Source organism: Rhipicephalus sanguineus, unplaced genomic scaffold, assembly GCF_013339695.2.
Source record: "Rhipicephalus sanguineus isolate Rsan-2018 unplaced genomic scaffold, BIME_Rsan_1.4 Seq1012, whole genome shotgun sequence".
In the NCBI taxonomy this organism is placed as follows: Eukaryota; Metazoa; Arthropoda; class Arachnida; order Ixodida; family Ixodidae; genus Rhipicephalus; species Rhipicephalus sanguineus.
This window is the reverse complement of record NW_023614167.1, coordinates 1-120,001: the sequence shown is the minus strand read 5'-3', so window position 1 is coordinate 120,001 and position 120,001 is coordinate 1. Positions and strand designations below refer to the sequence as shown.

At 47.2% G+C, this 120,001-nt stretch overlaps 2 protein-coding genes across 2 annotated transcripts; both read right to left on the bottom strand.

Moving 5' to 3' along the window:
- Positions 1-582: 582 nt before the first annotated feature.
- Positions 583-18,085, bottom strand: LOC119375908 (GATOR complex protein WDR24-like; the record flags this gene model as incomplete). Its single annotated transcript, XM_037645933.2, has 11 exons — positions 17,825-18,085; positions 17,593-17,727; positions 17,391-17,507; positions 17,224-17,301; positions 16,995-17,139; positions 15,374-15,590; positions 14,229-14,430; positions 10,396-10,718; positions 9,559-9,793; positions 5,472-5,779; positions 583-888 (listed from the first exon to the last, which is right to left on the bottom strand). Coding segments are annotated over exons 2-11 (2,037 nt in total), but the record flags the coding sequence as incomplete, so codon positions are not given.
- A 4,190-nt stretch (positions 18,086-22,275) lies between these two features.
- LOC119375907 (unconventional myosin ID-like) lies at positions 22,276-89,598 on the bottom strand. The gene is made up of 9 exons (XM_049411318.1): positions 89,289-89,598; positions 71,780-72,065; positions 37,344-37,466; positions 33,630-33,731; positions 31,810-31,954; positions 28,871-28,972; positions 27,825-27,938; positions 26,756-26,910; positions 22,276-25,789 (listed from the first exon to the last, which is right to left on the bottom strand). The coding sequence occupies exons 1-9, from the start codon at positions 89,596-89,598 to the stop codon at positions 25,615-25,617; spliced, it is 1,512 nt and encodes a 503-aa protein (XP_049267275.1). The 3' UTR covers positions 22,276-25,614.
- Positions 89,599-120,001: the final 30,403 nt, after the last annotated feature.

Below are 120,001 nucleotides of genomic sequence, written 5' to 3'. Positions count from 1 at the left end.
ATGTCCTATTTCTTCCCCCCTATCATTTGCGACACTGTCAGTTAGGCATCAACATTGAGCAAGACGATTGGGGCTTTTCAGTAGGTGCGACACGTCCACACTCACACGAGGTGAGCATGCGAGCCACCCAGTGTTTCAGCAAGATCGTGTCTCAGCGTGGATGATTAGGCAGTGATAAGAATGCTCACTTTAGCAAAGGCATAAGACGGCGAGATCATAAGAATGCTCGTTACATGCTCTTGTGACGGTGAGGCGTTAACAGAGTATCATGTGTGTGCCTGCAAGAGGCACAGCAGTGTGCTCTAGATTAAAGATGCTGTCTTAGGACAGTGCCTGAAATGCTGCTGTCTGTAAACATCGAGGCGTCCAGTGCCCGTTGCGAAGTTTTCTCAAATGACATGCCATCAGTACAGCATTTTAGGAATGCTCCATGTGGCTTATGCAAGGCCATCCTCGTGATGTCGCTTAACTTCAAACACTTTCCTGTTTATATAGCTTGAAGTTAACAAGATATCACTGCATATTTGTACAAGTGCAGGAAACCTCATGATTGTGGAGTCTACAAATAACGAAGCTGCCCACCTGGTCTACGTAGTGTCCGAGCATGCTGAGAACGACTTCTCTGCAATTCCAGGCAGGCACGCTCAGGGGCCGGAACACGGTCAGCACTTTGCCCTGATCTTCAGTGTCCCCTCCGATGCCGCTGCCAAACATGAGCGTCTCGGGCCCGTCTTCCTCGTCCCCGCTTGTGGGCGAACTCTGCGGATGGCCCAGGTCTGGCACGGGTGGCGAGTCCCGAATAGGATGACGTGGCTCAAATGCCTCGGTGGGCAACGACCACTCCTGCTGCTGCTGTTGCATGCTATCGGTGCCCCCAGAACTAGGAACCTGCCATGCCCACAGAAAAATAAATAAATGCAAAAATAAATAGATAAAAAATTAGCGCAGCCTGCACTATGTTGCCCAAGGCTGGGTCAAAGCAGAGCTGGTGGGCATCTAGCTGGTCCTGGCTTGGCTAGGCTTGCTCTCTTTTTCCTTTATGCATCTGTTTATTTCTATTTGTTTCCCTCTCTATTTCTTTCTCTTTCTTTCTATGCTATGCTTTGCTCTCTCCCCTCCTCCTCACCCTCACATCTCCTATTTCTCAATTCCCTTTCCCACTCCCTTGCTATACTATACTATACAAGGCTATGCTATGCTCTGCCAGCGTGGCTGGATAGCCGAGCGGTTAGGACACTCGCCTTTGGATCGTGGGTACATGGATTCAATTCTTGCCTCACCAAGAAATTTTTTGTCGCCAAGAATTTCCGTCTATCTTTCTCTCTCTCTACTCGTTATTTTGCCCATCAGTCATTACATCCCATGCCGGACAAATTGGCACACATGCTCTGGGGGCGAAGCAGAAAAGGAAGAACAGGATGAAGATGAGGAGGATGAAGAAAGCGTGTGCCGGTTCATAAAGTTGACAATTTTCTCTCTACAACACACGGAAAAACTTGACTATAACTGCTCAGCTGTAATAAATAAATAAAGGTACGAAGAACAACATGATGCGGTTAAACGGAGAGTGACAGTCATGCTGCCTACAATTGGCTTTCGGCTTGCCTTTCCAGCAGCAGTTGTTTGCGGTTACTGCATCAATGTACAGTCGCCGACCGATAAATCGGACACCGATAATTCGGACATGCTCGGTAATTCGGACAGTCGCGCGGCACCGCCGATGATACCATAGAAGTAATGTGTAAAGACGACCGATATTTCGGACAGCTGCGAGATCTACATTCGATAATCCGGACCCTGTCCGAGACTGTTGCGCACGCCGAATCGCCAGCCATTATCTCCTCCGGCACCCGTACCATACAAAGTATGGCCTCAGAGATCAAAACGAAAGCAATTGGTGATCTACGAGGCTCTATTTCGATCGCTACTTTATGCCTCAGATTTGTGATTTGAAATGCCGATCTTGGAGGCACTGGTCAACTGTGGGAAATCCTATCAACATCGCGAACATCCTACGTTCCGGTTCCTGTATCCCCGCCGCACTGCGCTTGTATCGCCACCATTCTGTCGAATGCGTCTGCCGCGTCTGCGGTAAAGTGTTCTGCGCACGCGTTCATTTTTATCTTGAGACTTGCTTTATTTTACGCTCTGCTGTCTCAAAAGATCTGAGTTAAATGGCGCCAACGGTGCGCTCCCCTTAACCCTCCCCTTGTGTTTTCTTTGCGCGAAATAGCCACATCCGTGGCTTCTGAAAGAAAGGTGCCCTCACAGCCAGCGCCGAAGGCCGCGCCGACGACAACGAAATGCGGCAAATACAGTCAACTGCCGATTTTCCAGACATGCTCGAAAATTCGGATGCTTTCGCGGCACCGTCACCAGTCCCATAGACGTCAGTGGTCAAGAACATCGGAAATTTCGGACGCTAAAACTCTTCGGCGTCCGATTTTTCGGACTTTCTGCCCAAATTGCAGGTCCGAAGGGCAATAATTGAAGCCCCCAACTCTGCCGCGTCTATCATCTCGTAGGTTTGAAACAGCGCTTTCGCGAGTTGACCTGTTTGCGACAGTAGCAGAGTCCGAAAGTCAGCTTTGTCGCGATGCCGACGTGTTATGGGGTGAAACGGACCGGAAATTCAAAGGGGCCGCTATCACGGCGCCGTGCGGCAATGTCTTACGGATAAGCGGTGGAAATGCACGGAGGCGTGATGGCGGCAGGTGGCAAACACGCCAGTACGGCTCAATCGCTGACAAGCCTTACGATAAGCATCTTCAGTCAACTGCCCGATAGTGCATATAGCCTGGTGCAGTTGCATGCGTAGTGCACGCATTTAATAGGCGAGAACCCAAACGCGCCGCGCCGCCATTCACGCTGCCTCTTTGTGCGACCGCTAGTGCACCGCACAGACGCGTTGCCTTCACGAACGAAATCAGCTCGCCATCGTACAGCGATCACACCACACTGGCGGAGATACAGGCGGACTTGGTTGCACGTAAGCGGAAGTGCAGGCAGCAACGCATTAGGGAGTTTTAGCTTGTAACGTATACTTCTTTACGTTACCGTTACCGGATTACGTTTACCGTTTTACCGGAACTCGAGTTTTAGTAAAGTTTTTTAGCTGCCCAAACGTAAACCTTTACGTACGTACGTAAACCTTTACGTTTGCGCAAATCACTAAATGGTGATGATAACAGCATTTAAACTACATTTAATTTAGATAATATTGAATTACGTTGCGGCAAAATCATTAGAGAGGTTTTTAGCGTGTGCAGTATCCCGGTATAAGCGAAGGGGTGTAGCAATACCAGGTTACCGGGCGATGGTGTCGACATCTTGTGACGCTTCTCGCAACCACAATCATGAACACAATTGTTATCGCTTAGTGTTCTTGAAGGGGAGAAATGATTAAAAAGGCAACTCATTCGTAATAATGCCGCTGCAAGGCATTTACATTGGGAGCAGAATGCCCAATGTTTCTGCAATAACAATTTTGTGCTCGCCTGGTACACCTTGGCCCCGCTAGATGGCGCCACCTATCCAGTCTGTCAGCGTCTTTAGGCCTCTCACGTTTGCGGATTCGGTATTCTATGTCGCTCCAGCCTCGGTAATCTGGCTGAAATAAGGTGATCGTAAGTGACGCTCGCACTTCGGCTTACTTTGACTCGGCGGCTGGAGTCTCCGCGAAGCGGATATCGCGAGTAGCCACGAACGAAGGTGGATTTGCGAGATAGGGCCGTAAACGTAAAGCCTATCCGGCGAGTAGTTTACGTTCCGTAAACCTTTTAAACGTTCGCGCATGCGCAGATTCCACCCGGTATCCGGTAACACGGTAACGTAAAGAAGTATATGTTACAAGCTAAAACTCCCTATTGACAACTTTTTTTGGCCTCCGGGACCCTGAAGTGTCAATAAAAGTTTTTTTTTTCTGATGCATTCGTTTTTTCGGACATTCGATAATTCGGACTTATTTACGTTCCCCGTGAAGTCCGAATTATCGGTCGTCGACTGTATTTTTCATTGCACATACAATTAAATATCAATATAATGAAATGTGTCTACGAATGTGTCGGGCCTCAGTACAATTAATCACAAGTACTCCTACTATCCATGACAGGAAAGAACATCTTAGTGCATTACAAGACGGAATAAAATGCAACTAGTTCCCTTCTCTCCGATTCATGTGAAAAAGAACTTTTTTACATTGGACTTGAGAACGACGCAAGTTCCATTTTCACTGGGCTGTGCCCAGCTAATGCCCCTTGCTCTGTTGCGCTGCGACGCAGGCTCTTGGACAGTAAAGCAAGTAAAGGCCAGCCGCGGCTACGCCAGAAGGCCGTTCCCGGAGACGGGCAGTTTGAATTGCGCTAACGATATATGAACAATTAAAATGTGATTTTCTTTCAAACTAAGTACAGTAGAACCCCGCTGATACGTTTTTGAAGGGACCGTAGGAAATAAACGTAAGAGACGGGAAACGTAAGAGCCGAAAAACAGGAAAAACGGCAAAATATTTAGTGGTACAGAATTTTATTTCAATTCTACGAGCAGCACGAAAATTGGCGCGCTCAGCCGCGATCTAGTCGATGGATAGAAACGCGGAGCTTAGGACGGCCTCATCCACAGAAATGTAATCAATGTTATTTTTTTAACACCAACAGCTGTAGGTATGAAAGAACTAAGCGCACGCAATCACGACCGGCGCGGCGAGTCCGACCGCGAACCGCACGCACGACCATGCGAGCTCCAACCAGCTCGAACTCCTCCCGTTCTCCGACAAATAACGATGATGATGAGTCTACGCCAACGCGATAGCAGAAGTGAATGCCAATCTCGAAGGCCTTGCTTTCGCAAGCAATTACGTCATACACGCCATGTTTGTGCAATGCAAATCTCAGAGGCTATGCTTTTGTCAATAGTAAATGCCAATCTCGAAGGCCTTGCTTACGCGAGCAGTTACGTCATAGACGCCATGTTTGCAATTTGAATCTCGAAGGCCATGCTTTTGTTTGCATCAATTGAAAGATTCTGTTGTTTGCGCCTCTCATGCGGCTAATATTACGGTCAAACGAGGCCAAGCTGCGTGAAAATGCGCCATGGCCGCTCTCTTTGGTAGTCACTCGGTCGGCTCCGGGCGCACTTCGCGACGTATCATACGGGAACGGTCCGACAGTTACGACGTAACAGCGGGGTTCCCAATACATTGTATCCTATGGGAGCTATGCCGGGACCGGCGGAAAACGACGTAACAGCCGGGAAAACGCAGCAGTGAGGAACGTAACAGCGGGGTTCTACTGTATTTTCTTGGTTTGAAACAAGCACTACGAGGTTTCTGGAATGAATGCTATTTCAACGATTCACGCCAGCTTATTATTTGTCTTTAGTGTGCCCTTAAATGTAAAGAGCTCTAACTCTGCAGTTTTGTCATGCAGTCTTGTCACATGGAATGAACACGTCAGCAGAGCACGGGTGCTGACCTGGAGGTTGTAGGCAAATGCCTGCACTGTAGCCACACTGTCATCTCCAAACAGGAAGTCGCCCGGCGTGTTGGCCATGCCGCTGGCAATGTAAGCCAGCGTCTGGTCGTCCTCGATGCCGCTTGAGGCAGAGTCCTCGCCCGTTGTCTGCTGTGCATCGGGCCCTGCCTGCGAGCCCCTGTCCAGGCCACCCTGCCCACTCAGGTGCCGGCTGACCACGGCAGGCTTCTTGCCCCCACTGTGGTTGCGGTTGCGCGTGTTGCCACTGTTGTGCCGGCTCGTGTGGAAGTTGCTGCCTTCCTGTGAACCTGCATGCATATACAGGGTTTTTTAATAAGGGCGGGATGATGTTGAAATGGAATCAAACACGCTGTGCGTGAGATATTAAAGAAATTTTTTTTTATTTGGAAGGCCTATGTATGCCATTATGTATGGAATATAACATCATTCAAATGTCTGCTACGGCTTCTGACGGTGGCATGGATCCGAGTAGTCCAATTTTCAATGACTCCGCCGCATGGATCCGGCTGAATTTGAGTGATGGCCCGGGTTATGGTGACTTTAGAACATTGGTCAAATGCAGATTAATGTGGCATATACAGTGAAACCTCGTTAATACGTACCTGCCGGGAACGCGGCATAACTACGCACTAAACGGTAGGACGCATTAACCACCAAGTACAAATTTGCCTCTCCTGGTGTACGCCATCGCCGCCAGCAGGGCAATAGAGTGCCACAGCAAATATTGTCTAAAGTACCCATCACAAAGCCTTTTCTTTCATTTTGCCAAAGTGGAGAAAATATGCTAGCACTCTCGCACAACCGCCCGATAGCGCGCGGTGGCCACGCCAAAGAGCATTTCGAAACTATTAAAGGGTCCGGGATACGCAGTGACCGACATAGCGACTAAACGGGCAGTGTCTGCATTCCGCAATATATGTGTATGCGTCTGTACCGCGATCTGCTACTAAACGAAAACTGACACGCGATACGGCCGCGTGGAGCCAATCGTCTCCCGGGTAGTTAGTTGCGTGCAGTGCGTCGCCTGCTCGGCTCACGTACGCCGTCACTACCGGGCCGCTTGCTGTACCGCACGCGCGCATCAGTCGTGGGATTGTTCTTCGTGCCCACTTCGTTCCAGACCGTGCACAGATGCAGCGAGTAGCTTGTACGGTTAACGCAGCAATGTCGAGCTTCCTCCGTGACACTGTAGCAGTCCTGGCAGCGAACGGAGGCGCGTTGGGTGGTCGCCTAATAAAAGCATGCAATATGGTTACAACAGCGCTACGCTTGCTGTACCGTACGCATGCGTTTAGCGTGATAGCGTCAATGCAGCAAGGTTTCGGAGGCGTCCGCGACCCGCAATGCTCAACTCCGCAACAACGATCCGCTTTCGTTTCTACAAAGCGGTGCGCGCTTGAACACAGCCCCGCACGAGGCGGCAGCTGTCGGCGGCCCAGCACGTTGAGGTTGTCGCCAAGTAAAAGCGTGCAGTAGGCTTAAAGTAGCGCTGTGCTGCACGCGTGCCCGGGCAGATAGCTGAAGATACTTATTGTGACAAGGTTGTCGGCGATAAGTCATGCTGGCGCGTTCGTCGGTGGCCGCCGCCTAGCCTTCGTTCTTTCCCGATGCTTACATGCAAAGGCGTCGCCGCAATCGCGCGGAAGTCGTAATCGGTGATCGACCGATCTCCGCACTTCTAGAAAAGATGGAAAACTTTGGCGACACGTTGTGGCGTCGAGAATTTCAGCGGTGCAGTAAAATTTTATGGCACAAAAAGTTATCTCGGGCGCAGGGTACGCACTAACCGGTAGGCATAGGGCGAACCACTACGGCTTAAGCGGTCAGCGAATGCATTGGGCTCTATGGGGCTCGGTCGGGGATTCGTCGCAACTACGTTTTAACCGTTAGTATGTTTAAAGCGGGTACGTATTAACGAGGTTTGACTGTACCTGCGACTTCGGGAAACCCCATAAGAATATGTCTAGCGGGATCAAAACACATAATCTTGGTGGACAATTCACGTCATCTCTGCAAGAGAGAACCATACCCTCAAATCGCTCATGCAGAATGCCCAGTGCGGCATCCGCTGTGTGGCACATAGCGCCATTCTCCTGGAACTACATCTCGTCTATGTCTGTCCATATATCATTCAATTTGAGCCAAAAGAAATGGGTTACCATCGTTATGTACCTCCTGCCATTGACAGTGACGGCCTCACCAAAGCAGTTTTTCAAAAAAGTACTGGCCAATGACACTGCCGGCCCAAGATCCGCACCAAACTAACTTTTTGTGGATGCATTTCCACCTGGCGTACCTCGAGTGGGTTGGCATCGTCCCATGTACAGCAATTATGCTTGTTAACATAGCCATTCAACCAAAAATGCACCTCGTCGCTAAAGATGACTTTTTCGACCAAAATTGGGGTCCTCTTCAAAAAGCTCTAAAGGCGAGCCAGCGAACAGTCTCGAATTTGGCCGCCAAACGTCGACTTTGAATGGCCACCGTGTCTGCTGTAAAATGGGCACAAAGCCCACAATGTTTGCACTAAACACAGTCATTTTAATAATACAGTTTTATCATTTGGATGTGCTGGTAAATCGTGTGACCTGCCATAGTGATTTGGCATCAGAAACTGAATAACAAACAACATATTCACACGTCTGTATACCACCAAAACAGACACCACCAAAACAGGGCCACCACAGGTTGCCAACATCGACCTGCCCCACTTGAAAAGCCCTATTAGTACGTTTGTACCTTACATTTTCGATTTCAACAATTTGTAGCCTAGTTTCGGTCAAACTTAAATTCCAGTTATAGATGGCCATACTTGTTTAACACCCCATGCAAAATATATGAAATATGTTTAATTAAAATTTACCAGTGTATAACAAACTGCACACTTGATTTTTTTAAAAGGTTGACATGCCATCTGTTGTGTGGTTGAGAATTCCCAAGCATCTTCTTTTATTTTCAATTTCAATATTTGGCAAAATAAGGCAGCTGTGCAGAGTTATTATATGGTGCCTGCAGAATGGAGGCTTTTTCTCTGAGATTTGGGGCGAAAATCAGAGGTGCGGCCGTTAGACGGATAAAAAGACCACTTTATTCCTCATAAATATTTTGAGTGGTACTTGCTTTTACAGTATTCACTTGTACTGGGAAAAGAAAAAGAACTTGTGCTGGGGGACAAGGTTCAATCCCACTGTGGAGCGTATAAATATTCTCTTGCTTTTGATCAAAGGGTTCACAAAGGAGACAAGACAGGAAACTATCTACCACACTATGCCCAGTAGAAGGCAAAGAACGTGTCACATTATGAAAAATTCACGAGCCCTTCCCTTATCGGGGTAATGGGAGCAAGCGAAGCTTGTAGTGGCCGCACCTGATCTGCTTTTTTTTCCTTCTTTCTTTTTTTCACATTGCGCAATGATACCTCCAAACGTAAGTGTTCAGTTTCTTTATAAGTAGCGGCCGTCCCCAGAACGCTGTTTTCGGGCTAAATCGGCGGGCCTTTTTCATGCTCTTTCCAGCATTCGTCAGTCTGTAGAACAGCCCAATGAAAGGACCATCACGCAATCATAGTAACGCGGTTTAGGAATTAAATTTTTTCTAAGTTGGAATTTTCCTAAAATGTAGAAATTTTCCCGATATCGACCTTACTGTGTTGTCGAGCAGATCGCTTTTAGTCCATAAACATGAAATACTATTTCAATGAAACGCCCACAGCAAGTGTACTGCTTCCCAATTGTTTTTTGTATCGTTGGTAGAATGCATTCATATGCTTCAGTTCACATTGGGCAAGAATGAGCGCGAGGCCTAGTGGTCAAGGCACTCGCTTTTGGACCAGGGGGCCCCAGGTTCGAACCCCAGCCCCGGAAAGAAAATTTTATTTATTTCTTTGGTGCACGCCAGCTGTGGGTGAGCAGGGTTTTTGGGAGAGCATGTCACAGGTTTTTTTTTTTTTCACGGCGGTGGGTTTTTTGAAACACCACCAGCTTCACAGGTCAGTCAATACAAGCTTCGCTTGAAAACTCGCATTCGTGAAATTGTGGTACGCTCACTAGCTACGGCACCCACTTACTGCGCTCGGCATCGCCCCTGGCCGAAGAGTCGAGAAGGCCACCGAGATTGAGGAAGTCGGCTGGACAGTTGGCTTGCTGCGTGTAGAGGGCCTTAAGCACACGCCAAGTCTGTGCTACCTGGTGGCGTCCCAGGTCAGCAGCCACGTTGGCATTGCGGTCGCACAGCTCCCCAAAGGGACGCCCCGACAGCTGGTACCGCAGAGCACTCTCACGCAGCCAGGTCAACGACAGGGTCTGTGATAACAAAGTATGGCAAACCAAAAGGCACGTGCAAATATCGCTTTCTTAGAAGCAAAGTCGAAGGAAATGATAATTAGTGTCAAATAATTTATACACAAATTAGAATAGTAGCAGGATTTGGATAGTAGTAGGGTGCTAGCCATACACGACAAAATATATTACTTTTTCAAGTTTTTCATACATAGCCTATATAAAATGGTTTTAAACTTAAAAAGATTAACTGGGGAGCAGGTAATACGCCCACTTAACCATGAAGCGTGGCTTTGAGGCAGTGCGAATTCTCCCTGAGTAGATTGTTTCACGGCAAAACGGCTCCACGCAGCAGTGAAACTACCTTTTCAAGCGGGACACAGGCAGTAAAATACGTCTATTAGTTAGTTTTTAGTACTGCGAAATTTCGGAAATTCTTAATTCTTGTCGAAGTGAAACCAAATACCGAAACATTGGAATACTGCAATATTCCATAAAGAGTACCCGATATATCCATGGCTCAGAACCACTGGCTCATTCATACCAACAAAATTTTGGCGGCACACGAGCACTGTTATAAGTCGGCTCGACTGGTACGTAGAGAAATGCAGCAAGTGGTACATTACCTCAACTTCCTTGTTGGTAAAGACACATAATGTGCTCTGCGCGTGGCTGAACTTGTCGCCGAGGTTTGTGCTCTTCTTGAAGACTGCCGGAAACCTGGCCGATGCCGGATGCACGGGCCCGGGACGAGACCTGCTGCTCTGCTCGGGAAAGAAACGGTCGCTGGATGCAAAGGCTAGGTCGCCCGATGGGTTCAGCACGTGGGCCACCGAGAGCGAGTCGGCATGTGTCGCTGGCTTGATGGCGTCGCCCATGACATGCTGGAACAACGTGCTGTCCTTGCTCGTTGACAACAACACGCCAGGACTGTTTCGCCACGCAAAACCTGTTGTAAAGGAAGAGGGAACACAAAGACAAAATGTTACGTCTCGCTTGTATGGGTTAGCCATGGCTAAGCTCGACCTCAATAGCAGTGGTATTCAGTAGCTATCGCATTTGGCTGCTGAACATGAGGTTTTATAAAACAACTGCAGTGAGAGCCACCTACAACAGCCCTGTCCAACTGTAAGTGAAGATCACACAATGGAAAGCCATGACGAGAGCACAAAAAAGGGCCTCCACACAGAATACAAGACGTCACAGCTGCATACTAACAGCTCTATTCAACAGGCAACGAGGAACACTTTATAGAGTAAAACCATGTTTTAATGCAGTGTACTAGCTGTTAAAACATAGCTGCGACACATGCTCGACCGATTCTTTGGTAACCTCATATATTTGCTGAACACTTTACCATAGTGGCTCATCATACGCCAACCAGTTAGTGCTTACCACAATCACGTTTTGCCACAAAGGTTAACTGTGCCCCTTAACACACGGTATGGCCGATGCTGCAATAAGCCCTAAAAGATCTGCCACCTTTCCAGCAAGTGCAGAGACCAGTTGACCAACAATGCAGACTTTGGCAGATCAGGTAAGCATGAGGACATGATGGTGGCTGCCGACAAATGCACCAGTATTACTTATCACCGACAACCCTATCAAATTCCTAAGCATCTTCAGCTATCTTCTCGGCAGTGCGTATGGTGTAGTGCTGCTGGCACTGCTGTGAGTGTACTGCACACATTTAAGACGCAACAACTGGCATGAGCTTTGCCTCCGTTTGCTGCTGCCCCCCTTGTGTGGAAGAGCTGCAAAGATGCGGAGTGTGCTTGCGGAAATAAAAGCAGCCCACATAATAGCATACTGCTACAATTATGTGGTAGCTAACATGAAAATATTAGACTTGTGCGAATTGTAAATTTCAGGTGCGAAGCGAATTCGAAGTGAATAGTGATTTGATCGAATAATTTTGAATCAAATAGTATATATCACATATTATAAAGAAAAATGAACATATTTGTTATGACCCAACTAACCTGCATAATATTTTTTTAAATTGAAACAAGGCATGCACAAATGTCATTCTTTTTGGTTAAAAGGAAGTGGAAGCAACTTTGAATAGTAGCAGGATTTGATTTTCGGTAGAATGCAAGTGATAACCTGTAAAATGTTATGTTTTAAAATTTCCTATACATAGAGCATATAAGCCGGTATAAGAATCTTTTAAACTTAAAAAATGATGAATTAATGTGAGGGTAATATGTTCATTTAACCTTGAAATGGGGCTTCACGGCAGCGTGAATTATCCCTTGAAAGATGTATTCACGGTATAGCACCCCTCCACTGCAGTGAAACCACCTTTACAGGGAGGGGTTACATGCGGACTAATATACCCCTATTCATTGATTTCGAATACTTCGAAATTTTCAATAATCTAAATTCGAATCGAAGCAAATTCGAATACTGTAATATTCGTTCGAATATTCAAAGTGCTCGAATATTCGCACAAGCCTAGAAAATATGTTTCGTATAGTGTCTGACCTTCGTCATAATGATATATACAGTAATACCTCATTAACTTGAATTTCTGCGGTTCCGTATTTTGCTATGTAAATCTGAGTGGATAATTTGAAGCGGCCATCAGCACCAGCCCAGTTAGTTAGAAAACTTTGGGGGCCGTGGAGCAGATCCTGATTTCGCCACAAATCCGCGAAAACGACAGCCCTTATGGCGTGTTCACACTGAGACATTCGGCGGCGAGAGCGCGCGGAATCCGCTTTGGCGGCAGCGAGATCCGCCGAAAAAGCCCTTTCTGCGCGATCGGTCCTGGACCGATTCTTGCGGCAGCTGCCGCCGGATTCCCTCCCCGCGAACCAATCGAAACGCGAGTCGAACATTCGAAAAATGGCGCTGTGCTTGTGATATCGCAGTCATCGAAGCCCATAGCAACAGCCAAGTCTTTCGTAATCATCTGTAGTTCTCGACAACTGCCAAGTGTTGTCGCAATTAGCATCTCTGCAATACACCATCGCGATCTCGCAGAATAGGTAGCTTTATTTTGGCTCGACCAAGGTTCTCGCGTCTTGCAAATCAGGACGAACCAACCACAACTGCTTGCGTCGTTTCTTCTTCGGCGAATGCATGTTTCTCCTCGTCAGACATCGCCAGAAAGTTGCTTTCCAGCAGGCCCAGCAGTTCGATGACCCTGCTCCTGTTTATGCGCTTCGCCATAACGAAACGCAAACACAACGCAGAGCGTGTCGATGCCAGAGTTCCTTCGCGCGAAGGAACGATGACAACTAGGCGCCCAAATTTTGGCGGCACGAGAATTCCGGTCACTCTAGACGGCGGATTCTCCAGTGTGAACGTGGCTTTAGGGGCCACAGGGCAATGCGATGTAGCATTACTAATGAGTGACAGCTGAAGCACCCCAGCCTCACTGCTACCAGCGCAAAAAAAAGGGAAAAAAACCGGCTTTGTGATCAACTGAAATGTACACCTGCGGAAAAGACGTGCTTCACTGCAACACATTGGTGACACGCGGGCAGCATGTTGCATGCTTCTTGCAACATCATGATTTACCCATTCTTTCTGGGAAAAGAAAAAATAATAAAGGATGGTCTGACAGAACTCACAATGTATGTGAACCTCAGATTGGTGGTTACTCCGGCAATTCGCACACTTGCACTGCTGGCAGAGTCCTTGCCTGCAACGCCCTACTTTGAAAACTCAGTTCGAAAACTTCAATGATCATGTCTTCCAGCTAGAACACATCGCAAATTCCGTCACACTGGCCAGCAGTAAATTCTTTATTTTGGGCCTATGGTCGCATCATGACTCGCTGATGCTACGAGGAGCAGGTGACATGCTGCCAGTGTGTCACAACTGTGCTGTAGTGAAGCATGTCTTTTTCGCAGGCGCGCATTTCAGCTGACCACAAAACCGTTTGTCTTTTCTTCTTTTTTTTTACGCTGGCAGCAGCAAGGCGCGCTATTTCCCTAGGTTTGCGGCAAAACTGGGACCAGGTATTGCTGAAAAACATAACCCTTCGAGCTGCAAGCTAGCAAGCACAGCAAACGACCACCGCTCATTACTTTCAGTAATTCAAAGTTCCTTGCATATCGCCTTTTGTATGTTTTGTTCATTCGAAAACCTGCTTAATTCTAAGATTTTTCACAGTCCCAGTGACTTTGAATTAACCAGGTTTTACCGTAGTTGTTACCCATCAATATTAGCAGGAAATCTTTAACGACTTACTTTATTTTATCTGATAATTTGTTATATCCATTTGTCAAACAGAAATTGAACTGCTCAAGAAGCATTACCTACACAGCCACCACAATTAATGGACTGCAGTAATCTGCAACTAAAAATGAGGTTAACCACAATTAGTGTGCCTAAGAACTACAACAAAGCAGCAGAATAGTAGAGAAGCCCGCCACTCACAAATGATTAATAGATCTCTCAAAGACAAGCCTATGAAATAAAAGCAATGAAAAAGTGGGCACAGCACCTGTGGCCACATCCTTGTGTTCGGTGAAGGCGGCAAAAGGCACGTAAGGGCGCCGTGTGTCCCAGATGTTGATGGTGCAGTCCACAACCAGGGAGCTGTTGGCAATATGGTACTTCTTCTGGGGGCGCCACTTGATGTGCGCCACTGAGGCGATTGTCTGAATGCACTGGTGCAGCACGGGCTTGTAGCTCACGTCCCAGATCTGGAAGAAACAGAAGTGCCCCAGTGAGACTGGTCTGCGGGCAAGTCTTACCATCCTATCACTGACCACTTCTACACCCACTCCTGGTAAGCTCAGATGATAAAGCAACCACACTGGAAAGGCAGTGGTTCTCGGTCTCAATGCGCAGGGCGCATGTAAGCTTTAATTTTCAAAGAATTCTCTCTGAGAACCTAACGTTTGGTTTCCACAGAACGTAGTTTCGTTGTGCAAGTTGGATAAACGACTACTTTTTCATTTTGTAAGACTTTCTTCCCTTTGTGAATGCCCGCAGAAGTCATCAGCCACGGATCTCTGCCATTTGTAACCTTCTGGGTATGCAAGAACTTGATAACACCATGACTTTCACTTATGCCGGCAGGCTGTATCCTGCTCATGTGACACTGCAGTTGAGTGCCTCGGAACTAGCGCCACCTTTCAAACCCTTCAAAAGCTGACATAGTATATCCTGGTTTCAGCCATTGGCACATCTTAAGCATGACACCCGTGTAAAAAAACTTAAGTTCTGTACTAATACAAACTCCAAAATAAAGGTGCTGGAAAATCACTTTGTTTCTTAATTTATCTGACAACATAAGGAGTTTTCTTTCTGTGGAGAGACCTCATTAACAACGAAAGGCACTTGATTTCTTGTTGTGATGTTCATAATTTTTACAGTGATGTTACTGCATCACAGCAAAACAGACACAATTGCTAGCTATGTCATTCTATTTCGAATACATCCAGTCATCTTTTGCACACAAAAGGTAGATGAACATTTACCAGTGCCCTGCGTCAATGTGCTAAAAAATTTTAATGATGATTAGAACTGCCCGTGTGAAGACCGTGTTCAAGAATTGGGTAAGACATCACCAATGCCACCTTCCCCTCTCGCTCAAACAAAAACTTCTTTCGACAGCCCGATTATCGCACACTCGATGCTCACCTTGATCGCCTTGTCCCTACCGCCAGTGGCGAGAAAACGTTTCTCCTCCGGGTGCCAATCGCACGTGAACACAGGCCCGCTATGTGCTGTGAACTGACGTTCGCATTTGTCCGAGCGCCTCAGGTCCCAGAGCTGGACGTTGCCATTTTCCTGGACCGCCGCAAAGGTGAAGTGGTGGTGCGGGCAGAACTGCACGTCCCTAACGCTCTCCGATGAACTGTGCAGCACGAGGCAAAAAGGATTCAACGAGATTGCATACCTCATTGTTCACATGATCACACACACGTCGGTGACAGATAAAATGCCCTTAGACCAAAAACAATGTGACAAGTTCCTTTTTCTAATAACACTAAGCTGTACAATCATTTGCCATTTGACTTAACACCCGTTTTCGTTCGCTAACATGACAAAGTCTTTTACCTCGACAAAAAAAAAAAAAGGAGAGGTGACCTTATTTTTAGGTTTCTTTTTTTCCACAAGGCACGTGAGTTAAAACTTTGTTCTGCCACATACTGGGCCAGAAGTGCACTTGTACCTTACTTACTGGTCAAAAGATGGCACAGATGTGTTTATTCTGCTACTGTTTTCATACCCACAGGCTTCGAAAGTGGGCTTTAAAGGGACACTAAAGAGAAACAATGAATCAATTTAGATTGATAAATTGTGCTCTGAAAACTCTAATGTCATTAATTTCACCATCATAGGTTTATTAATAAAGGAGAAAGTAAAGCTCAAAGTTTCATTTTTAAATTTCACGCCGAAATCTCCCCGCGTGATGTCACGGATTTCAGAGTGTATTTATTGTATTTTGGCGCCGTTAAATGTTTCATTTTTAAATTTCGCGCTGAAATCTCCCAGCGTGACGTTGTGGATTTCAAAGTGTATTTATTGTATTTTGGCGCCATTGGCTCAACAAAATTACCCCAAACTTGGTATGCTAAGTCTATGGCCCCCTCAGAGGACAATGTACTTTATTTTTACCGATTAGGAACTACGTAGTCCCTAGTAGGCGCCATCAAAACATGTGACGTCACGGCGAATGGTGCAGAAGCTCCTAGGTGGCGTTGCCACCTACATTTTGTTTTTGCGTGTTTTCTTGCTCACTAAGCGTCTTCTCGCAGCAAGCGTGGTGTTTTTGGTATTGTGAAAGAGTACTTTACTAATATGAGAAAAATCGTTTTGCTCTTTAGTGTCCCTTTAACTTATTGGCCAAATGGACAGTTCAACATTAGATGAAACCGTGCTCAGTGACGTTTTTACTTTTCTTCTTGTACCAACAAGATGGTGCCCGTGAAATCGAGTGAAACAGCACAATTTAAGCTCATGCTCATTCTATGTAGGGCTTTCAAAAGTTGACCTCATAAATGTGATAAAGGCAGCCTAGCCTCTGGTGAGCTGCCTCGCAAGAGTTAATTGCATAATTACTTTCTTTATTGGGAAAAGGCACATCCTGAACACGCATACACGTGGGGACTCTCTTCTCACCAAGGAGCCTGCCTACCTGATGGAACCTCATATCTGCATGCATTGGTCTGTATGTTTAGATGCTCTCCTAAACCGCATGAATTAGCGAGAGTTGACTGTAATGTACTTGCAGCTTAAGATAAATTCTGAAACATACCTGTGGAAAGTGCTCGCTGCCTCCCGTTTACGTATATCGAAGCACTTCATTGTTCCGTCCTGGGATCCGGACAACAGAATATGCGACTCGGAGGGATTGAAGCAGACTTTGTTGACAGTCCTCTTGTGGTCTTGGAATACCATGTCTGCAAAATTGTACGCCAGAGTTTATGACCCAATCTCCTCATGCCACACTATACAAGTCTTTGAGAGCGCACTGAACATTTTACCTTGTTTAGATCGAGAACTCTTGTTTAAGTTCCAAGTGACGACGGCTCCATTCGTGGCAGCAGTGGCGAGGATATGGTCTATAGAAATGAATTAGGTAATATTGGCACGTGTTACTTCGAAGGAACTTCGTCAAAAGTTTGTTTTCAATCGCTCGCGTGACACTTACCGTCCACCATGTTCCACACGACATCGCTGCAACTGAAGTTTAGGTTGAGATTCTTGCCCACGCGCAGATTTAGCCTCTCTTGAAATTCCTCGTTCTCCAAGCTGAACACCTTGAACACTGAGAGCATCGCGCAAACGAGACAACGTCAGTGACGAGATAACAAACATAAAATAGATCTGAAACTGAGTTTAGAGCAGCATACCATTCCGTCCTGCGACGGCAACCTGCGTGGCGTCTCGGTTTATTGCCAAGGCGTTTGCGGGCCCTTCTAACGTGCAATGCATCGTCCTAGTTGCCCCCATCGTCATGGTGGTTTATTTCTTTCGCCGACAGAAAACTGCGAGAAGGAACACGAGAGCAGGTAAGTCGGACGGCGTTGTTGTCAACAACGATACCACATTCGCAGTGTAAATAAACGACAAAAAACTGCTTACTTGTGCAAAACGATCGGACGGTCGGTGCAGCGCCCCAGCAACCTTATCGGAAACAATGATATCTACTTGCTTCCATATCGATGCATGAGATACTCCGCCGCTTACAGCTAATCTTAACCCAGCTGCGAGCTCTGTTCCACATGGTGGTATATTACAGTGACAGCAACGCGCCTAAAACAAGCGTAGTGTGAACTCAATGAAACACCTGCAACGCCGTGCACGGCTCCATTACGTCCAACGAAAACATACGCATGCGCAGTGGCCGTTCGTTGCCCATTCAATCGCTTCGAAACTCAACCGTTCGCAAGTTTCGCTTTCTCGTGAAAAATAAAGTGCGTTTATGAAATGCAGCGCGCTAAGCGCCTGTCACGAGCATCCTACAAACATAGAAACAACTTCTGCATTATAGCTGCATGCAGGTTAACTTATAGCAAGCGTGTAATGGGGTTTTTTTTGTGCCTCAGTATTTTGTGACGCCCGCTTGGTCGCCACGCGCAGCGCGCAGCCAACCCTGACGCAACAGTTGTCTGCATGTTGTCTGCTGGTGGCGGGTGGCTAGCGGAGCGGCGCTTGAACCGTATTCAGAAGTGCGCCACAGATTTTTCGTTCATTTATCTCCCCTTAAAGCTCAACAAGGGGAATTTACATCAAGCCAGCATTCGCTTTTTGCCAACATAGTCAACGTTCATCCTACACGGTGCGGAAAAGAAGCGACGAGTCACAAGCGGTCACAGCATATGCGACGTGGTTTCGTTTCCAAACCTGCGTCGTGGTTGTTCCAAGCTACTTTCTAATTTATGTTGCTGTATATGCTCGCAAATTGAGCACGTACAGGAAATAACGTGCACTTTTTTCAGCTGCGCTGAGCTGTGTTAGCAAGAGCGCCAAGAGAAGCCAGAGAAAAAGAACGGTCACGCGTACGTGCGCATCTCAAATTAGCGTTGCTTTGAGAATTCCAGTCATTTACAATGTGTTCTCGCAAGTTTCTAGTTGTCATAAAATGCAATAAAAGCTGCCGATGCCGCAGAGATATTTTTCAGAGCACGTCACTTTCTTAAAATAATTGATCCAATAGCTGATGGCGCGGACTATTGATTTTTGGAAAATATACGCGGGTGCGGATATATATACACATGCGCAAATAAAAACACACATTACATCTATTGAATCACAATTCATCGCATTCATTGTAGACGAAGAGGCTTCCGGTTTCATCGGCTTCTGCATGGTACGAATAGCATTTATTTATTCGTCTAATTCATTCTTTAGGAGCTTCCAAATTTATAGTCATTTTCTAGAAGCATGTTGCAAATCTTGCAGAAAAAAAATACATATAATGTTAGTAACTGATATATATGTTACAAAACTGAGTTCAAAGTCTTCTGATGGGGAATGCACGCCATGAATTTATTGACAGTAATAGAGCAACATTTCAATGAACTTTTGTTTACAGTGCTCCTGTTTTCAATTTATGCATACATAGAACATTGTTTTGCAAGCATAGAACTGGGCTAACCGTTCTCGATGTTGTTGTAAACGTCCACATTGTAGAACAACATATAGAAACACTTTGTCTAGCTTGCATATATAAGCATCAGATGCCCTTTTATTCAGTGTGTGTATAAAAGAATTGGATTTTTGACAGTCGGTTTCCAACTTGTTCTCCCATCACAGGTGCCCTATGCTGTCCATTAGGCCAGGTGACAGATTAAAACATGCAAGCTTATATCGTGCATGCTGACATATTAGCCGTACATGTTGTGCATAACAATCATTTATGCATAGAAGTAACACACATCTTCTAGATAACGCCAAATATTATGATAATGATTGCAGGGAAATATTGTCATTCACATGTTCGTAGTACAAAGCTACACAGAAATGCACACATAAATGCAGGTTTATTTTTCCCTTTCATTAAATTTCCTCCATCTTGTCAACTTCCACAAGACTGATTTGACATGATGACAATGACTGTATTGCATTATGCCGAATGGCACGAATAGATTCCTTGATTTTACCGGGGCCCTGTGGCGCATTTAATTATGCAAAATCAGCTCGTCGTGTCTTGCGTTTGAACACATTTTAATGATGAATAAAACTTCCGTTTGCTCTGCAAAAGTTCACCATGATGGCCAAGGGAATCTACTGTGCATTTTTCAATACAACTGTGGCACCACATTGCCATAATCTGTAAACAAAGGCATCTGCAAATTGTATTTACCATGTGCTGCTTCGAAGCACCGTTCTTTATAACTAATTAAGAAAGCATCACTTACGTGGATAAACATATCAAAGATGTGCTCGCATAGTTTTCCAATATAGACAGACACACTAGGAATGAAACCTCTGAAACATTAAATCGTAGCATGGCATTCACGCTGTAGACTTGTACTGCAATGCCTATGCACTCAAGGCACTTCCGGTCGGCCTTTTCTGCCTTGTGTGCCAGCCTACCAGGGCTATGGTAAAGAGTGCATTGTAACACTGGTGCTTGTTTTTAGCTTTTCATGACCCCGTGTCCCTTAGCAAAAACGTGTGCCACTCGGTACCATATTCCTAGCAGCACGTATGTCTTTTAGGCTGTTATACAGCTAGTACCTTAGGGTCTCCTTTCATTACCCATAGCAGTGCATATCAAAAAGTGCGCCTTGACAGTGATGCCTTAACTGTGGCGCAGCCATCACAACTTTATTCATAGGTCGTGCACTCTTAAGCAGTTTCTGGGCATCGTATATCATGATAAATACCCCATATCATCATCCTCAGATGTAGGCCCGTAGCCAGGCCCCCCCCCCCCCCTCCCCGAAATATTGGTGAAGTAGGTGTTTTTACCGAAAATAAATAATGAAAATAGGTGTCTTTCTCAAATAGTCAAGGTTTTCAGCAAGTGCCCCCCCCCCCCGGAAAAAAATTCCTGGCGACGGGCCTGCCCAGATGAAAAAGTGCTGTTTCCAGCTGGATTATTGAACAAGAAATCTTTCCAGCTGCAAAGACTTACCATTCGATAATTCAGCTCGAAATGGAATAATAACCAGCTGTAACTTTGTCGGTTCCTGGCTGGGATTCACCCGTATTCCAGCTGGAAATGGAACTTCTTACAGCAAAGCTGTATGCCTCTCGTTGGTCGGAAAATTTCGTGACGTAAACACAAAACTCCTATAGCGCGTACATGCCACAGAAATTGGGCAAACCCCATTACTCACCACACTGGTCCACTAAAGATTAGCAAGGGAACACACGGGTGGCGAGCACTGATTAGAGGCCGCATGTTACATTTGGAGAGGTGGATAGACAAGCCGACAAACGCAGCTTAACGAAGGAAAGAGTGAAACGAGCGAACACGTGTAACTCCGCTAGCATTCGCTGTAGACTCGTGCACAGCTGCAACTAAATTTTGACCTCTGGGTGGTTTAGAGGCCCTTTAACAATTGAAGGTAAACGGCATATCTTTCTTTGCAATCGGGCATACAGCATGGAGCTCAGTATTTGTTTCAATAAAGAAAACCACAAAACAAGTATCAAAACTGCGTGATGGATGATAAGGCACCTGTGAACAATGGGAACACCCTCCCACGCTTTCCCGGTAAAGATTAGGTTGCAGCTGCTTTGCACTTCACACGAGGGCTTCGAATGGTGTCTAAAAACCCCTCCTTCTCCCTGCATGTGTTTCCCGCTTTCATATATGAAAGGATGACCCGTCTAGCAACTCATTCAGTTCATTCTAAGACTGTCATGGGTAGACCACGGAAATTAAAGACACCAGAAGAACAGCATGGATACAATGCTCGACGAGAGGAACGAATTCGTCTCACTGAAAATGGTCACGGAACCAATCACAGTCTACTACAGCGACTGGTAAGCAATTATCACTACCATATTACTACCAGTAATAACAAAACATACCCCCCCATCTGCATGGGGGGTGTTTGATACAGCTTCGCTGGATGTTCATATTCGCAGGGCGAGATGGCAGCTAATTATGTTATTTCATCGCGGTCATCATATTTCTTGAGGTCATAAAATGTGAATATTCCTGCGATGCATTTGTGCACATTGCAACAATGCTTAGGTGTGCTGCGTTCTCGTGAGCCACTTATGCATGTGTAAAGACATTTGTTCTGCAATCGCATCTGTATTTTTTTCCATTACTACTCAATTTTCCAATTGTGTCCGTTATTTTCTCCATCACTATTATACTCAGTTGTGCCATATAGTATTTCATGCACTGGTTGCATTGCAATGCATACATGTGTAGCTCAGTGGTCTTCTTTATCCACATCTTCAGCTATGTGCTAGTTGTCGAGACAGAAATCGTGGCTGTCCGCCTTTTCCTGTTGCATTAACTTCACCCCTGCGCTTGCTCGTTTTTTTGCAAAGACGAAACTGACACGTGGAAGTGTGAAATACCCCGTATCAGAGCAAACATACAGGCACTTCAAGCCACCTGGTAATCGTGCAAATCCTTCTTTATTTACAACATGACCGATAAATATTGGCGGCTGATAAACAATGCAAAAAACCAACAACGTCCAAATTTTCGCGAAACATTAGCGGGCAGCGCGACGTCATCACAGAGATAGAAAACACCACAATGGCGCAGTTCAAAAAAGGCACAGTGCATTCGAAGCAGACAGACTGTTCTTCACACAAAGCTATCCATCAATCACGCATTAAGGCATACAGCCATTCTCAACTTGCCCTTGCATCAGTATCGCACATATAGCACTGAATGCACGCAGCTTGAGACCTAAGTTGAAAGCATTACACCGGACATCCGAAGATACCTTTATAAAAGCAAAAATCCAACTCTTTCAAGCAAAGCATACGCATGACAATTACGTGCCGAGACTTTAAGCAAGAAGTGGCACTCAAACACACGAGAATAGACTGCTCTAATCAATTCCAGGATTAGAAAGTGTTATACAGTACCTGTAGTACCTTTTTATGTAATGAACATGGGCATAAGAAATCAGATATACAATGAAGTAAAATATCAAAAGTCTCATACGTGCTTATAACTAATACCAGATTCTATAATGAAGATATTTGTTCTCCAGGTGTGGCTACTACGATAACATTCAGCTTTTCATGGACGTTGAATTTGTTTACGAACTTTTTCCATGGATAGCGTTGTGCATGTGACTGCAGTCGTGCATGTGCTGCGCAGTGACTGGGAAAGCTTAAACATCACTAAAAAGCATCTGTATTTACATTCCTTTTCCCATTAAAAAAAGGGGCTGACTATAAAAGCTCTCATTCGTTTCGTTTTCAGCTTAGTTTGTTCTATGCCTGCTAACAAGCTTTCTTCGATGCACACTCACTCAACAACAAACAATGCTTGAAGCGTTCCTCAACATTGTCTAAACTATACCTACAACTATGACTTGTCAATGTTTTCACCGCAGTCAATACCTTTTGTACAGCTACGCGTCGAAATACTTTGTTTAGCACCAGATATGACACACAGTGCAAACTACAACAAAAACACAATAGAAAAAATAAGTTTGTCGTTCAAGAGTGACAGAAATTTCTCTTCACGTTTGCGTAACCGCCCGTTTAGTAACACTGCTGGCAAGCTTACAGCAAAAAGCCACAAGCTCGTGTCGTTGACTAAGGCACGTTGCACCAGTGTGCTTTATAAAGGTACTCACTGGCACTGTCTCGTATACAAAAACAACCAAGCAAAGAAAAACAGTAACACGCACAATGCAGCACACTAAACAACGACAGATACCATATTTACAGAGTAGTGCAGTGACAACAGTATCTTCGGAATGACAAGATATGTACGCAGCACCAAAAGTAAGAGTGTGAAATACTCAGCCGCAGCCATATAGTAGCTCAAAGCGTGTAATCGTGAAATACACCGTACGCCTCTCTATGACAGGACTGTGCCCCTCAATGTTACAATGCTTCAGTCTTTGCATTGAACAAGAACACACTGCATTTTTAGCACTTATTGTCTAAAATGAGCACAGTATGAGTACGGAGCAAGCGCTCGAGTGTCGTGGTAATCTGAAGTCCAGAAATTATAGTCAAAATACAAATTTACGCTGGACAGTGGTGTCTCCTGTTTGGTGACAGCTTTCGAAGATACAACAGGTCTGGTTTAAACGCACAATCTTTTGTCAACAAAGAGTGCCTGCTTTAAATGGCATTCAACTATATCGCTGCTCTGTTTGTGGTCAGGTTACATGACCCGCTTTTATATAGTATAGCAGCGTGAAACAAGCAAGGTTAGATGCGCTGATACAGATGGCAGTAGGGAAGGCACAAACATATTGACAGTCTGTTACCAGACATTCAGTAACCATTAGCTGATACACTTATTTACAGTCCATTTGCTGCTGCGCACAAGAGGAAAACGTCATGATTCACAACACGAACGATAACTTCTGTGTTTCGAAAGAAGACATAAAAGCCTGCAAACAGAACCATAAAGTCATAGCCACAAAACGGTTTGTTTAAATGTGCTTGTCTTAGATTTTAAAAATGTATTTGCTCTACTGTATAAAATTTACTTTCGATGGGCTCTAGAACATGCGGGGCGTGGCTTGCATCTTGACGACAGCTGGAAAATACTGTACGGTTAGTCTAAGTATCCGAGAGAAGAGACGATACATTTCTTCACCGATTGCACCAGAAACTTCAGCTGGTACTTACAAAGACTGCTGGCAGAGTGTTCTGACACCAAGTATAGCCAAAGTTCACGATGCCCAGCAGTAGTAGACAATCACAAAGCAGTCATTTGGTAAATATGCATTATGTGAGCCTATTCCGATTCAAGAACAAGAAAAGAAAGCAGTGGTGAAAATCTCGGAGTGGCAACAACAGCAAGTGCAGCTCCTCATTATCATGGTTCCATAACTAGCAAAAGCTAAAAAAAAAAAAGAGATCATTCTCCATTATAGCATGTACAGGACATGCTGGTCTGTAAACGTGCACTGCACTTGTTCGTCTTGGGGGAAAAAATGTGAAAGAAAAGCACTCAAAGCTGGACCAGAGCTTAATTAACATAGTCTTAAAAGAGCTGTGTAGTCACATAACGACTCTCTCACCGAGTGTTCCTGTCTGTATGCTAAACACTGCTTACAAGTGGAATTGCGACAAAACAAAGGTAGCAAAGAGCAACAACGTATAATATGAACCAAAGGCAAAGGTTTAGTCCTTGCATTTTAAAGTCAGTACAGTCCTCATTCTCCTGTCATTCTGTTTTTGCCTTCTTAGAATCTGCACAGGTCACATAAACGAAGGATGTGGGGATGTTATTTAAAGATTAGGTGCTCGTCACAGATATTAGCTTTTGTTTTTTTTTCTTTTGTTTAAAGCTAGCAATTATGCTTTATACCAAATGAGCCTGCACAAACGATCGGCAAGTCTGTGACGAACTTTGTGAATTTTGTAAACGTCTAGCAAAAGCTTGCACCTTATATTGCTATGGATGACTTTGCTTAACACCGTCTATGCAACGAATGTTCTGGTCACACTTTAAGAGGGCTTTCGAAATTCTCACCGTCTAATTGCCTGAGGCAACATTAATTATAACCAAAGTGTGGAACTCATAGGATGCTGCGATTACCAAGAAAGGACAATTCAATTGTCTGCTTTGCCAGGCGCACAGGAGCTTGAGTGCTGTAATACGCTGGTGATGGTATTCAAGGCGTGCAAGAATCCTGTTAGTAGAATTGCCCAGTGCACTTTGTCTACTGGATGGCAGGCATGTCTGTGGCTGAAGCAGCAATAGGTCTTGTCTCCAGGCAGTAGATGCATTGCGCAGGCCTCGCTCACTAAGCAGATGCCCTGTCCTTGGGCCATAGAAGCACCAGTGCATTGTTGGGTGCCTTCTTGAAGGTTGGCTGCGAGACGCTGGACGTGCTCTCCACAGACACGGTGCGGGCCTTGTTACCCAGCATGCATTGCAGCTGCGTGCCCACCATGACTCGTAGATCCCGTTTCTGAGACCTGCAAAGTGCAGATGCAACGCATTTGTTTTTTTTTTTAATATCTGGGGTTTTACATCCCAAAACTATGACATGATTATGAGGGACGCCGTAGTGGAGCGCTCCGGTAATTTCGACCATCTGGCGTTTTTTAATCTGCACTGACATTGCAGATGCAATGCAAGCTTAGTGGAACGAGAGATGTCACAAAGAGTGGTCCTGGCATGAACTTTTTGGTATAGTGAACAAACGTTCTTGGTTGTAGTACAGTGCAATCATAAAGGTGCTGACGAAAGGAGACAATAAGTGAAGATGACTGCTTGTGTTTGCATTTTTATTGTCCGTGTTGCTCCTTATGCTGAGTGTTTGACACAGAACAAGAGTAATTTAAAAAAATTCTTTATTCTATGTTGATTTGCCAGAGTCTATATCAAACAGCGAGTATTCATTTAAATGTACATTTAAATATTCATTTAAATGTACAAGTTTTAATTCATTCATTTCAGGATTCATACAAAATAAAAAAGTATGGAAATCAGGACAGTAACAAAAAGCCATTGTTGCTGTGGCTTTACGAGGGCCCCTGTCCTACTGCATTTGGCTAAAGACATCTTGAATAAGTCATTCATACACGAATTAAAACACAAAAGACATGTCTCTTAGGATATGCAAATCGATAACTCAAACAATTTTCAGTGGTGTCCATTGCAAATACCGCCGAATTGTATCGACAAACGAATGCTTTAGCACTCATGCATGACTCATATGAAAGTTAAAAAAAAACAAAAAAACGTAAAGAATACATATTTGAGTGTCGCTCTAGTACAGGGCTCCACTGTGCTTCAAGAGCCTGCAAGTGCCATTGGGCATGAAAAGCAATTGACATTTCTAAGCATTTACGTGGCAAATAGACCGATTCTTGCACCAGACATTCTGCAGAAAAGCTTCATGCACGAAAATGCGGAAGACAGGCAGAAGTCATGCTCACCTCTGCCACTGACGCACGACAGCACCGACAAGCTCTCCAACTCTGTTGCTGTCCGCTGTGTTTGAGGTGACCAGACAAACAACCAGATCATTGTTGCCCCTCAGGTGCAAAATGGCCAACTGGTCCGGGCCAGGAGTGATGCTGATGCCTGTGAGCTGTACGGAAAAGAACAGAAATCAGTTGCAACTATGCCCAATCATTTATTCTCATTTTCATGAGTATAATGCTATATAGTAGACTCTCAGTAAACAGAAATATCTTAAAGGAAATTGCTGCTTCAACGAAACAACTGCCTCCACTGTGATTGGCTTTGTACTTGAACTGTGCACCCCTGTTCGTCTCTCAGTAAATAGAACTCCTCTTAAACAGAACATATTTTCCTGGTCTCGGTTCCGTTTAACGAAAGTCTACTGTAATCCGGTCAATAGCAACTGTAAGACAGCTCCCCATATTAATTTTTAAGAAGAATAAGCAATACTCCTGACACAGGGTGAACTAAAGCCTTTCGAAGAAAAAAAAAACCCTTTTGTGCTGAACGGGCCTTTACAAAAAGTTTAAGCGGTGACATGCGATGATACATGACCTCCTTTATTTGTTCTGAGTAAACACCACAGCAAAACAGAAGGTGCTGTTAGTTCAAAGTGAAACCCACAAAGTGCTTTAATAAAATCATGCATCTGCCCAATGCAAAAAACAAAAACGAAGAAAACATAAAGCGTGAAATACGTAGTGCTCAGATACATTTTCTGTCGTTTACTGGCTGCACACAAGTTCATGCTTTTTTGTCCATAAAGTAGGTCAGACCCCTTCTGCAAGGGATCCTTCCGAGAAATGGGATAAGGAGATACTCCTTTGCTATGAGTTAGCTCCTGTGAACACCTTTGGGCAAATGTCTGTTAGTTCAAGGACTTTGGAGTGGCTGCATGTGCATACCTACTCGCAATTTGAGAAAAAGAAAGTAGGTATATATAATAATAATATATATATATATATATATATATATATATATATATATATATATATATATATATATATATATCAAAGAGAGGGAGAAAGGAGGCAGTCTCACATCACTGATAGGAACCGGTGATCGGAGGGCCTTGAACTTCTTGTTGTCCATCTTGATGATGCAGGTGTCGGTCACAACAAGTGCACGGTCAGATGACTGGTTGTGCCTGTTCACCTGAACAGAGGCACAAAAAAAAGAAGCAGGATGTTTACTATGCTGGCACTTTGAATTTCATGTTTTTACGTAACTTTCTTTTTTCGTTTTTTTTTTCTCCAGTTCCTTTCTATTAAAGTTCTCGGGCAGTATACGATACAGTATGTTCAACCACAAGATGATTTTGGTGGTTCTTAATTGTTGAAGTGCCTAGAAATGCCTAAGCACAATGCTGAATTCTGGTACTAGCACGATAATGATCAAATGTGCTATCAACTGGTGAAGCATTGCGTGAATTACTGCCAACACAAAACACAGATGTGGTGCCAAGCTGGTACTGTCAAAGCATTTATGGCGAAATGAAAGTGCATCAACAGTCTCAAAGTGATACCTTTAGGACACAATATTCTTAAAAGTGTTCCCCTGACTATACATCTACACCTGCATCTATGGTGCAACTGTTACAGTACGGGGCTTCTGTGCTAGAGGTCGTGTAGGTTCGATTCCTGCAGAAGCTTCACTTTTTAAACTTGTTTTTCATTTTAATATATTTTATTTCAAATTCATCTGGTCCATTAGAATACAATGCTAGCAGGTTAACTACTAAGCCCCCCCCCCCCCCCCGGCCATAATCAAATGCTGCCAACTACTGCAGACATAGGCGTGCGCAGAGGGGAGGCAGGGGAGGAGCCGCCCCCCCTAGTCACCTAGGGGGGCGGGCACAAAGTCTGCCCCATACATTGAGTTAATAGGGGGGGGGGCTGCGATGAGCCTTCGCCCGTCGTCGCCCCCCCTAAAGGGGCATCCTGCACACGCCTATGACTGCAGATCTCCTGCAAAAGCAGGAAGGCTTGCTCATGCTGCTTTTGAAGGGGATCTCGAAGCTTCCCTTCAATATCCCCTATGAGATTCCCTTGAGATGGGGATCTCATAGCTCACACTTTTTAACTTGCCTTCTTCACAAAGCTGGAGAAGACGACCTTGCGGAAGTTGTCCTTGCTCTTCAGGCCTGTGACAGACGTGATGTACGGCAGGCAGGCATCATTTTCAGCCGTCTGTGTAGGTCAAAATAGATTAATATAAGTCAGCCATTTTACATTAAAACTTGCTGAATTTACCAGCAGCATGTGATCCACCATGACAAAAAAGATATGAACCGAAGCAATAGGCAAATATTTCATGCCAAACCACATATCTGTTTATTACACACAAGTTGACTGATTGATTGATTGATTGATTGATTGATTGATTGATTGATTGATTGATTGATTGATTGATTGATTGATTGATGTGGAGTATACTGTCCTCAAGAAACATCATAGCTACAGAGGTCAATAGTGGAAGGCCCTGAAGAAGTTTTGATACTTGAGGTTTCTTCAACGCGCACATAAAGTGAATTACACAAACACTCGTGCACGGCATTTTCGCAGAGGGTATAAAATATATTAGAATAGGAAGCTAAAAAATTGTATTTCTTGCTCATTGATATAAAATGTGCATCAATGCCTCTAAAGGGATGTCTCGGATAAAATTAGTGTTTATGACCTGAAAGCTGCTAACTGGAATTGCTGTCGTCATTGTCAAAATGGAGTGTCCATATTAGTGGGCACAAGTTTGCCAAATAAGCAGTCAACGGACAAGGTTCCTTATTGCCTTGTCCTTTCTGCCAGCCAACACCAACAACAAGATTACCGGCTGTCCAACGGTGATTGAACAAAAAGTTTTGCTGGAGTCAATGTTTTAACAAGCAGGACTTGTGCCTTCATGCCCTCACACTTGCCTTCACGCCCTGACAAAGACGAGTCCCTTCGTGAAAACAGTGGCTCCATCAACACTTGCTTGACTACAGTTAATCCCACCTTCCCGTGAACTTAACTGTTCTTGTTTGCGTATTAATGACCCGCATGCTGTTGCCCTTCCGTAGCTTGTCCAATACAGTTCTCATAACTAAATTCGTAAGACAGTAGCTAAACTGAGCTGAATCGATGCCTCCTCAAACTTTTCAGCACATTCAATTTGGTCGAGATGGCTGAATTTACCCATGCCGAAATAACACAAGTGTTGTAGAATACCACTACAGATGGCCTCAAGACCAAAACAGTGGAGACAACTCATTGAGAAATGGCAACTTCCACATAACAAACGTACAAAAGGTGACATGAGCTTGCAATGATTACAGTGAAACCTCGGTGATACGAATCTCACGGGACCACCAAAAATATTCGTATCATCCGAAATTCGTATCACCAGAAAGCATGGAAAATTAGCATGCGACAAAAGAAAGCTGTCGTACATTTTCATTTATTGTTTTTCAGGGCCGCAGCAACGTCAGGAAGAACCCTGAATGATTGTCAGTTAAGTTTTTAGATGTCGGCAATCATACCATAATATACGGCCCTGTACGCGCGTATTTAATTAATGAACCAGGTGCGTTGTGACCTGCGACAGCAGTAGCCCCTTCCAAATTTTAGTATGCTTTTTTGCATGACACCGAAGTACTGCTGGCGAAAGTAACAAAAGAAGCACTTTGACGCGATGGGTCAAGGCCACAAAATTACAGAACCACGGTCCCGTGTTATGATTTTGTTATCGCAGAGGTGTTGAGGATGTTTTTTGGGAAAATTACAGTCGTGCCCGCACAAGTGCGACGTCAACGGTCGCACATGTTGACGTTGTGAGGCCCGACTCTTTCGCCAAGACCGTCCTCGCGCTCTTTCGGTCCTCGTCCACCTTTCATGGGATGTCTGATGCACGAGGCAGGCACGTGTGAACACAGTACAACGACAGCAGCCCGCGTCGACGCGTTAGGAAAAAAAAAAGCATGGCGCTAATGTCCTCCGTAATCTAAACGCGAAGGCACACGGAGGCACATAAGAGCCTCAAAGATTCACGCACCAATCTCGGAGGCCGTGACGCGTCTCTGAAGTTTTATTCTGGCCGTAAGAAAAGTGTTTTTCTTACACCGTGATTCTGACGATTTGGCGGTGCGGCGCGCATGCCCATGCTTGCGTTCCCGCGCTCGCGCGTGCTTAGGCGCGTCTTCCGCGACAGCGCGGACAGGACCTCTTCGTACCTGGCCGGTAGCGTATGTTCGTATCAAACGTCGCTGGGTGAAAATCGGTTCGCAACAACCGTACTTCATTACACTGAAGGCCAATGGGCCTTGGCCGGGACCAACGAAAAATTCGTATCACCCCGAAATTTGTATGAGCTGTAATCGTATCACCGAGGTTTCACTGTATATGCAATGAGAAACACAAACAAAACAAAAATAAACAATATGAAATAGGTATTTGCGTTGTCCAAGTTTCACATCTCCTTGAATGCATCCTTCTGGTTGTGCTCCTATCGTGAACAGCAGCCACACATGTAAAAAATTACAGCATATCCACGGGTGAATGATGAAGAGCTTGGGCGAAGCTCCTGAAGCAATCATGTGTACACCGTGAAATGTTCAGTGGTTTCGCCCAGCAGTAATCAAAGTGATACGCCGCTTTGATTATTTTTCCTTTTTCCGTTTTTCCTTCTTTTTATTATTTTTCTATTTTAATTTTTTTTATATTTTTTATTTATTTTATTTCTTATTATTTTTTATTTTTATTACTTTTTATTTTATTTATTTTTATTATTTTTCCATCTCTATGGGACAGCGCCATCTAGTATATCGTCACCCAACTGCAGTTTGCATGCATCTCTATGGGACAGCGCCATCTATTATACTGTTCGGGAGGATACTGCCGCTGGTTACGCCTGACATGGGACAAGGTTAGACTAAGAGGAGCTACGCCCCTAAAACAGGGCTTAGCAGTGATTAGCAGAAGTGATTAGCAGTGAGATGCATGTGCTGAGCTGTATCACGCAAAGCGAGCACAAGAACCCGGCCGCCTCGCACCAGGGAGAGGTAGTTGCCGTGCCATTTGCGTGACTGTCCCCAGTCGCGCCGTCTGCCGGCAAGCACGTCTGCGGTTGTGACCTTGAGGTGCAGTTGCGGCCACTGCTCCCGCGGAACCTTGCGGAGGATCATGCTGCCGCGCCAGCTGCAAGAATGTGCAGGAACATCAATATGTTGCCCTATATTAATTCAATGGCATTCGCATCCGGCATGATACTCCAATGCACACGTACAACAGGTTATGTCTGCCGAGCATCTCTATGTGTGTTCCTGTGTATGTGCCTTCTGTGCACTAAGTGTTCCAACTAAACACGGGACCGAGCGTTTCTCACTCTCTGACATTCTGTTTTCCTTACGTGTTTTGCGCTAACGCGATTGGCTAGGAAACTCCCAAAAAGCATGTTTCACATGAATAAACGGGATTTGTCTTTTGACCTCCGTGTTGGTCGTGCGTTTCTCAACTACCGGCTGTCGCTCTGCCGCCAAATACGCAACAAGCTGTAGAGGACAGCAAAGCACAGATACAGATGACAAGAATAGTACATGGTAGCACATCGAAGTCCTATGGGCACAGACGCCTCTTAACTTTACAAAGCAGGCATGCTGCAGTGGACATTATCAGAGCCTATTGCTTAATCTTCACCATAAAGGCTACTGTGTAAAGCAAATATTCAACAGTACAATCTGCGATTACAAAATTGCATCAATTTTACGTTTCTATAAACGTTTGCATTAATAGAAACGTAAAACACCTCCATTCATGAAGATGTTTACCTTTCATTTCAATTTTCAAACAGAATATCGATGTATTCATTCCAACATCTGCATTCATGAAATGTCACGTTTAATTAATGGAGATGTTGGAATGGGTACATTGATGTTGTGTTTGACAATTTAAAACATTACACATCTACTTTGTACACACGCTGCATGCTTCTTGAGTACACGTGGAGACTTTTTAGCATCGCTCATGGGTTTTCAGCCACCACTGAAGTTCTTTCAGGATCCCCAAAGGGAGTTCCTCTGAACTAGGAGTTTAAGGATATCTGGGAGCTGGGGACTTGTAAACATGTTTGCACTCATTGAGATAAAAGAAGGGAAGAGCCATTATAAAATCTAACTGTCTTTTAGCTGCAAAGCTGGATCAGAGTCAAATTGACCTGCAAGTCTCACATTAAACAAATATGACAAAAAAAAATTGATCTTAAATGATTTCCACATCAGTATATAAAGAACAACAATAGCACCCATTTGATGAAACGACCAAGTAAAGTTAAGGCGAAAACCTTCGATGCCTCATCAAATGTGAAATTTGACCGTCGGCGGCATCAACATGATTTATGCGAAAAATTATCACCGTGTGGCGACGTCACCATATGACATCGTCATGACATTACAGATCGCCAAAATTTGTGACATCATCATGACATCACATAACTTGACGTCACATCATGACACAGTCACTTGATAACATCACCACGTGATGACATCAAGTGACACTGTCACTTGGTCAAAGGTGGGCTGATCACGGAGGCAGTGCACAAACATGCAAGGTGCAGGAAGCTTGTCATGCCTCCAGTCTTGGAGGCCATGCAAAATCACGTAAGGGGCAGAAAGCTTTAGGAGGTGGGGGAGGATCAATGCAGTCGACTGAGAAGAAAAAGAAGACGTAGCTTTCGCCTTCAAGTCATCTTAGGCGAATGCATAAGAGGCCCTGCGAGTTTTTCCACTGCTCACATCTAGAAAATGTAAACCGCGCCTGCCAATGAGTGTTCATTTATTTTAAAGTGTACGCATTGTCAGATTAGCGAGTGCACCACCGTGAGAAGATAGACTTGAGTCCGGGGACAGCTTCCCGAACACAGCACGGTGGTGGAGGCCAAGCAACGTTCTTGCCATAGTCCTTGGTCTGGTGCACGTTCCTGAGGATGGACGTAACACAGACAGCGGTGAAGGAGAGACCCCAGAGAAACTCCTCATGAAAAGAAGATGCCGTCAGAATCTCACAAGAGCGTGTTCTCTTCCCTTACTCGAACTTGCCTCGCAAAGAACACTACATTTCAAAAGCACAGTGTGCTTATTCCATTAACCACTTGCACATAAATGAAGTGTGTTACCAGGTCTGTGGAAAAAGTGAGGGATTCGTGATACTGGAATTTGTCTTAACAAAAGAAGGGGAATTTCAAGGGCTCTTTTTCTTTGTTAGACACACATTAATGCTGTTAGTTCTCATCATGGAATTTGTCCTTGCTTCACTTTACTGTAAAAAAATGTTCTGTCCAGAAAGATTGTTTACCGTTGCAAAAAAATAAAGGACAGCTTAAGAGAAAGATTAGGTAAATATAGGTAGCTAAGTCCTTTAGATCTATATTATAATAATTCTTGTGGTTTAACATCCCAAAACCACAATATGATTATGAGACGCCGTAGTGGAAGGCATCGGAAATTTTGACCACCTGGGGTTCTTTAATGTGCACCTAAATCTAAGTACATGAACCTCAAGCATTTTTGCCTCCATCGAAAATTTAGATTTAGTTTCTTTTTCTTTCAGAAAACATTTCACTATCAGCACAGAAAGTATGATGGCTGAAATTTCTGCTTTTATAATTTATTTTGCCAACTATGGCCATGGCACTGTTGACTTAAAGTACTATTATGAATGCACAATTTTGATATTTTCATGCATCTTGGGCAGTTTTTACACAGTGGAAGTTTTACAGGCAGTGAGCCTTACTTCTTACTTTTGAATACAATGTATGTAACTTTATTTTCTTTTTACTGGCAAGCAGTGACTAAGCTCTCATGTAGTCTCTGTCAAAGTCTACAATGCGACATATAAGCCACCGCGGTAGTACAGCGGTTATGGAGCTCGACTGGCTGCGGCAGTCACATTTCGATGAACGCGAAATGCCAGAGGCCTGTGTACTTGGCCCATGTACTGAATTCAGGTGCACATTAAAGAACCCCAGATGGTCGAAATTTCCGGAGCCCTCCACTATGACGTGCCTCATAATCATATTGTGGTTTTGGCAGATAAAACACCAGCAATCATTATTACTGTTATTATATGTCACATAGGAAGCTGGTGCATACATTTTATGATCCGTCTTCTACTTCTGTCAATCTTTTTGTTTCACCAGGAGGGATATTCTATAATTGTCTAGTAAGTGAACTGTTTACGTCCAGAATTCACTGACTGGATAGAGCTCGAGAAGCAGAGATGCCAATCATCATCTCTAGTGCTTGTGCTCCATTAATTCAGCATGAGCCGAAATAAACTGTCCACTTTATGAACTCTTGCAGAATAAGACTCCAGGACTCCAGTAATAGCTATGTATTGACCTGCTTGGCATCCTAAATGTGAGAACCACTAAGTGAACAATTTATATTTCTTTCCATGCTCCCTTTAATATACATTGCCTGTACATCTATTCTGTATCATCCTGCAGTGCTTTATCAAAGAAGCAATGAGGGTTGTTTTAAGTAGACTTAATTCTCATAAGATAACTGATGCTGACACAAAATTAGAAAATAGTTATGGGCATACTTCAAAACAGCAAGAACTTTTTATTATTCAATAAAAGTATGCACTTGCATCAGTTGCCTTAGAAAGTGAGAGAAGTAGCGTTACTATTCTGAAATAAAGTTTACACAGATAAGCCACCCATTCAGAACAAACATGATAACATCACGAGATCCTGTGTTCCTACAAGTAAATAGTATACTGAATATATCCTACAAATAACAGTAAGGCTGTTTCAAGAAGGCACAATTTCCACTCTCTTCAACTGCCTTAATTGAAATAGCTTTTAACCAGTCAGTCTTTTTTGTACTGCCTCTAGTTAGAACCTTAAAAAAAAAAACAAGTAACTAAGCTAAGTCTGTAGACAGTAGTTGACAGCTGTGACCATTGCTAGAAGAGTGAAGCCAAGTATCAGACTAGAAGTAGCAGACTAGCCAAGTACCAGAGTAGAAGACTTCAGCAATTGGGGGGGGGGGGGTGAATGAACACTTTAACATCCCGAATCACCTATTGCAGGGTGTTGCCAGGTTTGACTACTTTGCGCCAATTTGGCTACTTTTTTAGACCGGTGGCGGCAGAAAAATCGTTTTGGCTACTTGGCTCCTTTTTGGCTACTTTCTTATCCCCTCGATTTGAGCAAAATTATCAATATCTGGTGACGCCGCAGCCGTTGGTGTTTGAATGTATTGCGCCAAAAGATGGCATCAAAGCGTGATCCCAACTCTGAAAATTGAATTTTGCACTTTGATTACGCAGATAATGAGCTTTAATGAAAAGGATGGCGCAGTGGCCTAAGCAGGCGTAAGAGGCAATGGTTGATCATAACATAACATAACAACAACCCGTTAATAACCTGCCAGTCAAACAGGCCTCGCACACACACAAAAAAAAATGCTTTTGGATGCCTGGTTGGGACTCAGTGAGAACTGTTGCATGGGGCCTCATTTTTCAGATCACCGATTGCTGAACACGGCTTGATGTCACAATTGCAAGGGAACCGGAATCGAAGGCGATCCGCAGCCAGGGCACTCTGCACTCATCGACATTAGAAATCGGATATTCGACATTTCAAGTGAGCACCGATAAACCAGGACACAAGAGGCAAAGGAGGCAACACAAGCGCTCATTAACAACAGTTGTTAGAGAGCGCTTGTGTTGCCGCTGTTGCCTCTCGTGTCCTGGTTTTTTCAGTGCTGTCCTTAGAATGTCGTACCAACTCGCCCAACAAACAATCTTTGTGGGATATCTGATGAACTGCTTCTATCATTTCTAAGGCTTAGGTACGGCCTGCGACTATGGATTCGTCATCACGGAAGAAACTTCTGCGAAAACGGCTTCAATTTCTGCTTCAATGCAGTAAGTGCAATTTAGAGCACACTCATCATGCCGTACGCTCATTTTTGTTGTTGCAACTTCTAGTCATTTCAAGAAAAGTCATGCAAGATGCCTGAAGAAAGAGCCATTTTTTTTTCAACAGCGCGTACGCTACTTCATCATGCATGGAAGGATTACTCAAGTCAACAAATTATGCTGGAATCTCAGGAATTATGATTTTGAATTGTTCATGCAGCACATATTTACATTTTTGCCGAAATGCTTTTGCATTTATTCATTTAGATAAAAAATGTAGAAGTGGTTTTCACACGTGCGTGGCAACTTTTGGCTACTTTTACTGCCCTTGGCTCAAGGTAGCTACATTTTGGCTAGTTTTTCCAATTTTCTGGTTATTTTTTGTCTTTTTGACCTGGCAACCTTGACCTACCGGATGAATTTGTTATATATGTAGTGTACTACTGGTAAACGTCTTGTGCAAAAAGCTTCAAATTTTGATCGCAATGATTAATTGCTTGGTTCTTCAATACACAGCTAGGTGCCTCAATTTCCAATCTCCCTCCCTCCAAGCCTTACTAATGATCTCTGGTTGCACATTTAATGCATAAAAATGCACATTTGATACATAAAAAAGTAAGCATAGTCAAAGGTGTCAGCCATAATTCGAGAATTCATTTACCTGAAGGCCATTTTCAGGTCATTGATGTACTTCCGAGCAGCATACTTGCGGTAGTGGGCAAGGATTGTGATGGCAGCTCGTGTGTCTTGCGATAGTGCATCGTGCAATAGCACCACGCCACATCTGAAATCAATCATAGAAATAGGACCGGAGTTGCAGTCACGTGATTACCTTATCATCACACCTGTCAGCAGCTTTCATATGGGCTCTGCACGCAATTAGCGGTGGCCAATGCTACATTTCATGCCCCACCAGTGGCGCACCGACGGGGGGGGTTTTAGGGGTTGTAACCCCCCCCTGAGACCGACCAACCCCTCCCCCCCCCCCCACCGTATCTGCCCCGCTGTCCTTCTCACCGGGAGTCCAAAGTTCATATCCAGAGGGGTCCTGAGGTCGACTTTTCCTGACTGGCTCTAGAAATGTGTTGTATTCACTCATCTACTCCTAAATTGAAAAAAAGAAACGCAAACCGCATGCTCTATGGCTCTGCGTTCCTAAATTTCCAGGGAAGCAGCTTTCCAATAATAATATCTGGGGTTTAACGTCCCAAAACCACGATATGATTATGAGGGACGCCGTAGTGGAGGGCTCCTGAAATTTTGAACCCCTGGGGCTCTTTAACGTGCACCTAAATCTAAGTACACGGGCCTCAGTCATATTTTCGCCTCCATCGAAAATGCAGCCGCTGCGGCCTGGATTCGATCCCGCGACCTTCGGGTCAGCAGTGGAGCGCCATAACTTATCACTAGACCACCGTGGCGTGGCGCAGCTTTCCAAGAAAAAATATGCTTTCACGGGGTGTCAGTCTGGCCCCTTTTTTATTTTCTTGCCCCTTTGATTACTACAATAGAGCATGCCACGGCAAATATAAGAATGGAACACATCGAGGGACGAGCTCTCATTTCACTCCAGCCGCAACCAAAAATATTTCTCAGATACGTCTAAACGACTGTTTTTCGATCGTCAAGAGATCCTACGTCATAATTTTTCTCTCTCATATAAATTTCATTGAACGAGAATTCAATTCGCCCTTGAAACATAAGACTCTCGGCCGCGTTTGGATTTTCCCGTAGCCTGAAAATAAAACGCTGCAAAAACACCTACACAAGCCGATATCTTCGGTTTTCTTCAGACCCCCCAAAAATGCGGAATATATTAGTCTTAGACATTAATGCGAAGAGCCGGAACATACTGCAGCGCACAACGTGAAAAAACAAAAGAAAAACAGATGATATATTCAAGAAACTCACCAAGAACAGCTACGGAAAGTCTTTTATTCAGAAAGCAGTTCACTTTCAAAAACACGACGCAAGCTGATAAATCCAGCAACCCCCCCCCCCCTTTTCCAATCAACACCACCACAGAAATGCATGTCTCTACTATCCGAGTAGTGATCGAAACCATCGCTCGCATCGACCGGCCGCCGAAAGAGAAAATTCAAGACACCAGCTGAACCGAGAACCTGAAAGAACGTCGTTTTGCGATCTCTTGCAAAATTGGGGAACGACGTCGCCAATTTTGCAAGAGATCGCAACCCCATAGCCGAAGATTCCGAGGACGCGGACAGCCGAATCAATTTTCCTTAAACTACAGTTTTCGCAGTTGAAACCAACTACCGGAAATGAATCTTGACATATGTTAACGACCCAAACAACGTGAACCGCGCTCAATACAACCTACCCCTTGTGTACAGCACACAAAAAAAAGAAAGAAAAAGAGAGAGAGAAAGAGGCATCTGCGTACCCACTTCGACGCGTCCGTCTAAAAAGCTCCCCACCCCCCTTCACTGTTCAACTCATGCCTTCCGGTCAAGCCCTTGCACTGCTCTGTTCTTTTGCCGACAAGCACCGCCGCCGCCTGAAGCACCCTTCCATATTCGCCGAACAAGAAAAGAAGCCCTATTCACGTGTGTCCTTTCCTCAAACTCCGAAGAGGGAGCCGCATGGTTTCTGAAACGCGGGACAATGCTCACTCAAATTTTAAAGATAAGAAGGCGTCGGCGGCATCTGATCCATCCGCCAAGCTTCGACGCACGTGTTTTCTATTTTCTTCGGGGCTGCTGGTGAATGGTACCGTCTGTCGCTTAATGGCTGCAACGGAGTGGTCGCGCACTTTTTTCTGAACCTCGTTGACAGCGGACGAACGAGACGTGTTATACCCCTGTCACACGGCCACCACCGAACTTCGTTAAACTCCATCAATGTAAAACTCCATGAGGGAGTTAGACGGTGATGGAGTTGTGCCCATGTCACACGACAATTTTACGAGCTTCGGACAGAAGCCGCAAGGGGTCCATTAGGCGCTGCTGCACCTACGTCTGCATGCAATATTTCGCGTCTAATCACGCTGAAAACATTCTCAATGGTATGTGTGATTATAAAAAGTATAATTTAATCACATCAACACAAAACTTTTTTTGTATTTATCACATAAACGTGCACCTGCAAGCATGTTGGCAGTAATTTTGACAGGAGTGCTGGCAACACTGTACTTTTGTTTTGGTACGCGTCTTTTCTACGCGTACCGATTGTCAAACACGATGCAAGTTGTCGCCGAGCTCTTTGAAGTTGCGCTACCACCCAAATCACGTTGTCCTTTCCAATATCAGCTGGGTACAGGTCTCACGTCCAGTCCACGAAGCCTTTGCTGCGGATGGCTCCCACGACAGTCCGCGTGTACTGCCAGTACGAGTGCCGGCATCGACGGAGAAGGAAGAAAACCCGCGTCACTCGACTGCTATGACTATTGGTAGTGCTGAAGTAGAATGAAGAGCACCGCAATAAGAAGGAAACGAGATGCACAGACGTAAACACAACGGTGCACACGGACTCGGGGACACTTATTCAAAATGGCGGCACGACGACTTTTCGCGAGGCATGGTGCGGAGAGTATGTGCACTTATACGCGTCTTTTTTTTTTTCATTAAACGCAGGTTATGACTGGATTATGCAGTGAAATAACTTTCAATATTAATGAAATTCATTATTGTGTTGACTGCGGCTGTTTTGTGCTTGCGTTTTTTCCCGTAACTACAGATTACTGGGGACGAGAGTACTCCATTCCGCCGCTAATGGAGATCGCCGATGTCCCTTTGCGAAACGTTCCGTTTAACTTCCTTGACGTAAGGGAGACCGTGTGACACGGACCGCATCTCCGTTGACGTAACGACGAGGGAGTTGCACGGAGTTAACGGGTGCCCGTGTGACAGGGGTAAGGCCACCTCGCAAGCGGCTCGTTCATCAAAGCGGCCGCGAACCCACGGAGGCTGCGTAGCACGAGCACACGACGAGTTTAAGCACATTGAGTGGTTCCTGCATTTCTGAGCAACCCTTGGAGCAACTAGTGTGTGCGTCGCCAGCCATTGTCGCAGCATCGCACGCACACAGTGACTCTAAGCATGCCATGCGGAGTCCGGCCGTTGCAAAGATGGGAGGAGCAAGAAGCCGTGGCAGAAGGAGTAAATGTTTTTAACGACGTCTGCTAAGAAAAAAAGAACCTTGGGAAAGTGCGGAAGGTCTGTTGGGGCGGCACGTTTCCTTTTCTTTTTCTCAGTAAACGCCTCTCGCCCATTCTTTTGCCACTTCTTTTTTTGCATGTACATCGGGCGGAAACTACAACGTTTGATGTGCACACATGCGTGCACGTTCAGTTTGCTTGCTAGAACTTGTGGCCGTGTTTGCTGCGTGAATCTGCGTTGGCAATGACCTACCTCGCCGAAGCCCTCTGTCAAAGCGCCAGTCGAACGAGGCTATGGTCGAACACATCCTCACCTACTACCCAAAAAGGATTTCGTGTTCATATTCAAGCGACGCAGCAACAACACCCGAATGCCCGATTACGTCCATAGAGGAACCGGTAACTCAGCAGATATCGTCGTCTCATGCGTCCGTTGACCAGGCAATTTTTACTAAGGATGGTTCAGCCGCCGAACCTATATGCGCGGAGTGACCTGGGAATCTACGCTGGAAAGTCAGTAAGTGTGGTTATAATGCAGTTTATCCGTGAGCTGAGAATTGTACTGTACGTGTGCTGCATTGAACTGTACATGCTATTTATAATCAATACTATGTAGTTTATAAGTAATATTTATGGTGCGCTTTGAAATTTATAGTTTGGCGAGACTCCAAGGAAGCGTAGGAAATTATAAGCTGCAGCGTTTTTTAAGAGTTGAAGTTGCCATGCATGCGGGCTTGTTCGTATGGCATTTTCTTATTACACTGGTAGTGCAAATACACGGGACACAAGAAACGCACACGAAAACACACACACGGCGCTGGGTGTCTTCATGTGCCTTTCTTGCGTCCCGTTTGTATGCGCTACCTGCCATAGTAATAAAGTTTTAACATCATTGCGCGACCGCCAGCCAGCCGACATGTCGGTTCAATTTGTAGTTTATTCTCTACGTGCACAGCTGCTCCACTGAACGGTTTTTTTGGCCTTGTCAAGTTATTTCAAGACCTTTCTGTAAAACGCTGAATAATCATCATCATAATTCATGTTATTATTATTATTATTATTAATATTATTATTATTATTATTATTTGGTATTTTATTTGTTGTCGCATTACTCCAGCTGAAGCAAGGAAATGGCATATTATGCAATGTGCTTGCCCCCCCCCCCCCCCCCGCACTCCTGTAATCTTGTCAGAAGTTCAACCCCCCCCCTGAGAGAAATCCTGGGTGCGCTAATGCTTTGCAGCTAGGCAGCCCTCTTAGTCCAGAAATCCGTGGACGTTGATCACCTCCCTGGTGAGCTAGATCAATAACGGGGCAAACTTGAAAGCCGGGCTTCTCAATGTGATCGAGTCCGCCTTGTTACAAGCCGCAGGCTACCATATGATACGGCAAGTGAAGCAGGCTAATCGGAGACTAAAGTGGGAATCTATTTTAGCTGTCCCGGCACAATTAAAATACCGGGCACTTCTGCACACCCATCAACTCACAGCAGCTTGAATATGGAGCAGTCGCGATGCTATTCGTTTTCAAGGAAACTGAATTTCCTGAAAAAGGAGAGCGTTTGATCGCGCTATAAAACGTTTACTGGTTCCCGCCCATATTTGCGTCGCGGATTACTTAAATTTCAGGCAGGACAAACTGAAATCATGACAGATTGCTGTAATGTTATAGAGCCCCTGCTGAGCGACAGCCTCCTCTGCAATGCTCGAGCGCAAGAGGCACACGCGTGGAATAGGCAGCCCGCACCGCAGGTAGTCTACAGTGCGTAGTCATGACACACGGAGGACAGTCGCCACCGCAGAATAGTAGGACAAATTTTATTACAAAATTATATTATTGCTGCGTTCAAGTAAAACATTGCCTTACTTGTTAGTTTCCCAGTCTCCAGCCGACAATAACCACTGTCGAAAGTGGGGGGGGGGGCTCCGCCCCCTAACATTTCTCAGTGGGGGGGCTAGCGCCCCCCTTGCCCCCCGGTAGATACGCCTATGGTGGCATATCTTTCCCACGAAAATAAATGCGGCTCCAAGAAAATACATGGGGTTGGAGAGGCCCAACGTGGGTTTGAGAGTGGCACAAATAAATTTGGCTTTTTAGCACATAGTGTTTGCGTCAGGGGAACGCAAGCTTGACTGAAAAAATGTTATTGCCAACATAAGTGCAGCAAACAGCCGCAGCATTTGACTTGTGTACGTCCGCCAGCAAATGTCGCGTAGCTTATGAAGGCGAAAGCCTCAGACGCCTCTTCATACGGGAAGATTGACCGTCGGCGGCGTCAAGACGAGTGACGCAAAAAATCGTCACGTGATGACCTCACCATATGACGTCACAGATCTAAATTTGTAACTTCATTATGACATCACCATGACGTGACATAACGTGATGTCACATGATGACGTATTCACACGACATGGTCCCTTTGCCTCCGTGATCGGTGGGCCGATCAAGGAGGCAATGCAAGACGTCGTGTACCTTATGGAGGCGAAAGCCCTAGATGCCTCATCAAACGTGACGACTGCCCGTCGGCGGCGTGAACACGAGTGATGCAAAAAATAATTGTCACGTGATGGCGGGACCATATGACGTCACAGGTCACCAAAACATGTAGCGTCATTATGACGTCACATGACGTATTCACACGTCATGGTCGCTTTGCATTGTCTCCGTGATCGGTCACGCAGGCCGTGTGTAGGACCGCCGTCAAAACCGGACGCACGGTTCTTTTTTTTTTTGTTTACTTGGTGTGGCCAACTTGGGGGGCCACGCCGGTGGGGGTGCTTCGAAGTGCCTGTGCATCGCCCCAAAAAGTACTTGGACTCCGGAGATGGGTGAGCCTAAAGTCCCTAGATTTTTTTCTGTTTTCTTAAGTAGAGAAAACCATTGATGCGCCGTCGGCGACTGTGATTGGGTGCTGCTCGTTTCCGGTTAAAAACGGCTTCCGGTAGCCATGTTCTTCCTAACGCTGCTTCGCCCGTTTGCCTCGTGCAGTAGAGTCGGTAGAGTCGCGGACCTCGCAGGCGCATACACGCTGCAGCGCGGGGGATTGCGCATGCTTTTTCCCGCTGTCCTCTGCCTGTGCAAAGGATTTGCTGTGGTAGACACGAACATTCTCGTGAATGCCTGCTTGTTGCGCCTACGGGTGCTCCACCCAGTCGGGAAAAGGGTTGACGCTCTGCAGGGCCGTACCGCAGGAATTTTTTTCGGGGAGTGTTTGTGTGTAGAACGGCCAATTTTGGCAACTCGTGGTCACTGTGAAGGCATGCAAATATTTGACTTTCACCCGAAAAGTCAAAGAATGGGAAAAATTTCGGGGGGTGTCAGAACCCCCTTAGTTACGGCCCTGACGCTCTTTTCTGTGCCTCTTGGAAAGCACGACATGACAAGGCGTAAAGCGTGGCTGCCCAGAATAGGGCGGAAGAACTTCAAGCCTACGAAGTCCAGCAAGCAGTGCGAGGTAAGTTGCGTGTTTTCCGGTCTACAGAACCGTTGAAAGACAAACGTATCACTTTTCTTCTAAACCAGGTAAGACAGCGTTCTGTTTTGGCCGTTCGCACGCCCGTGTAAGCGCCTCAGTTTTGACACATTTAAGATCGTTGATTATGCATATCTATTGCGACCGCCTTTTAAAAAGTATTATCGCGAAGCATATTTTCCGCTTTCAGCACATAGATGCCTATGTTCCGCTAAGGCTTGTGCTAGATTCAGGCCGCTGTGGCAGACTGCCGGTAGAAGCTCAGTGGGATTAATAAAAAAAACTTTGTGCTCTACATTATCCGCGCACGTCAAAGGATACCATGTGGCCGAAATTAATAGTGTTCACCTCTATCCATTACGGCATAATTAATAGCGCGACTGTCGCTATGGGCGATGTGCATTTCATAGCACTCGCGGTGCCTTCACAGCTCGCCATGCTGGAAAAAAGATCTAGTGGCATTAGGCTTTGTCTCACACATTAGTGGTATTAAAGAATTGCCTCGTGTATTGGAATCATTTGCGTTTCTGAAACAATACGGCGCGTACCTTCCATCGCAGAATTGCAATGGTCTGCTTTCATGACATATGCAAAATCGATGTGAAGGCTATTCTGCAATAACTCACAGTGAAAGTAGCCCTACGAACTTCATGTGTAAGTATATCTGCAGTTTCAAAATGTACATAATATTTTTTTTTATATTGCTAATAGAGGTGTGCGCTAAGGTCCCTCTATTTTTCAAAGGTAGCGCAAACTCCTCCTCTCAGCGCCGTTTCCTCCTCGCCCGGCCGCCATTATTGGGCGAGACTAGGCGAGACTCGCAAGGCGCGCCCGGCCCGCATGCGGCGCGTCGAAGCGCCTGCTTGTACTTGCTTGGAAACGCGACAATTCTGGGCGCAGATTCACACAGCTGTTCGTACGTAAGATGTGTAGTAAAAATAGTTTGTGGTTCGTCCGTACATTACCTATGATTTCGCGTTTTATAAGCAACAAATCGCACGCTGGTGCCGGCATATATAAGAAATCCCATTGCGGCACCTAACGTGCCAACAGCTTTCTGGACCTGGGACCTGTTTTGACAACGTGAAAACCTAGCATTTGTGCATTGTATTTGAGTTCATAAGTGTAGGATGCGTCGCTCGCACCAGGCGAACAAGAGGCAGAACATGTTAAACGCAATCCTAGGAAGTCTTTACAGCTGCCGTTTTTCTTTTCGGATACCGTGGTGTTTGTTCACAAGACGGATTTCGGAAAATCAGACGCTACATCAAATTATGAACACCCAACACGGCGAAGGCACTTATTTGTTAAATACTCCCCGTGCATTCTTTTAAATTTCGAACTGCGTTCACAAGCTTCTGTTGCCCCCTCAGGTAAACATATTTTTGGTTCCATCGCGCGCACTTCGTGCACCTAACTCTTTAATCGGAGACTCTTCCAGTGTGCTCAGTTTATGAGATGCCATGCTGGTATTCCTATTGCTAAAATACGCTCTTTTGTTAACAGGAGAGCGTGGACATTTTTCTTCGTTAATTGGCTAACAGTAAGCTCGTGAACGCGCACCTTCCCGCGTTCGTCACTAATTGGGCGAGCAGGTCCCTCCCTCAGTAATGAAGCCTCCAAATGCAAATAACTGTTTTTAATTTCCATTGATCACACATTTATAACTAGTTGAAACAAAGAAAACACAATCATTGTAGCGAATCAAAAACGCTCTTTCTCGTTGACAAATTTCCACACAAAAAACATTGAAACAAAACAATCATTGCACATTACATCATCGCACATTTGTGAGCGTTTATATAAAAGTAAAGACACTCCTTCATAGTCACAACTACATACGTAATAAGGAAAAAAAAACATCGAATAAGAAGAAACATTGCGCGTTGGATGATAATTAGGTAAGAGGTAGAAACACTTTATCTGAATTGCTGATACATATAAAATACACATTAAAATAAAGCAGTCATTCCACATTACATCCTTGCACATGTTTTACTATATACATAAGATAAGCTAAAACGAAACAAAATTTTTGCACGTTTGCAACGGCATCCCTCATTGCAATGCTCCTGCTACCAGACTTTCTTGATGCCAGTCGCTTTAGCTTCTTGCAGCCATTTCTCGCAAGGATGACTGGCTCGAACTGATCGTCCGGGAAATGTTTCTGAAATATACAGACATCCTCCAATGTACCCTTTGCAATTTGCCTAACGAAATACGGCCGAAGTGCTAAAAACTACAACAAATAATAAAGCGCATCAAAGAGGGACATGCAGCAACTGTCTTATAATAATTATTATTGAACACAGATTATCAGTACCACTGAAAAATGTGGATAAATTTAAAAAATATAAAAACCAACAACACAAATAATAAAACCTTACACCCGCTTCAATTAAACATATAGTTCAGGAGAAAAAATTAGAGAGTTAGAGAACAAACATGCGTTTAAAATTGTAGTTTATTACAAAGTAAATTACGCTCATCAATCGATGCTACTTACTTGCCATGTCTCTTTCTTTACCGTACACATCTCATCACCACCCTCTATTTATGAGCGCTAAAAAAAACAGCTCCAACTTTCTCAGCGTAAGTTCTTAACGACTTTTGGCAAATGAATATTGTAAAATCACGGGCCGCGCCAGGGCTGAGCGAAAAAACAGAGATCTTGCAGAAATATTTTTCTCAAACGTTGCAGTAATTTTGCGCAAATTAATTAGTAAATTTCGAACACTAGGGATTTCACTGTAAATATTGTGTGCGAGAAAGCGTGGCCGATAGTGTCAAGCCGCTTTTTTTTTGTCTAACTTACGCATCAGTATCGAGCTTTAGCTCCATCTAAAAGAGTTTGAATGGCAAATATACGCGAAAGGGTTTAGTAGTGGTCGACTTACCTCACAAAGCCTCCCGTCGTGGCAATCGAAGTTCTTTCTCCCCATAAAATGGAGCCATATCGATCGCCATTTGAGGTTTTCCTTTCCACGAGGAACAGCAAAAAGCTTGTCACCCTTAGCAATGCTGTTCGAGCAGCCAACAGCGCAGCAAGTCGGCATCTGGCTGCAGCCGATGGCGTCTTGCAAACTGTAAAAAGCTATAAGAAGCCTGCGCTCACGTACAGCGCGCACGTGCGGCGGTGTTTCTACGCCCAATAATGGCGTCGTTTTCCGGCGCCAGAGCAAGAGGCAGAGGTAAAGTATTCTAGAACACTATAGCAGAGGGGTCATCCAGGATAACTGGTCACGTGTCGGGCCTGGTCCAATAGGGGAGCACAAAAGGGCGAAGAAGTGAGGAGAGACGCAGAGGGCGGGGAGGAAATTCTCCCTTTCTTTTTTGGACAATGGTTTGCGCTACCTTTGAAAAATAGAGGGACCTTAGTGTGCGCCGCCGCGCCGCGCCGCCGCCGCCACCTGTTTTTGGTCACGCCGCTCGCCCCGCCGCCGAAGTCCCAAGAGAGGTCACGCCACCGGCGCCACCGCACAATAATTGCGGCGCGCCGCCGTTAGTCTTTTCTTTTAATTCGAATGGGGAATCTGGAAATAAAGTACAGCACTTCGCCGGAGGAGCTCTTCTCGATATGTCCAGGTAGTGAACTGTCCATTTCAATGCAACGAACGCAGCCCTCAGAGTTCCGATTTTCGGTGCACATGTCTTTTGATCGTGTTAGTCATCGATTCAGGTTTAATGCGGCCGCTCGTCTAACGCAGCTGTAAGGTCGGTACGTATTCCTGCATCGTTCTCAAACATCTGGAACACATTCATATGCACATTCATTCTTAAAACGTTCCTGTTTCTGTGCATTTCGTCCACTCTCTTCTTACGCTAGGAATGTGTTGGCGGGTTCGGTGCGGCGACGTCGTCAAGAGCGAGGTGACATCACGGCTCACCGCTTTTTCGAATCACTGAATGCGCTCTGGCGAAATGGACTGTGGACATGTCCTTTGGATGAACGCATCGAGAATAGCTCCCCAGAAGTTGCAGTATCTTTTTCTTCTCCAGAAATATCACAAGTATTGCCTGACCTTAACGCTGCCGCGTCCTCCAGCCTTAAAGGGCGACGACCCAACTCGCTGGGTAGCATAATCTTGGAGTCTTGGACCTAGTACACTGCGCATAAATAAATAAAATAGATAAGTAATTTATATATATCTCGGTGCGTTAGTACTCTTTTTCCTTTTATTCTTACTCGAGTAAATCGATAAATAAATACACAAGTAAAGAGAATGGCAAACTTAGAATATAGCTGAGATAGTTGGTAGGTATTCATGTTAGGAAGACATGACGTGGAAACACGGACATGAGAGAAAAGTCGAGAGAGTGAACAGCTATCTCTCACGTAGACAATTACTCGCACTTGATTGATAGGTATGGCCTCTGACGTGGGAATGCGCCGATAAATATTTGTGTCTACTTTCGGTTCCGCTGCTGCGTGATTTTTCAGTTGTTAGCGGCGTTTCTGGTGTTTTGACTACTCTCCTGTGTCCGTGTTTGCACGCCCTGTTTTTATGAAGGGCCCCTAACAGCCTCTGAAAACACACAAAAAAAAAAAACAACGAGCGCGTATACTCTCTTGGCGTTTCTTGTTTTTTTGGTGCACTTCGTGATGCCAGAACAGTGATTCACGTGGCATCATCAGGGTACATACTCTCGACCGGTCCATATACGAGAAATTGTCTCCCATACTGCTTTGCTATGCAGCCGCCCACCCGCTCTTGCTTCTCTCGCACGACTATCGTGCGCAATTAACTGATTTCGCTCCATTTTGTGCGTTTGCGACCGCGCACGCAGAGATAACAGACTGTAGCCGACAAGCGCGAAATCATTATAGGTTCAACGCTTAGTGCTGACATTCTACGCGAGATTTATGAAGAAATAAGTGGCGAGGAGGTGTCCCCTGTAAGAAGGGTATTGAAGGCAAGAACGAAACCAATGGAAAAGGCTCCTGATTACATGATTCTTCCAACGGACGCACTCTTTACAGCGCTGAAGATGCAGCTTTCTAGGAAAAAGGCGAGCGCTCTTCGACGGTTTTTTGTATATTTTGTATTGCGTTAGCAATTGTATGGACACTCAGGACAGGTTTTCACCGTCGCTATCATGTTCCGTATAAACTCTAAATCGATAACAACGCTCCGCGCTTTGTATGTTCTACCCGCGAGTAAAAGCTCGCGAGCGTTGGCAAGGAACATGGCTAAAGCAGAAATGAAACAAGCTGACCATCTCCGTCACACGGAATAAAATCAACCCGCGTGCGATGCCTGCCGTCGATTGCTCCTCAAGCAGAAGAAAACGCCCCGCCCGTCGCTTGCTGGGCGAAGGAGAAGGAAGGGATGTCTGGGGAGAGGGACTGCGTAACTCGAGCAGCAAGTGTGAACTTTGACTATAAGGGCGCGGTCAGGGGCGTAGCCAGAAATTTTTTTCGGGGGGGGGGGGGGGGTTCAACCATACTTTATGTATGTTCGTGCGTGCGTTTCTATGTGTGCGTGTATATATACGCAAGCAAAACTGAAAAATTTCGGGGGGGGGGTTGAACCCCCCCCCCCTTGGCTACGCCCCTGGGCGCGGTCGAGAGCTCTGGCACGCGCTCTATTCCGGCAGACATCCCCCAGCGAACGGCTCGTATACCTTCTACGCGCTGTGAGCGCTGTGAGCGCTGTGGTCTCATTGTTTCGCGCTCGGACCACTGATACGACACACTGATCGAAAACCGCTTCTCTCCCGGGAGCGGCCGTATTGCCATACACCAGCGTTTTAGTTAAGTGAGATCGGGGCAAAAAGAGTTAGCTGCTAGCTCTCGTTGATGTAACATTACCGCGTGTACTTATTGCATTTACTGCTTCGCCCTCCCTCCCTCCCTCGCGGACCCTTGGGGGGCCACGCAACTTGGGGGGCCACGCCGGTGGGGGTGCTTCGAAGTGCCTGTGCGTCGCCCTGAAAAGTACTTGGAATGGAGGGGCTTTAAGTGAGCTCATCGGGTTCCTTGTCGCGCCCGGGACAAAGGAGCCCGGCCCCACTCGCGGGCGACGGCAGGAAGGGTTGGAAACGCTGTCGTAATGACCTCCCTGATGGCTCAGCGATGCCTTTCGGCGGCGCATGAATGGGCCGCCTCCGGGCCCGCCGTTTGCCGTTCGCGCGCTTCGCGGGCAAGGAGGTACAAGACAAAGCAGCCTGCTTTTTGGGCACCACGCGGTCGCCGGAGGCATTCGTCATGTGTGGCGTGCATCAGGTGGAGCAGACGGCGTACAGGCCCTTGACGCTCGAATGCGTGAACGACGAGGAGCGGGCCCACGTCCTGATGCATCGGACGCCCGGTCGGCACCTTTGACAATTGTTTGCGCGCTGGCCCCCCTTCGGCGTGGCATCCATTTTCGCACTTTGCTTTACAGTCTGGTTCGGCAGAATAGCTGGAGCGGGAGCTGAGGTAACGAGCTTGTAAGTGGTGTCGCGTGTAACGTTGTGCGCGGAGGGGGGAGCAGCTAAGTGGCCCGAAGGTGGTCGAAGTGTAGCGTCCCTTCGGCAAATGTGTTTGACATACCACCAGGGTCGTTTTTCTCAGGCACGTTTTTCTTTTCTTTTCTCGTCACTGCACGCGTACACTTAACTCTAGACACGTGTAGCGTCAGCTGACCCTGCCCTGGCCACAACAACATTAGTTTACTTTGTTTTTATTTGCCTCTTGTTTGTGTGTTGCTTGGGGCGAGGAGCAGGAACCCGCATAGGTGTAAGGACGCGGTGACCTTGTCGCGTGTTTGTTGATTTGCTGCATGCACCGCCCAATTACAGGGCAAACAGGCGGCTATTCGCCGGCAGTATTGTTAAGGCGGAGCATCAGGGTAATAAAAAGCGGCCCCGGTGTTCCGTCTGGTATTCTGAACCGGGCTTAAGGTGTTAGGCACCGTCGGCTCTGCCGAATCTCGTAGGGTCGCCCTACAGACGGTTCATTTCCAGTACTTGTTTTTCTTTATTTCTTTGTAACAGTTATGCTTGTAACTCTTCTGTAAGTGTGTAAATATAAGTTGTCTTGATTTTCCTCTAAACTTCTCCAGCGTATCTCATTCTTCAAGCGACCAGCGAATCCAACGTTAATTCGTCTCACTTCGTTTATATCACCTCGGGTGGTGCGTCTCGGGCGCCGAGTGTGGAGTCTGGTTTCCCACCATCAAAAGAACCTGAACTTTACTGGCGCAGTCGGACAGGATTGGGCTCGCTGAGAGTGAAGGAGAAGCTGAGCGAGACATCTCTACGGATGAAGAAGTTACAGAGGAAGATACCGATTTCTAATCGGCGCCGTATCAACGGACCCTGCAGCAGGCTGTAGCAGCTGGACGCTGCCTTGTCTTCTCGGAAGACAGCGAGGAGCGGCTGGTTCAGCGCAGTCCTCGACGAGTCACGAGCGGCGACCCACGGCCCCATCCATCATCGCAGATGGTCGAATCACATTCATCGGAGACGGGAACCGGCAACAAAAGAGAGTGAGTTGCTTCGGCCTCATTTTCTTTCACTCCTGTGTTCATGTTCGAGCCGAGTGAAATGTCGATTTGTAGGGCAGAAATAGATCGGTTAGCCGCGTGGGCGTATTCAACGCCTGTGGTCGACGACCCAGCGTTAATGCGTGGTTGGTCGAGAGAGAGAGCAAAGTCTCAAGTTGGCAGAAGAGCGCCGCAGGCGGCTCGAAGTGGTGGTAGAGTTGGTAAAGTTAGAGCGGGCCAGAACTTTGCGGGAAAGTCAGGGGGCCGAGGGGAAGTCACTAGGACCAGGTTCTGCACCACATGTGTCGGAAACAGCGTTAGACCGATATGCCACACGGGTGTATTCAACGCCTGTGGTCGACGACCCAGCGTTAATGCGTGGTTGGTCGAGAGAGAGAACAGAGCAAAGTCTCAAGTTGGCAGAAGAGCGCCGCAGGCGGCTCGAAGTGGTGGTAGAGTTGGTAAAGTTAGAGCGGGCCAGAACTTTGCGGGAAAGTCAGAGGGCCGAGGGGAAGTCCCGACCAGGTTTCGTGCCACACGTGTTGGAAACATCAAATCTCTCCGAACCTAAAGTACCCGAATCGGTGAGCGATGAGCTCTCGTCGCGAGTAGGCACTATCGAGGAGGTGGCTGACGTTCAACCGCACGCCTCTAATAACATTGATGTGCTTCCGGTAGATGAACGCGCCGAGTCGGTTAGCATGCTCCCCACGGAGTGTGAGGCTACCGCCGAGTTCAAACTCGAGGCAGAGGCGAAAGGCGCGGAGGCGGCAACACGGGTTGCCGAGTTTAAATATGTCTCTGACACCGATCTCGAATCGGAGAAGACTTTTCAGCGCGATACTGACGCTGACAGGCAATCGCAGGACGCATACGCAGGAACAAAATTTCAGGGCGTGGTCCCAGGCATCCTTCCGCTACAGAATATCCTTTGCTGCTGCGAGCGGGCGATGACCGCGTCATCACCGAGCTCAGAGGTAGTAGTTCTAGTAAGCCTAGCGGTGCAGTCGCGAGACGCGAGTCACGACACTACGCGCGTGCCCAGGCAGGATAGTGTGGTTGAATGCTTGAAGTCGGTTAGCAGAGATGTCTCGGCGCCCGAATCCGTTGCGTGTGGCTGGTCTAACTCAGGCGAGGAGCAAATGCGCGGGGAGGAACGGCGACCGTGCGGTTCTAGATTGGAATCTTTCACAGTGGCGACTGATGTCACACGAGGCGTTATACGGTGGCGTTCCTGCGTACCGAATCGCCGGCGCGCTGCCGGGAAGATAACACTCTGAGCAATATTCAGGCGTTCCGGAGGCGCCGAATGGCTTTGAATCTTGAGTATGAGGAGTTCGCGAAAGACAAGGGATGCTCGCGGAGGAGGGTTGCCACTGTAATACTAACATTTGAGGAGTGTTGCAATCTACCAGCGCCGTTATTCCATAGAGGCGGCCCTATTGTAGGTAGACTGGTTGGTGGAATTCTCGGTGCGCCGGGGGATTGCCCAATGAGGGTGACAGGCGCATGCCAGGGTGTGTCACACGGTCACGCTATCTCCGCTGAACCTTTCGTGCGTACTTTTGACCCTTGGGGCCAATGAAAGTATTAACCTAAGCGGTGTTATGCCAGGGCTCCCAACCCAAACTTCCTTGCTTCGACAAGGAATTCAAGCTGGTAAAACGTCTGACGCAACCAGCGTCGACACCCGCTGATGCAACGAAGCGGGAGTCTTACGCAATCCCCGGCAACTCCGGCGATGAGGCTGACTCAACCAGCGTCAACACCAGCTGATGCAACGAGGCGGGAGTCTTACGCAATCCCCGGCAACTCCGGCGCTGCGCCGGACGCAACCGACGGAAATCTCTCCCGCAACGTGCGGCAAGCCCTCCTCCCCGCGGATCCGGTTCGAGCCAGCGACCAACGGCGGTTCCTGATTGGAGGCTTCGCACTACTGGCTGATGCAAGCGATCGCCCAGGGCTATAAAAGAACCAAGCTGCGCGGAGAGAGAGAGACAGCGAGACAGCGAACGAAGAAATCGCGGGTCGTCGTCGCACCGCTGTGCGAGCCCAATAAGCTGTCGGCCCCAGCGCCGAATATGTAACGCCTCTGTAGATATGTATATAAATTTGCCTTAACTCACCGTCGCCTTGATCGCTCCGTCTATCAGCTCTGCGCAGAAGCAGTCGCAAGCTGAGACACCTGTTACCCAACAGTGGATGGCAGCTGCGGGATCGGCCGGCGTCAGCTACCTCGATGCGGTGAGTGCCTGATGTTTTCCCTTCAGTTCACCAGACTTCTCTAGCACAGGTTATCGTAGTTTAGAGAAGGTTGTGTGAAGCATTGGATTGAGCTTTGATTGTTTCGAGCCAAGTCGGAGCGCTTTGAAACCAAAGTTAATGCGGAGGGCGTAAACACGGCAGGTTGAGAATTGCTTGCGTGTCTTTCTAGTAGACTTATAGGGGATACGGCAAGTAGATTCTAACGAGGGCAAATAGCAAGAGGCTAGTGTGAACGATGGAGAACCTTAAAGTGAAGGAACTCATCGAAATTTGTGAACTCGGCCTTACTCTGGGCCGTGCGAAGCGAAAGCAAGCGATCCTTGAGATCATGCAGAAGGAGGGAGTAACGGCTGAGGAAGTCGATGAGGCCTGGGCGGATATCAAAGAACGCCGCGAGGAAGCCGAAAGACGAGAACTTCGTGAGCGTGAAGAGGCGGAAAGGCGAGAACGCCGCGAGCGCGAGGAACGCGAAGAGCGCCTCGAGATGAAAAGAATAGAATTGGCGCTCCGTCAGTGTTCGCAAGCGCCTAGCGTAGCTTCTGCGACGGTTCAGGCTAGTGGACATAGAATTCGGGACCAACTGCCACCGTTCGTAGTGGGCGAGGACATGGCGAAGTATCTCGTGAAGTTCGAACACGTCTGCGATAGGAATGGCATCGAGCGGTCTCTTTGGGCACAGAACCTGTTAGCTCTACTTCCCGGAGAAGTATCCGACGTGATAACGTGCTTGTCGAGGGAGGCGTTTGAGAGCTATGACGAGGTTAAGGAGGCTCTGTTGAGAAGATATAAATTGTCACCCGAGGCTTTCCGGCAAAGGTTCCGGTATGCAAAAAGGGGGAATGAGTCACTCGTTGACTTCGCGTTTCGTCTTAAAGCCGATTTAATTGAATGGCTCAAGGGCGAAGATGTCTATGACGATCGCGATAAAGTGGTAGAGTGCATAGCATTGGAGCAATTCTACCGCTGTATCGAGGATGATGTCAAGCTTTGGTTGCAGGATAAGCTTGGAGAAGTACAGCTAAACAAGGCAGCAGAGTTAGCTGAAGAGTACTACACTCGTAGAAACTTGCACAGTAGGGCCGTGCGTGTTGAAAAAGCTGAGAGAAAAGAGGGCTTTTCAAAAAAACCTGATGACCGGAAACATGCTCCGCACCGTAATTTTAGAAGAGACCCGTCTTTTACGAAGGAGACTGTGAGGGAAGGGCAAACGGAAGCGCAGAAGTCGAGTGAGCTTCCCAAAGAGCGCACTGATGCTACACGGGCGTTTGAGTCACGGAAGCCGCTAATCTGTTACAATTGCAAAAAAGAAGGGCACATCGCGGTAAATTGTAAACAAAAGGTTGCTTTCGCAACGATCCGTGAATCAGAAAAGAACATGCGGTTGTTAGAACCGTATATTCAGGAGATTAGCGTCAATGGGAAAACGTGTCGAGCACTTCGAGACTCAGCGGCAACTATGGACGTTGTCCATCCTTCATTAGTGTCTCCGAACGACTTGACAGGAGAATGCGCATGGATCAGGCAGGTCGCCGAGGAGCAGAGCACTTGCTTGCCGATCGCTACGGTGATCATTGAAGGCTCTTTCGGTAAGCTTCACACCGAAGCGGCTGTGTCTGCTGCTCTCCCAGATTGTTTTCCTTATCTTTTTTCGAACAACTCGGAGCAGCTTCTCAAAGAACAGGGTAAATCGTTCTTTCCCAGGGTTGCGTACATGGCCCTCACGCGATCGCAAGCACGGAAGCTTTCACAGGAACTTGATCTCGTTCCATGTAGTACGCCACCACCGGCAAAAGTGGCCGAGCTGCGTGACCTTGGCAGCGAGTCGAGCGAGCCTCGGACAGAAAACTCTCGGGGTGGGTTACTCGAGCCGCCGGCAGCTGAAGCGGGTAGCGTCGTCTCCGTCGGCGGAGAAACCGAAGTGGCGCCGTTGGGCGAGGCGGACAATACGCTCAAGCCTGTAGCTGAAAGTTGGTGTGAGCTGTCGAGGGTTGATCGAGCGACGCTCATTAGAGAGCAGCGTGAAGACATCTCCATAAAAGCGCTAATGGAAAGCGTAAAATTGGGAGTAAAGAAAAAGAATGTTTCTTTTTATGAGAAATCTGGGCTATTGTATCGTAGCTACACAGATGTACAAGGTCGCAGGTATGAGCAACTCTTGATACCGCAAAAGTATCGTCGCCAGCTGTTGGAACTTGCGCACGAAAACGCGTGGGCAGGGCATCTCGGTTTGAAGAAGACCAAGGCTAGGATTTCCCTTGAGTTTTACTGGCCGAAATGCTGGAAAGATACCGAAGACTTTGTGCGCTCTTGCGACACTTGTCAGAGGGTGGGGAAATCCACAGACAAGTGGAAGGCTCCCATGAAGCTTGTGCCAGTTATAACAGAACCTTTTCGGCGCCTGGTTATCGACATTGTTGGGCCATTGCCGGAGTCAAGGCAAGGTTGTCGATACATCCTGACTGCCCTCTGTGTCGCAACGAAATTTCCAGAAGCGGTACCTCTTAGGGAGCTCAATTCTCCACACGTCGTGGACGCTCTGCTCTCGATATTCGCGCGTGTCGGATTTCCTTCTGAAATTCAATGCGACAATGGCAGCGTTTTCACCAGTTGCCTTACCTCTACCTTTTTGGATAAATGTGGAATCAAGGTGGTGCACAGTTCGGTCCATCACCCACAATCTAATCCGGTAGAGCGTATGCATTCAGTTCTGAAACGTATACTGAGAGCTCTTTGTTATGAGCACAAATGCGACTGGGAAGCATGTATTCCTCCCGCTATGTTTGCTTTGAGGTCTGCTCCTCATGAGAGCACTGGCTTTAGTCCCGCAGAGCTTGTATATGGCCGGAGCTTAAGAACATCTTTGCGAATGCTACGCGAATCCTGGGAGGGATATGATGAGGACCCGAATGTAGTTGCTTATGTTCTCGACCTCCTTCAGAGGCTCGGAAAAACAAAAGATCTTGTGGAGAGCCACATGAAGGCAGCGCAAGTATTGTCGAAAGAATACTACGACAAATCAGCAAAAAAACGTACCTTCGAAGTGGGAAGTCAGGTAATGTTGCTGCGGCCTTCCAAGAAGAACAAGCTTGAGGTTCATTGGGAGGGGCCCGCTAAAGTAATATCGAAGCTTTCCGATACCAACTACGAAGTGAAATTAGGAAAGCGGTCTAACAAAATTTATCACAGCAACTTGATGAAACCGTACGTTCAACGTCAGGCGGTCGTAAATCTGCTGTTGAATGCTTCAGAGGAGGAAGGAGAAGAAATTCTGACTTCTAGCGATGTCAGCGAAAGGGGTTCAGAGGTGATGTTGGAACAGTTGAACCTGGAGCCAAGGTTAAGTCAAGTCCAGAAGGAGGACTTGAGAAGGATTGTTTCTGAGTTTAAAGACGTGTTTTCCAGCCGTCCCGGAAAAACGACGGTTATTAAACACGACATCGAGCTAACATGTGAGGAACCAATCCGTAGTAAGCCATATCGATGTTCCCCTGTGCAGAAGCAGATCATGAAAGAGGAAATCGATAGAATGCTTGAGTTGGGAGTCATAGTACCGGGTGAGAGTGACTATACATCTCCTCTAATATTGGTTCAAGTGCCGGGAAAGGATCCTAGGCCATGCATCGATTATCGGCGCCTTAACGCCATAACTCGAGACCAGACCTATCCGATACCAAATCTAGAGGAAAGGTTGGAAACAGTGTCAAAGTCAAACTACATTTCCACGCTAGACCTCGTGCGAGGTTATTGGCAAGGTCCCTCTTACCGAGCGTGCTAGCCGCTACGCCGCGTTCGTTTCTCCATTCGGAACGTATCGTCCCCTTATGCTGAGTTTTGGACTGAAAAATGCGCCTTATTGCTTTTCGGGTCTAATGGACCGCGTTCTTAATGGCCTGTCCGAGTTCGCACTGCCGTATCTCGACGATGTCGCCACCTTCTCGAACACCTGGGAAAAACATGTCGAACATTTACGAGTCGTGCTGAACAAGTTGAAAGAAGCGGGTCTTACAGCGAAACCTGCTAAATGTCACCTAGGATGCGGCGAGGTGTCTTACCTGGGACACGTTGTGGGGCGTGGCCAGCGTCGACCTTCAGAGATCAAGGTAGCCGCCGTCGTGAACTACCCACGACCAACCACCAAGTCTGAGATAAGGGCTTTCTTAGGGCTAGCGGGATACTATCAGCATTATGTGCAAAACTACTCTACCATTGCCAGCCCTCTAACTGACGCACTTCGAAAGTCGGAGCCAGTTAAAGTGACATGGGACTCGGAGAAAGAGAATGCGTTCTGCAAGCTTAAACAAGCCTTAAGCGAAAAACCCGTTCTCATGGCGCCTGACTTTTCCAAGGGCTTTATCATTCAGTGCGACGCGAGTGATCGCGGAATGGGAGCTATATTGTGCCAGGAAGATGACACTGGTCACGAAAGACCAGTTTTGTATTTAAGCCGAAAACTGAGCTGCAGGGAAGAGGCATATAGTACCTCTGAAAAGGAATGTGCCTGCCTCGTGTGGGCCGTTCAAAAGCTGGCCTGTTACGTCTCCGGTTCCAAGTTTGTGGTCGAAACGGACCACTGTCCTCTTACCTGGTTGAATAACATGTCGTCCAAAAGCGGCCGGTTATTAAGGTGGAGCATGATACTCCAACAGCACAACTTGAACGTTCGTTACAAGAAAGGAAAGCTAAACGCGAACGCAGACGCACTGAGTCGCGCGTTCTAATCAGTGCCGTCTTCGGCTATCCTTTCGGTTTTTCGCAGGCAAATTGGGGCAAAATTTTGTCCTCATTGCGGCCTCAGCTGAGCGCTTCCGTCCTGAGTGATCTCAAGGGGCCAACGTTATTTTGAATTCTGTTTCATTGCGTTTGTTACACGTGTAATATTTTGAGTTCTGCTTTTAAGAGTTTTGGTGTCCCACATGTGCCTCTTGATACAGAGGGAACGAAATTTCGACAGAAACGTAGTTAGGAATGTATTATTCTATTTAGGTCTGGTGTTCTGTCGGGTGACCGAGGGCACTTGCTTGTGTCGTGTGTTGTTTGTTGTCGGACCGTTCTTGACAAGTTGCAGAACGATCAACAAGTGCTGATACGAAAGATCGTCAGAAGAGACGAGCAAAGCAAGTCGACACATCTTGGCGACAAGCCACTGGAGCCGGGATCCGGCCTGGCGACTGGGATCTGTTCACGGAACGAAGCGTGGAGCCAAATGTCCCCATGGCCCTGGAGGTGAACCTGGATGGACCTGGCGAACGAGCGCGCCCGGCATCCGAGCCACGTGGAAGCAGCTCGTCTTACCGGCGCATTGTCTGGCGGCGGGGGTGCTGTTATGCCAGGGCTCCCAACCCAAACTTCCTTGCTTCGACAAGGAATTCAAGCTGGTAAAACGTCTGACGCAACCAGCGTCGACACCCGCTGATGCAACGAAGCGGGAGTCTTACGCAATCCCCGGCAACTCCGGCGATGAGGCTGACTCAACCAGCGTCAACACCAGCTGATGCAACGAGGCGGGAGTCTTACGCAATCCCCGGCAACTCCGGCGCTGCGCCGGACGCAACCGACGGAAATCTCTCCCGCAACGTGCGGCAAGCCCTCCTCCCCGCGGATCCGGTTCGAGCCAGCGACCAACGGCGGTTCCTGATTGGAGGCTTCGCACTACTGGCTGATGCAAGCGATCGCCCAGGGCTATAAAAGAACCAAGCTGCGCGGAGAGAGAGAGACAGCGAGACAGCGAACGAAGAAATCGCGGGTCGTCGTCGCACCGCTGTGCGAGCCCAATAAGCTGTCGGCCCCAGCGCCGAATATGTAACGCCTCTGTAGATATGTATATAAATTTGCCTTAACTCACCGTCGCCTTGATCGCTCCGTCTATCAGCTCTGCGCAGAAGCAGTCGCAAGCTGAGACACCTGTTACCCAACAGCGGCCACTTGAACAGCGGCAGGTTAGGAGATGACGAGAAAGTTCATTCGTCACATTTCACCCGGTTTAGTTTTTAAAGCTTTAGAGTGCAGTTTGCATGTTACGGCTCTACCGCGACCAGGGGGAAGTGTTGAGGCCGGAGTGGCTACACCGTGTGTGTGATGTGCCGTATGTGCTGTGACTGAAATGACTATTCAGTGGGCATCCGTGAATGAACACTCCCAGTGGTTAAGTTTAGGACTGAACATTACGCCATGGTGTGTGACTTTTGCAAGTGTATGGTTGTGAACGGCGAGTTCTGCAGGTTTTGTTTTTACCTGCAATGTATTTTGTGTGCGCGTTTGTTCTGTTTTGGCTGGGAAATGCAGTCGATTATAAACGACAAGTGCTGGGGATTGTGTATATTGTTCCGGGAAGTAGCTTTGCTTCTGAATAACTGTCCGCAGCATGCATTTGTTTTATTTATTAATATGAGCATAGGCGTATCTACCGGGGGGGCAAGGGGGGCGCTAGCCCCCCCACTGAGAAATGTTGGGGGGCGGAGCCCCCCCACTCTCGACAGTGGTTATAGTCGGCTGCAGACTACACTCTAAGCCGCAAAGGACGAAAAGGGGTCTGTGGTTCGTCCTTTTGGGGGGTAACTGCACTGCCACAACCATTACTCCCTAAAGGATGAACGATTCGTCCTTTAGGGAGTAACTGTCAGGGGACGAACTGTTAGTCCTCAGTTGTTTTGAGGGACGAAATGTCGGGTGTAAAAGTTACCCCTTTTAGGGAGTAACTGACTTATTCCTCTTTTTGCATGGTAGCTGCGTAGGGACGAACTGTTACCCCTGATGGGACTAACAGTTGCTCATAAAAAAAAATCAATTTATTACAGTTTCTGGTTGAATTACCGAAAATTTGGAGGTTGATACACGCATTTGACGACATATACAACTAATACACAGAAATAAATTCAGAAGTAAACTAGAGAAAATTCACAACAAACACACAGGATTTGAACTCGTGACCATTGAATCAGCAGTCGCGTACGCTAACCACTATACCACACGCCAGTATGTAGCAGAGTGAATATTACCGGGGCTATATATGAACAGGCACCGTCTGGAAGCTGCGCGTTCTGCCATGTTAGTCAAAGTAGCAAGATTCCTTATATTAGACTTCAGCCTTCAGTGTTTCGCAAGCAACCATTCGGTGATCACGTTCATGAAAGTGTAAAATGCGTTGGATTGGTTTTTCTGCGCGCGTGTTTCGAGCGAATTTGGGCACTTGATGAATGCATGTATATATAAACGTTCTCATATATGCTCCCGTCGACGTGCCAAGCTTGCTCGCTTCTCACTGTGCAGAACACGGTTGGTTATATCGTTCAGCGAAAATGTCTGCTTAATGACAAAAAAACGAAAACGTCTAAAGAAACAACCAAGTTTATTCAACGACTCGTGTCAATTCTGCAGCATCGTGTGTACACATAAATTGAACAACTTTGTTGAATACATAAAATAGGATGGCTTCCCTGTATTATAAGAGAGACAATGAAAAGTGCAATGTTTTATCCGAATGGATGCTGTCCAGCCGACGTCAGGAAGTGCAACAGCACCATCGACAGCTGCTGAGAGCGTGTTCATAGCTGCAAGATGCTGAAGACGTTTCTCAGGAGGCGCAACGCTCTCATTAATCGATTTCCTGAAAAAGTAATTGCAGGAGCATTAATATTTCCGGCAGAACTGTTCGTGCACTTGCAGTTACGTCACAAGGCGTCTGTTAGAAATGCTGCATGCGTAAAAATTAGGTGAGAACTGCTCTTTCACAGAACCTGTCATATAGTGCAATGGAACAGTTCAGAATGTGTTATGAAGTTCGAAAAACCCATCCTCGAGTTTAACGTTTCACGCTTTCACAGCGACCCGCTAGTGGGCCCACTTATTTATCAATAAAGCTTGCTCTTCATTTGAGAGATAGAAAAATTAAATGATTCCTATAGCATCGCTACAAACGAGCGAAATCGCCGATGCCGTCGCCGAGTGCCCGTGTTAGCAGTGCTAAGCCTTTAGTTAGACATACTATTTTAACAGCCAATCTTCCCAAATGACTTGTTTACCTTGCAATAGAAGATATTGTGCGGAGTTTACGTCAATTTTCTTTTAAAAAGTCGCGAATATTTCTGATAAACAACGCTTATTTGGGCAGCACTAAAAACAAAACTATTTTTGAACAGCTGTACTGAGCCTTCACCGAGGTTACCATGTTTCGATGGCCTAACCATCATGCTTGTAATTCTATAGCAGGCGGGGCAGCACTCGCGACGCTGTATCGCGCGAGCTCATCAATCATGCGTGTTTTGTTCGCGCAGAACGTGAATGTTAAACAAGCGGTGATCGTTGCATATCAACTGCACACAGGTAAAATCACGCAGAATGATGGCAGCCTTGTTTACACTCACCTCTCAGGCGATGTCCCAGTCGGCGCGTAGCATTTCGATAGCGTAGCACTTCATTCCAGTAACAGACCACGTTTACCACAGCGCGAAGATGATTCAGTGCACCACAAGTGACAGCAATCGCAACCACGAAACGAGAACACATCCACAACACACCGCGAAACCGCCGAGTCCTAGCTTGCCGTGCATACGACGAGAACACCACGCCGCGCATTGATACAGCTTGGGCGCGAGCACATTTTTTTTGTGTGTGTGTGGGAGCTTTATCACATTTGTTAATTATTATGCCATATGAACGATATTACTTTACTTCTGCCGCAGTTGCCGTAGTTGACAAGACCGTTTACACTTAAATAAACTGTTAACAGTTCATTTCGTTAGCGGACTCTTTGAATACGCGCATGCTGACCATTTGTTCGAGGCCGCCACTGCGCCGGAAAGTTCCGTGGGAGTAAACGTTGCTCCCTGTGGTGTAACAGTTCCTCCCTCACTTTGCACACGGCACCCTCGTCTTGCAGTTAATCCCTCCGGGGACTAACTACCTGTTGCGGGGACGAAATGCAGCACTTACTCCCATTTCGCGCCTTTGCGGCTTAGAGTGTAGGAAACTAGCAAGTCAGGCAAAGATTTACTTGAACGCAGCAATAGCGTAATTTTGTAATAAATTTTGTCCTACGATTCTGCTGTCACGACTGTCCTCCGTGTATCATGACCAAGCACTTTAGGCTACTTGCGGTGCGCGCTGCCTATTCCACGCTTGTACGTCTTGCGCTCGAGCATTGCAGAGAAGGCTATCGCTCAGCAGGGGCTCTATAACATTACAGCAATCTGTCATTATTGTATTTTCTCCTGCCTGGCCTGAAACTTATGTAATCCGCGGCGCAAATATAGGCGGGAACCAGTAAATATTTTATAGCCCGATCAAACTCTCTCCTTTTTCAGGAAATTCAGTTTCTTTGAAAATGAGTAGCATCGCCACTGCCCCATATTCAAGCAGCTGTGAGTTGATGAATGTGCAGAAGTGTCCAGTATTTTAGTTGTGCCTAGGACAGCTAAAATAGATTCCCACTTTAGTCTCCGATTAGCCTGCTTCACAAGTTGCTTATCATATGGTAGCCTGCAGCGATCGTGGCGGCTTGTAACAAGGCAGTGGGCTCGAACACATTGAGAAGCCCAGCTTTCACGTTTACCCCGTTACTTGATCTATACCTTACCAGTGAGATGATCAGCGTCCACAGTTTTCTGGGCTAAGAAGGCTGCATGCCTACCTGCATAGGATTGTGTCTGTTCCTAATAATGTTTATTTCTCTCTCTACCTCTTTGTCAGCAACGATGAGTTCACAGAGATTTGTACACGCGCAAAAACAGCTCAACGTCGTTATACTACAACTGAAAGTATCTATCATACACATATGAAATTATGAATCCATCTCGCCCGCTGCTATAAACAGCCGCTGCCAATGTGATTGGCGGCCAGCCTTCTTAAATTACGTTCAGAAAGAGACACTGTCTGGCTATTCCGAAAAAAAAATGATTTATTGTTCAGCACAGTAATGTGCTGCTTATTGTGCACACTTCATTTTAACGCCGCGAATTTTCGCAGACTTGTGACGTCACGTAACAAAGGCGATTTTATGACACATTGAAAATTTTGTACGAAGAGCAAAGAACCAATGACAAACAATACGCCGTATTAAAAACAGTTCATTATTATTTTTTACGCAGTCATGCGTACGTGGTAATTACGCGGTGGATCACTTACGCGTCATTTGTTGCATCGTTTTACGAGAAGGGGCTGTGAGCAAGACCCAGAAAATTTCTACCAATCATAAACAGGTTACGATCTATACGGAAGGAAACAGTGTGGGGTAGTTTAACATTATAATCGTCAACATTTTTTCAAGGAAAACTTGAGCTTACGCAGTTTAGGTAGGCTATTTACTTGGAGGAACAGGAGGGGAGCAGTAAAGGGCCACTTCACCGCTTAACCGTCCATCCCCCCACCCAAGCTGGTAAAAGTAGGAGGGCAAGGAACGACACCTAGTATATAAATTCGTAGTCATTTATCATCTTATACCTATACACAACCAGCTCAATGTGGTTTGCTTAAGTATTAATCGACTGAACTTCGTCTTCTTCTTAAGAAAGACTTTATATTAGAGGGCTCTAACAGTAAAGAAATTGGCATTCGGCATATAGAAGACTTCTGCGAAGTGCCTTGCTTTGTCAGCCACACGTTTTGTTTAATAAGTGAGAATTTAAGGTACTAAAGTCATAGCAAGTTCTTCATACGCATCGCATATAAAACGCCAAACTAAGACTGGGAAGTTTGCTGATGGAATGCTCAGATGATCAGGTTAAATTTGGGTGTACTTCTGAAACTTCGCGGTAATATTTCCAAAATGCTATTAAACACTGCTGTGTTGTCGCGGTATAGGGCGGCCCAGCCTGCACAATCTGTTTGTGCAGATTCTTCCTTGATTTAAAACAAACAGTTTTTAAAAGCAAGTAATCTGATCGCCTCTATGAATATAAAAAATCGACGCAAATCATATATATATATATATATATATATATATATATATATATATATATATATATATATATATATATATATATATATGATTTGCGTATATATATATATATATATATATATATATATATATATATATATATATATATATATATATATATATATATATATATATATATATCTGCGTTCTGATCTGCCAAGAAAGTAGCCGTATCCGCGCTGACTGTTCCGTTCTTCTTCCGACGAGTTCATTCCATTGGCTCTTGTATATATACACACACACACACACACACACACACACACACACACACACACATATATATATATATATATATATATATTGTACTGAATATGAACGACAGACGCTCCGCTGTTACGGAAGACGACGACGACGATCGGTGGCCGTTGTTGTCGCTCGCGCACGCGCTCGCCGGTAGCCAGACCTGCCTGATAAAGAGCCTTTCGCAAAGCAACGTCTGACCCTTTCTGGACGTACAACACCCCTATTTTAAGTGGTGGAGGAGCCGGGGTTCCCGTCAACCTGGAACTTCGCAATCGGACGCTACCATCGCCTTTCACCATGACTGCTCCCGGCCCTTCGCAAGCTACCGCAACCACGACAGTCTTCTGTACTGGTGTGCCTCGGCAACGCGACCCACCCGTATTTCGCGGCGACGACGAGCCCGACGTGGAGGATTGGATCGTCGAGTACGAAATAGTAAGCGCTTCCAACAAATGGGACGACTGCGACAAGCTCACGAACGTGCGCTTTTACCTCGCTGATGTGGCCAGCCTCTGGTTTAAAAACCATGAAGGTGAAATCACCACCTGGTCGACGTTTAAGGCAACCATCGCCGCGGTCTTCGGTCGTCCCGCCGTGCGCCGGCTTCGCGCGGAACAGCGTCTGCGTAGTCGAGTCCAGCGCAGGGACGAGACCTTTACAAGCTACATCGAAGATGTCTTGTCTCTTTGCAAGCGCGTCGACCCATCTCTTCCCGAACTCGACAAAATCAAGCACATCATGAAAGGCGTCGACGACGATACGTTCCAGATGCTCGTTGCTCGAAATCCTCAGACTGTCGCCGACGTGGTCCAACTCTGTCAGTCGTACGACGAGTTGCGAAAGCAGCGCATCTCGACGCGACGTGCAGCCGATGATACAGCCGAGGTTTCCGCCCTTGTCAACGACGTCACCTCTGATCATACCATTTTACTGCCACATATAAAGCAGTTTATCCGTGAGGAAGTTGCGCGTCAACTTTCCCTTGTCGCCGGAACACCTGAGCCAGTGACACCATTAGACCCACGCCTGCGCCAGGTCATTCAGACACAAGTAGCGCAGGCACTACCGCCATCGCCGCCTGTCACCACACCGCTGACGTACGCTGCGATCGTTTCCAGACCACCGGCCCCAACTGTTTCTGGCACCTACCGCGACACCGGGTCCTTCTACACTCCGACGCCGCCCACACGCATGGTACCCCTTCCTACATCGACCACCGGACCTTCTGCTGTTAGCCCATGGCGTACCTTCGACAATCGGCCCATATGTTTTGCGTGCGGTTTTGTGGGGCATATAGCACGCTACTGTCGCCGTCGCAACCTCCAGTCTCAGGACGGTGGGAATTCCACAAATCAAGCTGCTCCGTGTCCCCAACAACCTCCTTCTCCTCTCGCCGACTCGTTTTCCCCACGACGCCCTTTGGGGTGTTGTACGTCCAGAAAGGGTCAGACGTTGCTTTGCGAAAGGCTCTTTATCAGGCAGGTCTGGCTACCGGCGAGCGCGTGCGCGAGCGACAACAACGGCCACCGATCGTCGTCGTCGTCTTCCGTAACAGCGGAGCGTCTGTCGTTCATATTCAGTACAATATATATATATATATATATATATATATATATATATATATATATATATATATATATATATATATATGTCTGTGTGTGTGTGTCTGTGTGTGTGTGTAGTTAAAAAAAAATCACAGCATATCCACGGAGTGAATGATGATGAGTGGGCGAAGCTGCGGAGGTTCATCGGTAAACCGTGAATCTTCCGTGAATTCTGCCCAGTACATCATCACCGACGTGAGATCGGGCGCGTTTATACTAAAGGTTCGATGAGTTATGACGACTTGCAGCTCACTTTAATTTTACATGTACGCTGTGAATTTTCATTGTTTAGAAAACCATTGCTTTAGAAAACATCTGGCGTCTTTCGTTAAGCAGCTGGCGCCTTTTCGTTTTGCTTTAGAAACATCTGGCGTTCTTTCGTTTTGCTTTTACAGAACATCTGGCGTCTTTCGTTGGTTTATTTCATCAATCAACGGCGTTTTGAACAAAATTTTTATTGTTTAATCACGCACAGGAGAAATCTCACCAGGCACTACCTTGGAGGTAAAGAATGGCTGCTAATGGGAATGAGAGACAGAAGAAGTCGGCTTTTAGCTAACGCTGCGAATTTTTCATTGTTCAACAACGCACAGGAAAAATCTCCCACCGGCACCACCTTGGAGGTCAAAGCGTAAGACTGGTTACTCACTACGACTACGACTACGAGGGACGAACGGGTGCCGCCTTAAGGAGCTTCGCTCCTAAAAATCATGCACGTAGGAAAAATTGTTCTGTAAAGGACTGACGTTTCGCCCGTCAGTCCTTTACAGTTAGTTAAGTCGGGTTTTTTGGCGCAAAAGCAACTCAGGCTATGATGCGCCAGCCACAAGGTTTTGAGAGATGACCCTTAACAGTGATCTTGAGCTTGATGTTCATGATGACATTACAGCGAGTGTGAGCGATGGTTATGTGAGGTGGCTGTAGAGGGGCCTAAAATTCCACGCGCAAAAGGCGGGTAAAACGTATATGAATAATAAAATCATGAGTGTGATGTGAAATGTGTCTCCTGACAATGAGTGACAAGGTGGTCGTGATTATGGAACTACATAACTATGACAGGAATATGGTGCTACAATTTACTTAAAAAACCACATTCTTTCAGAAAGTTGAGCACATCAGATGACGGCACAAGTGAGTCATCTCCTAGAAGAAGGGATGGATGTAAAGGTACGTGTTTTTTGTACAGTGCACTGAAGTGTTTTTGTCTTTGTGTCTCAGTGTGAAGGCATGAGATTAGTATGTGTATAACTGTTAACGGCTCTTGACAATATTCACAAGTTGGTTGGGGCTCGTTTGCAAGTAAGAAGTTGTGTGTCAGATGAGTATGTCCGATTCGTAGTCTGCATAACACGACTTCTATAAACCGTTCTTGGTGACGACAGGTTTTCCATTCTCCTAGCGCTGGTTTTACCAGGTGGAGCTTATTACTTTTGCATGTGTCCCAATGTTGCTGCCACTTTGTTAAGAGGGCCAGTTTTGTTACTCGCCGGCTATCTTTGAGGGGAACTTTTGCTTTGGTGACTGTTCTGTGAGCTGCCAGAGAAGCACATTTATCAGCCTTCTCGTTGCCAGGTATGCCAACGTGGCTTGGTACCCAGCAGAACCGAATCTGAGCTTCGTTGTTATGTAATATATTTAGAATGTCGCCTATTAGTGGTTCACACTCAGATCTGAAGTCAAGAGCTTTTAATGCACTTAGCGAGTCTGTGTAAAGGACTGCCTTCTTGTGTTTCTTTGAGATTAGGTCTCGCACTGCCTCTCTCAGGGCATAGACTTAAGCTGTAAAAATGGACATGCATTCAGGTAGCCTGATGCTTATTGCACTTTCCCCTGTCACGATCCCGACGCCCACATGGTTTTTCGTTTTGGAGCCGTCTGTATAATATTCCGTGTAATCGCTGTACTTAAGTTGTAGTGCACGGAAATCTTGTATTATGTGTTCTGGTGGCGTGTTTCTTTTCTTCAGGTGGGTGAGTGACAAATCACAGAGTTGCGTGAAGTCAAACCATGGGGGTAGTCTGGGTGATTTTTGAGCAACGCTCAATACCTTTTTAGGGACGAAATTGGTATGGAGGAATTCTTCAAAACGTAAGATGAGTGGCTTGATTAAGTGTGGTTTGTTCAGGTAATGTGTGCGTGAGGTACATTTAGAAAGAATATCGTGACAGATGTGTTCAGGTGATGACTTGATTCTGAGAACATATAATACGGTTAGCAGTGCTCTTCGTTGGCATAGAGGAGGTTCGTTACAATATACATACAGACTCTGTACTGGTGATGTCCTGTAAGCACCGCTGGACAAACGTAGGCCGAGATGGTGTACAGGATCAAGACGTTTGATGTAGGACTCTCGTGCTGAGCCGTAAACAACACAACCATAGTCTAAAGTGCTGCGCACGACAGAGCGGTAGATTCGCAGCATACATAGTCGGTCGGAACCCCAATGTTTGTGCGATAATACTTTCAGAAGGTTGAGAGCCTTGTTTGCCTTAGTTTTTAAATTAGCTATGTGCGGAAGAAAATTTAGCTTTTGGTCGAATGTAATTCCTAAAAATTTATGGTGTGGTTTTATCGGCAATGTGACGTCGTTTAGATTCAAGACTGGGTCTGGGTGTAGGCCTCTCTTTTGAGTAAACAAAACAGCGACAGTTTTTTGCGTGGAGAATCGAAACCCATTTAGGTCGGCCCATTTCGTCAGCTTATTAATTGTAAGTTGGAGTTGCCTTTCACTTGTTGATAAGTTCGAGGCGCGACACGCAATTTGTAAGTCATCAACGTAGATGGAGTGCATGACTGTGTGTGGTATAACCTTGTTAATAGAGTTCATTTTGATAATAAAAAGAGTTGTGCTGAGTACGCAACCTTGAGGAACTCCGTTTTCCTGCACAAAAACGCGGGACAATACGGTGCCCAGACGTACCTGGAATGTTCTATTCGATAGAAAATCACTCAAACAGTTCAACATTCTGCCACGAATTCCTAAATCAACTAGGTCTCGGAGGATGCCAAATCGCCACGTCGTGTCATACGCCTTTTCCAAGTCAAAGAACACAGCGAGACAGTATTGTTTGTACAGAAAAGCGTCGCGTATTTCCTGCTCTAGCCTGACGAGATGGTCGGTGGTAGCACAACCCTTTTTGTAGCCACATTGGTGTGGGTCTACTAGGCGTTTCGAATAAAGGATGAATGCGAGTCTGATGTTTATAATACTCTCATATGTTTTGGCCAGACAGCTCGTTAACGCAATGGGCCTGTAGCTACTAGTGGAGGTTGGAGGCTTGCCAGATTTTAGGAATGGCACCACTATGGCATTTTTCCAATCTTCTGGCATTATACCAGTTTCCCATATTTTGTTAAAAAACTGAAGGAGTGCTACTGTAGAGGTTTCAGATAAGTGTGCTAGCATTGTGTAGTGAACACAGTCCGGACCCGGCGCCGTTTTTTTGCCGGCGGAGAGTACTCGGTTTAATTCCTGTAATGTCAGAGGATTGTTATAAGCTTCGTTTGAAGTGGTCGTAAAGGGCAGTCTCTGGTTTTCTGCGGATTCTTTGTACCTGATAAATCGATCTGTGTAATTTTGCGAGCTTGAGATGTTGTAGAAGTGTTCGCCTAAAATATTTGCCTGTTCTTGTACTGTTGTTTGTGCGTGTGGACTTGTAAGTATCGGTATAGTGTATGACGAATAATCTCCTCTGAATTTCCTGACTTTGTCCCAAAGATGTTTAGATGGGATGGAACTATTAATGGATGTAATGTATTTTTGCCACGAACACTTTTCCGCCTGCCTTCTAATGTAACGCGCTTTGGCTTTCACCTGTTTAAAGTGGATGAGGTTCTCGTATGTAGGGTACCTTCGGAGAAGTCCCCAGGCTTTGTTTTGCTGTTTTTTTGCTTTTGTGCATTCATCTGTCCACCATGGATTCATCCTTTTACGCAGAGTCCCGGAAGTTCGCGGTATTGCTTTCTCTGCCGCTGAGATTATGACTTCTACAAACTTTTTGTTAAGTTCGTTTATGGATAATTCTGGTGCGAAGGCCTGTTCGAGATTTGCGTTTTTTGTAAAGGTTGGCCAGTCCGCACGGTGTATAATCCACCGACGAGGCCGTTCGGCTAAGGTTGGGTATGATGGTGTAAGTTTTATGATGGCGGGTAGGTGATCACTACCATATGACGTGTTAAGGACTTCCCATTTAAGATCACTAAAAAGGCATGGTGAACAGAGTGCAAGGTCTAAACAGCTAAAAGTCCGCGAAGTTGATGAAAAGTAAGTGAAAGCACCAGAGTTTAAAAGGCAAACGTCATTCGATAGAATGAAATCTTCAATGAGCTGCCCTCTTTGGTCGGTTTTCTCACTACCCCAAAGCGTGGAGTGAGCATTAAAATCTCCTACTAAAATAAATGGCTTCGGCAACTTTTCTACAAGATTGTGTAAGTTTTTGCAGCTCAAATTCACATGGGGTGGAATGTAAAGCGAACATATAGTAATGGTTTTGTAGGATAAAATGGTGACGGCTACTGCCTCAAAGGATGTGCTCAGTTCGACATCTCGGGTAGGGATGCCACCCTGGACAGCGATGGCTACTCCTCCCGACAGTCGGCTGCAGCATTCGCGATCTTTTCGGACTACTGTAAAGCCCTTAAGGACTTGGGTATGTTTCCCACCTAGATTTGTCTCTTGAAGGCAGAAAGCTGTTGGTGAATACTTGTTTATGATGTCCTTCACGTCACCTAAATTGTGTATGAGCCCTCTACAGTTCCATTGAACCATGAAAGCCATAATAAAGTAGCAGGAATAAAAGTAAGCAAATGTATATATGTAGAGCTTTCAGCTATTTAAAAACGGTAGGTGACATTAAAGGAAACTGGTCTATCTTACAGAGCCTTTACCGGGCCCTGTAATTAGGGATTTTTCTTTTTTGGAGCGGTCGAGGAGTTCTCGCCGCTCCTTTGGCGCTGTCCGCGCCTTTCCACTAGGAGTTGTGTCCATTGCCTCTGACAAGGCAACGGGCACACGCTCCAGTGGGTTGTGTTTTCGTTGTGCTGGCTTCGCCTCAACAGACGAAGCCTTTGGCCCCACCAGGCCGGAGGTCGAGGGGACCTCTACTGCTGCCGGCCGGCCCTGGCTGCAACCAAGGCTTGCAGCGGCCGCTGGTGTGGCCGTGTCGTTCGTAGGCGGAGCAGCCTTGGCTGCTTCCGCCATGGGGGCGGGTGGCGTTCGCCTCTGCACACTTCGTGTGGCATGGGCGACCGCTTGTGGCCGCTGCAGTGCTGCCCCCTGTTGCACTGCAGAAGCAAAAGATGGTTTCTGGGGAAAAGTTACTGTTGCACGCTGTCGGGCTTCTCGAAAACTGATGTTTTGTTGGAATTTGATTGTAAGAACTTCTTTCTCTCTTTTCCAGGCTATGCACGAGCGAGAGTATGCGGGGTGGGCGCCGTCGCAGTTCGCGCAACGACGGGTCTCATCCTCAGCCCTGCAGTCATCGGTGGAGTGGCCAGTTGTGGCGCACTTTGCACAGGTGAGTTGCCCACGGCAACTCTGCGATGCGTGGCCGAACCTCTGGCACTTGAAACAGCGCCGCGGATTGGGTATGTACGGTCGGACGCGCAGCATAAGATAGCCTGTTGTGATTGTTTCAGGGAGTGTGCTGGTGCCAAAGGTGACTATAATGTGTTTTGTGGCAATTTCCATGTCATCCCGCCTGATTTTGATTCGTTGTACATGTATAACATTTTCATCTTTCCACCCGTCCAAGAGTTCTTCATCTGTGAGGTCCACAAGGTCATCATCTGAAACGACGCCTTTAACTGTGTTCATTGTTCTGTGCGCGGTAACTGTAATGGGCTTATCTCCAAATGCTACGAGGTTGCTCAGTTTCTGATATTGGGTGTTATCCTTTAGTTCAATTAGAATGTCCCCACTGGCCATTTTGGTGGCTTTGTAGCCGGCGCCAATGGTTTCAGTGAGGCATCTAGAAACCAGAAATGGTGAAATATTTGTTGCTTTCTTGTTGCTGTCACAGTGGATGACATGGTATTTCGGGAAGGTGTCTTGTTTCTTGAAATAGAATGTCGAGGTCGCTTCGGTGCGTGTCCTTTTCGGGGCACGATCGCTGGGTGAGGGGTTCGAGGGTATGAAGAAAGTCATATGTTCGGCAACGGCGCCTACCACCCACCACGGAGCCCAACTAGGGGGCGTGGCAGGACATGTTAAAAAGTCTGCACCACGCCAGTAGTACGCCGTCACTATAACCTAATATGGTCTACCCAAGGTTGGGGAGCCACACACGGTTAGCCCTTGCGGCCAGGAAAAACGGAAATAACTAGAAGAGAGGAGAAGACAGGAGAGATGTAAAATGAGAGAAAAAGACGAAGGTCAGGGAAGAGGGAGACAGGAAAAGGCGACTGCCGATTTCCCCAGGGTGGGCCAGCCTAGGGGTGCCGTCTACGTGAAGCCGGGGCCAAAGGGGTGTGTTGCCTCTGCCGGGGGGCCTTAAAGGTCCAATCACCCGGCGTCGGCTCAACCCCCAGGATCCCCTTTTCCCCGGACACGGCAATGCCACGCACGGCTAGGCGTGGGAGGGGGTCGAAACCCCCCCGTTAGCTCGGGTCCGTGGTGTCGCTACACACCAAACGCCTGCTTCCGCAGACGCCCCTGCGGGGGTCAGTCCTTTACAGAACAATTTTAACACGAAGGTGTTTTATGCCGGGTTCCACCAAGACTTTCATGACGTATTTCCGTCACGGAAGTACGTCAGCAAAATGAATGCCGTCAGATGGCAAAGAAAAAAACTATAAGAAAAAGTTCCGTTGACGGGAGTCGAACCTATAACCTCTCGGTCCACGACGATGGCTGGCAGGCATTTAAACCACTGAGCTATCGCCAAACACATTAGGGAGGCTATATGAACGCGCCTTTTATCTTTCACACTTTCCTCTCACAGTGCTCTTCGATCGATGGATGGATGCTATGAGCGTCCCCTTTTAATGGGGTGGTGACATCTGTGCCACCAGGCTCAAAAAAAAAAAAAAAAACGCGTTACTACGACCGTCTCATTCGGCGCGTTTCCAATACAAGTTTAATTTTGTCAACGTTTTAACACACCGTGAGGGTTTAGTCAAAGCCTCGCTCATAGCATCCATCTATATCGAAAAATAGCTCTCCGACACTCACCTGACTGTCGCACCGCGTTCCCCCTCGCCCAGTGAGAAGTAACGGCCAGGCTAGACGGAACACACGACGCCAGTAGCGTTTGTCTTCGCATTTCACGACGCTTTCAAGGAGTGCATATCGAGTATCAGTGTTTCTTATGTGCTTGTTGATGCCATCTTTGCGCGGGATTCACCATATGCGGCGTCCATGTATATGTTAAGTACTTCAGCTACCGCGAGGTTAGCCGAACAATATTTGTTCCGTTGCTGACTGCATAAACACAGGGTTTTTGCACATTTCAGCCAATAACAACGAAGCGAATTGGCATGAAATTTTGCTGATTGCAGAGCATGGCGTAAGAAAAATACTTCGCTGCAGGGATAGCAGTGCGGCGCGAGGTGTCTTCTTTTCTTATTTTAAATGCGAAGCATTTCTTAGCGAACCTCTGGCACTTTGAGCGTTTCTATCTACGTATCTGTCTATCTATCTATCTATCTATCTATCTATCTATCTAGCCGCCTACGTCTGGGTGCTCTCATGATCGCCTCCTTAATTTGGTGTAGACCAAAATTTGCATGGGAGGGTAAGAGGATTTGACGAATATGACTGCCGGGTCATGACATAAATAACGTTAAAATCCTGTCGCGTACGTCGTCAAACCCTTTCCACTAGACACGTGTGGCACATACCCGTTTACCACGGGCCGCGGTGTACGGGTATGCGCCACAGGTGATTGACAGTTTGTCTACCCAGGAACGGCGAGAACAGACATTGGTAACTTAAATGCTAGAGAGTTAAGTAAAACCAACATCGGCAGCGTTGACTGAACGAATGGAAATAATGAAAATTAGCATCCCAGCAGGAATCGAACCGAAGCATTCTGCGCGGCAATCAGGTATTCTACCACTGAGCCATGCCAGGTCTATAAATTGGTTTGGAAAAACAGCCTACGCAGGCGTAATAGCGGTGCAACGTCAATTGTGGTCGTGGTGCTGGCTATCTAATTTTACAAGAAAGCAATAAACACTACATGATACTCCTACGATGTGTACTCCTACGATACGGGCGTCATATCAGATTGACGTCTGTAGTTCCAGTGTTGGCTCCGCTTTTATAGCAGTCTAATAAACATTACGTTTGTATTCCTATGATTCAGCAAGCTATATTGAAGCATTGCTCGACCGCGGAGGAATACAATAACGAAAGTTACATATGATATCCACATCACCGCATCGTAAAGTGCACTTCGTCCACCAGAACGACGAAGTGTCCTCTTCATTTCTTAAGAGGCTGGGCGATGGCCTCATGCTGACCGAGGATGATGTCAGATTGATTGACAGCCGCTTGTAGACTAGGCTACGTAGGCCACATAGGCCCAGGTAGTCTACAAAGAGGACAAACACCATCCACTAATGTTGGTCTACGTAGCACTATCGAGGCCTACCAGCCTCGACGGCCTATGTCTCACCAACGCGAAAGGTGGCTTCAAGTTCCGACATGTCGCCGTCTCTATCGGCAGACAATTTGTCGACGAAATGACCGAGGCATCCACGAATTCCAACAGCTCTACTATACCACATACTTCAATACACATGGACCCCTGTTCACCACGATCGCGACCGGATCCTATAACAAGTCATGACCAGCTGCTGGTGCTCACTGATCACGGTGTGGATGCCCTTGTTCAAGAACTGTCAACAACTTCTTGCACACATGCACACGGGTTCGTGAAACGTGCGTGCGTTCTCGGGACACCTATAAGCACTGCATATCAGCTTACCGCTTCTGGTGTTGGTAATACCCCACGTTGTCATTGGCAGCGTTACCCAACCGTAAACTGCTTATATAACACATATGCAGCTCTTCAACATATATATGTGTGCGTATAAAATATATACAAATCTTTAGCATCATTTTGTAACGTGTCGCTCAGTAAAAAAAAGTTACGCCACAGTCACCTACCCGCCGCATGCTTCGCATAACTTTGACTCCCACGTTACGTGGGATGTGCCGAATTTTTTTTTTTTACTGGGGAGGACCCGCGACAAGTGAGTTCTTTCAGGGGGGCAGCAAAGCGGAGAAACTATGCGTTGTGCTTTGACTATGGTCTCTTAAGCAAGGCAGGGGTGTGGGGGGTTGGGAAGGGGGGCAAAAGGAAGCAGGCGAACATATAAGACAAGAACCGTGCTGGAAACGCGAAGTCGAAGCAACCGTCAGTCGTGAAGCCCATCTATATTTCCTGTGCAGTGAAGGCCCCGCCACGGTGGTCTAGTGGTTATGGCGCTCGACTGCTGACCTGAAAGTCGCGGCATCGAATCCCGGCCGCGGCGGCTGCATTTTCGATGGAGGCGAAAATGTTTGAGGCCCGTGTACTTTTAGTACTCATCCTGTTGCCTGTGTTTCCTTCTTCGCTGAAGCCTCTTTTCTTTATGCTCAAACTGAGCTGCGCTATACCAATACGTTGCCGTGTACTTAGATTTAGGTGCACGTTAAAGAACCCCAGGTGGTCGAAATTTCCGGAGTCCTCCACTACGGCATCTCTCATAATCATATCCATATGCCCCCAAGTGTTGAAGATTGGGCGAGTTGGTTCGTCGTACTTGAACTGGTATAGCGCATTACGGGGAAGAAGAAACGGCCGAGCAGACCGACACAAGAGGACAGAGCGCTAACTTCCAACTGAGCTTTATTGTGAAAAATGCATCAAATATGTAGACTTGCGCAAGCATACAAAAAACACCCTAACGCAACGCCAAGATTAGGCACATGGTTTCAAAACAGCGCGTAAAGTACGAGGACACAGAAAGTAAGGCAGGACCAGGCGCTGACTGCCAACAATGCTTTTTATTTGTGCGACAGGAACGACCTAAAGAATGCCTTAGGTCGTTCCTGTCCCCATCAAGTCGCTTCAAGTTTCGCCCTTCAAATGGAAAGGTTGGCAAGGGCTGGCTTTCCAGAACCGTTCCTGGCAGGACTGGCAGAAGTAGTGCTACGCGAACCTAGGTCGCAAGGAAAAGAAGCCCCACAGCAAGTTGACAAGGCCAAAGTTTCCGTCATCCCCTACCTGCATGGCGTATCCCACCGGGTGAAAAAAGCGGCTGCGCGAGCGGGTGTAAGAGTGGTTTACTCGGCGCCTATAAAACTAAGCTCTCTCTGCAAGCGAGTGAATGCGGCAAGCTCTGAGAAACCCGCGTGCCAGAAGAAACATGCAACTCGGTTTGTTCCCTGCAAAACAGGAGTGGTGTACGAGATCCCGACGTCCTGTGGAGGAATGTACATCGGTCAGACCGGCCGGTGTGTGAATGACCGCCTACGAGAACACGCCAGCAATCTTGGAGCGAAGACCGGCAGCAACTTGGCAATACACTGCGCTAGGTGCGGGTGTAGCCCCGATTTCCAGCAGACGCGCATCGTTCGCAGTTACTGAGATTTCCGAGCCCGAGAAATCTATGAAGCCTACGAAATGCATAACGTCGGGTCAGCATGTGTCAGTTCACCTTCGATAGCCTTAACAGACAAAGAGATTAGCTATCTGCACCGTTAATTTCATGCGCTGTATAGGGTAGGGCGCATGCGTTTTTGCATTATCTCTCCCCCTCCTCTCATGTGAAAAGCCTATTTATTCGTGTTCGCACAAATAAAAAGCATTGTTGGCAGTCAGCGCCTGGTCCTGTCTTACTTTCTGTGTCCTCGTACTTTACGCGCTGTTTTGAAACCATGAAGCCTTACCAACAAGCTCAAGCCCATACCCTTTTAAAGATTAGGCACACCATCGCACCGTCACACGCCACAGATTCATAGACGGTTTCCTTGATTAAGGAAGGCCACTTCATGTTCAGATAAAGCCAACGAAGGGGCGCTGATACATCTGATGCCAGCTCTTGCTATACAATGCGCTTCAATAATCTCTCGAGTGATTTGTGACGGGTGCTTTCTAAGTACTTCACATTGATCAAACATAGGGGAGCATCCACGTTTTCGGATTCGGACATTTTGGTTAACTTTCTGGAACAGAACGACAGGGGCTTAAAAGCATTTTCTGTCGATATAAAAGATTTGTATTACTCTTTGCCGCACGGGAAGTTGTTACAATGTGTTGACGTTGCCATTGATTCATTTGGTGCTGTAGCCTTCCAGAATCTTACGGGTGTCCATAACAGTAACCTCTTAGAGCTTCTGTCTTTTTATATCAAGTCGACTTGTGTATCTTTTAATGATCGTACATACATACAGAATAGCGGTGTCTGCATCGGGTCATGCCTCGCCCCGATCCTTAGTGACATATACCTTGCATATCATGACCGATTGCTGATGAGCATGCTTGACCAAAATATTGTCGCCAAAGTATGTCGTTACGTAGACGACTTTTTGATTTTCATCGACTGCAGTGACGCTACCTGCCAGCACCTAACCGACGATATTGTAATGACTTTTAATGGATGTTTTAAACCGCTTTTATTGACTCATGAGATGCCAATTGACAACAGCTTACGCTTTTTAGATTTGAATTTGATTTTTTCACATGACCATGTGTGCTGGCTATATGAACCTAGAACTGGAAAACCTCTTTTACCCTATGACTCTTCCCATTCCAAGTTAGTTAAGCGAAGCATCACAAATCTTTGTCTCATTAACCCCCTTAGGAAATCATGCCATCATGTCATGCGGCGCAGCTTTGCAGCTCAAGCTGAAATGTTTTTGAGTGCCGGGTACCCAGCTATCCTACTGGCATCTATAGCTGAAAAGCTATTAAAACAGATGAAGAAAGACTGCAACTCCGAGGCTCAGCCGGAATCTAACGACCGAAAAAGACCCGTGGTTTTACCCTATGTGCATGACATTTCCCACCGACTAAAAAAGATAGGGGAGAAGGTTAGTGTGAAAGTGGTGTTTTCGGCGCCTGATAAGTTACAGCGGCTTTGCAAAGCAGTCAATCCCCTCAAATCACGCCCCACTGTTTGTTCAACTAAGCACAAAACTCGGTTTGTGCCGTGTGAAGTGGGGGTGGTTTACTGGATACCACTCTCATGTGGTAAGAGGTATATCGGCCAAACGGGGCGCTGCCTTAATGAAAGGCTAAAAGAGCACCATTATAATGTTCACAAAGCAGTTCAGGGCCACATTGGAATTCACTGCCGCGATTGTGGATGCTCCCCTATGTTTGATCAATGTGAAGTACTTAGAAAGCACCCGTCACAAATCACTCGAGAGATTATTGAAGCGCATTGTATAGCAAGAGCTGGCATCAGATGCATCAACGCCCCTTCGTTGGCTTTATCTGAACATGAAGTGGCCTTCCTTAATCAAGGAAACCGTCTATGAATCTGTGGCGTGTGACGGTGCGATGGTGTGCCTAATCTTGGCGTTGCGTTAGGGTGTTTTTTGTATGCTTGCGCAAGTCTACATATTTGATGCATTTTCACAATAAAGCTCAGTTGGAAGTTAGCGCTCTGTCCTCTTGTGTCGGTCTGCCCGGCCGTTTCTTCTTCCCCGTAATGCGCTATACCAGTTCAAGTACATATCCATATGGTGGTTTTGGGACGTTAAACCCCAGATATTATTATTATTTTATTATGTGCACTGAATGAAGGTTTACTCCACTCAATCTGAGTATCGCTGCGTCAGGTCCGCACACCTGCGGACTATCAGAGCGGTGTCATCAACAAGGTCTACGACGGAGCTGGTTCAACACTGCTAGACAACAGGGCACAGCTGCGACCTGAACAAAGCGACGACGCTGGCTCGTGAACGAAGGAGAGAAAATACTCCTTGTAAGTTGTAAGGCCGCATATGGTGGTGCGCCCTAAGGATGCCGACGTGTTTACGTTTTCAGGTTAGAATGCCCTGTCTCTTTCGCTCGCCGACTGCGGCCGCTCAGCTTTTCTTTTTGTGTTGAGTGCTGGGGGCGAGAGCGGCTTCGCACCAAGGGGCGAACCGCGAGGTCGCAGAATGCCGAGAGGGGTCGGATTTCGGAGCGGACACCTCCCGCTGTGTTTGGAGTGCCACGGCTACGGTCGGACCGTACCACGCTTTTTATCCAGCGGCCGTGGGAGTGCATTGCAAGCAGTTGTGCCGACTGCGATGGCGCCACGCGAGCAGTTGCGCGCCGCCTCCCCTCTGGTCTGAGATCTGGACCACGGCCGCCGCGGTCTTGTTTTTGAACTCCGAGAAGGCACCGCTTCCGGCCAGTAGACAGACCCCACTGCGAGGGTCTGAAGCGCAGGCGGCGCTGTTTGATCACACCGACCAGCAACGGGAACACGCTGCACAGGCGAAACCAGTAGCCTTGTTCGCGCCAAGTTGGCGGCGACGGCACTTTTGCTGGCCGACGATGCCGCTGCAGCGCGGAATGTGTGAGCAATAAATTCCGCACATGGCGTCGGCTCCTGACATTGTGCGTGGCCACGTGTTGACGAGAAAGAAGGAAAGCCGTTGTTTTTCGTAATATCTTGGTTTTCCGTTTAGGCCCTGCCCGGTGGGCTGTGGCCTAGTACTTACACTCTGGTTGGCCGCCGTGGTCAAGGGAGGGATAAAGGGATGCCACCGCCCTTTTCTGTCTAAGCCATTTCCTTAATAATTGTTGAGTGAAGTCGGAGTAAATCTTTTACAACCAGTTCCATAGAAGTTTAAAAAAATCGATTCGATAGTTCGCGGTATTTCTGGCTCTCAACCGTTTCGCGCTCTGCTGCTTTCTAGCCGCCTGTCAAACGTGATTAGCTCGGAGCCTCAGACGAAGGAGACTGCAAACGCGGCGTCTTAATGCTGCACCAGTACACCAGCTCAAGTGACGAAAAAGAGGCTGACATATCTCCTACTGCTCTCGCGCGCGACAACGCGGCGTCTCGCCAAGACAACGACACCTCCCGCACGTGTGCTGTCGCGCCTAGTGTCCCCGGGCTAGGGTCCCTAGAATATTGGCTAGTCTGCCGTCCGCGGAGGAGAGCGAGCACGCTTACCGAATGATGCGGGTGGTGGCGCTTCGAGCAGTCCTCATGCTGGGGAGCGGCGCTCCGCCGGCCAGCTGCGTGTCGACGAAGCGCGGGCGCACGTTCAGCATAGTTCAGCTAGACCACTTCTTGCAATATTTTTTTTTTGCTGCAGCGTAATTGTGCCCATGGCAAATACTAACCGGTTCGATTAACAAGTTCTCACGTGCTTTCGTGCGCAAAGGCTTGCTTTGCCGAGGCACATGTATCAATGGAATGCATGGTAGTACGTGTGTAGGTTGTTTCGCAGGTGGAACGGCACCAACTGACATTGAAAGAACCAGTTTACTTTTTTTTCCAAATATTTTATTGGCATGAGCATCAAAAAAAAAAAAACTAAAACAGGGAAACGAAAGTGGTTATGAAGGCAAATAAATATGAAGAGTTGCACAGGTAGGGAAATTATTTACATCTTCTCATTTTCAAATGCTTCAGCTGCTCTTTTTTTGTTGTTCTCTCATTGTTAGTGGGCCTTCACAAAAAAGCGCAGCCGTAGAAGAATGTAAAACTTCACTATTTGGCAAGTAATTTGCTGTGCATGCTCTGTGCATGTTAGTGCAGGCAGCTGTACCCACGTAATTAAATCGGCAAAGTCGAGAATGCTTTGCTCGTGTAGCACACTATTTAATGAGAACTAACAGACAATAATGCCGGGGAAACTATACGGGATGTTATTTGTAGTAATTAGGATATAAATGTGAAGAAAAGTCCCTGCCGGCGGCAAGTTATCTTTTCGTCCACTTTACTTTCTTCACATTTATATCCTAATTACTACAAATAACATCCCGTACACTTTCCATGGCATTATTGTCTGTTAGAATTCTCATTAAATAGTGTGTTTCACACACACACACAAAAACGAGCCCTTAAGATCGAGTCATCTTTGCTCGTGTAGCTTATTTACGCTGAAAAATGTCGTGAAGCTGTTCTCAAGGACGGTTATAATATCTTTAAGAGAGCCCGAAGGGTACATCAAACCTCAATTGTGGAAATTTGGTGTGGATTCAGAAGAATGATCCACAGCATCGCGCTTTTCCACAGAGAGCAGCAATGTACACTCATTACAGGAAGTCTTCCTCAGGATCTTTCTTACTGTGTACCCTGCCACACCATAAATAAGCATTTCATGGCTTTTTGCCGTCACAGAAGACGCGTGGTCCGACGAACTGATATTGCGCAAAGCGCTTGCAGTGCATGTTGAGCATCACCAAACATTCCTCCATCAATCAAATTATCCAGTACAGCAATCTTGCTTTCCGTTTGTACCTCAGGAAAAGAAGTCGGAGCAGCGATAACTTCTGGGGCACAATTTCCTGATTTATGTGGTTTTGCAATGTTATAAAATGCTAGCGAACTATCACTAAAAATTCTGCTGCAGTTGGATTGTCATTCGTTCCCGGCCCCAGATTGATCAGGTGAGGTCCACGTAGTCCAGCAAACACGCCGTTGCAGTTGTGGTCGTAGTGTCACAACGGACAATCCGCAGCACCACAACACAACACAACGAACAAGCAGGCGAGAGCAATGAGCGGGTGACATTCCGAAAGCGCGCAGCGCCCCCTGCGGGGTCATTTAGAAAGCGTCAACCCTTCCCCATACGGCGCGCCATGCGGACGGTAGACTAGCCAGTATTCAAGGGACCATACCCGGGCACTGGGCAGGAGAGGCCTGTTGCTTGTGGGGTTACTTCGCCGTGTTTGAATTCTGTCGAGCCAAGTGACCGTTGGTTCTTGCGCCTTTGGTCCTGGCGCCCTGTCCCTGGCTTTCCCTGGCTTCGCACGTTTCATCGGTGCTCTGCGTAATCCGAGCGTCGGTGAGTGGTTTCTTCTTATTCCTCTTTTCTGTATAAGTGACTGTCAAATCGTTTTCGTGTGTACAGTATATCCAGGCTTATGCGTAAACACAAATTATTTACAACTGTACTGTACTAGCAACATCGCCGTCAAGACCTGTGAAGGTGGCTGACCAGCGAAGCTGTGTTGGGCACCCCCTTCATGCCGACCGATAGCGCTCTGATGGTTGCGATTCCGGGCAGAAAACCAGCGATGTTCCGCGCAGGAAATTTTCAGCCGTCGTTTTGGAAGACAGGAAAAATAGGAATCTATGGGATATTTCAGAGAATTTTAAGAATGGTGAAATTAAAACACAGCGGTCGCTGTGCGCTTTTGAGTTGTGCGAACGGTTCTCGCGCACGCAGCACGCAAACCCTTAAGATTGGCTTCTGATAATTACATGGAGTGATTTCTAGTTCTCTCTCATGGATGGAAACAACTTTATTGAAAGTCCGGCGATGTTTAATAACCCGGGCTCAGGTCTCCCATGAGGGGACTTCGGATGGATGGATGGATGGATGCTATGAGCGTCCCCTTTAAAACGGGGCGGTGACATGTCTGCTACCAGGCTCGAAGAAAAAAAAAAAAGGGGGGGGGGGGGCTTCCTTGTTTCATGTTGGCCTAATACCTTATCTACATTGATTAAATCTATGGTATTATACCAAAAAAATATAAATTCACGGTCCATCTCTCTGCCTCTTAAGGCAGAATGACCTTATTTTTCCCCCATTATTTATTTTTGTTCTTTATCTCTACTTTTCTGCCACCAATACTCTAACCGTCTCTTACTTATTTCTATCGCGGACGTGTGCAGCTTTCCATTGTTGTCCCTAAAACCCAAGGCGTCATGTAGACTCGTGCCCACACGTATACCTGGGTGAATATCGCCACATTCAATCAGTACATGTTCCATCGTTTCCTTAGTTCCCCCGCAGCATGTACATGGTTCTTCTTCGTTACTGAATCTCGCTTTATAACTACGCGTTCTAAGGCAGCCCGACCTTGCTTCCAACAGTAAAGCGCTTCCCCTTGAATTATCATAAAACCTTTCCCTCCTTATTTCGTTTTTTCCCTTTCGGTAGTTACTCAGAGCCGGCTTCTTTTCCATCGCTGCCATCCAATAAGTCCTCTCCGCCTCTCTGACCTTCCGCTTAATGCTCCTTGTTGCCATATCGCCCGCACTGCTAGCCGTATATTTACTGGTGAGCCTCCTAGTTCTTTTTCTCCACTGCGTGTCAACGCTTTTTCTATACAAATACCCGAAAACCTTCTCTGCCCATCTACTGTTCTTCATTTTCCTCAGCCTCTCTTCGAATCTCATTTTGCTCTGAGCTTCCCTCACTTCAAAGCCTGTCCATCCCATATCACCCTTTACAGCCTCATTTGTCGTCTTCCCGTGAGCGCCCAACGCGAGGCGGCCCACCGTCCTTTGATTTACATCCATTCCTGATTGTACCTCTGACTTCATGCACACTACTGTGTTCCCAAATGTAGGCCCCGGGACCATCACACCCTTCCACAGCCCTCGAAGCACATCGTACCTATTGTATCCCCATAAAGCTCTGTGCTTCATAATTGCAGCATTCCTCTTTCCCTTTGCTACCGATGCTTTCTCTTGTACCTCCATATATATATCCCCCTCATTTACCCATACTCCGAGGTACTTGTACTCGCTTACCCTCGGTATTTTTTGGCCCTGTATAAAGACCACATGGTCTTCGTGATCATTGAATACCATCAATCCACATTTTGTTGCACTAAATCCTAGTCCTAGAGCCTCACATTCCCTTCCGCATATATCTGCCAGTCGCTGTCATCTTGACTGTCCGCAAATAAGACAATATCATCAGCATAAAATAGACCTGGAAGCTTCTGCTCAACCATCGTGCCGACCTGCTTGTGTGACAAATTAAATCCAATGTTGCTACCTTCTAGCGCTTTTTCCATCCTCACCATGTACAGCATGAATAACAGCGGGGACAAAGGACATCCCTGTCTCAGCCCCTTGCTAATTTCAATGCTGTCCTTGCTACTTATTCCTTCCCATTCTATACAAACTGTATTTTCTCGGTATATTTCCCTCAAAAGCTGTATACAGTCGTCACCTATGCCCACTTCTTTCAGTATATCCCACAAAATTTCCTGATTAACGTTGTCATACGCCCCGGTAATATCTAGATAAGCTACGTATAAGGGCCTGTTTTCTATTTTCGATATTTCTATACACTGGGTAAGAACAAACAGATTATCGTCTAACCGCCTGTCAATTCGAAATCCATTCTGAAGTTCTCCCAAAATATCATTTTGTTCTACCCACGCTTCTATTTTTAATTTTACTGCCTGCATCGCCAACCTGTATAGCACCGATGTAATGGTTAGCGGTCTATACGAGCGAATGTTATCCTTTTCTCCCTTGCCTTTATAGATTAAGTTCATTCTACTTTTTCGCCAACTGTCTGGTATTTCCCTCTCCTGTAAGCACTTTTGTACGGCTTTCAGCAGTGCTTCTTTAGTTTTATGTCCGAGTTCGTTAATGAGGCTGACGGGAACCCCATCTAAGCCCGGAGTAGTGCGCTTAGGAATTTTTCCTTCGGCCTTCTTCCAATTGAAATTCTCTAGTACTACATCTTCGTCGGTTGCACTCCTTTGCGTACTTTTACTCACTGGGGGAATCCCCAGGGCGACCTTTTTAAACGAATCAGCTGTTATCTTTCGGATGTAACCTAGCGCTTCATACCCTTCCAATTGATTTCCTCCTTCATCTACCATATGTTGTTGCATTGTGACAGACTTCCTACACAGCGCTTTTAGGTGGCTCCAAAACATCCTAGGCGCGGCCTTCTTCTTTTCGCGAATCTCTGTCATCCAGCGTTCACTTTCACCTTTAATTTTTGCCTCGACTAATTTCTGCACAATGGATTTTTGCTCTAAATATATTTCCCATATTTGGTTGAGTTCGTCCTGTGGCCGCTTCTCCTTTTTTGCTTGTCTGTGCTCCCGTGATGCCTCACGTCGCTTCTCGATCGCCTCCCGGATTTCTTTGTTCCACCAACTTTTTGGCTTTCTCTTTCCTTTCCAACAAATAGTTTTCTTCTCTTTTTCCATTTCTTTCGTGATTACATGTAGCAGCTCACTATACTTCCAGTCTTTGCCTGGTAGTTCGTCTACCTTTTCCTCGACTCTTGCGGCTATATTTGTTATTTGTTTGTCATTTAGATACAAGCTGCCAAACTTTGATTCTATGTTCTTATTTTCAGTTTTATATCCCATTTGTAATATTATGCGTTTATGATCACTACCCAAGCTGTTAACGCCTTCCTCGTCTATTCTCATCTCTCCAAGTTTGTCATATATTCCTTCTGTCATGAGACAATAATCAATGCTCGATTGCCGGTTTCCGACTTCCCACGTGATCCGCCCCTCACACTTAGGCCCCGCGTTAACTATCTCAAGACTACGTTGCTCGCAGAGATCTAGCAATAACTTGCCATTGGTGTCTGAATATCCGTCAAGGTCATGAATGTGAGCGTTCATGTCCCCTAGAAGGATTATTTCGGCATCATGACCAAATTCTTTAATATCGGTGCTTATGCATTTCACTATCTCCAGATTCTTTTCTCTGCAGTTATTGCCTGTCCACAAGTAAGCTACACCTAGCCACGTTTTCTTTCCACCTACTGTGCCCGAAACCCACATGTGCTCTGAACACGTTTGTTTCACTCTATCCAATTTTGTTCTGCTATGAATTAGCATTCCAACACCCCCACCTCTCCTTTCTGAGGTGATCCTGTTACATCCTTCCCAAATATAATTGTCAATATGTGGTGGCTCTTCCAAGTCTCTAAGGTGTGTTTCTGTAACCGCATAAACACCTATCTGTTCCTTGCTTAACTGTTCCTCAATCTCTAACCATTTTGCCTTTTTTCTGCCACCCTGCATGTTTATGTAACTAATTGCAACACGCGCCTTCTCCCTTCTTTTACCTTTTCTCTGGTTTTTCGCTATACTGCCTGTCAAAGAGTCCCCCTGGTTGTTTTCCTCATTACAAGCTACCGTGGGCACCGAAGGGCCCGCGTGCCCCCCAAAAAAGCTACTGCGCGTCCTGCCAGTCGCCAGCCCACCTCATGACCAAGCCTCTTATCGAAGTGAATTCTGTCTCTTTGGAAACCGCCCCACCTGTGCACCTCCCTGTTTATATCCACTACCTCGAAGCCCTTCTCTCGACTAATTCGCCATATCTCTTTGTTTGCGTCGACAACAGCTCTTTGCAAGTTGATATCTCTCACTGGTACTTCCGGTATTGTGCATACCACTATCTGCACCTGAGAGGAAATGGCGCGCATGTCCTCGACCCCTTTCGCCAATGTGGTCGCTAGTTCGGCTGATTCTTCATTCAAGACGTCGTTTAGACCTCCCGCGATTATCACGAGGTTACGTCCATTAGCCTTAGTTGCGAGTTTTGCGCTAGCTCGTCTCATCACTGATCCCAGCCTATGTCCCGGGAACTTCCCTATTAAAACTCGTTTGTCGCCTCTCACCCTTTCCTTGACTGCTTCTTCGCATCTAACTAAATTCGAGTCCCCGGCGATTATCACGTGCTCCGACTCTTCTGCTGGACCGTCCCGCACCTGGCCACTGCCTCGGTTACTAGCGCGTGCCACTGCTGCTTTGTCCCCTCCCCTTCCCAAAACTACTTCGCGGAAGCTGGGTCCTGTGACCCTTGCACCTGTCTTTTCCAAACCTGTTTCCCCCTTCGAGTCTACCACTGTGGGGGTCGATGCCCCGCTGTTCCCGCTGTCGCTTGCTTCTTTGTTCACCATGACTACCTTTGCTAACCCCTCCTCGGCTGACTTAAGCCTTTCCCCCATATAGCCATCGTTTTTTCCCGCTCTGTCGCCAACGCGATCTCCAGCTCGGCGATTCTTACCATGAGCTTATTCTGGGCAGCCATCATTATTTCCATTTTCGCCTCTAACTCGCATTGCATACACTTGGCGTCAGCTCCCTCTGTCTTCTCATCCGTACAAACCTCTATTTTCCATCCCATTCCGCACCCTGAACATTTTACGGTCTTTTTGACCATGGCTAGATCGTTCACACGGCGGATTAGATACACTTAAAGTCAAATGGTATCACAAAACTCCAGGGGCGTAGCCAGAAATTTTTTTTTTTGGGGGGGGGGGGGTTCAACCATACTTTATGTATGTTTGTGCGTGCGATTGATGTGTACGTGTATATATATAGGCAAGCAAAACTGAAAAATTTCGGGGGGGGGGGGGGTTGAACCCCCCCCCCCCCTTGGCTACGCCCCTGCAAAACTCCGCAAGTATGCTATACTTCAAAGCACATGTGTGCCTTTCAGACACGTGGTGACCGAAAAAAAAAAAAACCCCAGGCGACTGTCACACAGGAAAAAGTACAAAATTGTAAGCCCTATTATGCTTCAAAGCTTCAATCTAGTGGCTTATGTACTCATATAACTAAAAAAACAAGCTCGAATCATGCAAAAAAAAAAATCTTATCTGACGCTGTCATTCCGGAGCCCACGAAAAACACGTCCGTCCTCTAGCAGAACCCTCGCAGTTCTTCGAGGCCTTGCCTCAACGCCGCCTCGCGGGCCCGCTGGACTGCCCACTCTTGTGTCTTGAAGTTGGAGCTGCGCAGTGCGGCTGCCCACTTCGACGCGAGAGCATCCAGAGCTACTGCCATCTGAGCTGCTGTGACAGGGCACTCCCATAACATGTGTGGGAGCGTCGCTCTGGTTGTCTGGCATAATTTACAAGTACCATTCGGGTACTGGGCAGGGAAAATGTGCCGCAATCGCACCGGACTGGGGAAGGTGTGTGTTTGCAGCTGTCGCCAAACGATTGCCTGGCGTCGTTTTAGCTTGGGGTGAGGTGGGGGCAATATCCGCCTGCCTAACTGGTAGTGCTTGGTGATGTCATTGTACCTGACCAAGCGTTCTCGCGTGTTTTGAAGCAGGAGGTCCGAACTCGACGGGGCGGTATCCGACTCTGCGCGGCGGGTCATTTCTCGTGCATAGCGGTGTGCCACCTCGTTCGAATTAGGGGGGCCCTCGTCGGTGGGGATGGTGACGTGTGCTGGGAACCATAGGATATCGGTGCTGTTGAACTGCTGTCGACCAGCCTTCCTTAGGATCTGGAGAGCTTCTGGGGAAATGCGCCCCCGCGCGTATTTACGGACTGCGGTTTGTGAGTCGCTAAGAACAGCTTCGCAGATGGGATCGGTAAGCGCAAGCGCAATCGCAACCTCTTCCGCTGTGTCTGGGTATTTCGTGCTGACACTACACGCGTGCGTAAGCCGGGAATTAACGTCTACGACTACCACCGTGAACCGGTGTTTGTTTGCATATTCTGCCGCGTCCACGAATCGCGCAGTCCTCTCCCCACCGAAGGAGCGCAGCAGTGTCTTTGCACGAGCCTGGCGTCGGCCCCCGTTATGTTCGGGGTGCATATTTCGAGGAAGAGGGCAACTATTAGCGTATCGCCGATGTCGTGTGGAATGGCTTGTTTCTGACCGTGTTGGACGTGGTAATTCAGGCCGAGCTTCTGCAGGATGTAACGACCCATGGCTGTCAGGGACATGCGTTCGAGTTGCGAGACTCTTTGCGCATCCGCTATTTCCTCAAGCGTGTTGTACACCCCCAGCTGTAGCAGACGAGTGGTACTCGTGGACTCCGGCAGGCCGAGGGCGATCTTGTATGTCTTGCGTATAAGGGTATTCAGTTTCTCCCTTTCAGTGACAGTCCAGTTGTGGAAGACAGCCACATAAGTAACATGACTGATTACGAATGAGTGTATGAGGCGCATGACGCTGTCCTCCTTCATCCCCGTGTGCTTGTTTGTAATTCGTTTGATAAGGCGGGTGGCCGCTGTAACCTTGCCTTTGACCCGTTGGCTGCTATATGCATGCCAAGGACCCGTATCTTCGGAACTCGGGGAATGCAGGAGCCGTCCTGCGTATACAACTGTATTAATTCACATTGGCGCGGTTCACCGGTAGGCCTGGACCGGCGGCGCGGGCGGTAGATTAGCAGCTCCGATTTGAGTGGCGATATTCGGAGGCCCGTGTCTTGGAGGTAGTCCTCTACTGCAGAGACTGCTGCTTGTAAGGTACATTCTATCTGCCCGTCACTTCCCTTGTCGACCCACAGGGTGATGTCGTCTGCAAGGCGTGATGGAGGCCGTCAATCTCGCCAAGGCGGACCGGGAGACCCATCATCACGAGGTTGAAAAGGAGCGGGGATATTACCGACCCTTGAGGAGTGCCGGCGCTTCCTAGGGTATGTTCGTCGGATGTCATGGTGTCAACTGCAGTGAGGGTGACTGTGCGGCGCGACAGGAAGTCTCTGATGTAGTTGTAGCTTCGCTCGCCCAGGTTGAGCTTGTTAATTCGGCGCAAGATTGCTTCATGTGCTACATTGTCGAACGCCTTTTCCAGGTCCAGGCCGAGGATGGCTCGGGTGCCACTAGTTGGGTCGTTGATGATCTGATGGTAGAGCTGAAGCATGATGTCTTGTGTGGAGAGGTGGGATCGGAAGCCTACCATAGTGGGCGGGTAGGCTCCTGTGTCCTCGAGGTGGCTGTTGATACGGGTGAGGAACGCGTGCTCCATCACCTTGCCAACGCAGGATGTGAGCGAAATGGGCCGCAGGTGATCGAGGCTAGACGGCTTGCCTGGCTTCGGTATCAGCACTGCCTTAGATCGTTTCCAGGCCTCTGGGAGGCGACCCTCTCGCCAGCAGTTGTTGATGTATGTCGTAAGAGCGCTGATCGATACATCATCGAGGTTTCGTAGAGTCTTATTTGTGACCTTGTCGGGACCAGGTGCTGATTTGCCATTAAGGTGGTGGAGTGCTGCGCGGATCTCTGATTCATGAAATTCTTCATCCAGCGTCGCATTTGGCTCACCAGTGTAATCGCCGTGCTGAACATCGGCTCGTCGAGGGAAGTACTTGTCTAGCAGGCGTGTCACGACCTGTCGATCAGTCGCGGTAGCCCGTTCCTTGTGCAAAAGGCGCTGCAAGTTGGAACGCTGGGCCGACTTGCTCTGCGTTTCCCCCAAGAGATGACGGAGGAGACGCCACGTGCTGCCATTGTGCAGCTGCCCGTCGACTGCGTTGCAGATGTCGTACCACTGCTGGCGGTTTAAGGTCCGGCAATGCTCTTCAAGCTGACGACTGATCTGTGCGATCTTACGAAGCTTTCGGTTGTGCCGTTGCTTCTTCCATCTTGCGTGTAGTGATGTCTTGGCTTCCCAGAGGTGGGCTAGTCGGCTGTCGATCTTCTCAACCTGGACTTCGGGCGCGACCGTCTATGTCGCCCTGTTCACGTCGCCATTGAGGGTTTCCATCCATACCTCGATGTCATCGATGGCCTCCTCATCTCGTTGTTCAGCTCGATGCTTCCGGAATTTGTTCCAGTCCGTCCACTTGAATTGCTTGTGGGAAGGAGGTGTACCCTCCGGAGGAAGTCGTGTTTCTATAATCATATGGTCATCAACGAGACCTTCAAAGGTATTGCGCCACTGTGCTTGAGGAATGTTTCGGACCGCCGTCATGTCCGGCGTCGTATCCCGTGCTGTTGATATGCCCGTGCGGGACGGCGCCATGGGTTCGGTACTAAGCGTCAGCTCTGCATCATGCAAGTCCTGCCACAGGCGTCGGCCTTTGGCTGTAGTGTAGCCATAGCCCCAAGCTTCGTTCGGGGCATTAAAGTCTCCTCCCACCATAAAGGGCTGCACACCCGCCAAGGCCAGCGCACCCCGAAAGAGGGAGAGGAAGCGACTCCGCGAGTGAGCCGGATTACTATACACGTTGAGGAGAAATACACTGCACTTGCGTGTCCTGTTGGGAAGGAGCTCTACGAGCATATGTTCCGCATGTGTGCCGCGTACGGAGTGTTCTTGAACTACAATCCTTTCCGCGTTAAAATTGCAAGTCCACGATCAACGGGAATCGGCGAGGCGTATGTAGTGAAACCTGGAATCTTTGGTATGGTACCTACTGTTTCAGGGGCGTAGCCAGAAATTTTTTTCGGGGGGGGGGGGGGGTTCAACCATACTTTATGTATGTTCGTGCGTGCGTTTGTATGTGTGTGTGCCTATATACGCAAGCAAAACTGAAAAATTTCGGGGGGGGGGGTTTGAACCCCCCCCCCCCTTGGCTACGCCCCTGTTGTATCATTATTTGGGTTGCGCGTGTCGGACGTATTGTTGCAGCAGTACGTGGTTGCTTCTTAGAGAAGCCCCGACAGTTCCACTGCCACACCACGAGCCCATTAGTGGGGCGGGCCTGTGCGTGTGCGCTATCAGAGATAGCGCTATTGTGAATGACGTTAGGGCCGCAGTAGGCATAATCGACGTGCCTGGGCGAAGGCCTAGTGAGTCTCGATTCTGTCTATATGGGATTCAACCCTGTCTGTGCGGGCAGTGAGGTTGTTGACCGCAACGCCGATGTTGCGGATCGCACTTTGAATGTCAGCGAGTAGCTTCCTCATTTCTTCTTGTTCTTTCCGCCATTCACATACTGTGACTTGTTCTTTGCGGCAATTTCTTACTGTGGCTTCGAGCTTGTCGTGCCGTTCAGGTTCGGAGCTGGCTGCCGCACGTTTCTTTGCGGGCGGCGCATCTCTGTCGTTACCGTTCGCGACGGGAGTTTGGAGAGAAGTAGGCTTAGGTATAGGCCTCGACAGCTGCTATGGTGGCGCTGCGGCGCTAGGACAGTCAGCGCCGCGAGTAGCGGCCGCGCGCGTGATCCCGTCGTGCCATGTTGCGAATGCCGCTCTGTGTGAGCAGAGCAATGGCATTGCGGAACGAGCAGCGCGCGTGATTGTGTCGATTCCGCGGAACTGAATACGTAGAAAGTTATTTAAAATAAAAGCAGTCTTCTTCACGGCAGTCATCTTTACGCCGCTAACCATGTTTGCGGCGTCAGGGAGCAAACTGTGTCAGCAAAGGGGCCCTTCGAAGTCAGTTGCAAGTGTGTGAAGAGCGTCGACTAGGACGTCCACCTTCAGGTCATCAAAGTTTTATCAAGGTCTTCCAATATTTACATTAAATTAAAGGCATTGTGACGAAGATGCGCCTCCATCCAGCAACATCGCCAACGCTCGGCACGTGCTTTTTCTTCCCTCATCCATTACGCGAAGAGCAACCTTTGACTTTTCCATCCATTCTCGCTATTCAGCAGGGCTTCTCGCTATTAATCAGTCTGCGTGTGTTAGTTGGTGTTCGGGCTAAGCAAGAGAAGAAACGTTCGTTCCTCTCACTTTTTTTTTTACGCTGGCTCGTTCCCTTCGGACTTTTCAATGATTTCTGCACATTTTCCCGGCTGTCTATAGACCCAATTGCACATTGTGGGAGCAAGGTGCAGATGCAAGGGTGGACGCTGAAGATGGTGTATGTAAGCTCGTCGCCGCCTTGTATATGTTTGTCAACAAGTGCGAGCACACATCCTGCACAGACCTGTCATGCGCGTGGTTCTGGCCATCGCCGCGTCCCCTTCTAGATACGAGGATGTTTAACGCTTCGTCGCAGGGTCACGCTGTCACCTTTCCCATAGCACGCAGGAAAACGTGTCGGAACACACAGGCAGAATGCAGGGCTTTCGAGCTTCTCTCATCATTGCGCAAGAAGTGGGCACTGCATATGCGGTTTCGGTGCTTCACGAGCTGCCTAAGACCTCCATCGGGGCTAAAAGAAGGCAGTCTTTATGACCACAACGAGCAAATATGCGCTGTAATAGCAAGGAAAGCATTAAAAAATTAAGAGCGTCTGTTTATCTCGCACGTCGCACCGCCCTTATCCGACGCTGCCATCGCTCGTTCTCGTGAGCCTTCCATATAAATCCATATATTTTATTTCTGGCAGCTTAACGACAGTGTTTCTGTAGCTGTTGCGACAGCGATACACGCCACAATACATAGTTGCACACCTGTTTGACCGCGATTCAGCTTCGTCCTTTCGAGTTGCTATAGTTCCGCCCGTACGCACCCGCTGTCAGCCGCGACTGACTAGAAACGCGCCGCGCCGCGGGCGGCGCCACTTGTTCAGTCAAAACTGCAGCGCACTAGGCCCATAGATGACTGCGCCATCGACAGCTTAATATCGCGGATTTCTTGTGTTAATTGTTGAACTACCGTGCGTAAGTGCGCGTTTTCGCGCTTTACTGCTTCTAATGCCACGTCTCTGGGGTCCCTCTTATTGCTAGGTTCCGAGGCAGTAGCTCCCTTAGCCTCACGTCTCGGCGTGCCCTTAACTGCATCTGCGAAGCTCACCTTGTCAGGTAGGTGCGGGTCCTGGTGACCGGCTTGCTTCGGACGCCGCGAACTCGAACGGCCATGACTCGGTCCCGGAGTTCTGCTCCGGGACCGGCTCCGAGACTGGCTCTGTTGGCGGGGTCGAGACTCCGCTGACCGCGCCCGGCTTCGAGAGCGGGAGCTTGAACGGGAGGCAGGTGCGAACTCTCCGTCGTAGTTCTGCTGCTGCAGTTCGAGGGCGGCCTCCGCTGCAGCCCTTCGACGATCCCCGCGTCGTTTTTTGACGAGATAAGGGGTCTTGAACCGAGCCTTGCAGGCCTTGTCCGCAGTGGGATGTGCTCCCCCACAGAGGCGACACGCCGGCGTGCATTCATGATTGGGGTTTGGGTTCGAAGCTCCGCAGCCTCTACACACACGGTCTTGGGGGTTCGGGCATACGTCCATGCGATGGCCGACACGTCCGCACTGGTGGCACACGTCGATCTGCTTTCTGTACAAGGTGCACCTGAGCATAGCACCCCCGTAGTACACCCACGTTGGGACCCGGCCACGGTCGAAGGCGATGATGACCGACGTGGTACTACTGAGTCTTTTGGCCGCTAAGGCGGTTGGGTTCCTTTTGTTGACGATATTTAGGTGAATGGCATTGGCGTCTTCCTCGAGGGGAATACCTCGGACGACTCCCTTGACTGTATAGTCTGGCGCAGTCTCGTAAGCCCGGACCTCAAACTGGTGGTTGTCGAGCGTAAAGCTGGCGAGTCGGCGGTACCGTTCAGCATTGGAAGAGTGAGGTGTACTCACAACGATGATGTTTTGCTGCATGTTTGGACATATAATGTCGTCCGTGGCGTCTTGGGGAGATACACTTGCTGCCCTGTATAGGGCCGAGGCGAGGCGGACGATTCCGACTGCAGCAACGTTCAAGCCGCCCCGTGGCCTGATAACAACTTTGTGGTGATCACGAGGAAGGGCGGGTATCTTGCCTGCTTTCAAAACTTGCTGCTTGTGTGCGCGCGGGTCACGCTGCGCCTTGTTCGTGCCTCCAACACCGGCTTGGGAGGCTGCTGAAGTGTTAGGGTTAGCGTGCTTGCCCTGAGAAGAATGTCGTTCCCGAGGGGCAATGGTGCACCATCCTGCTTCATCGGAAATCTCGGTGGGCGAGATCTCAGTTCCTTCTGTTATGTTGGGGTTCGGAGCCCCGCAGCACAGGAACCACACCAGACAGCGGCTAGCAGGAGACTGTTTTATTGCTTTCTTTTAGAAGCGGACGAGAGGAGGCAGAGGAAGTTACAGCGCGGGCAGAAGACGTAACACGATATGCAGGGAGCTGGGGACGAGAGTCTGAGGAAGGCGCCATGCGCGTGAGCGCGTCGGGCAGCACCGGCAAGCGAGGCACAACCTCTGGAGTGGCCGTGCGTCGGTTGATGTGCGCGTACACGACATCCCTTACCCCTTAGACGGGGTCACCGTATCGGTCAGGTGGACGCCGATCACGTTGGGGCCTAGGCGCACTTTGGTGCTGCGCGGACCCGCTGGGTTGGTCATCGCGAGCTTGCGTCGCACAAGTGTCCAGCCCGGCCTCAGCTTCGCTATGCTCGGAGTCGGGCGTTGTGGGCAGATCATGCGGCGGCGGCGCTTCCGCTGGGAGCGAGATCACGTACGGAGCCGGCACTGTGTCTTGTTGATCACTTGTTACTGGTCCGTTCGTTTGATCGTTCCGCGGCGAATCTTCTGTCGGGTAGGCCTCTGCACCTGGCTTTATGTGATCAAGGTGCCGACGAACCGTTCCGCTTCTTGACTTGATTAGCCAAGATCGATGTCCGAGTCTCTTTAACACGGTTCCGCCAACCCAAGCAGGATTCCCTGCAAAGTTGCGGAAAAAGACCGATTGCCCGATTTCTATCTTTCTTGGCAACTCAGCAACGCTGTGGTCAGTGGTCACCCTCTCAGCTGGTCGCGGCTGAATGCGTGTCAGTGCCGTTGAGAGCTCGCGGCCGAACATGAGTGCAGCTGGCGTTTTGCCCGTCGTTACTGAAACGGTGGTGTGCTGTTTCAGCTGAAAACGAGCCAGCCTGCACGCAAATGTACCTGACTGATCCTTTGCAAGTGCCTGTTTCGTTTCATACACCATTCTTTCGGCTTGCCCATTCGTGGCCGGATGATAGGGTGCACTTGTGATGTGCGTCACCCGATTCTTCTTCAGAAATTCTTCCATTTCCGCAGAAACAAAGGACGGGCCGTTATCCGTGACCACCCTTTCGGGAATGCCGAAAGTTGCGAACAGGTTTCGCAGTTCCTCGATCAGTGTCGGCGACTGTATGTTCCGCATGGTGCGCACTTCGAGCCACTTGCTGTATGCGTCCACTACAATTAGGAGCATCCTTCCCTCCACAGGCCCAGCGAAATCCGCGTGGATTGTGTGCCATGGTGTTGTCGCACGTTTCCACTCGGGAGCTGGTGCTTTAGTTGGAGTTTTCTGGTACTGGCAGCAAGTTGCACAACTTTTGACCACCCGCTCTATGTCGTTGTCGACACCGGGCCACCAAAAATAGCCTCGAGCGCACGCCTTCATAGCTACCACGCCCCTGTGACCTGCATGTGCTAAGTCGAGCACGTCTTTCCTTGCTTTCTCTGGAACGACCAGTCTGGCACCACGGATAACGCAGCCTTCCTGTAGCGAAAGCTCGTGTCCAAGCTTTGTGAACGCCGAAAATTCCTGCTTGGGCAACCGGCGTAATTCTCCTTTTGAGATGGCTGTCATCACGCGGGATAACCGTGGGTCACTCCGTGTCAGTTCAGCCAGTTGACGCGGTGACAGCTCGAAACGTGGCGCGGACGCAAGCATAAGCACATCTCCCGGGGAGCATGGCTCATCTACCTGCGCGGGCAGTGGCAGCCTGCTGAGCGCGTCAGCATTTTGGTGCAGGCGTCCAGGCCTGTAGACCAAGTCGTAGTCGTATGTGGCCAATTTCAGACACCATCGAGTCATCCTCGGTGACAATATCTGAGGGATTTGCTTCTTTTCCCCCATGATGCCTAGGAGCGGTTGGTGATCCGTTAATACGGTCACGTGCCGGCCAGCGACATATTGGTGAAAGTGGCTGACGCCATAAACTACCGCAAGGCCCTCTTTATCGAGCTGCGAGTAGTTTTTCTCAGCGGTTCCCAAAGTTCGTGACGCGAATGCAATGGGAGCCTCTCGGCCGAACGCATCCTTTTGAGCGAGAATCGCGCCGATGCCGTATGGCGACGCGTCCACGGACAGAATGAGAGGCCTCTTTTCGTCATAATGCGCAAGGACTGTCGAAGACCGAATCATCTTCTTAAGCATCTCGAACGCATCCTGGTGTTTTTTCTCCCACTTCCAGGGCGTGTTCTTCTCGAGAAGCCCATACAACTCTGCAGCTACCGTCGCTCTGTTCTCCAAAAAACGATCGTAAAAGGCGAGAAGCCCTAAGAAAGCCTGCAGAGAGGTCTTGTCAGTCGGTTTTGGCGCCTCGAGAATTGCCTTTACCTTTTCTTCGGTCGTGTGGACACCCTGAGCATCGATTTTATGACCGAGAAACTGGACTGAGCTGATGCCGAAGCGGCATTTCTCTCGCTTGAGTCGCAGACCTTTGTCGCTTAGCCTCGACAGGACTTCCTCTAGACGTTGCGCATGCTCTTTAACGTCCTTCCCGCTGACAATAATGTCGTCAAGGTAGACACTCACCCCCTGAATTCCGGCCAGTGTCGTCTCCATCATCCGCTGGAAGATGGCTGGTGCAGCGGATACTCCAAAAGGGAGGCGATTCACCTTGAACAGTCCTTTGGTCGTGTTGACGGTGAGCAATGCGGCTGTCTCGTCGTCCACTCTTAGCTGCTGATAGGCCTGGTACAGGTCTAACGTCGAAAATGTCGTCCCACCGCGCAACTTTGCGAACACCTCCGCAGTTGTCGGCAGTGGGTACGCCGTCTTCTTGACCACCGCGTTAACTGTGCTCCTGTAATCTCCACAAACGCGAAATGTTCCATCCTTTTTGCGCACCCACACCAAAGGTGTGGCCATTTCGGCGTGTTGCGTCGGCCCCAGGATGCCTTGTTTTTGCAGACGGTCGAGCTCTTCCTCCATAGGCTCTTGGTAAGCTAGAGGTACTGGACGTGCTTTGCAAAACTTGGGTGTGGCACCTTCTTCCAAGTCCAGGTGAACCAATGGACCCACGTAGCCGTCGATACCTTCCTTAAATACATCAGGATGGCGTGCGAGAACCTCCTGGATCTCTTGACTTGGTTCGGCGACCTGGTTTATTCCGTGAACACGGATGTTCAGTGCTGAGAACCAGTCACGTCCGAGCAGGTTGCACCCAGTCCCTTTCATTACCAGCAGGGGCAGCACGTAGTCCTTTGATTTGAAACGCACACGAACCTGTGCCGAACCGACGGTGTCAAGTTCTTCCCCTGACCAGGTGCGTAAGTCTAGGGGTTCTCTCGAAAGCTTTGGGGCGTTCGATGGCCACGTTTGGTGGTAGGTCGTAGCACCTATCGGTGTCTTTGAGGTCGTAGCACACAGGTTGGGCGTTAACCATGTGAGTTCCTTGCCGGGCGTTGAGGTTGCCTTCTTTGTTTTTCTTCTTTCTGGAGATGCAGGCGTTCTCGATGTGGCCCTTTTTGGAACAAAAACGGCATTGCGCTGTCCTGAATTTGCAGGTGTCAGCCTCGTGCCAGCCGTCGCATCGGTAGCAGCGCCGTTGCTGAGCCGAATGCTTGCTTTCCTTTTTAGACTGCGAAGTCTTGTGCACCTCCGCGGAGCTCGTCGCTCCCTTAAGTCCTCGTTGCTGCTTCGACGCACTTTCGGACGACAGTGCCAAGTCCAACGCGCGTTGAAAAGTCAAGTCTTTCTCCGCGAACAGTCGCTGCTGCAGATGCTCGTCGCGGATGCCGCACACGAACCTGTCGCGAAGCATCACATCTTGGGGCAGCATGGTGGGGTTCGCCAGAACGGCTGCGTGGCCTTCTGCCGGTGGCGTCGATGTAGCAGACGTTGTCGCTGGCACTCCGAAGTTGCAGTCAGCTGACAAGCTTCTGAGAGCTGCAACGTAGTTGCTGATCGACTCTTCCGGCCGCTGATCGCGTCGCTGGAACACGTACCGGCTGTACAACTCAGACGGTCGTGGATCGAAGTGCTTCTGCAGAAGGGCAACTATGTCGGCATAGCCCACCTCTCCAGGAGTCTTCGGCGCGACCAGAGCGCAGGCAGTTTCAAAGGTGTCGGCTCCACATAGCGTCAGGAGGAGCGCGCGCTTCTTTTGTTCGTCGCAGACGTCATTCGCCACGAAGTAGAAGGTCAGGCGCTGGATCCAGGATGACCAGTTCTTGCCGCTAAAAGGCTCGATGGCGGCCTGCATTCCTCCAGTAGCCATGGGCGTAACCTAGAGAGCTGCGCACTTATAAAATCCCATCCTCGTCGCCAGTGTTATGTTGGGGTTCGGAGCCCCGCAGCACAGGAACCACACCAGACAGCGGCTAGCAGGAGACTGTTTTATTGCTTTCTTTTAGAAGCGGACGAGAGGAGGCAGAGGAAGTTACAGCGCGGGCAGAAGACGTAACACGATATGCAGGGAGCTGGGGACGAGAGTCTGAGGAAGGCGCCATGCGCGTGAGCGCGTCGGGCAGCACCGGCAAGCGAGGCACAACCTCTGGAGTGGCCGTGCGTCGGTTGATGTGCGCGTACACGACACCTTCAACTTGCACTTCCATGGCAGCTTGAGGAAAGTCGACGCGCAGCCGTGACGGCGGCAAGCTAGGCGTCCGGAGCACACCTTAGCTCGGCGTCGCTGCAGCTCGGGAGAAAAAGTGCAATATTGTGGTGAAAAAAGCAGGTCCCACCTTGAAGAAGGATATCCACAGAGTCCGGGTAACTTGCTGGAGACGATGGTGCAAAAACTACACAGATATTTTGCAGAAACGCTGCGAAAACATTTACGAAGGACGGAGCCGATGTGAAACGCGTCCGCTCCCTTCGGCGCTTGTAGCGTCTCCTAGTTCTATCTCAGTGTTAGACTCGAAACCCACGTATGAACATTATACTTAGAGCACACGAGTTAAGAAGGCTGTTCTCTTGAGCGCAGGCGGTACTCATGATTTTAATAGTCGTAAACATGCAGGGTTGTGCAGGGAAATATGCTGTGGCAGTTTGAAGCACGCAGGGGAAAATGCCCGAAATAATGAATTTTCATGTCCCAGATTGGGAATTCTTGGGCGTAGTACGGAACATCACTGCAGAAAACACTATCACGCGGAGCAGAGCAGATGACGCGGAATCTAATCGCCGTTTTCACTCGATCAACGCAACCAAAAAAAAAAAAAGACACACACACTAAAGATTGTTTTCAAAAATTCTTTTATCCTCCGTTGGACGAATTCTAGTTGCCGATTCACAAATTGCGCGCACAAATCTTCATGGAGAGGCTCGTTGGTAGAGGCACTCTTTTTGCCTTCACCCTCCACCACTCGAGCCGGCGCCTTTGTTTACAAATATGCCGTTTTACTTTTTTTGTCATTGATTTACAGCTCTTGCTGTTAAGATCTGCACATCTTAGTATTTGATACTCTCGCAGTTCGTGGCTATTAACGTAGGCGGCTTCGCACGTTCGTTGTGTTTGTATTCCGGCTGTTGGTTAGCCGTTGCATGAAATCTTTTGTTTTGTTCCATTCGAGAGTGAGTATTCTCGCACTGCTACCGCTGACTTTCTCGGATATGAAATGGCGAACCTGTCACTGCCGACCGGCGACCGGAGTTCGGCTGAATGATACATCACTGCGTGGCACCGCGGCCCAAAGGTTAAACTAAAAAATAGACCACACTCACAGATGTAGAGGGAGTATTGCGAGGGTAGAGCGACTGTATTACTCTCGCCAGAGTTCTTTTACGCCGTGGGGGAGTAGTGGAGAGTTAGCCGCGGAACTTACTCTTTCCTTGAAGGCAGAGTAAAAGAGACCGCGAACTCTCTGCTACTCAGATGGAGGTCCCAGTCCACGGAACTCCCGCCACGACGTAGCGTGAACAGGGTCGGGAACTCCCTCCTAAGCAGGCGGAGTACAAACTAGCGCGAGCTTCTGGCCGACGCCGCACAGCGGTATATAACTGTCTCTTAACCATAATCCTCCGAGCGTAAACGCCACAGGTGTCACTTTAATGTGCAAGTTAATAGGATAGTTTTCAGTAATAACAAAAGAAAGTGTTTGTGATCGTAAACATTTGGTTTCTGAAACGCCAACAGAGGCATGCTTCGAAGCCTCGAACATCGGCAACTTCTAACGCATCGCCAACAATTTACGACACAGACTAATTGCCACTGGAATAAGGTGGACACCAAAGCATTATTGCAATAAAAAAAAGAGCCGTGAGAAAAAAGAAAAAAAAAAAAACGTCCGGCAGAAGGAATCCAACCGGCCACCATCAGATTCTCAGCCGAGGTCTCTACCACTACGCCACGCCCCAACGCAGCATTCTTGCCGTAAAATACTAGTCAAAACAGAGCTCGCCGCTCGACTTCATCACGGGTCGAATACTGAAGACAGACGCGATCTTCCTTTTCAAATAAAATTCGCGTCTTCATAACACACAAAACAGCTGACGACCACAAATGACATTGAACAACGTGTACTTTCTCGCGCTATCGACGATACACTCGCACAGCGCCCGTGTCAGTGTACTGATTTGTGTCTGAATCGATAGGCGCAACTACATACATAACCGATCGCCAAACACCAAATTGAACGTGCAAGAAAGTGTGCCATCATGTTAGTTCAACAAGGCGTACTAATTGACCAGTCTGTGTCTGCGAAGTGCCGGCGAGAGCGCCCGGCGGCTTTCGGTGGCTGCCGGTGTGCATTGGCTGAAAGCGGCGTCGTAACGATGCCCATCGCTTCTTGTACAAACACCGTACGCAAGAAAAAATCGTTCATTCAGGTTAACCGATACTAAAGCTCTACTGTACACTCATTTTTACACGTCGGAATTGCGTATCCTTAAACCCAGAAGCGCCGACAGCATGTATCCACGGACTCAGCAGGTGCGCTAGGCGTATACCTTCGCTGGGAGTCGTACGGGTCATATTGAGTGCGACCGATCTCGGCGCAAGTGGCTGACGAAGGTTGAAGAATGCGCATTTTATCGTCGAAAGCTTTGCACTGTTACATTAAAATGCAACCGAGGTTGTGCGAGAATCGCCAGAGATGCGCTTGCATTGTGGTTATGTTGACCGGCGTTGCTTCTCTGGCGTACGTGCCGCGCCTGCCGCGGCACCGCATGTCCGATCGGACGCCAGATCGTAACGTCATAAAGTATTCATCAGCCAGCCCTGGTAAAAGATCGCCGTAAGTGTATTTCTAAGCGCGTGGCTACAACTCTCAGACTTGGGCATGAGCGGCTGTACGGCATTGAGCCGATATCATAGAGTCCCAGCTGATATTTGGAATTTACGAATGAAAACAGTGTTGAATATTATGCTGTTTTATAGTAAAAGGTCGATGTGCCAGCAGTATCCCAATAGATCATTAGATATTTACACGTGTTCCGTGTATATTTGCTGTGTAAATACGCTCAGCAGAGCTGTTGCCACTGGCACTGGATGGGGGGCAAAACATCATGGATATATATACCGGTTACCGGGTGTATGGTTGTGTGCAGCACCAGTAGTGCATATGTTCAGTGTTGCTGTGTTGTGTATGAATGAGTGTGCAGATGTGAGTTCTGTGTATGCGTGAGGTAAGCTTCAGGCATTTCAGCCAGGTTCACTGCTACATTGTAGAAAACGTACGAAGGATTTCTTTTTTTTCCTTTTTTTTAAACGTTAGTCCTAGCAGCAAGAGTGATTCTACTCTTGGAGGGAGTTCATGCACTCTAGCCCAACCACCATTGTAAAGCTCTGCGAGGGAGTAGCGCGATTCCAGCCTAGAGTGTATGACTCCATTTCAAAAGCGTGACTTTACTCTGGCGAGGGAGCTTGTTCACTCTCGTTCAGCCAGAGTACCAGAACTCTGTCGAGAGAGTGTGGCTACTCTGTGCAGCAGAGAGTTCCCAGCACTCCTCAAAAGGGAGTGAAATATGGGACAAGCGTTTACTCTCGCAAAGAGAGTTGCTAGCACTCTCTTGCCGCTGTGAGTGCAGTTATTCAAGAGAGGCTGAGAGCTCATTTGGATTTTCGACAACTATATCTTTTGCAAAGAAAATATTATCAACAAAACTGCGAGAACTTTTGATGATTTGCACGATTGAATTCATGTACAGACAACTTGTCACTCATATTGCACAGTCGTGTAGAGAATGTTCTATACATAGTTTCCAAGTGACGTCACAGACAGGTTCTCTGCGCCGTGTACTCCAATATAGCAGCCACCGTGACTTTTCATCTCATTAGAGTGTGTCAGTGCAAAGGAGGACAGATAGTCTTTCGGTCTCCGCGTTCTGTTGTGCTCTCCCCGCTTTCTTCTGTTCGCCAGCCGTGCCACGGGGGAACACAAAGGCACGCGAGGGGGCACCAGCGCTAATCCGATGTCACGGTTTCTTGCACAGCGAGCATCTCAACCAGCCTGTACTCCAAGATGGCAACCACGGTGACGTCACTTGAGATAAAGAAGTAGAGTTGGGCTAAATTGGCATGCGATGCGTAGCTTAGACAACAGGTGGAAAAGGCGAGTAACTGAATGGATACCGAGAGACGGAGTTTGGAGGCAAAAAAATTAGCTGGCAAGGTGTCCTGCAGCAGGCATCCACAAACTGGTGATGATGAAGATGAAAGGAGAAGAACAGCAGATGCGATAACTTTTATGCTCATCTTGCTCAACGACAGTTTTAAGAGTTCCTTATTTTATGATTCAATATCGGGGTCACGCTGATTTGGTTATACCAGTTACGCCATGCAGAGCTGGTGTTTGGCCAGTAACAGATTGAAATACCCAATCGCAGTAATATGGGACATTCTTTGTATTCTGGAAGCAAACGTTAGCTACTATGTTATTCCAGCATGGGGCTGTGGTTAATTTTTTTTTTTTGCAGAGCTGTTGAATTGTATAATACAACTACGCGTTGTGAAGTTAGGCAGAAAACGTTAACATAAGATGGTTTTCAATAGAAAAGACGGGGATGTAGTGTCATTTTCTCCTTTTCACACGATATTGAATATCAAGACGCTTGTTTTTAGTTATATGTGTTTATGGTTGTCTTGTTTTGCAGTTCCGAAGCAGCCCTAAACGCAATGGAAAGATACTTGATAAAGAAAAGGAAGGCTCCTGATATTGAACATGAATCTTCGCCCTGTCCAGACAACTAATTCTGCACTGGCAGCTGCAGGAAAGGCGCGGGCCTCTACGAAAGTGGACTTGTGCACGATGTTTGTCACAAGCGCTTAACTAAGCACACGTCGCCGATTTCGAACGACGGCATGAAAGCCTGGCGCCGACGGTTCGTGCGCGACAGAGCGCGCGCATCGAAAAAATAAGTATTTAAAGGCGCCGGGATCGCGCCCGCGCGCCTCTTACCCTCTCCGCAGAAGACGCCGCCGACACAGCCAACAAACGCGAAAGATCGGGATATTCGAGAAAGCAAAGCCGAGCCAGCGGCGCCGTCTGATTCCGCAGACGAATCGGTGAGAGTATCTCGCCCTTTCTCTAGCTTTCGCTGTGCTACGCACAGACGAATCATACGCACCTTCCCGAACCCAGGCGTGAGCCGATACAGGCAATGCAAGCGCAGCAAGCGCGCGGGGGGGTGGGGTGGGGCAGAGTCAGTCAGTGAGGAGTTAGTCGGCGATGAAGTTATGTCGTTCTAGTGATAGCATCGTTCGCTCGACCGCAGAAGACGTGTTGTTTGATGATTTAGTGCTGTGAGTTAAGTATCAAGAGATGACAGTGACAAGTTTTGAAGAGGGTTGCCGAGAAGACATGTGATGACCGACTGCGGAGGAGAACGAACGTCCGCGTGGAGTGAATCGTCATGCCGGTGAATATCAAAGGTGCGTCGCGCAGACCAGCGTAACAAGATCCAGCTATGAGGTGCAGCTCGTGGTGAACATCCGCTTTGTTTTGTTTACAAAGGTGACGTCTCAATCACTTCTTGTTCTTTATGAAGTCAACCATTGCTGCATTTGTTTCTGTAAATAATAAATATAGAATTTAGCTTGTAATAGCGCGGTACATGTACCGCGCTAGTACAAGCTAAGTTCATGGATGACAAATTCGCCAGAACTACAACACTTCTGAAATATAGAACGTTTGAGCGAAGTGCCCTGCACGGCGGTCGAACCGAACCAACGCATGCTCAGGCTGATAACTTTGGTCGTCTACCAGTGTCAACATGATCGAGTGCATCTAGCGAGCACCGATATGACAGAACGAAAGCATTAGAACAAGAAGCGACGTGTTAACCCGCACAATGACGAAGCGGCTCGTCTTTGCCAACGAACAGCGGCGATCCATTGCTCCCGTCGCTCTTGCTCAGGAGGCCTTGCGGTGAGTGAGTAAAACCGTGTTCCGGGCGCGTTTTTGTAGGCGTTTGAGCACTCCACTCCACAGCAATTGTTATTCGACATCCCTTGAAGTTTCGGCCACCACACATACGACGAACGTTGCTTATTTCGCTACGGAAACGTGAACAACGCGGATAGGCCTGACTGGCTGCCCAGGCGGCGCTGCGAAAACGGTGCTAAAAAGCGCCCCCTACGATAAGTTCTTTGGTTTCGAGTAGTCAGACTGGATGGATGGATGGATGCTATGAGCGTCCCCTTTAAAACGGGGCGGTGACATGTCTGCCCCACCAGGCTCGAAGAAAAAAAAAAAAAAAGCTTCCTTGTTTCATGTTGGCCTAATACCTTATCTACATTGATTAAATCTATGTTATTATACCAAAAAATATAAATTCACGGTCCATCTCTCTGCCTCTTAAGGCAGAATGACCTTATTTTTCCCCCATTATTTATTTTTGTTCTTTATCTCTACTTTTCTGCCACCAATACTCTAACCGTCTCTTACTTATTTCTATCGCGGACGTGTTCAGCTTTCTATCGCGGACGTGCGCAATGGAGCCGCCGCTGTCGGTTGTGCTGCGCTTTGGAACTCGGCCAATTTCTGGCGTGGCTGAGTTCTTCAGGCCAAGCAATCTGCGTAAACGCAAGAAGCTCGTCAACGTCAAGTATGTTTACGACGTGCAGGAGATTGAAGGAACCATTTCGGCGCGCTGCAACTCGCAAGTGCAGCGAATCTCATACGACCTTGAACTCGAGTCAAGTTTTACGAGGCCTGCTCGCGCGATTAACGACAGTGCATAAACGAAAAGATTGCTGTTAAGAAAGCCGAAATGATTTGCATTACACGACGAAACGGAATCAAGAAAGGTCCAATGACGAAGGCTAGCCGTCGGCGGCCCGAGTGAGCGCATTCGCGCCGTGTGCCGTTTTCTGCCGCATTCAGTCCCTTACGGAAATGTCATATATGGCACTTATATAAATTATATGCGGCCATATATGAGTATATATGTCTGCATATGTGGCTACCGCTTACCATATATGGATGTAAATAGGGCCATATATGGCGCGATTGGCCCTTATATGGAGACAAATACAGCCATATATGGCGCGGCTGGTCCATATATAGAGTGAAATGCTGTCATATATGGCACGGCCACACCATATATGTATATCAAGTAGATCCATATATGGGGTTGTGCTACCATATATGGGATGAACAATGTATATACGGCACGAGTTACTAACATATATGGGGATTGTCATATATGGCAATACGTACAGGAAAGTGGCCTAATTGGTATCTACACCAACAAGAGTATCAAGTATAAGCATTGTTGCAATGCAATCATAAAAGATAAAATAATAAGGTCTATGTACGTGTCAGTGCATGGTTCACTCGTGTATAGCTTGTACTGAGTTTTACATGAACTTTAGGTTTCCAACAATAAGTGGCAATTATTACGACGTCATTATTATATATACGAGATGTTTTTACAAGGGCGCTATCCTGTCCGCACATATAATACATGCAAGCACCCAAACCTCGCTATTCTCATTAACCAAGCCGATGTGTATAGTTGTGGTATATAAAAAACGCCATGCATGCAACTTCTATTGTTCACAGTAATGCATGGTTAAATAAAAGCTAGCTTTAATGCAGCTTTTTATCTCGCACATCAGTCGACAAACTTGCTGATAATTCGAAGTTTGTGATGGCTATATGCTGGACACTTCATTTAACGAGGTTTCTGTGAACGTTTTTTACTCACATCTGGGATCACTTTCAGTTGACATTTACCATAGTAGTATGCGCAGAGCAATATTTGAGGCAGTATTTTCAAAAACAAAAATGAGACAGTACAACTCGCAGGCCTTATGCTTACATTAAAAATTGGTGTCGTGCTCATGTCTTGCAAAGATGCGCTTTGCGCTTCATTTGGCTGCGTATAAACTTCTTGAATGTGCAGATCGTCAACTTAATGTCCATTTGTAATGCGTACATTCAAAGAATTCATTTGATGCGAGGTTTGAAAGCGTCAGTTGAATCTCACTCGATACATACTTAAGGGGTATACGTTAAGAAGTGTCCAATTGACGCACACACCATGCACATTTAATTCACCAATTATTAAGCGCTCAGAATGCTGTAGTTTTATAACACCGAATTCACCAGACTTCTATTTTGTGCGTGTCATTTCTTGATCGGGATCGCTAATAACGTGGACCAATTGCCTTAAATGTTACCTTGCGAATGCATTTATCACGAGACGTTTTTGTGAATAATTAAGGGCCTTACATAAACCAGACTGACCATTCTATTTACAGCGCTCCGTAGAGCAGCTACGTCATAAATAAAACTACGTGGGGCTATATCCTTTCAACACTAACAGTGTGGCGCATATGCTTGTGAACTATACGCGAATACGTATACATATGCGCGCACATGCATAATTACACGCTCGCGCGCAGCGGCTCATGGGTACGCGGACACACCCGTTTGTTTCAATGGGGCCATATAATTTTTGCCATGGGAGTAATATTGTTGATTCAACGTTCATCTAGGGTTTGTAGGAACAGTAGATTTATTATTATTATTATTATTATTATTATTATTATTATTATTATTATTATTATTATTATTATTATTATTATTATTGTTATTATTATTATTATTATTATTATTATTATTATTATTATTATTATTATTATTAAAGCATGAGAAGTAAGATAAATATCCGGATCGAATACGTCGTGGCAGCCAGCGTACGTGAAGCAGCGAATTGCAGATTCTACGAACGCCTCCCTAAAAGGACATGCACCTGTCCCTCTCGGCAGCCAGCGGGGATAGAGCGAGCCCTATTGTCCCGAAACCCGCGTGACTAGTTAAACGCGGGGCTGCTTGCACTCGGCGGACACAAGCGAGGACGAGCGATTCCGGTCTGAGGGGTGAGCAATTCGGCGAATGCATACTGGAAACTTCCACTGCACGCAGGAACACAGACGACCAGAAGGCCCGTAGGCCCATCTACGGTTGCGATAAAGAAAATAGCACACGAAATATTTAACTTGTAAGGTGTAATATCGCGTCAATAATTATGAACAGTTGAAACTTTGTTTGCCAATAAGCTTCGCAAAATTTACTGCAGCGACAACTGTGTAAATTGGTGATCTCACGGACACCTTAGCGCTGCATCATGATCGAGGCTGTATCCATCCGCGCCGCTGTTGCTTCTTTGCTGACCGGAGCAGCATGCGCGGCTCGTGTCCGTCACTTGTGGTCTCTCTTGCTCTTATTTCGTGTTCAGCGACTGCTTTGATTTTGCACTGACTTCAACGCAGACCTGAGGAATTTACTTCTGTGCATGTGGTGCAATTGTGGATGCAGAGGCAACTGTGTTTTTGTGGAGAGGCCGTTGGTTGGACCCGCGTTAACTTTTGGTGCGGAAAAATGGATGCCTAAGCTTGCGTGCAAGTTTTGCTCGCATCTTCCTTTCTGAAAAGTTGTACGGATAAGTGTGGTCGTCTTAAGTTGTGATTAAGTTCCTCTGGATTTACTGGCTCTGCACATCACAGCCTCTGCTAAATTTTAAGGTAAGTTTATCGTTTTCATTGCCTTCTTACGCTGTACTCGAAAATTATGAAAACTCACAAAGGGTAGTGCATTGCATGTTTTGATTAGTATATGACTGCATAATAATTGTGGTTACGTGATTAAGCCGTCGTATTCTAGCTATTTTATTTTTACAACACCATTTTGTTTTGTTTTTTTCTATTTCTTCCAGACATGACTCCCCCAATTTATCGGAAGCAAGCGCTGTACCAACTAAATTATGGCTTTCGTGTTATTGTAGTTTTCGTAAAAATAAAAAAAACATAAATATATCAGGATATTTTTTTTGCTTTGACATTTGAGAGAACACCAAAAGTCAATTACAACTTACGCAACTAACAAATGAAAAACAGTTGGCAATCCGCATCCCCATGTATGTGTCATGACATTTATGTGCCCGTGTCCTAATTTGTCGGTTCTCGCCCAGCTTTTACCTTGTTTTTAGAATTATGCTTGTCTTGAAGATATGTGCCCGTGTCCTAATTTGTCGGTTCTCGCCCAGCTTTTACTTTGTTTTTAGAATTACGCTTGTCTTGAAGATAAGTGCACACAGCTAAAACTTCTTGCGAGGGCAATTCTAGAAGATGGTGTACAGTACTCACAGATTGAAACGGGACAATTTAGGACCAATTAGCGCACATACTTTCGTCTCCATCGTCTTCAGTTCGGGTCATATCGGCGTAATTTCGACTCGAACGCGTAGACCAGAGCAACATTATATGTAGAAACCAGATTAGTTGTGATATGATGTGGTTATCTCGAGCGGTTGCGCATACCAGTCGTTATACTAAAAAAATGTGATGTCGCCTTTGAATCCGTGAGCACTGTACATAATTTTGTACAAGTCGACAAATTAAACCCGACTGATCTGCTTAGGGCTTGCAACTGATTAAAATATTAATGTTTTAGTAGCTGCATCAATAGCAGGCAACGTTTTGAAAACAGAATTTTTTAGCATCTGGTTTTCAAGAAATGTCACTCCATTTCTACTCGCACAGAGACTTATAGCCGCCATTTTTTCCACTATACTTGCACATCACAAGCTTGCGTACCAGCCGCTATTGGTCGAACTCCATAAAGGTTAAATATCATGTCCCCTAAATCATTCAATGCACACGCAGTCCACATGGTCAGTGGCAAGTAGATAATTTAATTTGTCTCGCAAAAGAATCCCAATTGACACGCAACAATATTCTCAATAAAAACACGGTGGACAATGTGTTTATGAAACCGAATAGTAAAAATACGTTCTTTGTGCGCAAAACGGTTCAGAAAAGACAGATAGGACAGAGCGCACTCCTATCTGTCTTTTCTGAAACGTTTTGCGCACAAAGGACGTATTTTTCCTTTTAGAATGCAGTACCAACCAGCCCAAGTAGCCAACCTGTTGAAACTGAATAGAATATGTCGATAAGCACTCAATTTAAACACAATGTATCTTTTCGTGAAAAGTTGATGTAGCCTGAATGAAATCACTAAAAGAAACAAGAGAGCAACTTATTTGCATGCTTTTTAGCTACATGGGCACAGAATGCTTCGATCGTGCATGTTAAAAGAATATAACTGATCTGAATCTTAGCTGCCTTGCCAAACTGTTGTGCAGTGAATGTCTCCATACATTAACATAACTTGACTAACAGTCATGTGCTGACCCCAAACAGTAATAAACAGCAAAATGACAGTTCTGGCAATAAAGCTTTGAGGATAACTGTAATTTTTCTTGGGAGGGCAGTGAAACAGCTCACAACCGTCGTGTTGAAAACACGACTGCTACTGCAGACCGTTGGGTGGCATCAATTATCATGGAGCATTAATTCTAGCTGTAGAATGATTTCTGCAGCTTTAATTTATGCCGTCCTCACTAGCGGAATTCATATGCAGCATTCATCTATATATGGCTATATATAAAAGTACCCATATAAAGCCATATATGGCTTGCATTCATATATAGGCCTCAACCATATATGGATATATCAGGAATTGGGCATATCAGGTCATATATGGCCATATATGGCACATATCAGGAATTGGGCATATCAAGCCATATATGGCTATATATGGCACATATATGGCGAATATTCATATATGGGCCTGATATGCCCAATTCCTGATGTGGCCATATATGGGAATTTTTATATATGTCCATATATGGGATTTTTGTAAGGGATATGACCGAAGCGCGGCAGCCGATTGCCTCCGCGGCAAAGAAATAGTCCCGCTTCTTCTCCTTGAGCGGAGTCACCGGCCGTCCGGCTCGTGACGTCAGTCTAGAGCGCGCGCCCATTGGTGGAAGCGCGTGTGCATCCGCCTTTGAGGTGCAAATGCCGCTTTTTTCTAAAGTTGTACCCGACTATAGAAACAACGTAGCGTTATTTAGGTACATCCTAGCAACAACCTAGACGCAACCTAGAAACAACGTAACGTAACCTAGCTGAAGCCTAGCAGCAACGTAGAAGCAACATAAAACGCCTAGCATCATCTAGCTAAAGCCTAGCAACAACCTAGAAGGAACCTATAGTCGGATACAATTTAAGAAGACAGGAGAAGCCCCGCCCAGACGACCGAAGCGCGGCAACCGATCGCCTCCGCGACTAAAAAAATAGTCCCGCTCATGCACGCGCCGATGTTCTCCGAAGGCAGAGCCATCGGCCGTCCCGCTCATGAGGTCAGTCCCGAGTGCGCGCCCATTGGTGCGGGCTTGTGTTCATCCGCCTTTGAGAAGGATATGCCTCTGCCTTCTAAAGTTGTATTCGATTATAGAAACATCCTAGCATCATCTAGCTAAAGCCTAGCAGCAGCCTAGAGGCAGCCTAGCATCACCTAGGTAAAGCCTAACAATGACGCAGACGCAACCTAAAACAGCCTAGCAACAACCTACAAGCAACCACATTAGACTTTATACTCGTCCAGCTTCGCTGTTTAAAACCTTGCGCGACTTACTGCAAGCTTAGCAATTTCTTTTTCCTTTTTTTTTTTTTTTGTAAGGGCTATTGGCCGGCAGTGTGCATCTGGCGGACATCAGCCTCCCAAAATGTACAGTCCCTTTCGCTAACGCTAAGAGCACAGGAGAAAGCATTCATGCCCTCTCAAGGCACTCATTGAATCACCTTGGCGTTCGAAGTCGGTTGCATTGCCGCTTCTCTTTCGGTTGCCTAGACATCAATACTAGTTAAGCGTACTGAGACATGGTCGCCGAGGAGCCAATTTTTGCTTGATTCACCTTTAATTACAGCTTCGTATTTTCTGAGCTTATTTTTCTTGAAGTTCGAAGGTTGTTTTTCGCAGTTTATTATTTTTGGGGGGAGAAGATTTGGCGTTTATCCGACTTCATTTCTCGTGAATCGCCAATTCTCCGAAATTCGGCGTTTAATTTCGCATTACAATTTGTTAGAATGTGTTCTTCTTGATTTCATTTCCAATGAAAATGCGTTGCACTGTCGCTCATAATTGTTTATCCATCTTTTCATTGTTTTATTACTCGCTGTTTATGTAACCTGTTGATGTGCACTGCTGTAAACTCGCCAAAGTGTACTTGTGGGCGGCAGGATCTGGTCAAGATGCTTCTCAGATTTTTGTCGCAGCCTCTCTCATCTTGTTGATGAAAAATAAAGGACCTATTATTATTATTATTATTCTCGATACTCCGAAATCTTAGATGAAATGATATCTGAACACATGAACGTGAAACACACTAAGTATATTTTAGATGTCTGGAGGGTCTGAGCGCGCAAACACATATACACACAATCACAAATACCTGAATACAAAACACCATCTTCGTGTTACAACCTTAAAGCCTGTTGTAATAGGCGCAAGTATACTTTACGAGGTTGCGGCCGCTGATGGAGGTGCGCTCCTTTCGACTGATGATTTTCCGCTTTCATATCACCTTTGAACGTTGAAAACACCCCTTTAAAATCGGAGTTTACCGGATAGATCCGAATTTTCATAAATTTTACCGGTGAGTGGTTATCGGATTTTTTTTTTTCGGATTTATCCGAAAACACGGAGTTCTACCTTCAATTCGCTTTAATTCATTAATTCATACACAACGGGAATATAAAAGAAATCAAACGACATATTTCTTACATTCTAAGGGATGTAATTAACCACATCCCGCAAGTGTGGGTGAACGGCCAGTGTCCTACACTGCTTGTCGAAAGTGTAAATGCCCTCTCCGCGAAAGACCCGAGAGGCCGAAGCACTGACCTTGCCTTGCGCGAATTACTGGAACGTGGGAGGCGACCCACTGTACTTGGCTGACGCATCAAGCGGGGCGCTATACCTCATGTCTCAACAATGCGTACAAGCCAGTGACATTGTCGGAAGATGTCGCAAGCTTCACGTAACCACGATAGGTAAGTGACACACTAACACGTCGCTTCGCTGTTCCAGTTGTGGAAAGAAACATAGCAGCACGTAGTGGTAAACATCTCCTTGTTGCCAATGCCGCACGGTGCACACACCGATAACCTCGTCCGGCTTTTCTTTGAACGCGTCAACGAACGAAAAGGAAGATTCAAGCTGTGTTTTCTCCAAAGCATACGTGATTAGTATCTTCAACGACCGTATAGAGACGCAACGCTAACCCATGTGAGTTGAATAATTTCGGGGAGGCTGGCATTCAAGGCTCGGATGCGGCACTTGTGGGCAGCCTATTGACTGTAATGTAGTGCGCGTGCGCGGCGGCTTGCCGTCCGCGTGGCACAACGTGCGTCCTCATCGCGCATTGTTCCTCGTACGTGCCGGGAATGCCGCCTTTGTTTATACAAAATGAGGCTTCGCGATACGACTTTCCCGATGACTCTTTGTGTTTTCTAATCGCTTGCTTTCGCATACTAAGCACCCCGTTTCGCTTACTAAGCTCCCCGAACGGAGTGCCCCATTCTCCAAGAAATGCCGCGCATCAAAATGTGTCGGCTTGCGACCCAAAGCGGTGTAGTCCAAGACCACGGAGCTCGCTGTGTTTCGCGAGTGTAGGTGTCAAAATTGAGAATTTACCTCGAAAAGACATTCAAGCGCGCAGTGATTCATACACTTCACGAATGAATTCCTTGCAAATAGGGAGAGGATACAAAATTTGCATAACACCACTAAATTCAGTAACATTACCAGGTAAAAGCCTGGTTAAGCAAGAAAGGCATCTTTGTACCTTCAATTAATTACCGCCTCCATGAAGTTCTAGAAACCATAGAACATTGCTCCATCAGCTGCGAAGACTCCATAGCATTTTGGGACAGGTTTTTAAAAAACAACTCGGTTTAGGCTCTCAGAGCATACGTTATCTCATACCACCCAAAATCAATGTTATGCCTGTTGACGTGCTCCTTCTAGTGGCTATGCACAGCTTATGAAAAAATCGAATGTTTGACAGGCATGCGGAACCAATTGTATCACAGCGGTCACATTTTGTACAAATAGCTTTACATATAAAGGACTTCTATGACCACCTAGACTTCCAGCCGGACTGGTATACACTATTTACGAAATGTACTGCTTTAGCACCCTTTTAGAACAGTCGTCTTTGACACTAGTTCTTTGTAAGGTTTGTTGCGCGTCGTATATAGATGATCAAGTACATCAAGTACGTTTATAATAAATTCCATGAAAAAAAAGAGAGCGCGCACGCACTCAGACTTGGCTGTTGATTCTTCTATATTTTATTATTTGGCTTGTAGTTTTCTGGGTTTTATTGTATCTTGACTATTCTATTACTGGTTCTTGTATTGCATACTGGTACTAGTACTACGTACTGTTTCTTGTATGCATACTAGTACTGGACACTGTATAGCTGAATTCTAATACTGTGAGTATTTTTCAGCGCTTTGTGACTCGTTCGAACGCTTTATTCCACGACTGTTAAATACTTGTTGATATAGCTGCGTTTTAAGCATTCCGTTTTATTTCGAAATTTGCTTATTCCCTTCTTACAGTATCTAGCGCATACTCTCCCACTGATCATCACACGTGTATGCGTATTATGATGCTTAAGCCTCCGTTGCTTGCTCTCGCTTGTTTCTTCCTATACCTTGCTTAACAGGAAGTCCGCATGACAGTCTTGGAGTCATGAGAAGCTATTGACTGACACGGGACGCCCTTAAGTGTACTCACTATACGTGTGCCTATAATCTGTATACCAATAGGTTTGAATAAACAATCAAATCTCTAAAAAAAACATGAGGGACACGTCGGCGTAATTGAAAACACCGACGTAAAGACACACTACCGGCCACTAAACACGCCCGCAATACGTTTCTTAATTGTTGTCGCGGACTTAACCGTGGCAGGGTGTGCCGGCTCCTAAACGATAGACCGCGCACTGGTCGTTTTTTCACACGGTTCTTACAATCAACACACTTCGCGGAAGGAACCTACGTCGCGTTAAACGCCCAAGCCAGCCTCCGGCGCTCTCCCACGACTCAGTCACATCCGACGAAAACCTTGGCTCCATGGAAACGGTATGGCGTCAGAGCGCGATCGGGCATATCGTTAACGTGGGAACCTATCTGTCGCAATAGAGTCTGTTTCTGTTCTAGGCGGCGCACTCTGTAAGATCTGGTGAACAAATCGCTGGCTATACGTTCTTAAAGTGCTAGTAAACCACTCCGAGTTCAAAGACGAGATAGTGATTTCCTTCTCGCCTGAACTACCCTTCCTACGGGCACTATATCCTCGATCGCCACTTATTTCTTCGTAAAACACTTGGACAATGTCAGCTCTAAGCGTCGAGCCTATTAAGATTTCGCGCTTTTCGGCTACACGCCTGTTATCTCCTCTTGCGCAATCGAAAACGCACAAAGCGAAGCGAGATCAGTTGATCGCGCGCGATAGTTACGCGAGACAAGGCAGAACGGACGTGCTACTACATCGCAAAGCGTAGCAGGAGACAATTCACAGCTGATATCCCTCGTACACGGACCAATCGAGAGCTTATTTACTCATGACGTCCAGTGAACAGCCTGCTGACGTCACGATTTCTCGCGAAAGGACGGGAATTGCCAGGAGAGAACAACGCGCAAATTCTTTGTATTTTCAGAAGTTGTTTAGGGGTCCTTTAATAACTGCCGAGGCGAGTTCGCCGAAGTTATAGAAACGCAGTCACTTCTTTGCTGGGTGTATGCGGCGTCAAAGGTGAGGGTACGGGTCAAAACAAAAGAAATACGTCGAGCGCCGCTTCCGGCATCTGCGGGATTTTTCAGTAGAAGTAAAGTTCCCCGTCATCCTTATCTGCTACCGGATGACGACAAGCGTGGGCGAACACAGAATCGACGCCGGAAGGGGTCGTTGCTTAAACGTACCCCGTCGCCTTATTACTCAATTCGCGCTCATGCTGTCGTCCTTGACCGAAAAGCGTCTGAGCGAAGAAATGAGGGGCTTCCCCGACGTAGTCATTCGCGAAACATTGGTCTCTCGTTTTGTTTTCCACTCAAAATTACCCCCCCCCCCCTCTATTCATCTCGATGTTTTTTCAGCCGCTATGCGTAAGAAAGCAGTCGGAATGGTATCGGATTGGACTGGCTGAATCAATTTTAGCCATACTGGTATTCGAAGGCCTTCGCGTGCGTATGTTCCCGTTTCGTTTGCTCGTGACGACGCCCGGCCTGCAGATTGGAAAGCCATTTTGTTATGTCCAAACGAAGCTCTCCAGCGGTTCTGAACGAGAGTTTTGGAACTATTCCAAACGTTCTCCCGTGTGTAAGACGGCATCGCTGATACCATTGAGCGCCGACGCGAGCATTAGCGATATCACTTTCCGAGAAGTTTGGTATTATGGCTAACGAAGTAGCCCGGGCCTCCGCCCTTGTTCTCGATCTTAGGGCAGAAACGGAAAACAAAATGCCTTAGTGGGGCGAGTAGCAGTAAATTCCTCTGCACGAATGGAAAATTTGATGTGCTGAGATACCATACCATCTATCTGTAAAATTTCGTACGTCTCTCAATTAAAATTCTGTTGAAAGTTGGCGTTTGTGTTTGTGTATTTGGTTTTAACGCGATAGCGTTAAAGAGCTCGTTTCGCAGAAATTCCGGTGTCGGCGTCGGTGTCAGCGTCGTTGGTTGTGAGCGAAAGATCATCGTCTTGTCCGTGACCGAAAAATCGAGAAACATGCAAACAAATAAATAATAAAAAAATTACACCATCTCCCGCTAAAGGGGACCATGAGGCGATGCGAAGCCGGAGCACTTGCACGATCGCGTTCCGTTGGCGTTCGTTGGGCATGCTACCGACCTCGCGTCGTGGAACGCGAAGAGGGACGCTACGCGCGTCGTATCTTCCATCTAGCCTGGCCGTTAATTCTCACAGGGCGAGCGGGGAACGCGGCCTACAGGCGGGCGAGAGGGGGGGCAGCGTAGGAGAGGAGAGAGAAGGGGAGGGGACGCGCATGTGCTCGAGCTCATCGCGGCGTTGAGCAGGGGAGAATTTCGGCATGTCTAGCCCGCGTTTCAGAGGAAGAGTGGAAAGGGGGAGGGGAGAAGGGGAGAGGGAAAGTGGAGAGGGGAAGGGGAGATGGAAAGTGGAGAGGGGGAGTGGAGAGGGAAAGTGGAGAGGAGGTGTGGAGAGGAGGTGTGGAGAGGGTATGCGCATGCGCAGTAAGGGTGGTCAGAACGCACACCACCACCACCACCACCACCACCGGATTGAGCTCCGCCTTAAGATACTTCGCATCTAAAACTTCGGTTCGAGTAGAAATCGAACCAAGGGCTTCTGCGTGGCAAGCAGGTGTTCTGCCACGAAGCTACGCTATTGCTTGAAACTGCTTCGGAAAAAAACACCATGTGCATGTCATGTAGTGGAAGGAGTCTCCGTAACGCACGTATTATAAACGTGGCAGAAGCGTAGAATCGTGCTAGGCGTCAAAACATTTGAATTGCGCAACAATCGAGTGGTTATTTTAAAGGCCCGCGCAATACAAAGCGCTCAGACATATCTATTCATCATCAGCAGCAAAAGCATCGACATAGTGAACAGCTGCGTAGGATCACGCGTTGCCTTACGGACGCGTAGTGGGCCCTTCGCTGATTCGCAAAAGGAAAGGTTATGGCGTAGTGGGAACTTAACAACTGTACATGCAGTAGGCATTCTAGGATATTCTGAAATGGCCAATGTTCCGCGCACAGTCGTTCGTTTCCTTACGGCACGGTTGAGGCATGCACCAGGAACCGAAGCAGGCTAACAATAGAGAAGGCGATGGGCACGGGGCCCTATTACGCTATCGCGTTCTACTCTTGAAGGCGAAGCTCAAGCGTCCTTTAAGTTTTAGTTGCCATACATGTGCGCAAGAAGCCTACAGTCATAAACTTGGATCACAGTTTAGAGAAAAAGAAATGGCTTCGGCAACTTTCATGCAACAGGACGCACAAGTTAATACAAATTAGACATATACATGCCAATCCTGAGTGTTAAAAATGCTTCACAAAACTACGATTTTCTTGTTCGTTGCCTTAATACAGAAATCGATGCTGCACGCACGCGCGCACAAAAGAAACCTGAAGGGCCAATATGAAAAATATTTTCAAGGGTGTTGCTCTTTAAGCTTTTAAAGGGCTCTTGTAGCTTTCGCACTGAAATTCGACAAGTTTCATTAGAATCACCTGGACCATTTGATATTGAGAGCATCTATTTTGTTTCCTGTCCCATGGAATGTAGGTATAGCTCAAGCTCGAGTATCTTAACGTTAGAACAATTTGGTGAATAACGGGCTATTTTATTTTCTTCTTTCGCTGTGCTCATGCTGTCACATTTCACTTCAGCCATCGTCCACCGCAGTTCGTCTGACACCGAAGCGAAAAATGGACACTTGTATGCTCAACGATGAACCACTGCGCAAATTCTTATCATCCTCGTCTCGGTAGTTGCGCTGTGGTTCATCGTGCATCACCGACTTGCCCAAGTTTTCGCATTACTAAGTTTTATGCTCAGTAGAACACTATGATTGGTCAACAAGCATGGTCTTTGGGACGATGAACACGGCTAAGCGTGCAGGGGTGCAAGACTATGCTTTCGCACTACTTTTAGTTAATTTAGAACCCTTAATCTTATCGAAGGCTTGTGAGGACTTGCTTTCAATATGTCGGCGAAGTATTGTAAAAAAAAAAAAGAAAAAAAAACCCCGCCAGGTTTATATGAGGGAAACGGTAGCAGAACGCAGCACACGTACTTCAAGCCGCTATAGACTTAACTAGTAGATCACGTATAGTGGTTAGAAGTGCTTGTATTTCGCTTCTTGGTAGACATGAAAGCCCGGAGTATAGACGGAAAAACACCCATGCTCAAGGGAATGCTATACACCTTGGAAAATGTGATTGCTCAGCAGTATAGGAATCAACAACAAGGTACACCCATTGAAGGACAAGTATAGAAACAGTATAGCAATAAACAATCATTAGAGGGCGACAGTGTTTCATTGGACGAGGGAATTCCTTCCGCGCGTCCCGAGGCCGTTCGCACTCCTGCTCATACAGGCTTCAAAATTCCACTTGGAATCATTGTCCTCGGAAGTTCCAATGAACACCTTCAAGTTTGTCGGCACGCACTCATTGCCACACGACTCGCTGAGCCGATAAACGTCGAGCATAACGATCGTATAGTATGTAGTACTATACGAATGATGAGTACGTGCCCGAGTATGCTTCCATCCAAAACACACCCAAACGTTGCCGCACGCATCAATGTAGAATGTATATGTGCATACGGAGGTCACTCAATAACGCCAGGCTCGCAAGGGGAGGGGGGGGGGGTAGAATTACGAGGCCGACAGCTACGGATCAGTCCTCGGAACTCATTTGCTCGGTCGGGCGGAACCAGTCGTCCCTGCGAAAGGCGAACCGCCATGTGACACAGACGCAGATAATAAAAAAC

What these genes read in the sequence shown, in the direction of transcription:
- LOC119375907 (XM_049411318.1), bottom strand. Translation starts at nt 89,598, where the DNA reads ATGAAGGAGGACAGCGTCATGCGCCTCATACACTCATTCGTAATCAGT. An exon ending in GAGCGTGTGCCCGTTGCCTT is followed by an intron (nt 37,467 to 71,779) that starts GTCAGAGGCAAT and finishes GATTGATTTCAG; the next exon opens with ATGTGGCGTGGTGCTATTGC. An exon ending in CTCAAGTCTATCTTCTCACG is followed by an intron (nt 31,955 to 33,629) that starts GTGGTGCACTCG and finishes ACATTCTTGCAG; the next exon opens with CTGGCGCGGCAGCATGATCC.